At 37.8% G+C, this 107,338-nt stretch overlaps 5 protein-coding genes across 9 annotated transcripts; 2 read left to right on the forward strand and 3 right to left on the reverse strand.

Moving 5' to 3' along the window:
- The first annotated feature begins 30,327 nt into the window (after nt 1–30,327).
- Nucleotides 30,328–39,264, forward strand: acsbg1 (acyl-CoA synthetase bubblegum family member 1). Of its 2 annotated transcripts, none has more exons than XM_084094280.1 (15): nt 30,328–30,510; nt 32,127–32,231; nt 32,887–32,951; nt 33,079–33,350; nt 33,476–33,564; nt 35,923–36,043; nt 36,127–36,207; nt 36,291–36,440; nt 36,531–36,707; nt 37,313–37,491; nt 37,590–37,823; nt 37,918–38,135; nt 38,250–38,389; nt 38,472–38,718; nt 38,860–39,264. In XM_084094280.1, exons 2-15 carry the CDS (start codon nt 32,170–32,172, stop codon nt 38,934–38,936), a joined length of 2,112 nt encoding a protein of 703 aa, XP_083950406.1. In that variant the 5' UTR covers nt 30,328–30,510; nt 32,127–32,169; the 3' UTR covers nt 38,937–39,264. The 2 variants fall into 2 exon arrangements, with proteins under 2 accessions (XP_083950406.1, XP_083950407.1); XM_084094281.1 differs by having other exon boundaries at nt 30,415–30,510; nt 32,887–32,945; nt 38,860–39,177.
- A 299-nt stretch (nt 39,265–39,563) lies between these two features.
- idh3a (isocitrate dehydrogenase (NAD(+)) 3 catalytic subunit alpha) lies at nt 39,564–50,953 on the reverse strand. Of its 2 annotated transcripts, XM_084094282.1 has the most exons (12): nt 50,838–50,930; nt 50,339–50,398; nt 48,638–48,700; nt 47,352–47,435; nt 44,739–44,853; nt 44,468–44,655; nt 42,018–42,151; nt 41,756–41,858; nt 40,404–40,468; nt 40,227–40,311; nt 39,993–40,145; nt 39,564–39,892 (listed from the first exon to the last, which is right to left on the reverse strand). In XM_084094282.1, the coding sequence occupies exons 1-12, from the start codon at nt 50,862–50,864 to the stop codon at nt 39,809–39,811; spliced, it is 1,161 nt and encodes a 386-aa protein (XP_083950408.1). In that variant the 5' UTR covers nt 50,865–50,930; the 3' UTR covers nt 39,564–39,808. The 2 variants fall into 2 exon arrangements, with proteins under 2 accessions (XP_083950408.1, XP_083950409.1); XM_084094283.1 differs by lacking the exon at nt 50,339–50,398 and having other exon boundaries at nt 50,838–50,953.
- A 1,398-nt stretch (nt 50,954–52,351) lies between these two features.
- On the reverse strand, nt 52,352–60,074 carry lrrc61 (leucine rich repeat containing 61). Its single transcript, XM_084094791.1, has 9 exons — nt 59,905–60,074; nt 58,899–58,994; nt 58,671–58,817; nt 57,913–57,973; nt 57,744–57,829; nt 57,598–57,663; nt 57,433–57,501; nt 55,197–55,322; nt 52,352–55,075 (listed from the first exon to the last, which is right to left on the reverse strand). Exons 1-9 carry the CDS (start codon nt 59,930–59,932, stop codon nt 54,969–54,971), a joined length of 786 nt encoding a protein of 261 aa, XP_083950917.1. The 5' UTR covers nt 59,933–60,074; the 3' UTR covers nt 52,352–54,968.
- Nucleotides 60,075–61,514: 1,440 nt separating this feature from the next.
- Nucleotides 61,515–88,109, forward strand: cib2 (calcium and integrin binding family member 2). 3 transcript variants are annotated; one of them, XM_084095699.1, is made up of 7 exons: nt 61,524–61,567; nt 61,643–61,831; nt 66,197–66,231; nt 78,670–78,781; nt 83,021–83,168; nt 83,361–83,556; nt 87,270–88,109. In XM_084095699.1, exons 2-7 carry the CDS (start codon nt 61,781–61,783, stop codon nt 87,289–87,291), a joined length of 564 nt encoding a protein of 187 aa, XP_083951825.1. In that variant the 5' UTR covers nt 61,524–61,567; nt 61,643–61,780; the 3' UTR covers nt 87,292–88,109. The 3 variants fall into 3 exon arrangements, with proteins under 3 accessions (XP_083951824.1, XP_083951825.1, XP_083951823.1); XM_084095698.1 differs by having other exon boundaries at nt 61,515–61,831; XM_084095697.1 differs by lacking the exons at nt 61,524–61,567; nt 61,643–61,831; nt 66,197–66,231 and adding an exon at nt 77,370–78,107.
- A 6,430-nt stretch (nt 88,110–94,539) lies between these two features.
- Nucleotides 94,540–101,454, reverse strand: LOC311070527 (uncharacterized protein). The gene is made up of 8 exons (XM_084094436.1): nt 101,085–101,454; nt 99,847–99,986; nt 99,203–99,366; nt 97,666–97,755; nt 97,229–97,394; nt 96,467–96,625; nt 94,918–95,601; nt 94,540–94,802 (listed from the first exon to the last, which is right to left on the reverse strand). Exons 1-8 carry the CDS (start codon nt 101,125–101,127, stop codon nt 94,758–94,760), a joined length of 1,491 nt encoding a protein of 496 aa, XP_083950562.1. The 5' UTR covers nt 101,128–101,454; the 3' UTR covers nt 94,540–94,757.
- Nucleotides 101,455–107,338: the final 5,884 nt, after the last annotated feature.

Below are 107,338 nucleotides of genomic sequence, written 5' to 3' on the forward strand. Positions count from 1 at the left end.
ATTGCATTTTAACTTTATACAGTGTTTTTAAAAAGTTTTAAATATATATGGAAAACAAAACTTTTCTTTAATTAAAAACAACTCGCTGATCTGTTACCCAATAGGCCTACATTGCTTCACTTTTTTAAAAGTTTAAAGCACGTTGTTTTTAACGTTTTAACATTTTACAAATGAACGCTAAATACGTGTATTTTAAATGTATACAACGTTTTAATGACTATAAACATTTTATAATTGTGAAAGTACAACTTTTCTTCAAATGTATGTTAGAAAATAGAAATATTTGCTTGATATAATTTTAATACATGTTGTTTTAGATGTTTTAATTCTAGAACATGTTTGCAATTCAAACTTTTTTAACATTTTACAAATGTGTGTTTACCACCCTTTGTATTTTAGTGATAAACATTGTTTTAATGTCTTTTTTGTATGTGATTGTGAAAAGTACAACTTTAAATGTGGACCGTGGGAATTTTCCCACGTTGGAGGGCTCAGTCCAAAAGTGGTGGGGTGGGGTGTTTGTGTGAGTGTGAGCCAGTTCTAGCGAGAGCATAGAGTTGTAAATTAAATATAATTTCTCCTGTGACATAGGCGAAGCAAGGTATAGCAAGTTTATTAATATAGCACATTTTATATACTGGCAATTCAAAGTACTTTGCATAGAAAGGATTAAATAATCACAAAATTTATTCAGCCAATCGATGCTTTTCTGTGGGTATCCATTCGTTGCAGCCGGTAATCCTATTGGTGCGTATATCCATCAACAGATCCAAATGCGTCGCTCCATTTAAAAAAAAGCTACGTGATTTTAGAAAAAATCTGTTCCAACACGGGTAAACCTTCCATTGAAACATGAATTTTAAATCGTAGTAGGCTATTTTAAACGCTCATCCTCAGAAATAGGCTACGAACATTTGGGTACATCCATTCCAAAAAAGTATGTAAACGTAATCCTCTGGGTGTTTTTTTAAAATATATAATCCGCGAGAAGTCGGTATCTTGCAACCGTGGTTAATCCAGCCCACTCTGCTATGAAAACCGGTTCACTCCCATCATCTTTCAAATCTCTCCATACTCATACATGTATAAAATAAAATCCAATCCCTTTCAGTAAAAAAACTAATTGGGATCCTCTGTTGTATTCGTTGTGAATCGCTCGTCATCCATTAACCAATCTGACTTCGCACGCACGTCCTCCAGACAAGTGAAAAGTATTTCACTTGCGCTCGGCCGGCTCATGGAGAAATCGAGTTAAACAGGGTCCATGTTTATTCTGCGGCACTAAGGTCAAATCCTCCATAGCTTCATCAATGTTTCTTTCAGGTGTTTTGGGGTCTGACGTAGCCATAGTGTTCTACTTGAATAAAACCACAAGTAGGCCTAGTATTTCACTTCAAGTTTGCGCTTCTTTTTAAACACTAGCTGTCACTGTGGGAGGGACGAAGGGAGGGAGGGGATTCCCCCGAGTGTGATGTCATTTTAGGGAGGCCCCTTAAATCGAAATTGGCCTCTCAGCTTTGAGAGGGGTGTGTTAGGGGGTGTGGTCTCTTCGAGCCGTTGCACCGGTTTTCTATGGCCATTTAAGTTCGGACACCGAGATGACCGGATGTGTTTTCTATTTGGGAGCTGAAAGGGACTGTGGGAATTTCCCACGGTGACATCTGTTGTGGGTGGGGTAGGGGCGTGGTTTGTGTGTGTCTCTCTGTAACCTTCAAAGAGTCTCATACCTGCCAGACCTCCGGAGTGAGTGGACGTTCTTTTACTCCAACACAAGGAAAACAGTTATATATCTTTTAAGCTCCGAGTCTTTAACAATTGGGTATGTCAAAACGTAAGACTTTTTAAACTAGTTTGTGTTTTATGTAAAAGTTTTACAAATACTGTCTGAAAGTTAAATGCTTACATTTACTTTTCTGTATATGACTGAACATTGAATTTTTAATGTTTTAACATCTTAAAATAAACACTAAATCATTTTTTTTTTAATAACTCTTTTAGAGAAAAATGCAATTTTAGACTAATTTCACTGTTGTTTTAACGTTTAATATGTAATGAATGTACATATGTCTTCTTTAATAAATAAAAACACTGATCTCATCTCTGACTATGTCTTTATTGTACATTTCTTAAAAAGTTTTAATATACACCCGTTTAGAACTACTGAGCATGGGAGATTTTCCCACGCTTCAGATGTTCAACCCATAAGGAGGCGTGCCACAAGTCCGATTTTCCCACGGTGTACGTACAGCCCATAAGTGGGAGGAGCTAGCGTGGGAATATTCCCACGGTCAAAAAGGGGGTGGGCTTAGAGGGGCCATAAATCACTCAAAAGTGACATATGGTATCCCTCTATACTCTCTCTGGCCTATTTCATTTTTATTTTAAGTCGGCTACATGTGCCTTTAAAAACTTTGAGGCATTTATTTAGCCTAATTTGTTTATTTTCAATCTCAATAAAACATTTTTTTTTTTATTAATTTGACTGTTTAGTTATATGAATTGGTGATATTCCTTTAGTCCTATTAAGAACATACCTATCTATCTGTCATGTTCTCTATTCAACGGATCAGACAAAGGGCTTACAAATACACTTAAGAACATCTTAAGAAATCAGAAAATGTAGGCTACACAGATTTTATGAGGGTTAGGGAAAGAAAATATCATTAGCTCATGGCCCTTACAGGTAGGCCTAGCCCTAAAATATGTCTTGTAGCCTAATTATCTTCATGTGCTGAAATACTTCTAAATAATGCATTAATGATTCTATCACACGGTCATCTCGCATCTTTGGGCTGGGGGAACTGCTCTGCATTTGAGAAAAATGTCATTCAAATCCATCTGTCCTATAGGCAACCACATTTATATATATATACACTGTAAAAAAATTCTAACCCTCCCAAATCAAAAATTTCAAGTGACCGATAACATCTAAATTTTTCAATTGGCCCACGTGAAATTCTTGTTGTAATAGTCTGTTAACATTGGCTCAATGAGAAATAATACGTCAGACTAATTAAAAAATTTAGATGTTATCGGTCACTTGAAATTTTTGACTTGGGGATGTAATTTTTTTTTTACAGTGTGTATATATATATATATATATATATATTTATTTTTATTTTTATTTTTATTTATTTTTTTAAACGAAATTCTGGGCTTCGGGCTCGGAGAACTGCTCTCTCAGCTTCGGGCTCGGAGAACTGCTCTCTCAGCAGCGGGCTGGGGGAACTGCTCTCTTTTGATGCTTTATTAACATCCATACATACCCTTTACCTAAATCTACCCTTAAAACAATGCAAACATATACATATGTTGTTATTGTAAGTGAACATGCAATTTATTCTCTTATAATAGGCTGATATGATATTAACCACAATTGTAACCTTGTAAGTGGAGTAATTTATTCGGTGTTAACTAATGCCTCATATGTATAGGCTTATATATGATATAACCACAATTGTAACTTAAGAGAGAGTTAATTGTAAGAGAGAGTGTTTATTAAGAAAAACACTGCAATTTGTTTTTGTAAAGGTTTTATTGTGAATCAGGTTTATTAAGAAAAAACACTGCAACTTGTAAAAGTTTTTTATTATGATAATGCATGAAAGAAATGACTATACTATTCGATGTTTAAGCATTTAATCAAATGAAAGAATAAACTACAGTAGGTAGTAATAACACTTAGTAGTAGAAAGCATGTATCTTAGCAAAGTAGAAGATGGCAAGCATTACCCGTTTGATGAGGAGCATGAGACGCAGGAGAAAGGCTGAGGGTCCAGAGCCAGCAACCAAAGGAGAACAAAGGAAAGAGCTTTATATATGGAGTTTAGAAGGGGGGTTCCAGAACTGAGGACAGTTCAAGAATTCGGATTGGACAGATTGTCTAGGACTGAATCTGTGCGGAGGGCGTGTGGACTATAAAAAGTATTGTAAGGAATGTCAAAGTCAGACGCTGATTCACCAAGGCCTCTCCGGTGTTAGATGCCTTGCCATTGCGCCTCATGAAGATGAAAGCTTGCAAATTATTTGGTTTTGATTTACTTTTATTTTTATTTTATATATTAGTACCGTTTATGCAAACTAATTAACCTGTATTTAATAAAAAATATATATAATTGAAATTAAGAAGCTCGCCTGCCATAAGTCTCTGTTTTACAAAAGATTGAGCTGAACTGACCACGGAGAAGTCTTCTGTGATCTAAATATTGTAAGTATGGAAATTCAAATGCTTACTATTTTAGGACAGATTTGACTTACTTTACCTAACCTGAGAATAATTAAAGTAGAAGGTGTCTATATTTAAGACCCAAACAAGGGGTTAAATTAAGCACCATAAAACAATATATATGGAGAATAAAATGACATTCGCATCCATCTGTGCTACATTTACAGAAGTGAACACAGTTGGTATTATCCAACCAGGCTTGAACACAGTTAGTAGGCGTGGACTTCAGTGGAGAGTGTGCACTGCCTTTAACTCTCCAACTCGGTTCCGTCAGAGCGCCATCTTCTACGCGCTCCGGCGTGTTTGGCAGTGGATGCACATCAGAAGAGCTTTCTGAAGACATTTGACAGACGTTAATATGAGAGCTCTACCATCATCATCACTGTGTCCACGCTTTTACACATGGTTCTCTTTCATCATCTCGTGTTCGAGATCCACCAATGGGAAGGGTATCCGCACCTGACCTCTGCAGAAGCATCCAATTTCACCAAGTCTGGCCTGACAGACAGAAGCGCGTGTCCAATGCCCGGTAAGGGACCCGCCCCTTACCAAGTGTATAAAACACTAGCACGCACTATCTTACCTCAGTTGTTATTCGCTTCTCGCAACCTCTTTGCTTCGCAGCTCTACGGTTTTCGCTGACTTCACAGTCAACAGGAGGAAATATCTCCATTTCGATCAGCCTCCGCCAGGCGTGATTGTCAGACGGTTACGTTTAGTTGCTAATTATTTCTGGTTGCAAGCCACCCACGCTTGCTACCTGGATTTGCTCAGGCTGCCCGCCTGTTTTCTTAGCTTTCACCTCTCCACATGGATCACAAGCTCTCCGGTCCCGCTAACTTGTCGGACTCGCAGTCACGTGCATGCCCTGCCACCTGCGGTTCACTCATTGCCACGAGGGATACCCATCCTTTTTGCGTGGTATGCATGGTTATTGAACCATGCAGAAGAAGCGCTTTCACTTCCTGAGAACTGCAGCCATTGCCTTGCTCTGCCTAGGAAGCTTCTTCGACGTAGACTTAAGGTTGCGTCCACTGTTACGTTCCCTTACCGTCTAGGGGTCGGAAGGGGAGGTAACAAAGGAAAGAACATTTAAAATTAACAAAAAAAAAGAGAAAAGGCAGGAACACACTTCAATCCTCTGTCCCAGAGTGAAGACAACACCAGATGATATGTAATAAAGAAAGGATTTTATTTACAAAACCAATACCAAAGTAAAAACAAATCATAGGTAACTAGGGAGCAATGACTCAGGGGGAGCAAGGCCCAAAATAACAAACAAAACAGCCCACTACCTAAATTTAGGAGGAGTCCTAACTAACCTAAGAAAGATTAAACAAAAACAAATAAACAACATTAACTTCCCTCAACTCCCTCGCTATACCAAAAACAAGGACAAAAACGGTATTAAAGAAAAAGGCACTCACCCCCTACAGCTTCCCTCACAACATTAAGTATTAAACAGATTTACAAAACAAAATACCTTCTGCTTAATTTTTAGTTGTAGTGAGAACAAGAACTCTGATCACCAGCCACTGCTAAACACAGTTAGCCACCGCTAACTCACAATTACTGTCTCTGAATGTCAGAAGCAAACGTGTATGAACTGCGTTCAATCTAGAGCAGGGGAGAAGTACTTCTTCTTCTACAAACACTGGACTGCACCCTTATACTCTCCGTCTCAGGCACACTCACAAACGAGTTACAGGTGCTGATGATTAGGCCTGAGAGAGAGTAGAGAGAGAAAGAGAGACAGCAAGCAAACAATAACAGGGCACACAACCATGCCCACACTTTCAGAAACAAAGTAAATCAAAAAAGATCAGGAGAAAATAATCATAATAATAAATAAATGAATGAATGAATACGTCCTTGGACGTAACACCACCCAAAACATGGACGAACAATACGACTCGGATGTTGGAGTAGGTGAAAGCGTTGCAGCTCCGGGGACCTCCCAGAGCATGCCTGCTCTCAGTTGGGCTGACCAGTCTAACGAGGGCTTACTCGAGGAAATCCTTCCCGGTATTTCCTCGCTCGACCATGAGCCGCTCGGCTCAGGCGAGGACGAGGACCCCGCTATACTTGATGGCTCGGACGACGAGGAAACCATCCCGTCCGCCCAAGCTCCCCTGGTTAGCGGCTCGGCTACACTGCTGCACACGGTCCTTCTCGAGGTGTGTGAGCGAGCAGCCGCTCATCTCGGCATTGAATGGCCGGCCCTCCAGAATGCCGCCGACCAAGAGAGGGATGTGTATGACAGCAAACTCCTAGGCCCCCCTCCCGGTCCTAGGAAGCAGCTCATGCCTGTCCTCCCCGCGTGCGCTAAGCACATGCGTCACTATTGGAGAGACCCGCTAGATATCAAGCACGGTTTGGCGGGTCTGGAGGTTAAGGATATGGCAGCGTGTGGCATGGGCGACCCTCCCAACATCGAGCCCTCGATTGCCAGACACCTTAACCCCTCACAGGGAGGGTTACTGGCCCCTCCTAAGCCAGTCCTTCCTAATAAGATGGACCGCTTCTCAGCGTCTGTTTACCAGGCCTCGTACAAGGCCTCAGTGCTTGCGGTACGGGCTCTAAATGTTTCCTCCCTCCTCTCGGCCTACCAGGCTGAGCTTTTGGAGGATATGAGTTCACATTTGGAGAAAGGCGTGTCATCGCCGACGCTGTGGAAGGAGATCGTTACCGTGAACGACCTGGTCCTTTGCAGCCCAACCATCCTCCTAAGCCCTGGGGTAAGATGTCTTTCGCTGTGGCCGCAGCCAAAAAGCCCACCAACTCTACCTCATCGGACGGGAAGAGGAAGCGGCCTACCTGATGTTCAGCTCCAGGGGCTTCTCGGTCCAGGTTTTCGGGCGACCAGCCCTTTGGACACAAATTTGTGTTTTTCCCCCTCTTCACCCAAGAAGAGCTAGTTCTCAACTCGAGGGCCCCTTATCCCTCGTTCGGGTGCCCAACCTCAGTTCAACATGGACATGTCACAAGTTCAGGTGTGGTCCATAAAAAATTTCCCCTCCCAGCTTCCAGTTTTAGAACTGGGGGGAAATTCACTGTCAAAAGTGCCCTACCACTGTTGAAAAGTGCTCAACCACGGTCATTTCACAGTTTGCACAAACCACCTCTCACACATTCAATAAAGGTTCAAACCCCTATGTGTGTTTCAAAAATAAAAAAACAAAAACAACAAAAATATCAAACACTGAGAGCGAAAGCTCTGCCGAGTGCTGTTGCTTGTCAGAAATCCTACATATCGCCCCTAAGTTGTCCACTAGATGGCGCCATTGTATCATAAATTAACGATCCGGTTGTATTGCCAGTCCTAGGCAACTCTCCGGTGAGGGTTGCTTCTCTCACGGCACACGTGACAGCCTGGCAGTCTGTGTCGGCTCCAGAATGGGTGATTCACACCATAATGAAGGGCTACAGACTTCAGTTTGCCAGAAAACCTCCACGTTTCAGCTGAGTTATCTTTTCTCACACAGAAGAGAGCTCCGCTCACATTCTGAAAAACAAGATCTCTTCTTCTCTTCTCGAGAAGGGGGCGGTGCAAGTGGTGCCTCCGCATCAATGTCATCAGGGTTTTTACTCCCGTTATTTCCTGATTCCAAAGAAGGACGGTTCACTTCGTCCTATTCTGGATCTCAGAGTGTTGAACAAACATTTAAGGAAATACAATTTCAGAATGTTAACCCACAACATTCTCTCTCGTGCAGTAAAACAGAACAATTGGATCACATCGATCGATCTGAAAGATGCTTTTTTCCACATAGCCTAAGCATATATCCTCCACACAGGAAGTTTCTTCATTTTCACAGTGCTTCCGTTTGGTCTAGCACTCAGCCCAAGAGTGTTTTGTCTGTGTGCGGAGGCGGGGTTAGCTCCGCTGAGATTAGCGGGGCTCAAAATCCTGTCTTACATAGACGATTGGCTGATTATAGCCGATTCGAGAGACCATCATGCAAAACACTGCTCGTGTAATCACTCACATCACAGTGCTCAGCTTATAAGTGAACGTGAGCAAGAGCAATTTCACTCCCGCACAGAGAGTTATTTTTCTGGGTCTGGAGCTGAATTCGGTTACAATGCTCGCGCGTCTCTCACAAGAGCGCGTTCTCTCCTTAACGAATTGCCTCTCACAATTCAGAGAAGGAGCGAGATTACATTATCGCACTTGTCTCAGGCTACAGGGTCTTATGGTTGCGGCTATACATGTCCTGCCTTTGGGCCTTCTGAGAATGAGTGCTTTCATGAAATGGGTTTTATCTCTTCATCTCAGCCCTTTATGCGATCTCCGCCGCTCTGTCACAGTGACGCGCTCGTGCACAGTAGCGCTGCGCCACTGGAGGAACGCGGAGTTTTACGCGCATGGGACCCCTCTCGGGACGATTATGCTGCGGAAAGTAGTAACGACAGACGCGTCCTTAACAGGATGGGGAGCCACGCAAGAGGGCAGAACAGTGAATGGTGTGTGGCCAAGCACACTTCACTCAGCCCATATAAATTATTTAGAGCTCCTCACTGTGTGGAAAGCTCTGAATCATTTTCTGCCCCGCTTGCAGGGGCATCATGTGCTGGTGCGCTGCGACAACACGACAGCTGTAGCATATATCAACCGCCAGGGTGGGATGTGCTCCTCCAAGCTGCATGCTCTTGCTCACAGGCTGTTAGTATGGCGCAGGCGGCACTTTCTGTCATTACGGGCGACCCATGTCCCGGGCATACTGAACAGGGGCGCAGACCTCTTGTCAAGGGGAAACCCTCTCTATGGGGACTGGCACCTCCACCCTCAGATAGTGGGTCTACTGTGGAGGAGGTTCGGCCAGGCAACCGTAGATCTCTTCGCCTCGCGCGAAAACGGCCATTGTCCTACGTTCTTCTCGCTACGGGACGAGGACGCCCCCCTCAGCGTGGACGCACTGGCCCATCCGTGGCCCAACATGCTGCTCTACGCATTTCCTCTCCTTTGCCTCATAACGCCGTCTCTGGCCAGGGTGAGGGAACAGAGCTTGACCATGATTTTGATAGCTCCCAGGTGGCCCAGGGCACCGTGGCTCTCAGAGATTATCCCTCTGCTGTATGCCCAGCCGTGGCCCCTCCCACTTCGCACAGACCTTCTGTCCCAAGCGAATGGGGAAATCTACCACCCGCACCCAGACAGGGTGGCCCTCTGGGCCTGGCCCGTGAGAGGGCCAACTTAAACACATTGGGGCTACCCCCATGTGTTGTGGCCACCATTTAGTGTGCCAGAGCCTCTTCGACACGGTCCCTTTACGACTGTAAGTGGCGTGTGTTTGAAGAATGGTGTGAAGGGCGACAGTTAATATCATATCAGTGCTCAATCACTGATATTTTATGCTTTTTGCAGGACCTTATGGATAAGGGAAGATCCTTTTCCACTATTAAGGTCTATTTAGCGGCTATCGCTGCGTGTCATGTGGGGTTCGACAGCGCTACGGTGGGGCAACATCCCCTTATTCGTAGATTTATGAAGGCCGTGTGCCGCTCTCTTCCAGTCCCCAGGAGAGTAGTTCCTGAGTGTGCCCTCTCCATGGTGCTGGAGGCAATGTCTCAACAGCCGTTTGAGCCCCTGGGAAGTATTTCCCTGAAAAATTTGTCTTTCAAGACAGCTTTGCTCCTGGCCTTGGCATCTGCCAAGCGTGTCAGTGATCTCCATGCACTTTCTGTTCATCCCTCGTGCACTAAATTCTCTCTCAGTGGAGATAAGGTTTTTCTCAGGCCCAAACCGGCCTTTATGCCAAAATGCTTCCCGGCATTCAAGTGTGAGATGATTGAGCTTTTCGCGTTTCACCCAGCTCCTTTCTCCTCCACAGAGGATCAGAGGTTGAATGCTTTGTGTTCTGTTTGTGCCCTGCGGGTGTACTTAGACAGAACCAGCTCGTTTAGAAAAAGCGACCAGCTTTTCATCTCTTGGGGCCCCCTGTACTCAGGGAACCCCATTTCCAAGCAACACCTTTCTCATTGGCTTGTGGAAGCTATATCTTTGGCATATGAATCTAAGGGAGTGCAGCCGCCTGAGGGCATCAGAGCTCATTCCACTATAGGTATGGCTGCTTCTTGGACTCTGTTTAAGGGAGTCTCTTTGCAGGACATATGTGCCGCTGCAAGCTGGGCCTCTCCCCATACGTTTTTCAGATACTGCCGGCTCAATGTCACCAGAACTCCGGTAGCTCATTCTGTCCTGGGTGTTGGCTCTTTGTAGCTTTGCGCTCTTAGGCCCTCTACCCCTAATTTAGCCTGGGCTGCTTAGTCCAGCATTTTTAAAGTCACTAAGCATGTTTCTAACCTGCACCTGGCACCATTTACTCACCATTATGAGTGTGGTCAGGTTTATTCATGAATGCATGTTACCACATGTTATTCTTTGTTGCTATGTGTCTTCCTCACTTTGTGTGGTGGGTTCCTTGTGACGTGTCATGCACCACCTTTCCAGGTGACCGTCCTCTGGCTTTCAGGGCCTCATTGTAGTGTATTGGGCAATCGGGGAGCTGTCCATATCTCCCATAGGTGGATCTCGAACACGAGATGATGAAAGAGAACAATAGGTTACTGTTCGTAACCCCCGGTTCTCTGAAACATTGAGTGGAGAGATCCACCAAGCTTGCCCCGCTTGCTACACGAGAAGCAGATATGCTCACTGAGGTAAGATAGCGCATGCTATTGTTTTATACACTTGGTAAGGGGCGGGTCCCTTGGTGCCAGACTTGGTGCAATTGGATGCTTCTGCAGAGGTCAGGTGCGGATGCCCTTCCCATAGGTGGATCTCTCCACTCGATGTTTCAGAGAACCGGGGTTACGAACAGTAACCTATTGTTTCTTCAGTTTCTTTTGAGAAAAATGTCATTCAAATCCATCTGTGCTAGGCTACCACATTTATATAATTTTTTTTTATTTTATTTTTTTATTTTAATGAAATTCTGGGCTTCGGGCTCAGGGAACTGCTCTCTCAGCTTCGGGCTCGGAGAACGGCTCTCTCAGTGGCGGGCTCGGAGAACTGCTCTCTCAGCAGCGGGCTCGTGCTCACTCAGTGGCGGGCTCGGGGAACTGCTCTCTCAGCTTCGGGCTCCTGTGCAATAATCATGCTGTCTAATCAGCATCTTGATATGCCACACCTGTGAGGTGGATGGATTATCTCGGCAAAGGAGAAGTGCTCACTAACACAGATTTAGACAGATTTGTGAACAATATTTGAGAGAAATAGGCCTTTTGTGTACATAGAAAAAGTCTTAGATCTTTGAGTTCAGCTCATGAAAAATGGGGGCAAAAACAAAAGTGTTGCGTTTATAATTTTGTTAAGTGTATGTCCCCTTAGGTTTTACCAATTTGAGCGTGTGCCACAAGGCATTATTGTGGCCCCTGCTACGTTTCAGAGGCTTATGGAGAAAGCCGTGGGGGATATGCATCTTCTTAAAGTCATTGTCTATTTCGATGACATAATCGTCTTCGGTAGAAAAAAATTATTAGTTGAATTTAATAAAAAAAAATGTCGTAAGTGGTTGCACACAATTGATTTGAGCTACATTTAAACAAATGCATTAAGTTGAACTTAATAAAGCTCAAATCAATTGTGTGCAACCACTTACAACTTTTTTTCAGTGAGCTTGGAAGAACACGAAGAATGCTTTCTAAAGGTTCTCGACCGTCTGGAGGAGGTTGGCTTGAAGATATATATAGAAATAAACAACACCATGGTTCTGGTTACTGATGGATTTATTGCACTTGTCATCCTTTTCTCCGCCATCACATTCACCGTCAATGAAATCCACCGTCAAACTACAGTATGACAATGTAAAAGATAAACACGTTCACATACACTATAAAGAGACAAATACACTCGGGAAATACAAACGTAATACACATACCTCGCTGGCTGCATATAACCAAGATGCAGTTTATATGGTTATATATATGGTTATATATAACCATATAAACTAAAATAAAAAACATCATCTTTACTTCTTCACTCAAAACACGAGTAACTCTTGTAATCCACACACGGAGAATAACTTCTCACCAAATATGTGTTTTTCCTGTTGCACCTTTAAAAGTGTCCGAGTGCAACGCAAAATGTACTTTAGTTCCTAGTTAACATCGACACTCAATATTCATGAATGGATTAAACAAATATAACAAAACATGTTAAATAACAGAAATAATATGTATGGCAGTTATACTCCCACCAAATGACTATTTTGTCATTTCACCTCAGAATACACCTTAACACCAATTAACACCTTAATTTCAACCATACAGTATGCCTTAAACCTTACAGTAACAAAATACTGTATTCATGAAATGGCAACCATAACCTTTATTCTGCTTCAAGCAGTAAAACTGTCTTTTGTACAGGCCTATCAAGGTAGACTGGCTTGGAAATGCGTTTTCCTTGGCTGTCTAAGGTCGAGTCACTAATTAACAGTTTCACCTTTCGAACCTTTCCATCAGTGCTCGGATACACCTATGTCACCCTTGCTAATCTCCATTGGTTACTTGGAGAACTGTCCTCCTGCAGGATGACAATGTCGTTAACCTTCGTATTTCTCTTCTCTTTCTGCCATATTTGTCTTTGCTGAAGATTAAGGAGATACTCCTTCTTCCACCTTGTCCAAAATTAATTTGCCAAAAACTGCACCTGGCACCATCTCTTGCGCAAGTATAGATCCTGACTCACAAACTCACCTGGAGGTGGGAATATTATGTTAGACTTCATCATAAGAATATGATTGGGCGTGAGAGGTTCAAGGCTTGTTGGGTCATTTAAATGCTCGGTTGTCAGAGGTCTGCTATTTTGAATAGCCATCACTTCATACAGAAAGGTTCTGAGCGAAGCACTGTCGAGTCGTTTAGCAGACTGGTCAAGGATTGCGGTTAAAACACTTCTGATCGTCCTTATCTGTCTCTCCCATACACCTCCCATGTGGCTTGATGATGGGAAGTTCATTATGAACTCACATCCGTGTTCCTTTAACTGTTCATGATCCAAATTCTTCATTGCATTCATGAACTCTCCTCTTGCACCTACGAAGTTAGTGCCTTGATCACATCTCAACTGTCTTACATGTCTGCATATCGCGATGAATGCACGCAATGCGTTGATAAAGGCATCTGTAGTGAGGTCATCAGGCATTTCAATATGTATGGCTCTAGAGCACATACAGGTGAAAAGAAGACCATATTTCTTTAGTTCCTTTCTTGCTTCCTTCACATAGAATGGTCCAAACCAATCTATGCCACAATATGTGAAAGGAGGTGTTATTTCCATTCTTTCTTCTGGCAAATCTGCCATTTTTGGATCTTGTGTGTTCCTTCTGTACTTTCTGCATGTTGTACACTTGTAAATATGTGAGGCAACTGCACTGCTGCATCCTATGACCCATACTCCATTGGATCGCAATTCGTTGGCAGTTATTCCTCTTCCTTGATGATGCACCTTTTCATGGTAGTGCTTAATAAGCAACAATGATACATGACTCTTATTTGGCACAATGGCAGGATGCTTGACATGTGGATTAAGAACAGATCTTGTCAAACGTCCTCCAACCCTAAGCACACCATGCTCATCTACAAATGGACTCAGTTTGTGTAGTTTGTTTACTTTGTCTTTGGGGTTTACTTCCTTGCCTTGTTTTATACCTCTGATTTCACTGCTGAATGCTTCCCTCTGAACCAACTTGATTATAAACAGCTCTGCTTCTTTTCTTTCCTCAATACTTGTAGCTCCACTTACTTTATCTTTGATGCCCTTGATCTGCTTAGTATGGCGCTTTAGAAGAGCGATAGCCTTAACAGCTCTTTTCCAGTCAGAGAACTTTGTTAGGCGGTCTAACAATGACCTCTCCTCCCTCACCTTGCTGTTGAGCACCAGGGCCTTTTGAAGTTCCGGATCATCATCATAGACTTCTCCCACCATAACATCTCCTCTGGGTAGCTCTCTTTCCCATAAAAAATCTGGGCCAGTGAACCAATTTGAAGCAACAAGCTGATCTGCGGAGAGACTTCTTGACGCATGATCCGCAGGATTATCTTCAGACCTTACAAAGTGCCATTGTTCAGGATCTGTAGTGGACTTGATTCTTTGGATTCTGTTCACTACAAACACATGAAACCGTCTGGCATCATTGTTTATATAGCCGAGGACGACCTTTGAGTCAGTCCAAAAATGTTCTTGAAGACCCTCTATTTCCAGCTCATTTCTGAGCATAACACTTGTTCTTGCTGCTACAACTGCAGCCTACAACTCAAGCCGTGGCGCTGTGGTTACCTTGGTAGGAGCAACTCGTGCTTTTCCCATGACTAGAGTGCAGTGAACATCTCCCTTGACGTCGACTGCTCTGAGGTAAGTACATTGCCCATAACCGTAACCGATGACACTTGCATCTGAGAAGTGGTGAAGTTCATACTGCTTGACATCCTTGAAGTTATCTGGGATATAGCACCTTCTGATCCTTACTTTAGATAAGTTTCGAAGATCTTGTAGCCAGATTTCCCACTGTGCTCTTAGCTCTTGTGGAAGTGGCTCATCCCAAGTTACTTTGTCTCTACACAGTTGTTGTAGGATTTGCTTTCCACGGAGAATAAAAGGCGCTACGGACCCCAATGGATCGTAGATGGAAGCTACTGTAGAAAGTACTCCTCTTCTGGTATTTGGGTGTTCCTTGACAGTCACTCTGAACTGGAAGTCATCAGAGGATACGCACCATAGAACGCCAAGAGCTCTTTCCATGAGTGGCTCTCCCAAAGCCATATCCATGTCTTTGACACTTTCAGCACACTCGTCCTTCGGTATTGATTTCAATACCTCCTTGCTGTTGGAGATACATTTGTGTAGTCTTAGCTTGCCTGTGCTGCAAAGGTGTCTCGCTTCCTTAATCAATTGGATTGCTTCAGCGTCAGATGTTGCGCACACCAGTCCATCGTCAACCTTTGCGAAACCTACAAAGAACTCCCACCAAGGTGTTTTTGAGCTCTCGACCAGTAAGAAGTTGGTCATTCAGTGACGTTTCTTGGAACCTTGCTGAGCAATCAAAAAACACTCGTATCTTCCCAGGCTTTTGGGGGTGGTATACGCCATGGTGGGGAATATACCAGACTGGTTGATTGTCCAGCTCTTCTTCAGGGACCTTTTCTGCGTCACCACGAGCAATGATGTCTTTCATAAACCACAAGTAGTCAGTGCAGTATTGCTAACTAAGCTTTCGTTCCAAGGACATTAGGCATTGAACAGCACATTTGATCTGTCTTGTTTGAAAGGTAAGGGCATTTCAAAATGACCGTCTTGCTTCTGTCTGATTCCGTCTTTCAGTTTAGCCAAGAAGTGAAGATCTTCTTGAGAGAAGGTTGTCTCTTCTCCACCTCTCTCACTGAAATCAGATTCCAACATCTTAATTATGTCATCTGGAGTGACCATTTCACTGACCAGGGTATTACAAACATAGTGGACTTCTCCTTCTCCTTGACCATTGCATTCACTTCAGGCATGACTTGTTTTATGATGATGCGGTAACTTACTCCAATTGCATCACCGTAGTGTCACCTGGATCACCATAACTCACTATGCTCCAACCTAAGTCGGTCTTCTGAGTAAATGGCTGGCTTTCCTCTCCACAAACGACTTCTCGTGGCATTAGAGCTTGTGGGCAATTGTACCCAATCAACAGACCAATTTCGCAATCATTTTGAGGCGCTATGTGGTCAGCAAGATGCTCCAAATGAGGCCATGCCTTTGCTGTCTCAGGCACTGGGATGTGTGTGCGATTAGCAGGAATGAAGTCACGAGTGTAAACTGTCGGCACTGTTAACTTCTTGGAGGAAAATAGGCCCCTTATTTGTAGGCTATTAAGTCTTTTACAGTGAATGATTGTCCCCTTTGACAACATTGTACAACATTGTTCTTTCTTTAGTTCATGGTCCCTTTTTGAATGTTCTTCGTGCAGGCATGTGGGGTGCCTCTTTGAGCATGAATCGCAGACCATCCGGTTACTGCAGCTCTTAGACTGGTGGCCAGGGCTCAAACAGCCAAAGCACAGTTTTTCACTTTGCATAAATTTTACATGGTCAGCAACTGGCTTCTCTCTTAATTTGTAGCACTTGTGTAAGCTGTGTCCTGTTTTTTTTACAAAACACACATGTGACTATTTTCTTTTCACTGGTGTTTGTTGTGAAGATCTTGGCACCTACAGTTTGGTTCTTGGAGGTCATAATGTTCTGGCTCCTGATCTTTGCTTTATCAGACTCACTTTGCCGTAATGCATGGAAGGATGTAATGGGGTTGCAAGTGATGCTAGCCTCCATTGAAAGGAACGTCACAAAATAACTGAAGTTTGGGAACCTTCCGTGTTCAAGTTGATATTGTGTGGCTGTTCGGTTCCATCCGGAGCTTAACCAGTCAGGTAACTTGGCAGTAAGTTTTTGATTCTCAGTTCCATCATTAAGAATGTGGAGACTGTCATTGTTAGCCATGGCACTTTCGCAACTGCATAAAAGGTCCACAAATTTTCTCAACTCAGCACTCTCTCGAAGCTATTTTTGGCCATGTATGTATTTTGTCTCGGAAAGCCTTGGCAATTACAAAGGGTTGGCCATATCTTTCATTGAGCAGATCCCATGCTGCATTGCATGAATCTTCTGAACCAGCCAGAAAATGACCTTCTCTAGCAGCTCCTCCGACATATTTTTGAAGGAAGAAGACTTTCTCTGCAGTTGGAATATTCTTTTTCTCTATAAGTGTCTGAAAGGATGATTTCCAATGATTAAACTTGAGTGGATCTCCACTAAAGATTGAAGGCTCTGGAATGGGTAGCCTGTTTGCTGTCATAGCTTCAGCTAAGACCTTCACCAGCTCTCGCATGTCATTTTGGAGTTCACTTCTTGGAGTCACATCTTTGAGCGGTGGTGGATGCTGATCAGCAATACTCGCTTGATTGATTATCTGCATATCTGTAGGCAACTTAGCCTCAAAGTTTTGTGGTACAAAGTCTTGGGTTAGATAGAACTCATTTGCATTGTACACTTGAAGCTTTGCTTTGGCTGCATTAAGCCTCTTTAGCTCTTCCAAACGCTCAAGCTCTCTTTTCAAATTTTCAACTGACCTTTTTCTTGCAGCATTCTCTTCATGCTGTCTCTTTAAGAGAGCAGCCTCTTGTCTCTCTCTTTCTATCTTGCGTTCGATTTCTTCCTTTTCTCTTTGAAGACAGCGAGTTGATGCAGCTGCTTCTTGGTCTGCAACTATCAGCTTATCCTCAGCTTCAAGTCTCTGCAGTTCTGCTTGGTGGCTTTCTTGCTCACCCATAATCTTCAATACAGCCTGTGTATGTGCATACTCAGTCAGCAGCAGCTTCTTGTCTTTTGGATGAGGATACAGCAGAGTGAATGGAATTAGACTTAGAATTACTGCCCTGGAATGAAACACTGGAGGCTGAAGACGCGAATACAGATGAAGCATCAGGCCAAATAATCTCCTCCTCATTTCCTTGAATTTGAGACTGTGCATTCTGTATTACAATTCTGGTGACGGATGCACATCTGTCCAACTTGCGTCTCATGTCATGAGTTGGGCAGTCAATCTTTCGGTATTCATCATACACACTGTTCAGCTCAGATTCTTCTCTTTGAATACCTGTAATGTGTTCTTGGAGGATATCACTGGGATCTTGTTTGATTACAGATTTTTTAGCCACCTTAGTCAAAACTTTCCAGCGTTCATAAATACTGTCAAAGCGAAGTAATAATCCTTTCACTTTTTCCTTCTGAAATTCCTTTCCCTTTTCTGTTAATGTTAGATCTCTTTCACTTCTACGAGGCCTTGCAGGCTGTACTGCTTGTTGTACAACGATAGACTTCTCTGACACTTGTTCTTTTTCACTTGTTTGTGACATCTTACATTATCTGGGAATTGCGTGTACTCACTTAACATTAGCTGTGTAGTTAACAGCAGAAATGTTTTTTCTTTTTTTTCTTTTTTCAAAACTGAAGTGAACAATCAAATTAAATTAGGTCAATGTCCTTTAGATCAAACCTTCAATTAAAGCAAACATTGTAAAGGCTTGGTAATATTGCATGGTCAATTACACTTGACAAGATGCTTATGGCCACCTTTAAGTGAACATGCTTAGAAAATAATAAAAAACTTCAAAAACTGAAAGATATTGGCTTGCTTAAATGTGCACAAAATAATTCTCCCTTTTTCAAATTATCACTTACTTTCTTCAGTTGACAATATCAATAAATTCCCCTTATACAATTTAAACCACAGTCATTATAAAGGTTACAAACAGTCCTTTGTAGTCTTCAAACTTATTGTCACCTTTCAGAACACAAGCTTATGTGTCTGACTTATGGACGTCTTAATGAAACACTGATGAACTGCAGGTCCTTAATGGTAAACATGGGCTTATCTGTGTAACGTTAGATCCCGTCTTGCCGAGTTGTGACACAGTAGGTCCGGGCCGGGCACGAGCAGGTTCGGTAACGTTGACGCAGGTCCGAGTTGCATATTGTGTCGGAAGCTGGCATTGCCACAGATCCGGAAAAGGTTGAGGCGGTGAAACGCTGGAAGCAGCCAACTGATCTTAAATCTTTGAGATCCTTTCTTGGGTTTTGTGGGTATTACCGCAGATTTATTGCCAATTACTCTGTTATAGTGAGACCGTTAACAGAACTTACCAAAGGTTACTCACCCACACAACGTAAAGGAAAACCAGTGACAGACAAGTTAACGGGTTACATTAAGGAGTCCAAGCTTTTTGGCGAAAGGTGGGATCAAGCATGCTCTGAGGCATTTAATAGGATACTCAACTGTCTGACAAATGCTCCCGTTCTAGCTTTCGCGGATCCAACCAAACCATATATACAACATGTTGATGCGAGCTGAAATGGATTAGGAGCAGTGTTGAATCAAGAACATCCAGAAGGTTTGAGACCAGTAGCCTTTGCCAGGAAGCTAAGTCCTTTGGAGCAACAGTATCTATCCATCAGTTAGAGTTTTTGGCACTTAAATGGTCTGTGGTAGATACATTCCATGAGTTCCTCTATGGTGCCAGATTCACTGTAAGGACAGATAATAACCCTTTGACTTGTGTGCTCACAACAACAAAACTGCATGCCACTGTACATTGTTGGCTTGCTGCTCTGGAAACATATGATTTCACCATCCAGTACCGTCCGGGACACCAAAACATTGATGCTGATCTTTTGTCAAGAAACTGTTCCACAGAGTCACTGGAGGAGTGTAAAGAAATTATTTTGTCAGGGATTAAAGCTGTGTGTCAGCAAGTCAATCTGTTGCAGCCACCTGAAGTTTCCTCACAAATGGTAGACCAGCTTGGAGTGTAATCCACCGTTATACCAGATGCATATGCATTTCCCACCCACAGTAGCGTTTTTTGGCACGGGCGAACCGGGCAATCGCCCGGGGCGGCATTTTTGGGGGGGTGGCGCCGCCGGCACGAGCAGAAAAAAAAAATAAATAAATAAATCTGCGTCGCGAAGCGGTTTTCTATTATCTATCATTTCACTGTGTGGGGAATTGGCAAATTTGCACCCTCTGCAGCTGCAGGCGCCCCTGCTTGCTGAGAAGATGCCGTGCACAGAAGCTGTTTGTTTGAGAAGGGGAAAGGGGAGGGGGCGCGGAGGCGTGGGCGCGGATGACAGTTCACCTCTGGGTCTCTCCCAAATGGAACGGACAAGGGGGGGGGGATCCATATAGTTATCTAAGTCAGTCACACCTCGACTTTCTTCCAAATAACGCACATTTCATTCAGAATATTATAAATACGGGCCTCTATATTTCCTGAACATTTTTGTTTTTCTGAATTGTCTGAATGGCTAATAAAAATAGGTAATACAAAATGATTACTTGGTCACCACCACCAAGGTGAATTGGTTTAGTCTTGACTTCTGGTCGTGACGTCGTGAGTGACAGTTGGTATGGGGGGGATCAGGGAAAATCTGTTGATTGTCGATGTTGAGTGCCAAATAAGAGATGGACAAGAAAGGTCAAAGCCATCAGGTGCCCAATTTAGAAACGAGCGAAAGATAAAGGTATGCAACTATGTTTTCTCTGTATGATTACGGTATCCATGTCATGAATGAAGGGGCAATATTAATTGGTGGGTATAACTCTTATTTGTTAGCCTTTTTGCTATGATTCTTGCTATGCTTAGCAATAATTCGGTTTTAACTCAAACACGAGATCTAATTTCACCATAATATTGTGCTTTGCAACAAAACTGTTACAAGTTCAGTTATTACACAGCAAAAAATGCTTTTCTTACTTAGTATTTTTGTCTTGTTTCCAGTCCAAATATCAAACATTTCTTAAATAAATGGGGAATAAATAAAAATTGAGTTTTTGCTTAAAACAAGCAAAACATGATCTGCCAATGGGGTAAGACAAATTATGTCCAAATTGGGGGGGAGGATTGGGGGGGCGCTCGAAGGGGGTCTCGCCCAGGGTGTAATTCAATGTAGAACCGCCACTGCCCACCTATCTGGAGTCGGGTTCTCTTGAGCATCTAACATCTCCGCAGTTGAAGAAAGCCCAAGATCTTGATCCTCTCATAAACACTGTGAAGAGAGAAATACGCCCAGGCCTTCCCAACAACAGACCAAAAAGCCATCACTGTAGCCAAGGTGTTATGCGAAAAAATACTTTGTGCACTGTGTTTTACCAGCCAGAATACATTCCAACCAAGGCACTGATTTTGAGAGTAGATTAATCAAGGAGATATTGTCAATGCTGGGGGTTAGAAAGTTGAAATACAACACCTTATCATCTCCACCCGAGCGATTTAACCATACTCTTTTATCAATGCTCGGAACCCTTGACAATTCCCAGAATCAGAAATGCAGTCAATACATCAGCCATCTGGAACATGCATATAATTGCATGAAAAACTATGCCACTGGCTACTCCCCTTACTTCCTCATGTTTGGTAGGGAAGCCCGTTTGCCTGTTTTGGTACCTCACCTGATGGGGAAAATGAGATCCAATATCAGAAGTATGTCAGTGAGATGAGAAGAGACTTAAAGAAAGCTTATGAACTTGCTTCTGATGCTGCTAAAGAGAGTATTATCAAGACCCTTCACAGAGACCATCTGTTACCAATTGGGTACCTGGTTAGGATGTCTACGAAAAGGAGAGAGTGGCTGAGAATTTAGAAACCTGTCACCAGAGCTCAAACTGCACAAAAGCAGAAATCTGACTTATCCAGGTCAGATGATGATGAAAGACAATCAGAAAGTTCGGATTCTGAAGTTGACTATGCTTACCAAACTCATTGCTTTAATTTAGATGAATTCGAAACGCAAGTCAGAGAAGCCTCAGCACCTCAGGAGAACATCTTGAGAGTAGGTGATGGAGCGGTTGATGAAGGTGAACCCAGTTCTTATCAGGAGAATGAATATTTGGAAGAAACAACCTTTTTGGAGGGCTCTGAAATTGAAGTTTGGGAGATGTGCCAAGGAGAAAGTGAAAAGGAACTTGCAATCCAAATTAGTTCTTTAAAAAAAATGATAAAGTACACCCAGTATTATGGATGACAAATCATTGTGCTTTTCTGGGATGCTTGTCTACTTGTTTGAAGGTAAATTATCTGTTTCTTGTGTTTAATACTGTCTGGATTCAATATGGCATAATGCTAGAAAGTGTTTGCACACATTTTTTATTCACCAGTAATGTTCGTAATTTATTTTATAAGTTACGTGGACTGATTATATAATATTTTACTAAGGAAATGGACAGTTGTTTTTTTAGTTATATTTATTGACCGGGATAACCTTGTCCATGGGAAAAGACATTCTACATTCTCTCTGATGATTCGTGGCGTCGAGTATTCTTCACTGGATTCCGTAACAGCTAACTGGTAAGTACAGTTGTGCCATGACCATTGCAACTGGACATCTTCTCAGGTCGTAAGTTCTACCACCAAAGCACATGTGCAGTTAAACTATTTTTGTTTGCTTTTAAAGTGAAGCGGGCAGTGTTTATTTTATTTTTTATTTTTTTTTTGCCCATCATGCCATGTCAAAGGCCTGCAACAATTTATTTTGTTGACTGTAAATGAATGAGAGAGTGTGTGGGCCCACTTGATTTTTTGTCACTACCTGACATCGCTAGCTTCAATCTAAATCGTTATTGCTAGCACAACACACTAGTAATTGGCTAGCCTGTTAGCGTGCCATCCATTCGCTCTTTATTTATTTATTTATTAACTCGCCTTCTTTAACTCGCCTTTTACGAGTTCATCAAACAACTTAGGTGAGTAGGATCAGTCCACAAACACGGTGAGTCATGTCATCTTCTCCTCTTATTGTTACTTGCACCTCATGTAACAAGTTTAGCATAGCCTTCTCTGTCAGCACAGGATTTACTTGTGATAAATGCAGGGAGATAGTCAAGCTGACAGGGAAGATTTCAGAACTAGAGACACACATCCAAACTTTAATCGAGGATAGTAAGCATGCAAGGGCTTTAGATACTGCTTTGGATGCGACTAGCTTAGTGAACTCTGTACATTGTTCGGGTCCGGCTGAAGTAGAGCCCGTGCAGCAGGCAATTGGGCAATTGGGTGACAGTGAGGCGCTGCAGTCGCAGGACAAAACACCGCTCTTCTGTTCCGATTACAACTTCAAATAGATTCTCCCCACTCAGTGAAACAGCCACTGAGAATCCTGTTGAATGTGCCCTAGTTATTGGCGATTCTATTACACCGAACGTGAAAATAGAGACACCAGCCAACATAGTCACATGTTTGCCGGGAGCCAGAGCGCCTGACTTCAAAGCTAATTTAAAAGTACTGGCTAATACTAATCGTAAATTCTCTAAGATTATTATTCACGTCGGCACTAATGATGTTTGACTCCGCCAATCGGAGATCACTAGAATTAATTTTAAAGAGGTGTGTGAACGTACGATGTCAGGCACTGTAATTTGCTCTGGCCCCCTTCCTGTTCGCAGGAGTGAAGAGATACTTAGTAGATTGTCCTCACTCAATGGCTGGTTGTCTAAGTGGTGTCCGCAAAATAATATAGAATTCATAGACATTTGGAAAAGTTTTTGGGGCAGACCTGACCTGTTGAAAAGAGATGGTATTCATCTTGGTGCTGCTCTTCTCTCTAGTAATATGGCACTCAGTCTTAGAGCTCAAACATGAATTGGGGCTCAGGTCAGGAAGCAGACAGACTGGCTAAACCGACCGTCTGCCAGCTGTCTCACATCACCAAGGTCAGATAAATCCCATCACATAGAGCCTCTTTCACCTAGAGATCATCATATAGAAACTGTGTCTGTTCCCCGAATTAGGACATACAAAAAACTTCTAAACCCATCTAAGGGAAAAAAATTAATTGATGTTCAACAAATAAAAACAGATATAATACAAATGAGCAAATGATAAAGCGGGTTGCTGAATATTCGATCCCTTACTTCAAAAGCACTTACTGTTAATGATATGATTACAGACTATAATCTAGATGTGCTGTGTTTGACAGAAACATGGCAAACGATTGCATTACTTTAAATGAGTCCACCTCGCAAGATTACTGTTATAAACATGAACCTCATCTGAAAGGCAAAGGGGGAGGTGTTGCTGTAATTTATAGTAATATTTTCAGAATTACTAAGAAGTCTAGTTTCAAAAATAATTATTTTGAAGTGTTGGTGCTTAATGTAGCAATCTATAGTGTAAATGATAAATCACGTTTGAGATTTGTGATGGCTACTGTATACAGGCCACCAGGGCACCATACAGACTTTATCAAAGAATTTGCTGACTTTCTATCAGAGTTAGTACTGGCTGCAGATAAAGTCCTAATTGTTGGTGATTTTAATGTATATAACGAAAAAGATGCATTGGGATTGGCATTTAAAAACATTCTTAACTCTATTGGAGTTAGACAACACGTGTCAGGACCTACTCATTGTCGTAATCATACTCTAGTATTTAAGCCCAGAACTTTCCAAGCAGCACAGTAGTAATGACCTTATGAACTTCTTCACTTATAAGATTGATAATATCAGGGAGAAAATTATAACCATGCAACCGTCTACTACAGAATCGCATCAGGCAGTGCATTGTAGTGTCCCTGAGGAAAAATTCCCTTCATTCATTGCTATAGAAGAGGAAGAATTTGCTAAACTCATTAAATCATCTAAATCGACAACATGTATGTTAGACCCTATACCAACTAAGCTACTGAAAGAGATGCTTCCAGAGGTCATAGATCCTCTTCTTAATATCATTAATTCATCTTTGTCATTAGGATACGTACCAAAAACCTTTAAGCTGTATATGATTAAACCGCTTGTTAAAAAAACACAACTTGATCATACAGAATTAGTCAATTACAGGCCGATCTCGAATCTATCTTTTCTGTCAAAGATACTAGAAAAGGCGGTATCCTCACAACTATGTTCCTTTTTAGAAAGAAGTGATATCTGCAAAGATTTTCAGTCAGGATTTAGACCATACCATAGTACTGAGACTGCCCTCATTAGAGTTACAAATGATTTGCTCTTATCATCCGATCGTGGTTTTATCTCGCTATTAGTGCGACTCGATCTTAGTGCTGCATTTGATACTATTGACCACAACATTCTTTTAAATGGACTCGAAAATTATGTTGGCATTAGTGGAATTGCATTAGCATGTTTTAAATCATACTTATCTGACCTTTATCAGTTTGTAGCAGTAAATGAAGAGATGTCTCATCGATCACAAGTTCAGTATGGCGTACCACAAGGCTCAGTACTAGGACCATTGCTTTTCACTCTGTACATGCTACCCTTGGGAGATATCATTAGGAAGCATGGAATTAGTTTTCACTGTTATGCTGATGATACTCAGCTCTATATTTCTTCACACCCTGACGAAACTTACCAATTCACAAAATTAACGGAATGCATAGCTGAAAATTGGATGACTAGTAATTTCCTACTACTTATTTCTGAAAAAACAGAGATTCTAATTATTGGAGAAAAAAATTCCTCACGTAATAACCTAGAATACTGTCTAACACTTGATGGCTGCTCTGTCAAGTCTTTGTCATCGGTTAGGAACCTGGGTGTGCTCTTTGATACCAATCTTTCATTTGAAATTCACGTGTCTAGTATCTGTAAAACCGCATTTTTCCATCTTAAAAATATATCTAAATTACGTCATATGTTCTCATTGACAAATGCGGAACAGTTAATTCATGCGTTCATGACATCAAGGCTAGAGTAATGCTATTATGGGTAGTTGCACTGCATGCTTGTTACGTGCCAGTGTTTTCTTCCCTCCCCTTTTTGTCATTTGTTGCTGCCTTTGCTCCCCTCTGCTGTTGGTTTCTTCCTGTTTTCCCGCTCTCTGCTATCTTTAAGTTTTTAGGTGCTGCTATTGGTCGGAGACAACCAATCATTGGCTATGGTTCAGGATTTAAGCCATTCTGGAGGACGGAAGAGGAGGAGCTTGGAGCGTTTGTTGGCTTGTGCTACTATTGTTGTAGAGTACTGACTTTGTGGTGGTTCGCTTGCCTGTTTTCTTGTTGGATTGTGTTGTTTGCTCACTCAGAGGACTCCTTACCTGATCTACCATTGTACCAGTCCGGAGAGAAAAGAAAAGGGAAGTATGTCACGTGACCTACATCTTGCATTCACGTAGCATAACAATTGTTAGACACATTAGGGAAGGAGCGTGTGCAACTGTGTAATTTTGGTTTGGTTAGTTAGTAAAGTTTTAGTTATGGCGTGTTAAGCGCTGAAGAATTCTTTATTTTCTGTTTTTTGCTTTTAGTTAGTTTAGAGAGTGGGGATTATTAGTTAGAGTGTGTGTTTTAGTTTTGTTATTTTGTTTGTTTAGCACCGCTCAGTTTCTTTCTCTCTGTGACTTATTTCAATTATTACTTTTCAATTATTTTGCTTAAGTTGTATATAGCTGTAAATACGTTTATTTTGTTTGTTTACATTTATTTCAATTTCTGTTTGTATGGAAAATAAAGCGAACCACCTGTTTGCAGTAGTTTGTTGTCAGTGAGTCATTCGCCCACAATACTTCCCGGAGATCAAAACTATAGGAAAGTGTTTAATTTGTTTTTTTTTTAAATTATGAACGTCTTCCTCATACCTCTAAGCCATCAGGGGATGTAACAATGCTTAATAAACAAATTACAACTGGTCCAAAACGCAGCAGCTCGAGTTCTTACCAGAACCAGGAAGTATGACCATATTAGCCCTGTTCTGTCAACACTGCTTTGGCTCCCTATTAAACATCGTATACATTTTAAAATATTACTTACAAAGCACTAATGGTTTAGCTCCGCAGTACTTGAGCGAGCTCTTAACGCATTATAGTCCTTCACGTCTATTGCGATCTCAAAATTCCGGCCAGTTGATAATACCTAGAATTTCAAAATCGACTGCTGGCGGTAGATCCTTTTCCTATTTAGCACCAAAACTTTGGAACAGTCTTCCTAACATTGTCCGGGAAGCAGACACACTCTGTCAGTTCAAAGCTAGACTAAAAACACATATCTTTGACCTAGCATACACATAACACATTATAGACTTCTATAATACAATGTTAGGCTGCATAGATTAGGTCAGCCGGAACCGGGAACACTTCCCATAAATCCTGATGTACTCGTTACATCATAAGAAGAATGGCGTCTACGCTAATATTAGTCTCTCTGTTTATCCCGAGGTTTACTGCAGTCCGCTGGATCCAGGGCGTATCCAGATCTGACGAAGGACCTGCGCCTGGACGTGACGACAACGCAGTCCTGAAGTGTCAACTACACTGTTAACCCTAACGCTCAAAATAATTAATTGGTTTGAGTAGGACAAACTTAAATTAAACTAATTAGTTCAGTCAAATGAACTTTTATGAGTATTTAGCACTTTCTTTTTCTTTCAAGTTCACAGAACTTATATATTTTAAGTAAACTGAACTGTTTCATTGTTTTGAGTTTTATGAAATGATTTATTTTAATTTAAACAAACTTAAGTTTAACTAAAACGGCTGGGATGTCTATTTTCCAGCATGCTTTGCCGATGGCACTTGAATGGGAGAGTAAATGCTAAAATTAAGTGTAATATAATGTTTTTTTTTTTGTGCAAGATTAATGTTAAGTGGGAGATTGAGTATTGATTAATGTTTTGTTATGCTAATTTAGAAGAATTTCTGTTAATGTTGGTTTTAGGATAGTTACCATCATGGTGACAAGTGGTGCATGCGGCTTGATTTGAGAGCAAATAAAATCTTTATATTGTTGCACTCATGCAGCAAGTGCTGTATAACATACTATTGTTAGCATGATAACATAATAGTATGTTATATAGCAAACTAGCTTGTTAAAACTATAAGTTAATACTAATGAAAGTGTTCACATTGAGATTACACAAAGGTTTTAAGTTAAATGTATGAAATAGTGTACTCTGATTTTAATTGTTCTTAACTTGAAATGCTTAAGTACAAACTTAAAATCTGCCAGTTCTGCTTACTTAAACTTTCAATTTCAAAACGTAAAAAAAAATAGCCAATCGATTGCCTTAAATTTTTTGAGTTCTGCTAACTTATTCGGGTTTACAGTGTAGTCTCTCCCTTGTGAAGGCCTCCCTCCCCTCCCTTTACCTCTCTACAGATAAAGCGTTGTCGGGATAATTCCGGTTTGCATGGCTATGCGGAAGCGATAAAAATTCTGTATTATAAATTTTAAGGCCAGACAAGTAGTTTGTTGAGGGTTGGTTTGTAGGGAAGGACTACACGCCTGCGCACATATATTCAAACATGCATACTAGACTGAACTCGTTATACACGTGCACGCCATCAGTGTTCTCACGGGTTCGCGTTTTTGAAAGTTTGCGCAGAAAGAACTTAAGAGTTTTCTGTTAAAACGGTGTTGTGTTAGCAGCCCCTAAGTTAATAACTAATGATCGTTGTGACGGAACGATCAAATCTAACTTTAGCTGGACAATAACTTTATTCTAGAACTGCTATAAAGCCAAAACCATCTGTTACTTTATTTTCCTATTATTAATGTAAAGCCGCTTTGGAACAATCTACATTGTTAAAAGCGCTAGATAAATGAAGATGACTAGACTTGACTTGATTTGCAATTTCATTGATCTTGGTGTCAATTGAATTGAGGGTTCATATTGGAATTGTTTAATTTTGTATTGCATATTGTTTAACTGTTTTCCCCCTAACTTTAAACATATTTAATCACATGTACTGAATACTTTATTTCCCCTTTATTTCAGTAAATGGTATATAATTTTTCCCATTCACATTTCGGTGTGTTATTTGGATTTAATACTGTGAGTTAAAGTCTACGTTCTGAGTGGGAATTAACTGGAATTAAAGTTAAAATTACTGCTTAGTGGAGGCACCGCCAAAGTTAGTGTTTACAAAGTTTTGTTTAAACAATTAGTTAGAAAAGAAACCAACACCTGTGTTATTTGTTTTATTATTATTTATTTTAGAACCAGACCCAGGGCCCCATCCCGTGTTAGCCTATATATTTACAAAAGTGGGTTAGCTAGATACAGTAGCCTACCATACTTAGAACAGGGACAAGGGGTTACAGATGCTTTTGGGAAACGCACCCCTGGTTTATCCTTCTTGTTGCTGCATATTGCATAAATCACACAAAGCACAGTCGCCACAGCCTTTCAAACATTCAAATATATCCTGTGATCAAAACTCAAACATAAAACATATCACTAAGATAAGGGACAAAACATGTCCTACATAAAGTTCTCCGCTAGTGAAAAAATATATATATGAAAATGTATTTGACATAGATTTTTTTTTTGTGCTAAGTATTCTACAAATACATTTACATATTTATGTAGGCTACTTAATAAAAAATACCCTGCAATTGTACTTTTGGTATGCTAAACTGGGACACCATCCCACAGCAAGTAATATTGACAAACTATATATCATTTGAAAGCTTACAATCTGTAGTTTTTATATTTAAGTTAGATGTTTAAATTAGAACCCAGCAATAGTAACATGCTCACAGGCTGGGTTGTCATTTAAAAGCAGGAGTAATGAGACAACTAGTGGTGAAACATGACATCTGGTGCAGTGAAAGCTTATGACAAGACCTTCCTAAAGTACATAACACAACAATTAGCCTAATAATACTTAGATCTTTAGATCTCTCCATTCCATTAATCTTAGATAATGTTATTCTACATTTACTAATAGATAATAATAAATAAAATAAAAAGCATTAGGCAATGCATTATGAACAGTAGGCTGCCTACCTATTTGTAAATGAACATTATTTCATTTCATTTATTTATTTATTAAGCACTATTACACAACTGGTCATTGAACAAAGTGCTGTACAAAACACATAGACAACCATAAAAAACACACAACATTAACACCACAGTTAAATAACAGCAAAATAAACCCCTCAGTTTAATAGCCTACAAGAACAACTACTATACCCCATTAAATGCTTATGCTAGTAGGTATTCTTTAAGCTTGTGTTTAAAAATAGTTAATGTAGGTTCCAATCTGATAGAAAGGGGTAGATCATTCCATTATAAGTGTTGGTTAAATGACTATACTTCTCTGAAGATTGCATTCATTAGCCTACATCTAAATAAATAATTAGCCTTATTTTTGAAACTATAGGCTACTTTTAAACTCTGGAGGGCAGACATTATTTTAAACAAAGTAAAAATAATGTATATAATTATTTTTCTCTAGTGTTAATGAAGCCTATATGCTTGATGCTTGTGAAATAACAAGGGCATGATTAAAATGAATTTATGTTTTCATTTGTTTTGTTTTCAGATGTGAAACCAGCGACTATATTTGACCACCAGATGGCCACAGAAGTCGACTCTTTTACGTTTCAAGAGAGAGGAAAGCTCTTTGGAGCCTAAAAAAGGCAATTAATAAGCTGCAATAAATAAACAAATAACTGTATCTATGAATGAATGTATGTATGCATGCATGCATGCCAGTGATGGCCGGTTAGCAAACTATTCACTCTTTTGATTCGCTTCTTTTGAATGAATAGGTCAATGGGTTTGTGATTCAGTATGAATCACTGGGATCGATCACTCGCCCTTTGAATCATTTGTAGCGGTTTCCCTCACTACTAAAGGATACCTCAGAACGAGAACAAACCAGAGAGCTTGATAAAGTGGATGTTTACCTATAATCTATTAAAACCTACAAAAGCGTCCTATCCTTTACCAGCGGTGAAGAGGGCTTAGTTCATCACCAAGTGTTGCAGTGCAGCTTGTGAACCACATATTCCAGGTAAAGACACTTTAATTTCATGAGAGAAAAGACTTAGCCTACTATTTACTTTTTCTGCTTATGGTAATGAATATTATCTTATAGCATGAATTTTGCATATTCCAACACGGTTAGAAAAAAAAAAGTTATTTTTTAGTAGGCTAAACTTCATACAAAATTCAATGTGGTTTGACAAGCTGTGGGGCTTTTGGTCGGTTAACATGACCTCAATAGGTGTCATTAAGCTTATACCTAATCAATAACATAACGCTAATTTTTTGGGGATATATTAGCCTAGGCTACTATACTTTTCAGAATATATATTAACAATTCAAGCAAACAGATAATTGGATACAAAGTAAAAATAAATGTTTATCTGGATCAATGATCCTGATACCACAGTGTTAAATTAGCACTGGCGATGTCCATTTAACACTGGGGGTTTTGCTTAAGAACAAAATCCTCATTTAAAAGTATGAAATCAAAGCAAAGAAAAACTAAGTAGTTTGGCTTAATGTTATTATTATTTCTTGTTATTTCTTAGAATATAATAATAATTATTTTTAGAATAATTATTTATTTTAATAAAATTTTAACAACTACTTCACTGCTTATTAATATTTAAAAAACACAACATGCATAAAACAAACATAAAATGGGAAATTATATTATAGCAAAGACCTCTGAAGATCCTCATGCAAGTCTAATTTTTAACCTTTTTATGACAAGACAACATTAGTTCAGGTTTAAAAATGTCATGTGGTGTGACTTACTTAAAATACCATTACTTTGAAGAATATAATTTAAAACTTGAAAAAAAATATTAAGATGTGTACACTATAGAACATGTATTAAAGGGGTAAATAATATAGGAAATATCATTACTCTTTCCTTGATGATAACACATGACATTTTATAGACATTTAATAGAAATGTTTCTTGAAAATTGGTTTTTTAAAATCACATTAACATTTCTAGTACAAAGAGTTAACAAAGAGTACATTTCTAAGAACTTGACATATATTTAAAACTAGATTTTTGATTGATTTATCCTTTTCTTATCATGGACACTCTTATCTGTCCTTGGCCCATACATTGTATGCTTTGTTGCACTAAACAGAAAGGATTTGAAAATAAAGTATTTGGTGTTTGGAACACAACAAATCACAAAACAGAGGCAGTATAAGCTATATATAGTAAGGTCCAATGATAGAAAATATTTGTGTTAGGCTATTAGAAATTCACAGAAGAGAAAAATATGACTCTTTCTCTCTTTACCTAAAGGTGATGAAACTAAAATAAAAATTGAAATACAAAAATGTAATCAATATCACATTTGTAATAGTAAATTAATTTTGATTAAGATATCTTAGAATAACTTAATGTATACTCAGTTGAGTGGGCTGATCATTAAAATGCAATGGACTGTAATACATTTGCATATAAAAGCCCCCAAAATCCATTAATATGCATTAAGTGTTTTCACCTAAAGACATTTCACACTGAACAGTCTTTTGCCAACTTTCAAAGAACTTCAAAACATTTCCTAGAAACTCAACATACTAGCTGAAGTTTTTCACATGGAGAATTGTGACACTGCCTCATGGAGCTATTCATTCTGTCCTCATTATGCCAAGAACGGAGAGATTTTGAGTAGTTCATCTCAGTCCTGTAGTCAGCATGAGCACCAGCACTCAAACACACCAGCAAACTGATCCCGCCAGTAACCAGCTTGGAAACAGGTATGTGAATGAATAAGATCTGTTGAATTACCTTGCACTGCGATGGCTTCATCCTGTTGAATTTCCATCTTATGGATTGATATTTGATTCATTTTACTTGAATAGATTTAGTTTCTTTAGAATTTGTGTGAAGTTATCTTTATCTACAGTTGCCATAGGTAAGAATAACATGCAAAATGTCTCATTTAAAAAGAGTTTGGCAGAACACTACTTGGAAAAATCTCTTGGTATTTGTGCTTTTCACCAAACACTCTAAATCAAAAAGCGCAGCGGAAATGAAATCAGCTCAGCTGCCAGTTCTAGCACTCGTTTATAAAGAGCATCAAGCCGGTCATTTTGCAGGGATGCCAGTTTTAAAGCAACCTAATGTGCCCCCTTACTTGTGGCTGTTACGTCAAGAACTGAACTGAAAAAGAAACCAGTAGTTTCTATGACTGATGGGAACTAGTTTCTCACACATTTTGTGAGTTCCCATCTGCCAACAAAGCTGCAGGGGCTTTAGGACTTAGTAACCAAAACCCATCATTGTGGGGGCTTACAATGCTGTTGAGCAGTTGCGCCATGTGATTCATGGGTACGGTAGCAAGAGCCGGGTCTGTCCGCAGGGAGAGCCAGAGTCCACTGCTATCTAACAGGCCAGCACTCTGCATTTCAGCTCAGACTGTTCACCTTCAGGGCCCATGACAGACCTTTTGGAGCAGGATGTTGGCGAAGGTTTGTGTAAGTAGATTAACTCTTATTTTGTTTATCATAGTCAGAGTTTTGATATCAGGATTATGTTCTGACCGTTCAATCACATCATCAGATTTTTAGTCATTGAACTGTGATTATCTCCTATTCAATGCAGCAGAGAAAAAGAGCGTTGAGAAGGTTCTGGCAGGTGCGGAATTGGCCCCAGCCCAATCCCTATGGACTACAGAAGCCAGTGGATCAGTTCAGCTGAGAATAGATGAACTTTGCCCAGAACAGCCCATCACTGTACATCAGATGTTTACCAACTCAGTTCAGAAGTATGGGAAGCTGACTGCTTTGGCAACCAAAAGAGGAAACGAATGGGAAAAAGTGACCTTTTCGGAATATTATCACCTCAGTCGAATGGCCGCCAAAAGCTTTCTAAAGGTGATCTTGGAAAGTTTTTTAAACACTAATTTCATGTTAATGTTACAATGAGATAATTCTCATAAGTCATATGCATGGAATTTACGGATTAGATATAATACAGTGATATTTGACAATTCTCCTAGCTTGGTCTGGAGCGGTTCCACAGTGTAGCCATCCTGGGATTTAACTCTGCAGAGTGGTTTATCGCTGCTACTGGAACTGTGTTTGCAGGGTGAGAAATACCTGTAGGTTGTTTACATTATGCCTAAAATTTCATACTTGTAAGTTTTGGTGTTGCTAAACCCAAATTGTACTGCCAAACACTTGAACTGTAAGTATGTTTATATGTGCATAATCAAGGTACAGCTGTTTTTTGCGTAATCACACTACAGTGTTAATTTCTCTGTCCAAGTATACATGACACAATGCTTAAATCAAATATTTAAATAATTAAATACACACTGTGCATCACCTTTTGTCTGTTGTGTCATGGGCACAATTCAAAGGCCAACTGTTTCACGATTATACAATTGTATACAGGTCAAGCTACAGTTTAATTATCTAGTTAGTCCAAATTCACAAAAAACAGCTAACTAAAGCGTTTACATGGCATTTTAAAAAGTAATGATTTTGAAATCACTTAGTTTTTGGCTGCATCCGTAAGTTAAAAAATGCTGCCTTAGGAGGATGCATTCCAAGGTAGGAAGGCATCAAGGCACGTCCGAATCCAATGTTAGCTTCACTTACTGTCTCTTGAGCAACAAGGCAACATATATATCCTTCACTGCCTATGATATCCCACCATCCTGTGCATTCCATTCTGTGACAGTTAAAGGGGTAGTTCACCCCAAAATTTAAATAATGTCATTAATTACTCACCCTCATGTCGTTTCAAACCCGTAAGACTTTCATTAATCTTCAGAACACAAATAAAGATATTTTAAATGCAATCTGAGAGATTTCTGTCCCTCCATTGACAGTCTACGCAACTACCACTTTGGACAGTTCAAAAAGTTCATAAAGAGATCATAAAACTAATTCATATGAATTGAGTGGTTTAGTCCAAATTTTCCGAAGACACACGATTGCTTTAAATACATCAACGCACACATCAGTTATGGCAAACAGAAGCTCAAGTATGCTTGCTTCCGTGCGAGAACCAATGAGGTTCATTCTCGTGTTTGAGCTTCCACAAGAATCAATGAGGTTTGTTCTTGTGCGTCAAGCATGCAAATCTAAACTCAGTCTGTTCACCATATAAAGCGATCATGTCTCTTCAGAAAATTTGTACTAAACAGCTCAATTCATATGGATTATTTTTACGATCTCTTTATGAACTTTATCATCAAACATTTAGCATAAAAATATCTTCATTTGTGTTCCGAAGATGAACGAAAGTCTTATGGGTTTGGAACAACACGAGTAAATGATGAAAGAATTTTAATTTTTGGGTGAACTAACCTTTTAACCAAAAAAATAAAGATGGAGTCTTAAAGTTGCGTTTGGTGGTTAGATGTGTACATACGTTTTTGACCAATCTTTTTCACTTTTGATGTCATTTCTAGCGAGAAATCAGTATTGTAGTAATTAAATATTCACTGGTTCAGATTACACGATTTTAGCCCGATTTTGGCACGATCCGTTTGACGTAGGGTGTCGTGGGGATTCGCAAACGACAACGGGCGTCGGGACGCAAGATTCGATCGTTTCATCTCGTATAGTGTGTCATAGTGGGCGACAACCAACGACAGAAAGACTAGCATGTTTAATTTTTTAACGGTCCTCCACGACGACGGCGCGCGAGTGAGTGAGTGAGGGAGAGTGAGTGAGAGTGTGTGTTCGCGAGTGAGTGTGACTGTGTGTGTGCGCGAGAGTGAGTGTGTGAGTGAGAGAGCGTGTGTGTGTGTGTGTGTGTGTGTGAGAGAGAGAGAGAGAGAGAGAAAGAGTGCGTGCGTGTGTGAGTGCGTGTAGGCTATGTGAGTGAGCGTGTGTATGTGCGAGTGAATGAGTGTGAGACGGCTCGCGATGACTGGTCGGAAAACAACGTGTAGTCTGACATGTTTCTTGTCCACGACATGACAAGATTTTTAGGAGTCAAAATCGTGTAATCTGACACAGTGACTATGGTAACAGACAAAAAAATCGTGTAATCTGAACCAGGCAGCCTTTAACAAAGCTCTCTCTATTTTGCTGTGGATCATTAAAGCATTATGCTGCCTCTGAAGTAGGTCCGAAATCAGTTACGTGAGGTACCTTTGTGCGCAAAGTACACTGCCTGCAAAGTCATTGCCTGATAGGGCAGTGAAGAAACAAGTCAGCTGCCTAAGCTTTCGGATGCAGCCTTAGTCTGACTGATATCTAAAAGTGCATGTAAATGAACTTTCTGTGAAACATGGAACAAGATAACCCAGGGTTATTAAAAATGACCCTGGGTTGTCTTATCAATATAAAACATGAAAAGTCCATTTACACATTGGCCAAGCTCTTACAGGGGCCTATAAATATCAAATGCAAACTGAAGCGAACTAAATAAATAGCAATATTAGGGCTAGAATCCCTGCCCTCACATCTATTTTTTTGTTTATGCTAGGGGCATAATGACAGGGATCTATACCACAAACTCACCTGATGCCTGCCTCTTTGTCGCTAATGACTCAAGAGCCAATGTCATTGTTGTGGAAAATCAAAAGCAGCTGGATAAGATTTTACAGGTAAAATTTGATGTACTTTATTTTCTCAAACTTGACCTTCTGATAATCAATGAACAAACTGATTAATCCGTTTTTAATGTTAGGTAAAGGATAAGCTGCCACACTTAAAAGCCATAGTACAGTATTCTGGATCTTTGAAGGAGAAGATGCCCAATCTCTATTCGGTGAGTGCTGGATAAACAGAGACCTGTCTGAGTTTACTTTTTTTTTTACCAAAGACTTACGGTGACTGCTTGTCTTTGGACAGTGGGAAGAGTTCATGGGACTAGGACTGGAAATCTCTGATCAAGAACTAGATGAAGTCATCAGTAACCAGAAAGCCAATCAGTGCTGCGTACTTATTTACACATCTGGAACAACCGGATCACCGAAAGGAGTGATGTTAAGCCATGACAACGTAAGCAGCTATGAAAAAAATAACATTCACAATATAGTGGCAATGTTGTGTTGTAGATTAATGACAATTTTGAATTCTGGACTCCAATAGATCACATGGACGGCCCATCATGCAAGCAAGGCTGGAGATATTCATTCAGCTGAAATCAGGCAAGAGTATCTGGTCAGCTACCTTCCTCTCAGCCATATTGCTGCCCAAATCTACGATCTCTGGACAGGGATCCAGTGGGGGGAGCAGGTTTTCTTTGCTCAGCCAGATGCTCTAAAGGTAATTGCTCAAAATCAGGACTCTTGATTAGCTTTAGATTGGGGTGTCTGGTACTGCTCCTGGAGGGCCACTTTCCTGCAGAGTTTAGATCCAGCACACCTACCCTGAAGTTTCTATTAATTTTGCACACTCTACTGGAAGGTGGAACTTTTGCTTTAGATCCTGTAACTGGTGTTATCATCAAATATCAGTGTTGTAATTTAGACTAGCTCATTCGAGTACAGGCCAAGACCTGAGTAGGTTGAGTCCAGGGGCCGGTTGAATAAACTGCTTAGACTTGTCTTGAAAGTTAGTCTTCTAATTTTTTTCTTCAAGACTGGTAAAAAGGTAGATTGGTCTAATTTGAATCAGAAAAGTAAGACTGATTACCTCTTGACTAATTTCTAGTTGGCCAAATGAGTTCTTAAGACAGTCTTAACATAGTGGCTAAGTTTATGCAACTGGCCCCAGGTCAAGACAGACACCTGAAGAGGGTCGAGTCCAAGTGAAGGCCAAGTCCGTCATGAAAATATGGTCTTGGACTTGAGACTGAACTACTGCCACACTGTGAAATAAAGGATAGAAGTCTATTCTACATTGCTCACTTGTTTTATCTTTCCTTTTAGGGGAGTTTGGTAGACACCCTTCGAGAGGTAAACCCCACGGCCCACATGGGCGTTCCTCGTGTTTGGGAGAAAATTATGGAAAAGATCAAAGAAGGCATATCACAGTGTGGATACATGAAAAGGAAACTGGTGACATGGGCCATGTCAGTTAGTCTGGAGGCTAATCAAAGGCTTACCAAGTACATAAATATTTTTAAAGTACTGTATATCATTGTCTGTAAGTTACATTCATGTTATGTGGACCTTTATGTTTTTATAATCATTGTCTTCAAATCAGGGATGAGGAGAAGTCATTCCTCTTCACTCTCGCTGACAGCTTGGTCTTACAAAAGCTTCGTGCCGAGCTGGGCTTCTCCAGTTGTGTGAAATTCTTTTCGGGAGCTGCGCCTATTGGAAGAGAAACCCTTCAGTTCTTTCTCGGTCTCAACATTCGACTGTATGAAGCTTACGGGATGAGTGAAAGCTCAGGACCCCACTTTATGTCTGGACCAAATGTGTTCCGCTTCTCAAGGCAAGCCCTCTTTCCTCAATTTACAGGTTGAATAATTTTAACTTGAAGGTCAATAATCAAGTTCACTGTGTAATGTTTCCTTGAACTCTTCTAGCTGTGGTAAGGTGGTTCCAGGCTGCAGATACAAACTGGTAAACATAGATGCTGACGGAATTGGAGAAGTGTGTTTTTGGGGCCGGAATGTCTTCATGGGCTTCCTCAACCTAGAGCATAAAACAAAGGAGGCTTTGGATGAAGATGGATGGCTCCACTCTGGAGACTTGGGAAAGGTAGATGAAGATGGCTTTCTTTACATTACCGGAAGAATAAAAGGTACAGGATGCTATTTTTAACCCTACACATTTTTTTTACTAGCTTTGATGGTACTGTATAATTGGATTTAGGTTAGCTTTAAAGGGCATTTCCATTCAATCTCTTTCCTTTCAGAGCTCATTATCACTGCCGGAGGAGAAAACGTTCCCCCACTTCCTATTGAGGATGCAGTGAAACAGGAGTTGCCAATCATCAGCAATGCTATGCTAATCGGAGACAAAAGGAAATTTCTGTCTATTCTGCTAACACTAAAGGTAAACTATGCTTTAAGAAAAGTTCTGGCTTCAAGAACTCTTAAATCATTTAGGTTATTCTGTTCTTCATTTCCTTGGATAGTGCACAATCAATCCAGAGACCACAGAGCCTACAGACATTCTTAGCTTGGAGGCTGTGGAATACTGTCAGCGACTTGGTAGCCGATCGACAAAAGTGTCGGACATCATTGGAGGAAAAGACAAGCTAGTGTACCAGTCCATTGAAGAGGGTATAGCACAGGTCAATTCAAAAGCGACCTCAAACGCACAACGCATACAAAAGTGGACCATATTAGAGAAAGATTTCTCAATTGTTGGAGGAGAACTAGGTGAGTGCCGAAATACCTCCCTATAGATGTCCATTGCTTCTTTTTATAAACTGGGTGGAGGAATGTATCTGGATCTTAACTTGTATTGAACCTGCATGACTGTTCATTCCAAAAGATAATAGAATACACATTTCTTTTCAGGCCCTACAATGAAACTACGTCGCCCAGTGGTGTTGCAGAAGTATCACAGTGAAATACAGAGTTTTTACAGAGAATAGAAGACCTCTAGACTGGCTGTATCTCTATCAAAGATACTGTTGCTTTTTGCCAAGACAGATTGCAGAAACATGTTCTTTTTTTAATTTACATAATTTACACCTAATCTTTTAATTATTATTTTTAAACATACTGTTGTTAATTGTCTTACAGTGTTAGTTTGATGTTATATGATGTTTAATATTCCTGTATGTTTTGATCAGATCTTAAAAATAAAATTTGCTTGCTTTGTGGATACACAGTATATGGCAATGCTCTCATCTTGATGCAGTGTTATAATGATCGTATAAAAGTGCTCTGTAAAAATAAAGACATAGGCTGATTTGCCCATAAAAAATAGACGTACAGTATATATTCCGACCACAGTCATGTCTTGATGGTACAGTCATTTCACAATTGACACAGCAAAGGTCAACAGCTGTTTGAACTATATTAATTGTTAACCATAATGCAAAGTTCATTGCTGATGTTAAAGCTCAAGCATAAAAATGTGAAACATCTATTCACTCTTTTTTTAACGGATTTAACACACTTTAAAGACAAAAAAAAGTATGTATTTCAGCCCCTTACACTTGGACAAGATTATTCCTGTCATGTGACAGAAAGGCAATATTAAACCAGAGAAAATGTCCAGTCAATAAATACGGTTTATCTTAGATATATGTAGTTCCTTTTTGACAGATTAAAACAGCTCACAAATACAGTCACCGTAGAACAAGAATTTAAGACAGTGCTTTGCGGTTCTGGAGAAACAAAAATGCAGACACTTAGTAGAATTGTGCGCAGATATCAGAATGATACGAAGATTAATTTCATGTTTTTTGACTGTCAGTTCTTTAGGCGTGAGATCCAAACATAGACATTTAGAAAAGCCTCATTCCATGTCCTTAACTCTTCGGCAGATGTCATCGGTGAACTCTGAGCACTTAGAGTTTCCGCCAAGGTCTTTGGTCAGAAGCTGGAATATATAAAAACAGGTCACAGATGTAAGTATCAAGATCTGTCTTGATGGTGGAAATTCATATTCATGCCCAAAGATCACTAATAATTGATCCTACCTTTTTGTCCCGTATGGTGTCGTAGCAGGAGGTCTCAATCTTTTTAGCGTAACCGTGCAGTCCCATGTGACGCAGCATCATGACGGCACTCAGCAAAAGGGCAGTAGGGTTTGCCAGATCTTTGCCTGCGATATCAGGGGCAGTTCCGTGTACCTAACACACAAGAATTATTATAAATGGAATGATACTAATTGATCACTCCATTGTAAAGCTATTGCAGCATCCAACACATACCGATTCAAATATGGCAACACCATTGGCTCCGATGTTCCCGCTGGGAGTGACTCCAAGGCCTCCAATCAATCCAGCACACAGATCACTGAAAGACAAATCAAAGGCTGGTGAGAGTTGCAGTCTAAAGATAATCATATCACGTTTAATGTTATTATATGATGCTTTATACCGACTCACCTCAAGATGTCGCCATATAGATTAGGCATTACCAGCACATCAAACTGAGAGGGATCTTGCACCATCTAGTGAACAATCACAATGCAAAGATCTTAATGATTTGATGAAAATAAAGTGACTACTGGGCAGTGTTGTGTGTAATGTATAACCAAGTAATTAATTACTGTAATTTAATTACTTTTCCCTTCTGTAATATAATTAGTTACTTCTGATGTAATAGCATTAAATACTTTATAAACTATAGAACAATTCTATATAAAACAATAGTGTATTTAGCACTAAAATTTAACGTCATAATGTTAAAATGTATGTTTTTAATGTAACCTTCTCCCTTTTAATACTTTGGTCAAGTCAAGAATAATTTATGTAATTTTATATTTATTTAAAAGAATTAAAAAGAGCAGTTTCATGTCTATCCTTGTATTGTTCAACTGGTCGAGGTTGATTTGGGATTTAGAAAGTAATGAGTTATAAGCAATGCAATACTTTTTTAGAGAGAGTAATTAGTACAGTAATCTAATTACACTGTCGAAGATGTAATAAAAGTAGCTAGTAATTATTTAATTTTTGTAGAGTAACTGATCCAACACTGCTTCTGGGTCACTACACTGAGTGCTTAAAGGTGCAGCATGTAAGACTGACAGCTAGGGAACGACAGGAATGAGCCAATTGACAATTGACAGCAATGAGCCTTACACTGTTTGATGAGCTGATTTATGATGAGTTGATATGGCATTTTAATATGCTACCGTTCATAGAGATTTTTAGATGGGTGCTGAGGCTTTTTAGGTCGGGTAGAATCTGTGATCTCTGACCCAGTTTGTTCGCTGGCTTCCATGGCTGTAATATGCTTCTGCCAACTGTAATAGAAATACTAATTGGGTAAATTGGCAACGTGCGGTATGGAAAAGACCTGGCTTTTTTTTTCTCTCAGAAAAACGAGTATGTGAATTCAGCATGTTTCCTAAAGAACTGCAAATATATGGTATTTTTATGCTTTAGTACAGTCAAAAACTTACATACAGCACCTTTAAACTTGAAAAACGTTCCCATTTTAATATTAGATGAAAAACTTAAACTTGAAAAATTTAAATTGAATGAAATTAGAAATGTTGCCTTAGCTGTCTGTTTTACGCGTTGTTATTTTCAATAAACCATATTATAGATGCGTCGTCAGATCTAATATGAACCGAGGTGCAAGTGCGTGCCGAACGGTATGGTTCGATTTTATTTTATCGAGAACCATTACACCCCTTATATATATATATATTAAAAGAAGCACATCAAAAACATTTCAAAGTTGCAAGATGAGTAGAAAAGGCCTAATGAAAGAAGTTTTCTTGTATACATACATTGAGACAGACTGTATCCAGATACATCTCTGTGAATTTCACATCCTTGAAATTCTCAGCAACCTCTCTGCACTTCCGCAGAAACAGACCGTCAGACATTCGCCTAGAAGACATCACTGAATTCAGCATCTCTATATATTAAAATTATTTTACATCCAATAAGACATTTGTTACCAGTAAAAAACTCCTGTTATATAGTAATTTGTCATAGCTACAAAGTTACTGTGTGATTTGTGACATTTCTAGTCGAGGTGAAACTCACATGATGTTGGCTTTGTGAACAGCCGTGACGCTGGCTCTTTGGTTATTTCTGGCGTACTCAAATGCATACTCTGCGATGCGTCTGCTGGCATCCTCTGTGATCAGTTTAATACTCTGCACAACTCCATCCACAATCTGATTCAGGTGAAAATAGAGCACATTTAATATTGTGGTAATAGTCAGGTTAGTTCATACAAAGGGGCAATATATGATGACTGCTAAACAAACTATTGGTGTACTGCTAAACAAAGATTTAAGTTTTGCACAACAAGTTTCATTTGATGGACTTGATCTATAAGGCAACTCAAAGTTTTATGTACACAACCACATCATATACATTACCATTCAAAGGTTTAGGGGTTTTGAGAAAATTCAAGAAAAGTTAAATTTAGACTACTGTTCAAATGTTTGGGGTTGGTGCTTTTTATGTTTTTGAAAGAAGTCTCTAATGCTCAAGTCTGCATTTATTTATTTAAAAAAATAATAATAATAATATTGTGAAATATTTAAATTTAAAAATAACTTTTCTATTTGAATATATTTTTAAAATGTAATTTATTCTGGTGATCAAAGCTGAATTTTCAGCATCATTACTCCAGTCTTCAGTCACATGATCTTTCAGAAATCATTCTAATATGCTGATTTGCTGCTCAAGAAACATTTCTTATTATCATCAATGATAGCAGCTCAGAGAGTTCACCCTATAATGAAAATTAAGGGTGTGTGCGAACCAAACAAATATACGGCACGTGATGCTTGGGATCATTCAGTGATATTTTTGCATCTTCTTTTAAAAAGTTTGATGCTTCTCGCAATTCACTGCCATTATATGGACGAGTGCAATTGGGACATTATTATACATTTTTTTAATTCTCCTTTTGTGGTCCATTAAAGAAAGAAGGGCATATGGCATTAGAACAATACCAGGGTGAGTACATGATGACTTTATTCTCATTTTAGGGGGAACTATCCCTTTAATATTTTGGTGTAAACCATGATACATTTATGTAATGAACAGAAAGTTCAATTATTAAAGTATTTACCGTCACTTTTGATCTATTTAATTTTAATTCATCCTTACAAAATAAAATAAATGTATTTCATCCAAAAGAAAAATTGTACTTACTCCAAACTCTTGAATGGTAGTGTACATGTTTAAACTTTGAATAACGTGAACAGACAAAGGGAAGATCGCATGAATGGAATGTGACGACCTGAAGGTCATTTCACGTAACGCTTTGACACACTATGGAGTGGGACCAGAGACAACAGATTTATAGCAACCGTGTGGCACCTACCTAAAGAATAAACGGCATTGAAATATGAGCTTTGCCCACTGAATTCCCGCTAGCACTGCGCGAAAAACTGGTTAAGATAGCATTAGATGACAATAGCATGACCTTTGACATTTGTGAAGTGAGCCAATCATGACCTCAAAGGTCAAATGTCATCCTATTGTTGTATACTAGGCCTAAAGAACTAAAGGGGTATAAATGTATATATAGTTGCAGGAAAAAGTACATGAACCCCATATCCTGATGTCAACCTGACTGAAACGCTTTGGCATGACCTTAAGACAGCGATTCACACCAAATATCAGGAATACTGCTAAACTGAATCAGTTTAGTAATGATGAATGGTCCAAAATAAAAAATTCACTGCATTCAAATATGTCTAATTCCATACTATATAGTAGGCAAAAAAACAGTATGTGAGCCAACTAATATGCCCGAATTCAAAGTATTCACAAAACAGTATGCGAAAAATACCCAGATGACTGAGGGGCCGTTTACACAGAACGATTTACTCCAACGTTTACTCCATTCCACTACGCTGCTTTTCCATTGTTTTTCAAAGTAAACATTCACTAGACGGACGTGTTTGACCATTGTGCTCACGTCTTTTGCGCATGATGTGAAGTTCTTAAAATGTGGCACTCAAGTTAAAAGAACTGATCTGAGTCTCAAAAAACCTGTTATGTGTGAACCAGTCCTAACTACTTCTAGAATCTGAAGTGTGCAATGGACACTTTACTATCCCATGAGGCCACAGGAGAGGATTTGTGAATGGCAGTGAAGCGATGCAATTGACACCATAGGTCACATGACAGTGACTACATGACGGATGTGGTACATCTGAATTTCATTCATACTATATAGAACATACTTTAACGGTCACAAAGCAAGTTTCAAAACCAAATGTAGTACCTACTATATAGTATGCAAATTCGTACGCAGATAATGCCTATTGGTGTGACTTAATTGGAGATCAGATTTGGATCTGACCTTTTAAATAATACATAAATCTACGAAAAATGTCCAAGTATTCACATACTTTTTCCTGCAACTGCAGATCTCTGCAGCAGAAATCAAAAGAATAAGAACAACTAGCTCTGGATTGGTTGAATTACTGATTAAATAGTTTGAAATACAGATGGGCGCACATACATACCACGTGTTCAATCCCACTGTACTCTCCTTCTGTGTTTTCTCTGATGGTGACTAGATCCACATCGGTGTAAGGCGTCTTATAGCCCTCGATGGACACACAAGGACGCACATTGGCATACAGGTCGAAGGTCTTCCTTAGCAGCAGGTTCATGGACGGGTGTCCGGCAGCAATTGGCGTTTTCAGGGGACCTGAAATATAATCGAAATTGATTTGTGTGAGTTTCGTTAACACTATAATGATTCGACTGATGTGAGAGAGTCGACAAGTTTACCTTTTAATCCAATTTTGTTTTTGTCCATCGACTCTTTAGCCTCAGAAGGGATCATCCATTTGCCTCCAGGACCTTGGATGGCGGTGACGTTTCTCTCTTCCCACTGAATAGGGGCCTGATTGAGAAAAAAGGTGACAATGTAGCTTTAAAGTTGGCATGAAACAAATTGCGATAGTATTTTCTTCCCTACTGTGACATATCCGAGTGAAATGGCTTCTCGAAAAAGAAAATTAGATTTTGTCCATCGGTAATTGATTGGATGGTTCTGGTTTGCTATTGGTTGATCTCATGTGAGTGACAGGTTGTTCGCCCTCAGACACACTCTGTCAGTTTAAATCTAGACTAAAAGCACATCTCTTTAACCTGGCATACATATAACACATTATCAACTTCTATGATTCAAATTAGTTAAAAGATTGTTAGTCTGCATAAACTAGGTCAGCCGGAACCGGGAACACTTCCGATGTACTTAAAAAGAATGGCATCTACGCCAATATTACTCTGTGTTTATCCCGAGGTTACCGTAGTCAGCCGGATTCGGGCCGTATCCAGATCAGATTATGGACCTGCGCCTAGACTCGACCACAACGCAGCCCTGAAGTGTCAGCAGAGATTGTGTCAACTAGCCTCTCCCCTGTGAAGGCCTCATCGACACGACAGCCAGTGGCACAGATCCTCAACAAACCCATCTCCATATCGCCATTATGAGTCTGATCTTCAACCAGATGGAACTGCATTAAATATTCTGAATGTTCCGATCCAACCTGACTTCTGACCTGTAATGCTGCCTGAATCATAATCATACACTGTTCGTTCGTTGGCCAGAGGAGAACTGGCCCCTCGACTGAGCCTGGTTTCTCCCAAGGTTCTTTTCTTCATTCTGTCACCTGATGGAGTTTTGGGTTCATTGCCACTGTCACCTCGGGCTTGCTTAGTTGGGGACACTTAAAAGGGTCATATAATGGTACATGCACTTTTACAAGTTGATTGTACTGAAATGTGTGTTGGCAGTGCCTATACACAACCATCATAAAACGATAAAAATCCATCCAGTGTTTTTTTTTTAATCTCCTTATATGTTTTCCAATCTCTCAAATCAAGCCGTTCGACCTAGTGACGTCACACGGTCGGACGCCCCTCCCACGATTGTTGATTGACAGCAGCGTTTCAACACAGACCAGCCCTCGCTCATGAGCGAGTTGTCTGTCATCATAGTCCGCGCGTCATTGTTGATACGCTGGAGCACTGTCTATGAGCAGAATGGCGTCTAAGCGATTGTGATGTTCTGTTCTTGGGTGTAATAACGAACACAGCAGTCATTTTGATGTTCCTAAATCCGAACCGCTGAAGACGCAGTGGCTGAGTTTGTTTTCGAAGGGAATATTCCCCACGATCAACGTCAATGCTTCCATATTTGCGCGAATCATTTCACACACCAGACTGCTTTACAAACGAGGTCAGTATAAAGCTGGTTTTGCTAAGAAGCTGCTCCTGAAAAAAGGATCGGTACCAACTATTCGTGTTCCTGCTGCACCTCCAGAATAACTGAAGTGAGTGTAACGTTTTATTAAACTTTATATTAATATTTATATTAATCTTTGCAAATCGCTTGCTGCACGCTTCACGATGAATGCGGCTGTTTACACTCAGGGTACATTACGGCATGTTTTCTATGTACGACGTTCTCAATATAATTCATAATCCCACGTTTATAATGAACAACGCGTTATGGTTTTTGTGTTACGGTGTACGCACAGAACAGAGGGGCGGGGTGAGCAAAGCTCATTATCATTTAAAGACACATGCACTTAAACGGCATGCTGAAAACAGAGCTGTCTTTGACCAGGTAAAATGAGTGTTTTCTTACAATACTAATGAGAATTTTTAATTAAAGTATATTACAAACTTTTCATTTAGACCCTAAAGAATCATATTAGCTTGTACAAAAATGGCATTATATGACCCCTTTAACATTCAACAATATTATTGATCTGCATGCGTTGACACCATTGTATGAGAACTGAACTGAGCTGGACGATGACATCACTGTTTTCTCCAGAGCTGCTATATATATATATAAATGGACTAAATTAATAACTTCATTATAACAAAAATGAACCATCACTGAACTAACTTAAGCTGGACTACGACACTATTTTATTCAAGAGCTGCTTTACAGCGAAAACAAACTGTTGCATTATTTCCCTGTTATCACTGTACAATCTGTATTGTAAAAAGCTATATAAATAAAGGTGACTTGACTTGACTTGGCTAGATGTCGCTGCAAGAGGGAGGGGAAGTTATTTTTGTTAAAGATTACAAGGGCACACGAATTAAATAAACAATGATGTGCACGGATAAATCATTTAAAATAAATCCTACAATATTCCATAAAAAAAAAAAAAAAAAAAAAGCCATTTTGAATTCATGGTGACTTTAAATACAACTGCGCTATTCAAGTTGTGGGCAAATATTTACACAAATGTGCTGAATTCTCTTCTAAGACTGAAAGCAGTGCACAAAAGGGGTTAAAAGTATAATAGTCGCTCAATGCACTTGTTGCAACTTGCAGCCTAAGCTGAATTCCTGAAGAGTAAAACAAAAGATCCGTACTTTTGCTGCTTCAAATATCTTCATTACTGCAGTGGAGATCTCCGGACCGATTCCATCTCCAGGAATTAACGTTACAGTTTGAATCTGTCAAAATGAAGCACAACAATATATAAATAAATAAATGAAATATCGGAAATTGGAAAATTATTCACAAGTATCACAATCTGGCATTATTTTTCTGAGGCTTCAACATATATTTGAGGATTTCACTACAAAAGTACTAAAGTTCATCAAGTTTGAACTGCAGGCTCCTATAACTAGAACAACTTTTAATAACTCAAATTATTTTGCAGCATATGTTTTGAGTACGGTTGCTACTGCCAAAAGGCCAACGCCTTTATGTGTAACTTGCACAACTACATATTTTCTGCAAGCTTCAGAATTAATGTTTGATGATTCATGCTTAGCCCAAAGCTGAGCATTAAGCTTTTCCAAGTACTTGCCTTTTGGATATGTAAAACTGACCATTTACCATCCCTTTTATTATATTGATGATTATTTAGAACATTTTTCTAATTTCTATACTTAAGGTCACTATATAATTGACTTTAAATTTCTGATATCAAATTCCATTTTCATAATAGTTTTAACATATTAAAACCTATTAAAAAAACTGGTTTGGGGCAATTGATGTACTTAAATTACATTAAGTTTTTAAATTCTATTCATGTTAAAGAAAAGTGAGCATGTACATTATACCAACCAAACTGGACCACAAATTACATTCATATGCATCATTCCCAGCTAAGAAAAATTTGTTCTAAGAACGTTTTGCTAACGTTCCAATTAAATTATATAAAAGTTTCTTCTGAATATAAAAACGTCCAGTTTTTAGAAAATGCTTTAAAACGTTTTTTCTTGGTTCTGTGAACGTTAGAGAAATATTCCATTATCATTCTTCAAACATTATTGAAATGTTACTTTTAAATGTTCTCCTAATATTCTGAAATACGTAGTAGTAAAACGTTTCAGAAAAAACCCCATGGACGATGTTATAAATGACGTTTGCCTGAGAACATTATAAAAGACTAGATAACTTTGACAGAATGTTCTATTAGCGTTACTTGAAGAACATTTGACTTCCATAGTATTTTTTTCTCTCCATACTATGAAAGTGAATGATGCCCCACAACTGTTTGATTACCCATATTCTTCAAAATATCTTTCTTTGTGTTCAGCAGAACAAAAAAATTCATACAGGTTTGGAACAACTTGAGGGCGAGTAAAAGATGCCAGAATTTTCATTTTTGGGATTACCATGGTACATGTAAAAACTTACAACTTACCCCTCTAGAGAAGGTTCTGGGCTGTGGGGTCTGAGTCTTTATGGCTCCTATTACACGGGACACCTGCAGAGGCGATTTCAAAGGTACAAACAGATCAATAACACTGGAAGATCAATCAAGCTGACACTACCCAATACACAAAGCCCAAACATTCTATTGGCCATGCGATTTTAAAAAGCGCTGCGTTTAATGCGACTGCCACTATGGCTGATGTTCGCTGCCGAACACAGTAGCTTAAGCAGTTAATTAGACTGAGCCAGACTTAATCTGATCCCATTAATTCTGCATGCAAACTTTAAGTGTTTTGTTGAACAGAAAATGCAGCAAGTCCAATTAAGGCGACAAGCATGTAGAAGGTGAATTACACCAGGGACCATCCTGAAGCCAAAAAGATTAAACCAATGCAAATCTTTGCCAATTATCTATGTGATTAGGTGTTAGTTATTACTCATCCCTGGTGTAAAATGAGGGGTGTAGTTTCACAAATCTGCATGGTCAACACTTCAAGTATGAACATTCAGTTTAAATCAGCCTAAAACTTTAACGCTATTGGTCACTGATGGTCAAACACAAATGACAAGTTTTTGTTTTTAAAGCAAACCCCTCAAAAAAAAGACAGCATATCTGATCGGGACATTACTAGGGTTTTTTTTTTTTTTTTTTTTTTTTTGAGAAGGCAGTGTACTGTGAGAGCGATGCCATAAAACGGTGAACAAAAGGTATTTGGACATTTCCCACAAAAAAATATCAAAATGATTTTTAATTCAGAAAGGCACTTTGGAGGGACAGAAATCTCTCAGATTTTATTAAAAATATCTTCATTTGTGTTTCGAAGATGAGGAAAACATGAGGGTGAGTAACTGAAGACAGAATTTTGACCTATAATTGGAATTTTTGGTTGAACTACCCCCCTTACAAAATACAAATATTACTCATTATAAAACAATATATAGAGATTCAAAATTAAGACAATAGTAGGCTAAGTTTTTGCCACCTCAGGTGACTTCTTACCAGGCTTCTTTCCCTTGTAAGAAAAGTAGTTAGTTTTGAGAAACATTAGTAAGTTAGTAGTATTCTTTTTTTTTTCTTTAAGATGCCAGAATGTGTTTCATATTTTGCAATAACATTCATACATTTTAAATATGTGGCTTAAGTTTGAACACATTTAGAGCCATCTGTGGAAATAATGATTCATTATATGATGATTTATAGAGCTAATGTCTACCACCATATGCACAGCTATTTTATATTTCATCCTTCTAATATTAGTAATGAATCTAAACTACATTAGAAGCCATAATTGTATGTTAAACACCAGTCTTTCTGAAGGACACTAAACGGTTCTTCTGCATGTTTGTCATGTCCTTATTATATTCATGATTGTATGTTCTAGATTCTAGAAGAACTATAACATTAAGTTAATAATGGAAACTCATAAATTAAGTCGTGACATTCAGCTCTTGTTACTGCATTCATGAAGCCAACATGTCGAGGTGACCTTCATCCACCAGCTGGTGGTTGGTTAGTTAGTTGGCGTTAATGGATCTCTTTGCTGATGTAAATCAGCTAAGCTCATTTATAAACTATCTCACCGTGACTATTTTAATGTCCACGTCAGATTTGCCATCTTTAATGACTATAATAACCCACTGCGAGCTAACGCGTTAAAGCTAACTGACTGAACTGAGATGCGCGTCTTACTTCCGGAGTCCCGCTCGCGTCACTTATCCTCACGCCGAATCTCTCGAGAAGTTTTAGGAGCTGAAAAGGCAAGAATGTCGTTTTAAATTACCACAACCTGACCTTGCTGTCTTACTAGCTGAGTTTATTTACTCTTTGGGCTATTAAACACAATAATGTGTGGATGGGGGATGACTGCAGTGGTGTTGAACATCTGTGGCGTTTGACTCGGGCGTGATTCAAAACGCATCGTCTTATTCTCTTAACTTCTCTTACACTCATCACTCATATGTGTTAAAAGACTAGCTAGTATATGAGTTGACTGGGAGCTGTTAAATGTGTTAAACATGTAAGTGCCTGTGTGAAGGGCATGCAGTACAGGGCCGCTGTGGCATCTCTAATGCAACGCAACGTTGTTTTTTTCAGCGTACGGTAAGTATATACTTGCATGCATAGTACACAGGCATAACAGCACACGGACTGCTATAATCTGAGGTTTGTCACATAATAGAGTCCTTACCGTTGACCTCCACGCGTTTCCAGCCATCCTGTGCTAATCGTGATCTTGCGACTACTACTAACACAATGCAGCAGTTATCCGGTGTCTCATCCTCCGCTATGAGTATCTCGGGTTGCCAGATTTTACCTAGACTAGTATGCTTTAACTTGCGGCGGGGGATCTTCAATCTTTTAGATGCCACGGGCCGCAAAATTTGACCATCCTGGTTCGAGAGCCTTAATAGCAATATATTTTCATGCATAAATACCAAAATAATTGTATTTTATTGTATTTATTTTATATTATTTTATTAAGTTAGGCTGTATTATGTTTTTCTACTCATCATGCATTGTTTTTTTTGTTTTTTGTTTTTTAATTAAAATTAATGAATTTCATTTTTTTCATTTGTGAGTGTAATCATATTTGTATTATTTATTTGTTTTTTTTATACAAAAATTACACTTTGTTTCTCTAAACACAGAGTTATATTTGTGGATCTCTACATTAATTGCGGCCCCTTGGTTTGAAAACCCCAGTTTATATATATATATATATATATATATATATACCAAAAATACTTGCAATAAAAAAGGAGCATCACAAAATCTTACATATTTTTAGAGTAAGCTATACTTTATGAATTTTGATATTATTTCACAAATATTCCCAACAATTACAGGGGGAAAATGCGAAATTTTGGGAAATGGGGATTTAGATAATTACCTGGCAACCATATGTTCAGGACCGCTGATCTGCATGTAGCTCTAAAGATGAGAACTCTGACATGAACTCTTAGCATGAACGTACATGCTTTTGTTGCACTCCCCCTACCGCACTGGATGTCACTGTACATTTTCCAGGTTTTTTCCCCCTTTTTCTTTTTTTGCAACGTAACTTTTCTCCCCTCATGATCAAAACGATTTTTTTAGCGAGCGAGTAACCTTTAGGATAGAAAAGAATTCGTAAGGTAGGCAACTTTTACGTCTAGTGCCTGTATTGACTAGACCTGTATAGACCACAAGATGGAGATGTTTTCTTGAATGTGTTCACAACGATATTTGATACCTTATTTGTGCAAAATAAAAGGTATAGTTCAATTAAAAATGAAAGTTCTGGCATCATTCAGGTCATTCTGCCGTTTGTATCCCATGGAAGACAGAACGACTTTGTTTGGAACAACATGTGTGGGTGAGTAAATTATGACAGAATGTAAACATTCACTTTAACCATTTATATACCATTTAACCATTTAAATACTCGGACTAAAATGCACGTTTAAGCTGTCTAAACTGAAAGCATCGTTTTATTTCAAGATGCACAACACTCTGTTTTTTTTTTTTTTTAAGGTACATTTATAAAAGCTACTTAATGTCCTATTTTAACGATTTCCTACTTCTGGCTTAATCAAAGACTGTAGATATTTTTTCATATTTTATTTTATTTTTAAAATGGACTTTGGCTTACCCTAAGTCTTTTTAATAGTCAGCTTATTTACATTACTTGTAAGATGAATAAACATAGACACAGGGATATCTGGCATGAATGTACCATACTTTATCCAACAAAATGTAAATGCAAAGATGCAAAGCTGATCATATGTCATACAATTTAGATGTATTTTAAAACAAAAATCTGCTTGAGCAAAGAAAAAGAAATGCCATATGAAAACAAGCAAGGTACAAAAAAATTTCCACATTAGGCATAGAATAAAAAGGCAAAAAGCATTCTCTAAAAATTGTAAACAAGAAGAGCAACATGGGAAAGCATCAGAAGTGGTTAATAAACAATACTAATGGTACACAATAAGTGCATTACCATTAGGAAATATACAAATAGCAGCATTAATTTAAAGCATAATGTTAAATACAGCATTGTTTTAGGAGTGCAAAGAGGAATTGTCTTGATTCTGAACATCCTGAGACAGTGATCAAATTGGATTAGGGGTAACTACAGTATCAGTCTCTCTAAACCAGTGGATCTCAACCTTTTGACTTCAAGACCCCCTATTGTCCCCAACGATACTTGAAGGCCCTCATCACTCACAATGTAATTAAATATAGTGCTTTAGAGCTTAACATAACTAGAAAGATGTACATTGATGAGCCAATACATTATGACCAGTCACAGGTGAAACGAATATCATTGATCATCTCTTAACAAGGCCACAAATCAAGTTCTAGGTAGATTAGATGGTAAGCAAACAAGGCGGAAGTACCTGTTTTTTGGCGTGTTCACACCACAGGAACTAGGAGCAATTTTAGTTCTAGGAACTCCTTTTGGAGGAACTAATTTAGCTCCTACTTCAGAGTAGGGTCTAAACCAGCACTATAGGAACTACCAGTGACATTAGTGTACGCTGATTGGCCGAACACACGCAAAACACCAGCACCCGCCATTTTTTAAACTTTGAGGGGACCAAGCGAAGCATGATTATGTATTTCTGCTCAGCTAGTAACACTGGACATAAACCACACAGCATACGCTAATGCCTTTTCATATACTGTCTACTTTCTGTATAACAATTCTATCTAATATCGTGTGCTCAGGCTCTGGGTGGCATTCTCAGCGCTGTCAAAATAAAGGTCAGCCGCACTGTAAAAGTCACAACAACTTCAGAGTTCCTACTGGCGGTGCTAATGCAACCAGGAAAATGTTCCTAAGGGAACCATTAGTTCTCGGGGAAACCACCCTGGTGGCTAGTTCCTTGAGCTAAGTTCCTAGAACTACCCGGTGTGAAAGCGAAGGTGGATCTTGTGGTACTTTGATGTCATACACCGATCAGTCTGTGCAGGAATAATGACCTGAGTGACTTTGACAAGGGCCAAATTGTTATGGCAAGGCGACTGGGTCAGATTATCTCTTAAACGGCAAGGCTTGTGGGTTGATCCCAGTCAGCAGTGGTGAGAATTTACCAACAGTGATCTGAGGAGGGACAAACCACAAACCGGTGACAGGGTGTTGGTCACCCAAGGCTAATTTATGCACAAGGACAACGAAGGCTATCCTGTCTGGTCCGAGCCAACAGAAGGTCTACTGTGGCACAAGTCACACAAAATGTTAATGATGGTTATGGGAGGAATGTGTAACAACACACAATGCATCTTATTCTGCTGCGTATGGGGCTGCGTAGCCAAAGACCAATCAAGAGTGCCTGTGATGACCTTGTCCACCGTCAAAAGCACCTACAATTGGCACGCGAGCGTCGTAACTGGAACTTGAAGCAGTGGAAGAAGGCTGCCGGGTCCAATGAGTCCCGTTTTCTATTACATCACGTGGACAGCCATGTACATGTGTGCCGTTTACTTGGGGAAGTGAAGGCACCAGGATGCGCAATAAGTGGGACGACAATAGGTCAGTGGAGGAAGTGTGATGCTCTGGGCAATGTTCTGCTGGGAATCCCTAGGTCCAGCCATTCATATGGACATAAATTTGACACGTGCCACCTATTTAAACATTGTTGCAGACCAGGTACACCCCTTCAGCCTCTTCCAGCAGGATGATGCAACCTGTCACACTGCACACATTGTTTGGAATGGTTTGAGGAACATAATGAAGAGTTCAAGGTGTTGCCCTGGCCTCCAAATTCCCCTGATCTCAATCCAATTGAGCATCTGTGGAATCTGCTGAACCAACAATTTTGATCCACGGCGTCTCCACCTCGCAACCTACATGACTTGAAGGATCTTGATCCTGGTCTTGGTGCCAGATACCACAGGACACCTTCAGGGGTCTTGTGAAGTCCATACCTCGTGGGTCGGTGCTGTTTTGGCAGCATGCGGAGAACCAACAACATATTAGACAGATGGTCATGTTTTGGCTCATCTGTGTATCTTCGAAATAAAAATAACCAAATACAAAGACATATCTTGATTTTGTTGTTGTTTTAGCTTATTTTCAAGTCATCTGAGCCCCCCTTAGAAGTTCAATGCAGCACCCTGGTTGAGAACCACTGCTTTAAATGGTGGTAAATCAGAAAGAACTCAAGTGTAGTTACAAAAAACTAAACCCTCACACTGCAGGCAACACGGAGCATTTTGGATTTCTGGCACCGGTGATGCATCAAGCTTATGGACATTTAAAAATACATAGAAAAAGCTGTGGAAAACAGATGCATTCTTATGGAAACATAATTAGATGGAGAAATTCCCAGATTCAAACGGCATACTGCTTTGGTTGGTTCTTGAGGCTGAAGGTCCGTTCGTTTTGTGAGATCACATGTGCTGCTCGACTATTCAGGAGCCTGCATTCATGAAGAACATCTGTTGAGATGGTTACCGAAAGCATATTAAATCAATGCTTTGGAAGTGTGACTGCTGATGGTGTGTTTAAAGAATGTTTTAGAAAATTATTATGATTAATGTACATGAGTTTAGCCCATACCACTGAACTGTTTATAGGCTTCATCAACAATGGCATTGTTTGATCTCTTTATCTCCCAAAAACCATCATCCACCCAAGGTTTGGTCTCTGGCACCTCAGGCAGTTGGCCATTTTTATACATGCCTGCTACAAATGAAAGAGAAAATAATAATTATAGAACATTTAGATACTGTATGTAGGCAGTCTCTCATAAATACAGAGAAAAATCATTATTTTTAAAAGTAATGAAGTAAAATTGTATTAAGTAATATATTAAGAAAAAGAAAAATGCTTGGGGTCTGTAAGAACAGAAATAAACTATTTTAAATGAAACAAAAGATTCTCCTCCAGGGGAAGGAGTGGTGCGATCACCACCTCCTGTTTCAGAGAAGATCCCTCCATCTCTGGGTGGTCCATCTCAAGGCCGCTTTGATGGACATTGGGGGGTTTAGCAGTGGGACAGGCTGCGTCGCCTTCCTGCTGTGGGCTCAACGTTGCGACCGGGATATTGTTTTTGGCAGTGCCAGAGCAGGAGGACCCCTCGATGACAAGCAGACTGGGGTCCAGTCCTCGGCGGCCAGGTGGTGGTGGTATCACGCCAGTATCAACCCTAGTTCAGAACTACCCTCATGCACTTATTTGAGTGCTTTGGCTTGATGTACTTGCAGGATGGCCATCGCATGCAGGGTGGAGGCGGCCTGTCCAGCGGCACTGTGAGCCTTAGCATCCAGGGGTGACGTCAGCTTACAGGCCTTGGACGGGAGCCGCGGACGGTTCCTCCAGTTGGCGGCACTTTACAGGCACGAGTGCACCGCAATTGCAGGCTCCACCTGTGGAATCTCCACGTACTCCGCAGCGGCCCCTCCATCGAGGGTAGTGAGAGTGGAGGAGGCCGTGAAGCGGCTTTGGGCAGTAAAAGGTGCCTTCCACGACTTCTGGATCTCCTCATGCACCTCCAGGAAGAAAGGCACTGGGGCAGGAAAAACCCAGGAACCAATCGTCCAACCGCGAGTGCTCAGGGCAAGATGGAGGGTTTCACTCAAGCCTGATGCCCGCGGCAATCCGACTCCGTGTGAGCGACCACCACAGAGGGGGGGAGCTCAGCTTCATATACTGTATATCCCAAGAGGACTATAGCCAACTCTCTGATGCAGGCATCGACATCTGGTCCTCGGCCAGAGAACTGAATGACACGTTGGATCCGCCATGGAAGGGACCCATGTCATCCAGGCGCTTGGCAGCACTCGACATGCTGGAGGACTGGATTGGTGGAAGAGCTCCCATTGTAACCCTCAGGTGTCCCTGAGTGTTAACCACCGTGGCCCTGTGCAGTGCAGAGGAACCGGGCTGGGTAACAGCAGATCGCAGTGTTGCCATGGTCATAGTCTCACAATGACGACATGAACCATCCAAGAGTGCCATCCCAGCATGCTTGCGCCCTAGACATGTGAGACAGCGATCATGGCCATTAGTCGAGGCCAGGAAATTACCGCATCCAGGAATACACGGACGGAAAGCCATCTTTAAAAAAGACGCTTGCTCGCTCTTTTAGGGACATCTGCTCTTTTACAACAAAGCACCCAGGGGGGAATCGCTGCACTTAACTGTGCACTCAGTAACTGGCGAAAGACAGCTGAATGTGCCATCGATTCTTCCAGCAATCTACTCTTTATAATGCTCTTTTAGCTATGGTGATTGGAAGAGTGATTGGTGTTTGCAACCACTTCACAAAAATCTAATGAATGGCTGCATCTTATATACCCGTATGTACATGGGAGTGGCTAGGCATGCAAATTCCACTTGCCAATTTCATTTCATCCATTTTTCTAAAACTCAGAGGTGATTTGGGGCTCCCAAGTGAGACCCCATTTATCAGGCAACATAACGTCAAATGTGACTGACAGAAAGGGAACAGCATTTGAAATAGAAATCTTTTGTAATATTCTAAATGTCTTTACTGTCCCTTTTGATAAATTTAATGCATCCTTGCTAAATATAAGTTTTAATTTCTTTGGGGGGAAAAATCGTATTGACCCCAAACTTTTGAACGGTATATTTTTAGGGCTGTCAAAGTTAACTTGCACTAATTAATCAAATATGTTTGACCCCAAAAATGTTTATATTGTTTGAATTTTTCTTTCTTTTTTGTGTTAAGCATATTATCATATTATACACATAACTGCACAGTACAAAATGAAACACAAGTGCATCACAAGTGACAGTTTTTCTATTAAAATCTTTAAATTCAAACAAGTACCTTTAATAGTATCATCAATGTCTTTGCATAGTTGATATAAGTCACTTCCACGTCCCACAACCCTTTCACCTTAAATAACACATTAAAAGAGAACATGATAAATTGCTAGACTGAGTACAACATTTTCTGAAAAGAGTGTTTAGCAAAATAAAATGAAAAACTCACCGTCCAACACTTTCAAGTTTGAGAACATTTCTAGAATAATAGTCCGGTATGATGAACTCTTGCAGACTGTAGCAAAATAAATAAGAATGAAGAAATGTTTTGAGTGCCAACAAGATTTATTAAATTAAAGCCAGAAACCTGCTAACCTGGATTGGTGTAATTATAGGTGTTGTCCTTCAGTCTGATGCTCTCCAGCTTTCTTAAAGACTTGAGTGCATGAACATTTTCAACACTGTAGGTGCAAATCAATTTGTGTCATATAGAAAGGTGGATAGGAAAACAGATAAATATGAGTAGCTAAAAAAGATGGCTTACCTCGGTATCACATTACCAGCAACATTCAAACTCTGTAAACTTTCACAGCTGGAAAGGGGTTCTGAGAAGAGACATGATCAACTCTAAAAGTCAGATATAATAGCACTGATTTTTATATACTGTGTAATCAGAATAAAGTGGCTATATAAAATACATTTCATGTATTAATCGCTTTTTTATTGCCAATGTGTGAACAGCTTGTAACGAAACATAAAAAACGAGACCTTCCCAGACTTCCTAGGTTGTCTATGAAAGCCTGTAGACTGACTTTTATGTAAAGAACTCTAAATGTTTTTGCCAGGAAAATCATTAGAAATGAATGCCAAGAAAGCAATTGAAATGAATGATTACAATGTAAAGGATAATGCTGAAAGAGTTAAAAGAAAATGGATTAATTCAAACTAGTGTCTCACATAGCCAGATCTATTTAGTCTATAGTCTCAAATATACTTTATAATCAAACTATCACAATAGTGTATTTAATTACCTCATCTGTCGACATGATGCCGGTGAATTGCAGAGCAAGTGCAAACATATCCACATCGCTATGATCAGAGGCTTTCCTAATTGTCATTTTTGTTGTGTGTTTATTTTTTATTGAGAGGAAAGCATGCTGCACATATTTACATATTCATCTAAACATGGCTCTTATTAGCATAAGTTGCTGGCTGCAGTTCATTTAACAGCCACCGATTTTGCTAATAACAAGGCTTTCTGAATTCTACTGATAGCTTATTTAAGGTTGAAATAATCATTACCTAAATTTGAGATTCTATTAGCTGACAAGTTAAGAACGAGAAGTCTTCGTAGAGGTGAAAGAGGCCCCAGATTTGTGATGTTATTTCCAGAGAGGTCCAGCCTCTCCAGGTTTACACACTCTCCTATACATCCAAGATCATAAATTCCTGCCAAAAAACAAAAGCAAGATTGTGTTTATGTGCGACTGTGAGAATGTATTCAGCAAGGACACTACAATGTTGTCTTACCTAAGTTCCTCAGTTTAAGAAACAAGATGGACTCCAAATCGAACTCCCCAGTACGGGATTTCAGGAGCACGGTGGTGATCTTTGCACATTCTGTATCTGGAATATAAGAAGAAAATGTCCGAACAGGATTAAAGCTCTTTGTGGTGTGTTCAGTATTTTCTATGGGGAGATTATAAATATGGCTCTACATGATTCAAAAGATTCATGGTGATTACAGTTTTAATCTCCTTTTATGTGTCGCTTTTCTTTAACTCTCAAAGACTGGATTACAGCCGCAGCTCCCTCTGGGTTTAATGCAAATATTCATTTTTCATGCTGACATATACACACACACAAAAGCACATAACAAAATAATTAGGCCTAAATTGAAAATGAAAACGGGAAATATGAAAAATAAAGCTAATTCAAAATATTAATAAAAACAAGTACAGCCTATAAATAACACTAAAACAACACTTGGGATGTTTATGGGATTGGTTTCCTGTAATCCAGTACTCTAAAAAGGTGCAGAATCATAGAAATAAAACAATAATCTCACTTAACCTAACTGAATTGCCTTGGATATAATAACATCTATACTAATCAATTTTAAGTCGACCATGGCAACACACACAGCACCCACTTGAAAAAAGACTTTTGCGAGCTAAAATATAATAGCTGAAATTATGTGGATACACTAAAAGTTGGTAACCAACAGTAAACCAACAGTTGGTTTAATTAACAGAGGCGAAGCATGTGTTTAATGAACCCTAATTCAGTGCACATACGGAGCAACAAGCGAGTAATTCCCTAAAGGAGACGCCATGCTGTTTTACTGAAATTAAAATGCAAGGCTGCATTCATTATGCTGCCAGACCAATGAAATATCCCGCAAAATATATCCGATAAAAATACATGTAATTTTAGTCCCAGATGTATCTTTGTGAATCAGCACCACAGTGTGTGGACAGCTACCGCGGCTAGCACGCGCTAAGGTTTAAAACACCGTTTATAATTAGCTACTCACCATTGTCCTTTTCCCTCTTAGAGTCCATGGTCGCTCAGATTCATGCAGTCATTCGCAGATTACAGCATGGGATGGATGTTTTGGTAATAAATGCTGGTGGGCATTTACAGTGTGCAGTGCGCACGGGCAGATCTGAGCAGGTGTGACTGTTAGCTCTCTCCGGCTAGCCTGAGCCTCACTGTAATGTCTGCCCTATATAGCGATGATTTTAATGCGGGGATTGTTTGCCCCCCTGCTTTACAGCTCCGATGTTTTTCTTCATTTCAAACGTTCTCTTGGTTTAATTAACGCGCGGGATGAATTATTTATTTAAAAGTTCACACCAGCCGGAAGTTGCCCTTTCAGCGTTTTTGTGTGCTTACAATGGTTACTAGGATATTGTCATGGAAACTGGGAATGGAATGTAACTTAGAATTTTTCTATTATGTAAAGTTTGTTATAATGGAATAAGTATAAAAGAAAGATTTGCCCAAAAACTTTAGCGAAACATTTTGATAGTTTTTTTTATAAATGACACTGTTTGTTTTGAACCAGGAGTGACTTGGTGCTTTTCTTTAAAGACCACACAAAGTTCCACGAAGAATTTTTAACATTCATGAAATCTTTCCATTGCACAAACGGTTCTTTAAAGTGGAAAAAAGGTTATTTAGCCCTATTAAAAGGTTTAGTTCACCCAAAAATGAAACTTTTGTCATCGCTTATTCACCAAACCTGTTTGAGTTTCTTTCTTCTGTTGAACACAAAAGAAGATATTTTGAAGAATGTTGATAACCAGACAGTTGATGGACCCCATTGACTTCCGTATAGGGAAGAAAAATACTATGGAAGTCAATGGGTGCCGTCAACTGTTTGGTTGCCAACATTTTTAAAAATATCTTCTTTTGTGTTCAACAGAAGAAAGAAACTCATACAGGGTTGGAACAACTTGAGGGTGAGTAAATTATGACAAAAGTTTGATTTTTGCGTGAACAATCCCTTTAAAATGTTTTTCACTCTAAGAAAACAAATGGTTATTTTAATGACTGTTCACTGAAAGGTTCTTTGGGGGAACAAAAATGGCTCTACTATGGCAGTGTGATTGTTTAGAATATTTTAGTTATATTTTGTGTGTGTTAAGATGTGTTTTGTTTTTATTAGTACTACATATAGAGATAAATTCAGGTTGATTGGGACACTTTTTGCTATTGAGATGACTGGGATGACTACATTGAGATTACTACATTTAGGCTAAATAGTGTATATAGTATTCATTTTTATAATATAATATAATATAATATAATATGTGACCCTAGACCACAAAACCAGTCATAAGTAGCACGGGTATATTTATGGCAATAGCCAACAAAACATTGAATAAGTCAAAATTATCGATTTTTCTTTTATGCCAAAAATCATTAGGATATTAAGTAAAGATCATGATCCATGAAGATATTTTGTAAATTTCCTACCTTAAATATATTCATTCCGCTTTCATGATGTATATATATATAAAAAAGTTTTGTGGTGCAGGGTCACATATAATGTATATAACTACTGGGCGTTCCATGCTTCCCCCTGGTGGTAAACAGGTGTTAGTTGGTTCAAGAATCATTTTCATTGAGAATTCCGTCATAGTGAGAGCGAACAGCGACAAGACGAGTACACACTGCGCGCGTCAGGAACGGTACGCGTCAAACAAGTGTAACGTTTCTTGAGCTGTTTAAGTATTTATGGAGAGTGTCGCCTTTTCCACCAACAGGCATAGGCTACTTCAAGAAGGACTGAAATTTCATGCTGGCTCCCAATTTTCTCGGCTGGCCAAACCGTGGACATAAATGCCTAGAACAGAGAAGACCAATGTGATGCATCTGCACGAGAGGAAAATCACTCGACTAAGATGGGTAATAAGCAAACGATATTTACTGATGAACAGCTAGACGCCTATCAGGTAAGAGACTCTAGTCTTTATCGTTCTTTGCAGATCATATATAGAGATAACAGCAACAAAATCAAGTTTTGTGTAAAAGAATGTTTTGAAAGTCTTTCTTTTCTCTAAATAAATAAAAAGACCAAAAAATATCAGGGAAGATATTTTCATTTTATATATATATATATATATATATATATATATATATATATATATACACACACACACACACACATATATAATATATACACATAATTACACACATAAATACACACCTATATATACACACATAGTTATATATATATATATATATATATATATATATATTATATATATATGAAATATAAATAAATACAAATTAAGAAAGTAAGGAAAAAGCATATGCTGGCAACAGTTTATTCCCAGAGATGGTCTGTATGATTTTATATGAGGCTTCACCTTGTTCTTAGTTTATTGTCTGCGGCATACAAGCCACTTTATTGTCTCTCACAGCGAGCAGATTGTAGGATTTTGCAAGGAAATTATGAGTTTGACATAGCTGTATTGAGCTTTTTAAACTATAAACAAATAAAAATGTCAGTATTTAGTTCGGTAAATCTTTATGATGTTCTTAACACAAAATGGTCAACACACAGAAGTAAGACACTTGCATTTATATTCATATATCATGTATGATATATTATTTGCTCTTTTTGTGATACTTAAGGTCTGAGCATTGAGGCATATCTGAAGACATCTGATCATATTGTTCCAAAGATCTTATCCTCCTCGTGCGCGAACATGTGAGAAGAGAAGATGCTTTTGTCTTCGGTAACAGTAGTCTGTCATGCTTTGGCGAAACATCATAGTCTGCTTCGAGAAGGACTCATAGATGTTTAAATATTAATCCAATTCTGATTAGTAAGCTGTTGGACTTTCTTTAAAGTCTTGTTTTTTTTTATTATAGCAGTAAGATGAAACATGATTTACATCAAATAGATTTATATAAAAATAATCTTGGTACAGATATGTGATGTAACTGGTTCACTGAGTCAGATATTAAGGACATTTGAATAGTAAGCATCTGAGTTTCCCATCTGCCAATCATCAAACTGCATCAAGGAGATCAATGGCTGTTAGAAACAATGGCCGCCGCTCCTTGTGCTCTTTAATCACTGGGTTGAACGTACCTGGATCAGTGGAGCTTGGCTGTTTGGCTGATAGACTCATTCCTCAGAGCAGCCAAGTCTTATCATTCATCATGCTGTAAAAGTGAATCAGGCTAGTGGGGGAGAATATTGCAGAAAATTTTGCTTGCATTGGAAAAACTTATCCATGTCTTAAAGAAGACACCCAAAAATTAGGATTCTGTCATCATATCTTCTTGTTTCCATAACCGCATGGCTTTATTTGTTTCAGTGAAACACTGAAGGATGATGTTTTGTAAATGGTGACCAAACGGTGATCAGTCAACTCCATTCCAATTTCAAATTTGATCAAATTAATTTGGGAATATTTCCGTTATGATGTTAATTTAAATATGAACATACAGGACATTTCTTATTCATTCAAAGAATCATCATAAGAATCATTGATTTCAGAAATTGGCTACACTGGCCATGCTGTATAGTTTTTATTTATTTATTGATAATAAACTTGTTCATTCGAATCGTTTGTTCAAGAATCGGAAATACACTGGTCATGCTTTATGATTTTGATACACTAAACATAACTTTTTCATTAGATTTGTTTATTCAAGAATCAAATACATGGCTGCACTGATATGTTTTTGATTTTGCTAAAAAGGACTAAATCATTTGTTAGTGAATCGGGATAAACTGGTCACGCTCAGAGCATGTGCTCAATAGTCCCCTGCACAATATTCTACTCTATGCCAGTGTACTCCGCTCAATCACTCAAGCCCAAAGTACACTTCGGCCGTTTGTGTTCCGCAACGGTCTGCTCACTGTCCGTGTGATGTAATTTTTGTCATTAGGAGGGTCCGTAGACATCCGTGCTTGTTTCCTTTCACATCATCTTAACTCCACACCCTTAGGATGCGAGGGAAGTTTACACCTGTGTATCCTCGCTCATGACTCCTCAGGAGGCTTCCTCACTCCTTGTTCCCCGCGGTGCAATTAGTGAATTAAGAGGCCCTTCAAGATGGCTGAGTTCGATTGGTTTGTGGGCTTGACGATGGAGAAGCAAGGAAATGAGGAAGCGTCAATTTGAGTATTGAGAAAGTCCACACATCTTTCCACACTAGAGTATACTTTAAAAGGCTCTCACACTCAACTGTGCGCGAGACGGAGCAGAACACGGAAAATTAAGCATATCCGGGCCTTGAAGGGCCAAGCGTACGCTCCACTCATATACCGTTCACGCTCACCGGTTAAAACGACGTTCGCTCAAATCTAGTTCCGACAAGAAATTTCTCTACTATACATCTTTCTATTTTTAATGAATTTCTTGAATAAATGCCTCAATTGCAGTTGGCCAATAGATAACAGTTATGATAGGTGTGGCTTTAAATCTAAATTGTATAAGTGGTAGCTTATAAATAAAGGTGATGTGACTTGATTGGACAGTGGCGAATTGGAGAGCTTGTGCGAACATATCCACATCGCAATCATCAGATGCTTTCTTTACTGCTGTTTTCTCACAGCCGTCCAATCGCAGTGGAGGAGAGGCGGGACAAATACTACACTGACCAACTGTCACCTTCTGCTTGTACAACAATAACAAACGACAACAACAATCACATTTATTCATCCAAACCAAGCGCCAGAGCAAGTGCGATACATTGTCGACATTTTTATATTCAGAAACAAACTATTTGCGAAATCAGATACTAGTAACAGTTCGGCAGATATTCTGAATCATAGAACATATAATCTCAACTGAAAAAAAAAAAAATGCTCACATGATCCGATCACACTGTATGTTTTTGATTTACTAAAAAGAACTGGTTCATTAGAGTCATTTGTTTGTGAATCAGAATACACTGGTCACTTTGTATGATTATTTTTTAATGCAGCCTGCTATGACAACTCTAATTCAGCGATGGTTCTTGTTTCTTTCTTGTCACATTCAACATTGATTGCAAATTCACATTCATAACTCAAGAAAAAATTGATTTATTTTGCTGCGAGTTAGCAAATAGACTTTTTTCAGCTCTACCAAAAATGGAAGAAAACAGAGTTGCTACGTCTATGGTAATAATTTTACACCGGGTCGTCTATCCTCTTCGCTAATAACTCGCAGCTGTGGCCTTACCTCACATCTCACAGATTCAAGCCTCAATATTTCAAATTAACGAGCAATTAACAGTACTCAAAGGCTTATACGCGTAAATCATGAAACGGTCGTCCAAGCTGCTCCGTTGATTTGGAGGACGGTTATTTTTTTTTAGCATAACGCTGGCTGGGTGTTCGGGTAAACATCATAAAGGAGAGCTTAATCATTAGCTAATAAATCTGTCGGCTCAGGGCAGCATGGCTACAATGAGTACAGTGAGTGAGGTAAGAAAAAGGATACACAGACCTGGGAACAGTCTCACGATGGGTTTTTAGGCAAATCGCGTTACCGTGGGTCGACAGCTGTCGCCATTCCCTGCGGTCATATTGCCAGGCCTCATTTCATATGTGTGTGTTTTTTTTTTTTTTTGATGGGTAACACTTATCATTCACAGTGAAACCTAAGAGGCTTTGTGTGCTAATACAAAAGGTGTTGAAAAAGCCGACAAGGAGCTCAGGTGTTGATCCACGTGCAGTCATGCAGTGTGAATGCAAAACTGTTGCTTAACGTGTCAGATTCACGGTTCACGTGCTTCGACTCATCGACACTTTATTTTCTGTGCTTTCCCTTTATCTTTATCATTTAAAACAGGATAAGTCACTGTATACTAGTTTGGGGTCAGTAAAATAATTTTTTTTTTAAAGAATTAATACTTTTATTCAGCAAGGATGCATTAAATGGGCAGTAAAGACATTTGTTACAAAAGATTTCAAATAAATGCTGCTATTTTGATCTTTCTATTCATCAAAGAGTCCTGAAATAAATGTGTCAGGGTTTCTACTAAAATTATTAACCAGCACAAATGTTTTCAATATTATAATAATATGAAATGTTTATTGAGCAGCAAATCAGCATATCAGAATGTTTTCTGAAGGAAAACTGAAGGACACTAAAGAGTAATGATGCTGAAAATTCAGCTTCGCATCACAGGAATAAATTTAGCAAAGCGGTAATAATAGGCTTCTTACAAAAGACTTAGGTTAGAAATTATGCTTGGGGTTTAAGCCAGATGTTGTTACTATTCTTTTTTTCTTTTTTTTTTGTATTATGATATGCAGTTATACATTATGTGTTTTCAGAGAAATGATTATGTCTCTTTTTTCATCTTAGGACTGCACCTTCTTCACCCGCAAAGAGATTCTTCGGTGAGTATAGGCTTCTTTTTTGGCATATCCTGTGCTCATTTTGGGAAATAATTCTGTGGAATACAGCAGGAGTACAATATGAATCTGAATCATAATCAATACAAGCAGAAATTTTAAGTACACTATCTTTTGCAGCTATTATGTCATGGTATTGTGTGTTCTACCAGTTCATTCAATTGCACTGCATTCCACTTGCTCTTATTAACCATGTCTAAGATCTATATATCACTCTCACCCCATTCATTCAACGGATATTTCCCCTGTCAGCAGTTCAGCTCCAGTGATATTCATCCATGCTCATTCATACAGACCAGTCTGCATTTAACAGTCCGCTGGCTTCATTAGTATTCCATTCACAGGCTGTGCGCCGTTTGTTTGACTGAAATTCATACGGTTGCTCAGATGAGACCTGAGATCTAATAAAGAGAACCTGACCATTATAAAGGTTCTTTTTATGGGAATTGCCCTTTATGTGAGCTGCCATTTATGCAAATTTAAGAGCCACTGAGCCCTAAACTTGTCTGCACGTAATTCTACATAAATTCATGTAAAACGCATGAGATTTGAAAAGCTAACTACGTGTTGCCAACAAATATTGGGTAAAATAGTAAAAAATGTTAACAAAAGACACATGAAGCGCACTAAAGATTCATCCCATGATTGATTTCAACTGTTTGACATGAGCATTTAGCTAAGCTAACAATGTGATACTCAAACAAGCATAAAAATAGAATTATTGGGTAAAGTAGTAGATTCTTTAACTTTTTTGTCGCTGTATTTTCAATATTAAATGAAATTTAATTTTCTCTACTCGGTAGCAATTTTGCGCGCCGCTAAAATTCACATGAAGCGCACAAGAGATTATTTCAACTGAGTTTGTCATTAGCAAGTCCATAAGCTAACAGTACCATCAAGTATTGGGTAAATAATACATTTTTAACCAGATTGAACTTTTTTTGTTACTATACTTTTAGTCAAGATGTCCTTAGTGAGGGCCAGAAAATCTAGCCACGCCACTGTGGACAAGATTTGTCTCACGATTTATTTAAACTGTTTGACATTAGCATGTAGCTAAGCTAACAATGTAACACTCTAACAAGCATAAAAAAATACACAGTACACTATTATTGGGTAAAATAGCATTTTTTTAGTTAGATTAACCTTTTTTAATGCTACTTTTCAGTATTTATTGAAATATAATTATATCCACATTTTTTCTCAACCTAGGCATTTGGACATAGTCAGCATCTGAGTGAGAGTTTCCTATACATTAAAATAGTACATTTTTAAGGAGATTGTACTTTTTAGTGCTACTTTTCAGTATTAAATAAAATATCTATCGTATAGCTAGCTATATTTTTAGTCAATGTGTTTTAAGTCAGATGGCCAAGAAAACCTAGCCATGCCACTCTGGACAACATACATCTCACGATTGATTTCAGCTGTTTGACATTAGCATGTAGCTAAGCTAACAATATGAACTTGTTATCACTAATTTTCAGTACTTGAGTAAAACGCAGGTATATAGCCAACTTTTTTCCCTCGAAGGAATCGTTTTTGGAAAGCATTCTTTGAATTAGAAGCCAATGTTCTTAAGCGAGAAACATTTGTCCTGGTAAACAGAGAGTGAGATTACATCCTATTCAATTGAGATTTATAGTCTCGCTCTGTCTGCAAGAATGTGATTTCTTTCTTGCTTTTTTTGTGGCTCTATCAGAATCTCTCCCTGACGGGGCATGCAGCAAGCAGCAAAGCGTGTAATTGTCTTTAGCCACAAATATGACATTGCCCTGGTTGTAAGCCATTGGTATATACATATATAACGCTGTACTTTTGGCCCAATGCAGCAGTGTTCAGTGTAGCTGTACTAATTGGCTTTCAATCAGAAAGGCTTGTTGGTTTTAATCAGCATGAACTCCAAGCCAAAACTAGAGTTCATCACTCAGTTTCTCTGTCAGCCTCAATTAGACCATGTGGCTGCCCTCCAAAAATGAGAATTTTCTCTACATAGCTGGTAAATTTTGTTAGTTTTATATAAAAAAAAAAGTGTAGCACATATAAACAATGGCAACAGGATAATTGAGTGATTAAACAGTAGATTAAAATGCTTCATTGCAACTTGCATCTTGCGCCACTCAACAAAACCTGTTCTGTGTGAATGGCCTCAGGAGGTTGAAATTATTTTTAGTGTAGAAAATGCATTTCAGTCTGGACTTTAATTTTGGCCCGTGTACGTTGCCTTCATTTATTTCTTGATTTAATATTGAAAGTAAAAAAATTAGAAAACGCCGCATTTATTAATTTTTTAGAAAATGGAAAAACGGCTTGAATATTCGATTTCCACATGTGGGCAGGCATGAAACACCCTTTTTTGCTGATTGGTCAACCAAAGATCAACCTGTGCCGCTTTCAGTTCTTCCACAGTTCCGTGCAACAGAATAACAGTCCTCTGCTGCTATAGGATTCTTAAAGTGTTTATGACAAATAATCTCTCTGTCTCATCAAACAACCGGACTAAGGAATGCTTTGACACACACGGGCAGGCCATAGAAAGGGCTTTCTTCTCTATAGGCATGTGTTCGACAAAAGTGAAAAACGAATAAAGGCGGCGTTGAAAAAAACGAAAAACGTTTTCCAAAATAATTTTTTAAAGCCCAAAATTTGGATTTTCCTGAGCAATCTCACTTTTTTGGCACACCACAGCGATTTCTTTTTGCTCTAGCAGCTCTGTAAACACAAATAGGCTCAGTCACAGTTATTGACTCAGCCGTATTTTACAGCTCATCTTAAGCAGACCAGCCATTAGTTACAGCTACCAAGAATCCTTTTACAATGTAGCTTTTATCTTGAATCTCAGTGCTGCTTCAGTGCATTATATCCAGGGTGATCTCATTCATTTTTATAGCTGCATTTTCATGAAGTTTACACATACATTACATGTGCATTTTTGTATGTTTGTATAGACAAGAATAACAACATATTAACAGAATCTACAATGTTAACATAAACTTTATAGATGTACAGATCTTTGCGAGTCTATTGATGGCTGATTGTAACTGAAATTGATTAAATGTGTGCAACAATACCACTGCATGTGATCGAGTTTGGTCCATTCTAATGGTTTTGAAAGTGCTTTATAAATAAAAGTTGAGTTGAGTTGAGTTGAGTTACGAGATACAATCCCATTGCGGGACTCTCATTTATCAGTTAATGATACGTTCAAGAAACTTTTCAGATTTAATCGTTACAATGTCAAATTAAGTAAATGTGTAAACTGTGTTAAATAAATATGAGTTAAACATTTAATTACATGTATCATAAATATAATAAAATCAACCAGTCTATGAATTAAATATTCTAAGAATGGCAAAGTTGTTTTTTATACATTTGTACGAGATAATAAATATAAAATCATACGGTAATGTACCCCTTGGATCGTCCACTTTGTATATTTTTTTTCTATTTCAATCATGGTTAAGTTTAGGTTTGGGTCATACATTTTTCTACGACCTAACTATATGAATTAATACAATTTGCCATTTTGTAAAAAATTAACTACTACTCAAACAAACTACTTATGAAGCCATATTGAAAGTTCAAATGTGAAAGAGTTTATGCTGAGATATTGTGTATACTTATATATTGTATGCTACAATGTCTATCCAATTGTAGGAATGTATGAATACCCAAACCCACACCTAAATTGTATGAAAAAGTATGAATGAGATTGTACAAATCCATTAAAAATCTCAAAAATCACCAGTAAAATAGCTGTGAATTGTCATGAAAGTGTCTTGTAATACCTGTAAACACTTACAAGATTTGCATTGTCATAACTGGTTCTTATTGTTTTGAGAACGACAAACATTTTGTAATTAAAATTGTAAAAAAACGTTGTGTTCGTAAGATGCTTCTAGAATGGTTTTCCAATGGTTGAAATCGAGATTTTTTGGGTAAACGCTGTTACCCGTGTTTCTCTCACGGCGTAGGATCGCTTTTCAACCCTTACGAAAGACCTGGAACCCAATCTCTTGATTAGGCACAGACTTGCAAAGTGACACATCAGGTCTGGTTCATTCCTTTGTAGATTCCTATTCAAGACAACATAAAGAAATAAAGCCTTATGTTGTTATTCGACCTGGCTGTCCATTCCCTCTGTGCATTAGGTATAAATAAAACAAATTGCATGCTTTCTGGTCTAATAGGATTGACATATTGCTCTCGGGTTTCAGGATATGCTGTTAATCGCTGTCGTTTGAAGATCAAGTGTCTACTTTAAGAAATTAAAAGCAGATACAGGAGAAAGAGGTACAGTGTCAGTTTACAGTCAAATGACCCAATTACGGTAATACAGAGGCCCAACAAACAGACTCTGATTGGCTGAGCTGTAGCTAGTGTACTTCCCCAAGTCTGACTCATGGCCAGAACGTTTCCATGTCAGTTTCTGTGTAGGAAATGCAGTAGGTATTCTGTCTACTTTGCTTCACTGTTCTCTCAGTGACTCAGCTTTTGGATTTTATTGAGCTGGTACGAAAGAATTATTGTTTTTATGTAAATTACTTGCCATGACATATTGATTATGGGAAATATGATTGATCTTTAATCATCAGCAACTCAATACCACTTGTCCCAGCCACAATGTCCTAGTAGTTTCTCTAGATGTTCAAAGCTTTCAATACCCAATGCAATCGACCTTCTAGTCCAATATCATCACCATCTTTCGCCAAACAATCATGCAGGCTACGCAAAATACATCGCTCTCACTTCAACTGAGAGTGTATTATGTTCAATCCAATGTCCTTTTCTGGGCATTATGTGTGATTGATAGATTGGTTGATGTTTGCCCTGGTGTGTAAAGCTTGAACGGATAATATGATATGATTCAGGATGCTGCGCTGCATCATGTACAGATAATTTACTGCTGTTTTCTTGGCCATGTCCGTCCGAGTCCCTGGTTGGGGACGAAGTGACAGTTAAATGAGATTTTATTACGATTCTGTTAGACATTTATGTGGATGTTCTTCTATAATGCAGTCTTTAAAAATGTGCACATTGCTCTGATTGGTCAGATGGCCCAGTCTGTTGTGATTGGTCCACTCTGCTCTGATTGGTCAGATGGCCCAGTCTGGTGTGATTGGTCTACTCTGCTCTGATTGGTCAGATGGCCCAGTCTGTTGTGATTGGTCCACTCTGCTCTGATTGGTCAGATGGCCCAGTCTGTTGTGATTGGTCCACTCTGCTCTGATTGGTCAGATGGCCCAGTCTGGTGTGATTGGTCTACTCTGCTCTGATTGGTCAGATGGCCCAGTCTGTTGTGATTGGTCCACTCTGCTCTGATTGGTCAGATGGCCCAGTCTGTTGTGATTGGTCCACTCTGCTCTGATTGGTCAGATGGCCCAGTCTGGTGTGATTGGTCCACTCTGCTCTGATTGGTCAGATGGCAGAGTCTGGTGTGATTGGTCTACTCTGCTCTGATTGGTCAGATGGCCCAGTCTGGTGTGATTGGTCTACTCTGCTCTGATTGGTCAGATGGCCGAGTCTGGTGTGATTGGTCTACTCTGCTCTGATTGGTCAGATGGCCGAGTCTGGTGTGATTGGTCTACTCTGCTCTGATTGGTCAGATGGCCCAGTCTGGTGTGATTGGTCTACTCTGCTCTGATTGGTCAGATGGCCGAGTCTGGTGTGATTGGTATACTCTGCTCTGATTGGTCAGATGGCCGAGTCTGTTGTAACTGGTCTACCACCTACAGTGCATGTCAGAAATGAAATGTTGGAATGAAATGAAATTTCTGAATTTCAGCTCCAGATCTTCCTCCGCACTTGATACACAGTGATACAAACAGTAACAATGGCATCGGTTTTAATGTATGAAATCTAGCCCGAGTCCTCATCCTTTCGAAGTTAATGCAAAGTGGATTGGCTTTCGCAGTGTCTTCTCAACATGTCGACAACATGCACCAAACTCTTCCAGGCCTCAGCTACAGTGTTTGAGGGTCAAAGTAGACATTGTTCACAGGCAGCCAATGAAGACCATAGGCGGACATTATGCAAATTGTTACAGACCTACGTTGTTGCGAGGAGGAAGTAAGACTGGGATTACTGACAACTCATTTCAGGCAGTTCCAAACCGGTTATTTCTAATGGGAGACTCCATTTGATCTTTAATACTTTGCAGACCATTTACATTTGTAATCAGCTATATTACACACTACATCTGAATATCTGATAATATCTGAAAAAGCATAAAGAGCCTCAGATCTTCTCAACTGTTTTCAACATTGAAAATCATAGAATGTTGTCATAATCTTGACACAGTCTGTTTTATGTATTGATTGAATTATGTCTAATATTTCTAATTACTAATTTAATTTATTATTTATTTATTTACCAAAAACTTCACCAAAATGTTGCATGTAACATTGTACTGAGTGGCATCTTAATTTAAAATAAAGTATTTATTAGTATCTAATTGTTTAATGCTTACTGCTAAAAAAAATACAATCATGTTTTTTTTAAGTATTTAGACATAATTTTAGAAAACAATGTTACAAAACTTGCAAAAACAGCTCATGTTTAATTTGACCTCTTTAGACTGATGGTCAACATTTTCTGAATGTTAAACCCATAATTTGTCAGATAATTAGCATAAGAAATGTGAAAAAAGTCTAAATTTAAGAGTTTCAGACCCTATTGTACCCTATTAATGGAAAGTTATTTATATTATATCACCCAGAATTTCTTCTCCAAAGACATTTTGCTGAGATCACATGAGCAGCTGGTGAAGATCTTCATGTTGATCTGTACTGGTTGGGATTAATTGTGTTTTTGTGGCTGTTATACCCATCTAATGAGAGAGACAGTAATGAAAGGCCTCAGTTATCATAATGAAACCCATCCTACAGTCTCCTGGTGACTCATGATGGCTCATGGACTTTCCTGTGACAGTGAATAGGCCTCACCATGGTGTGTAGGTTCCCTTAGCAAAGAAACATATTCCTGTCATAACAACATATCAAGTGACCTTATCACTATCACATATAGTTGAGTTGTTCACAAGTTGTTACTTTTCTAAACTGCAATCAGAGAAAACACAATGAAATTTCTCGATAAAAGATGCGGCGTATCTGTAAAGACTTCTCATGTATGTGTTTCATGTGGTGGGTTAAAAAAATCTATGTGTTTATTAACTGTGCTAAAGTGTAACATAGAGGCTGCCTCCATGAAAGGGGTTAATGAGATGTTTAATGCATTACTCTCTAATGACCATTATAGGCTCAGCTTATTCTTCAGCAATGAACCATTACTGGCTTTTATCTCATGTCCCCAGAGTGCTTTGTAACACTCTGCTTTCATTACCCATTCGCTGGGTGCTGTAATGCACCAGGGTGCTTTGAATAAACGGCAACATATTCCACATAAAAAATTAGCTTGATGTTGTTTAATACCTGGAGCTCTGGATAATAATACCATGCTAGAGCTACTGCTGCTAAAGTCAAATAAAATATTGATGCGGTCTGATCTTTGTCTCTCTGACAATGCATACTTTATCTGAACCAGATTTTTGGTGTTAATTTGTGTAGTGCTTACTTGTACAACAGCTAGGGTGTTGTGAGTGGTTGCTAGTCACCTTTATTTATATAGCGCTTTTTACAATACAGATTGTATCAAAGCAGCTTCACAGTGATAACATGAAAATAATACAACAAAGTTTGTTTCTAGAAGAAAATTGCGTCATCGTCCACCTTAAGTAAGGCAGATCAATAATATTGTTGAATATTAAATGTCCCCAACTAAGCAAGCCAAAAGCCAAGGCAACAGTGGCAAGGAACCAAAACTCCATCAGGTGACAGAATGGAGAAAGAAACCTTGGGAGAAACCCGACTCAGTTGGGGCCAGTTCTCCTCTGGCTAACAAACGAATAGTGTATGATTATGATTTAGGCAGCATTACAGGTCAGAAGTCAGATTGGATCAGAACATTCAGAATATTTATCCAGTTCCATCTGGTTGGAAGTCGGAGTCACGCCGGTATTGAGACGAGTTTATTGAGGATCAGTGCCGATGGCTGTCGTGTCAACGAGGCCTTCACAGGGCTAATGAGGCTGGCACTTCAGGGATGCGTTGTGGATGGGTCCAGGTGCAGGTCCACCATCTGATTTGGACATGGCCCGGATCCGGCTGACTTCAGTAAACCTCAGAATAAACAGAAAGACTAACATTAGTGTAGATGCCATTCTTCTTATGATGTAACGAGTACATCAGGTGTTATAGGAAGTGTCCCCGGTTCCGGCTGACCTAATCTATGCAGCCTTATAATCATTTAACTGATTTGAATAATATAAATGTATAATGTTCTATATGAATGCCAGGTAAAAGAGATACATTTTTAGTCTAGATTTAAACTGACAGAGTGTGTCTGCTTCCCGGACAATGTTAGGAAGACTTTTCCAAAGTTTAGGTGCTAAATAGGAAAAGGATCTACCGCCAGCAGTCGATTTTGATATTCTAGGTATTATCAACTGGCCAGAATTTTGAGATCGCAATAGACGTGAAGGACTATAATGCGTTAAGAGCTCGCTCAAGTACTGGGGAGCTAAACCATTTAGTGCTTTGTAAGTAGTCAGCAATATTTAAACATTTATACAATGTTTAATAGGGAGCCAATGCAGTGTTGACAGAATGGGGCTAATATGGTCATTGAACACTGAAAGCATTGAAAGCATATGTCGTAATTTACATATATTTTTAAGATGGAAGAATGTGGTTTTACAGATGCTAAAAATGTGGCTTTCAAATGAAAGATTTGAGACACCCAGGTTGGCACACCCAGGTTCCTAACCGACGACGAAGACTTGACAAAGCAGCCATCAATTGTTAGACAGTATTCTGGGTTAATACGTGCAGAGGTTTTTTGCCCAATAATTAGAAATTCTTTTTTTTTTTTTTTTTTAGAATTAAGTAGTAGGAAATTACTAGTCATCCAAATTTTTATATCAGCTATGCATTCCGTTAATTTTGTGAATTGGAAAGTTTTGTCAGGGCGTGGAGAAATATAGATCTGAGTATCATTAGCATAACAATGAAAACTAATTCTGTGCTTCCTAATGATATCTCCCAAGGGTTTCATGTACAGAGTGAAAAGCAATGGTCCTAGTACTGAGCCTTGTGGTACGCCATACTGACCTTTTGATCGATATGACATCTCTTAATTTACTGCTACAAACATAACGGTCAGATAAGTATGATTTGAACCATGCTAGTGCAATTCCACTAATGCCAACATAATTTTCGAGTCTGTTCAAAAGAATGTTGTGGTCGATGGTTTCAAATGCAGCACTAAGTCATGCAGCACAAATCATTTGTAACTCTAATGAGAGCAGTCTCAGTACTATGATATGGTCTAAATCCTGACTGGAAATCCTCGCAGATACCATTTCTTTCTAAAAAGGAACATAGTTGTGAGGATACCGCCTTTTCTATAAATTTTTACAGAAAAGGTAGATTCGAGATCGGCTTGTAATTGACTAATTCTCTAGGATCAAGTTGCGTTTTTTTTAATAAGAGGTTTAATGATAGGGCATTGCCATGCAGTTGCCCAGGTGTTCTGAGTGTGTTAAAATGTTGTTATGCATTTGCCAAGATGTTCTGAGTGTGTTAGTGTTGTTATGTGGTTGCCAAGGTGTTCTGAGTGTGTTAGAGTGTTGCTATGGAGTTGCCAAGGTGTTCGGGGTTTGTTAGAGTGTTTCTATGCAGTTGCCAATGTGTTTTGAGTGGTTAAGAGTGTTGCAATGTGGTTGCCAAGGTGTTCTGAGTGCTTTAGAGTGTTGCAATGTATTTGCCAATATGTTCTGAGTGTGTTGGAGTGTTGCTATGTGGTTGCCAAGGTGATCTGATTGTGTTAGAGTGTTGCTATGCGGTTGTTAGGGTGTTCTGATCGTGTTAGAGTGTTGCAATACAGTTGCTACTGTAATGTTTTCTGAGTGTTAGAGTGTTGCTATGCTGTTACTAAGGTGTTCTGAGTGTGTTAGAGTGTTGCTATGGGGTTACCAAGGTGTTCTGAGTGCTTTAGAGCATTGCTATGCATTTGTCAAGATGTTCTGAGTGTGCTGGAGTGTTGCTATGCTGTTACTAAAGTGTTCTGAGTGTGTTAATGTTGCTATGCAGTTGCCAATGTGTTCTGAATGTTAGAGTGTTGCTCTGCAGTTGTTAGGGTGTTCAGAGTGTCAGAGTGTTGCTATGTGTAGCCAAGGTGTTCTGAGTGTGTTAGAGTGTTATGGGGTTGCCAAGGTGTTCTGAGTGCGTTTTGTGTTTTCAAAACATCTTGCAAACCTACCCTAATTTGCATAAGGACTCTTACTTCCGACAGCTCTTTTAGGGATGCCATTTTTCACTTCTCAAGTTGTGATCCGGTGTTTCATAAGTAGTTCCAGTTCTTGCATAAGATGTGTCAGCCCATCTTGATTTATGTGGATGGACTGTGCCTCTGCAATGACACTGAGATTGGTTTTGATAACAGGGCCAGTGGAGCACGAGAAACAAAATGGACAATCACTGGCAAACCTAATAGAGTCTTGTACTTTATCACCTTCATAAAACACTCAGTTTCTCCTGTTCTCCGCACAGACCGGCACAATCCGCCACACTGTTATGCAAGGTTAGCGTAGGGTTATCGGCAATCGTTATGAATCGGCTTGTATTTCCTTGCATCCTGATTGGATGCCTGTGGAGGAACATGAGATTTGTCTCTGTTCTTGTAACTACGGCAGGGACAAGATAGAGTATGCAATACACAATCATCAATACTAGAAATATTTCCACACCCTCTGCTAATAGCAGAGCTTTTGTCTGAAAACATATTATCATATGTCATAATGTGCCGCAGTTATTGTAATGTATGTGTTTATTGACTTCCACAAGCTGGAACAATTACTAATCACACGCTTAATCACTTCATTGGAGTTTACTACTACAAAGTAGTGTTTCATATGAAGTATAATATTATATAATAACATTTCCTGTTATTTATTGCTGTTGGAAAAACTTAATCTAAAGTGTCATATTGGTGAGTCACAAAATGATTTTTTTTACAGTCATGATTGGAGATGTGCTTCTTTCTTTCTCTAGCCTTCTATATTTACTTTATCTCTTTAGAGCCGAGTGGATTTTGTTGCTTGTTGCTGTATGTGATATCAGCTTCCTTTTATCCTTTTTTGTTTGTTTATTATTCATTGTTTATTTTATTTTGCTGTATTCATGCTTGCTTTGATTATTATTATTTTTTTTATCTGTTTATTTTAGTTATTTTATTCTACTTAGTTTTTTGTTTCTGCTTTGTTTTCGTTTTGTTTTGCTTTTTGTTTTGTTCAGTAATCAACAAACAAATGATGATAAACATGTTGTTTTGTTTTTGTGACATATACAGGCCTATTGGTGCATAATGTTAATTGTTTATTTAATTGTTGCTTACACAAAGCTTCGTCAGCTTTCTATCGTCCTGTGTCCCTGCTGTCATATCATCTATGTTCAGGGGGGTTTTTTTGTTTTTTTTTACTGCTGCAAAGGCCTATTACAGTGTCCGCTTCCCTCTGTCTTGTTGCCATGCTCAGAATGAGTCATCAGTTCACCGTTGGCTGGCAAGTCTCCAGATCTTTCTGTGAGGAACAAACAGACAAAACAGCCTTGTGAAATCTGCCTGCTTATTCAAGAGCACTGCTAATTCTTCTTACACTGAGTGCATAATTATGATGGGTTAGTGTGATTAACAATTGAGTTTTACAGTATTTGTGAAATGCATTTAGTTTTATCCATTGTGGTAATTTCTTTTAAATATAAACCACCGCTGTTGGAGAATAGATGTCAATTGCTGCAGTATACTGCGTAAAATCAAATTATTTGTTTTTTTTCGTTTTGTTCGTTTGTTGCCTTTTTATTTGTTTTATTATATTCTATTTAGCTGTCATTGAATCAACAAAGAAACAAAACAATAAATGAGATGTTGTTTTGTCCTGTTTTTGTTTTGTTTTGTTCTGTCATTGCATTGCCAAACAAAAATATAAACATTTTCCTTTGTTGCTCTTTGTTTTTCTTTTCATTTTCTTTTCATTTTCTTTTTGTTTGGTCAACGAGATTAAAACGAGAAGCTGTTTCACTCAGATATATGTCAGAATAGGAAAGGAAAGACTATATCAACTTCTGTTTCATGCTGACTTTAACTTGATATTTTAATTTTACACATACGTAATGTCTTGTATCTTCTTTCTCAGTAAATCAGTAGATACTGTGGTCTTCTCTAGTACATTTGAAATGGGCCATTTTGTTCATTCTCATTTTGCAGTAGTTGTGAATAAAACTAATGAGGTCTGATTCAAAGGATGAGGTAAAAGGCCAGAGCAACAGTAATGAACTCCAGTAACCAGTTTTCACATTTTCTGCATTGCAGCTTGCATGGAAGATACCACGAGCTGGCTCCACATTTGGTTCCAATGGACTACACCAATGACCCTGATGTTAAAATCCCTTTAGCTCTCATAGTCAACATGCCGGAACTGAAGGTAATTCTAACAGTTCACCACTTTGCCAGTTGCTACTTTTGTGATGCAGCAAAGTTCTGCTCCTCTCCAATCGTATTGGTCCAGCTGCATTCAGAGAGTTAATTTCGTTAACTGCACTGGAATGTTTTACTGTTTGTATCACTTGTCTGTGTTAACTACATAGAAATAAACTTCCAGTTCGCATGCAACAGCATAAGGGGTGCAGAAATATACCCAGACCCTTGTTTAGGCAACAGAATACTTGTGCAATGACCTTCTCTGCACTTTTAGTTTATATCAAATATAATAGACACTTGTTTTTATAGGGCAAAATTGGTTTTTAATGATAATGCTGGCTGGCTTGTTTATATGACAGCACAAGCGGTGAGAGCGAGGGATATTACACCACTATGCTTGTGAAAGTTAACGCTCCATGAGATGGTGCCGTTTCAGCAAATTATGTTATAGCGCTTTAGATTTCCCATGGTTGTAAAGACACATACGTTTAATCTGACTAAAGATTCAAGGGATTGTTTATAGTATTAGCCAAAAAGAGCATTAGCTTTATGCTAGCATTAAAGTCATAACGATGTTACTTTATAGAGGAAGTGCTTTATTAGCACCGTTCATAAGCTCGTTATTGTAAAACTCTTTCAGATCTTTCAAAAAGGCAAGGGCTGATGGATATATCCTCTAGAAGTTTATGAAAGCCAGCTGTATCATATTTGATAATCAAAGTTATAAGGCCTAATTATTAACTTGATCAAAACTTTGCTGAAACCCGTTTTACACAATCTTCTTCATGCATTCTGTCATCTCAACGACAGTTTATACTTTTTTTTAGCGAGTCAAAGGACTTTTAGTATAATTGTAAAAACGTCCCCCTTCAGGTCATGATACGTTGATAAAAATGTGTCTTTTTGCTGCAAAATCTTTACTGATTTTTATAAAGCAACTGAATAACTTTTATATTGTTGGTTATTATGAACATTTACTGGACTAAAGCAACTTGGATTTGCTTGATTATCCATACGTCATTTGTTTATTTTGTTATTTTTTGAAAAATCATGTTAAAATGCGAGTATCAGATTTGATATCAGGCTTTTGGGGAATGTTTATCATCAATGTATTGCAATTATTAGGATTTCCCTCCACAAATAAAACTACAGAGCTTCGATAAAACTAAGCATTGACAACTTATACTTATATGCATGTCTGTTAAACTGTTATAAATATTGATATAAACTGTCATAAATTGATTTGCTTTACAAACGATCAGAATTCCATTTGACTTTTAATCCATATAAATATCAGCAACTGTAACAAATTACTCAGTTTAGGCCTCTGAATAAAATTGAGTTGTTTTTTCCTCGAATATGAGCTCCATATTCTCACTATATCATACTGAGCCATTACAAATCAGATGTACCTGTATCATATATCATAGTCAACAAAAACACACATGCAAACTTGTATATTAGTTTTTTTAAGATATTTTGTCTAAAGGTTCAATAAAATGTTCCATTTAAAAATAATTAAAAAAATAATAATTCAGTCAAGTCAAGAAATTCATTAATATAGTCACTTCGCTGATCCGATCTCACCTTTACTTTTTCTGACTCAGCCCTCAGTCAGTCAAAATTTGTCAGATGTTACAGCTCTAGAATAAGCCCCATTATGTCCCCCATGTTGGAACATAATTTTACTGCCCTTTAAAGCTGTCAGATGGACGAAGGAGCTATAAACCCAACCCTAGGAGGTGGACGATACTGATGGAGACCATTCAAGCTGGGATTGATGGGACTACGACAGCTTCCAGTTTCCAAAGATTCTCTCAACCTTTATAAACATAAATCCCAATCCCCATTCAGTCTGATAATTAGCCTTTTCAAGCAAAAGTGGAGAGATTTAACACACTTAAAGGGCTGTTTACTTGACTTCTGCCAATACAAATGCCTCAGAGTGTTTTGACATTACACATGGATGGATGTTCTCTATGCTGTTGCCCATGAAGCAGCCTAACCTAATTTTCTTCGATTCAAACGAATCTGTTTATATGAACTCTAAGCCTTGCAATCTGATTCCATATTTATTTACATGAATGTACTTTAAACAAAATGGCACATTCAGAAAGCCAGTGCGATTAGTGTCACTGAAGTTACCATGAGCAGAACATTACAACATACTGTATCTAAAAAATAAAACTGACATATATGTCAGAAGAGCTTTTTTAGCAAATATTTTAGGGATGCACCAATGTGAAAATTTTGGCAAAAACCGATAACCGATGTATTGGCTGATAAATCTAATTTTTAATGATAATTTTTGAGAGCCTGATTACAAAAACAAAAGTCTCACTATTAAAAGCCATGTCCCAAGCACACAATTATAATAATGTTCTCATTATAATTTTATGTAGCCTATACACACTGGACTTGCGCTGCACATGTTACACTTAACTGTATTGTCCTTTTCAAAGTGATTTCAATCACATTTCAAGCAATTCAAAACCATCATGGCGAACAGTGCGCATCTGAAGTGTTTCAGCGGAAGGAAATAATCCATTATTTTTCGTCTTTAATATATTGGCCAAATTTTCTTATTGGGCCGATAATGATAACACATATCGGCAGATACCGATAAATATTCAGTGTCCTGCACTAACCAGTTTGTAATATCAAAGACCACACGTTCGTAAGACATTAAACATGTGACTGCGCATCACGGCACTGTGCATCTGCACAAGGTATTTTTGAATTCTAATCAGATTCAAACATTTACAGTACATGCTTTAGTATGTTCCTATTAATCAGATTTTTCAAGATTTACTCCTCACATTCCAATCTAATCGAAATCTCATTCAGATCAAACTTGCATTGTATTAATTGTGGTGTGTACATGAAGGCTATTTTGTCTGATTGAACACCCTGACATCATGAAAGAAAGTGCAAACCGCCACTCACATTCCAAAAATGTTTAAGTCTAGTTATAAGCATTCTAAGTATTTTGAGTGCTATAAACAGAGGTGAAATGTTTAGGTTGATCCTGCTCTGCTGTGTTCATGCTACTGTTCCCAGAGCTGTTGAGTCAGCTAGTAGCATAGGGCATAAAAATTCCTTTAGGCCAATAGCCAGTAAGAAATATATGAGCACCAGTTTGGGGAGTCAGCCATTCTACATTTTATACATGACTCACTCAGCAAAACTCCCACTGCTGCACACATGCTTATGTACAGCCATAGATTTGTACTCTATTGCTAGGCCTAGAAGCAATCTGTAGACGTTTTCCATATTTTTTTCACTGATTTTAAAGAAAAATCTGTTAACTTGATAGTTTGTAAAACATTTTAAAGAATAATATGGTATTGTATGGTTTCCATTGTATTTACATAGTGATACCATGATCCTATTTTTTTGTTTTGTTTTTTTGTAAAGTTTAACTTCAAAATTCTAGTCCTATACAATAAAAAATAATAAAAAATTACAGGTTTCCATAAGAATATCTAGATATATGCAGAGAGAGAGAGTTGTTATTGTTAACTAATTCTAATACTATTAAAAATGGTTTTCGGTAATTGAAATAAAGCTAAAATTAAATAAAATATAAATATTAGATGAAAAACTTCCATGAAGATTAGAAATGTTGCAACTGAAATAAGTTTAAATTGATGTACTAAAATGACCAAGACTGAAGTAAAAACAAATGGAAGTTAAATAGAAAAATAAACTAGTAAAAATGACAAAAGCACTCAACAAAATTACTAAAACTTAAAAGAAAAGAAAACAAAAAAGGCAGTTTACAATATTTATAATAATTTATAATAATTCTAAAATTACACTGATATGCAGCCTCTCTAGTCCTTTTTTTAAAGTGTATCCTAATTAACCTAGTAGATGTCACTGGTGTAGCAGAGCTGTGGAGAGATGAGGATCTTTAGCAAGCAGTCTTTATTCAATGAACGCATAACATAAAGCTAATCCAAACCAGGAGACGATGGCAATAATTCAAACAAGATGATAAAGGAACACATGAAACAAAACAGCATTACAACATATGTAAAGACAAGGACCGACAAACAAAGATTGAAACACAGGGTATATACACAGGCTAACAAGAGGATAACAAGGCACAGGTGTGGGTAATCAGTTGTTATGGTGACTAACAAGGGTAACTATGGAGACAAAGGCAAAAAGGAACAAACCACAGGAACTGAACACAGGGAATCGTGAAAGAAGAAACCTCTCAATTTCTGTTTTCTAGGAGAATCCATTCAGGAATCGGATTGTGGAATCGTTCTCCGAAGATGGCCAGGGGAACCTCAGCTTCAACGACTTTGTGGACATGTTTTCGGTTCTCAGCGAAATGGCTCCGAGAGAACTGAAAGCCATTTATGCTTTTAAAATATATGGTAAATGTCATTTTTCATTACCTTATGTACAGTCCACTACAACAACAATGTAAAATTTACAATGTGATTGTAACAATGCACAGTTTTAGAGGTTGTAATCAACATTTATATTGCAACATTCATAAACGGCGCAGCAACTTTATAACATGAACTCATTTGTAGTTAACTCTTATCATCATGTTTTGTTCTTAGACTTCAATGTGGATAATTACATCTGCAAGGAGGACTTAGAACAGACTCTAAACAGGTTAACAAAGGAGGAGTTAACACCGGAGGAGGTTATTCTGGTGTGTGAGAAGGCCATTGAGGAGGCCGACCTGGATGGAGACAGCAAGCTCTCCTTTGCTGACTTTGAGAACATGATCTCCAGGGCTCCTGACTTTTTAAGGTAAGAATATTGGTAAAGTGACCTGTTTCCTCAGATGTATGCTAACCAGAGTTTGATTTTGCTGTTGTATTACTAAAATTATTTCATTTAAAGTAAGGCTTTTGGTAGTCCAATCTATCCAAGATGGTGGAGAATGCGGGCAATATTCTCAATATATATATTGGGAGTTAATGTACTCATCGGACATAGTCCTTATGAGTGTAAAGCCAGTTATGCTAGTTGCTAATATCATGGTAAGCACTTTGCTCTGGAGGCACACTGCTATAATTTGGCTGCAGTACGCTCAAATATGCTTTATGGGGCAAGAGTTCCTCTGCTTGGCTTTTACAGGCCTTTTTGGACTGCACAGCTGTGCCTCACAGACCACATGATTGAGAGGGGCAGGAACGTTTTGTACCATCATTTGGAGACCTGGAGGCCAAAAAATCGCGAATTGCTTTTAGCAGCTGTCAGTCAATGAGGGAATTACTTTCTCGAACACTCATAGAAAGTTAATGCTTTTAGCATTCTGCTGACTGTACTTTTTTGTTACTTAAGTTTGGTATATTTATTTATAAAGCACATTTTAAAACTACAGACATTAAAACCAAAGTGCTGTGCAGGTAGAGTAAAACAGATTTAAAGATTTAAAGACTAGACAAATAATAATACAAAAAACAAGTGAACAAATTAAAATGAAAATTGTACAACTTCAAATAGAGGTTTCTAGTGCCAATCAATATCTGGCTGCCGCGTTTTGCAGCATTTGAAAATTATCTAAAGCAGTTTTCTGCATTTTCTTGAACACTTACACAACAATGTACATCACATGTCTGTAACAACACATATAATGTACAAAAACAAAGCAAACAAACAAACACTGGGGCACATATTACATGAAAAGTGCAATAGCACAAACCAACACTGGGTAATACAGTATGTACTTTGGGAGTCAGAGTTTACAATACATTCCAGTCAATAGTAACCACAAATATAAGCATTATGGTAGCCAAACCAAACAAGTAGGGTTAATATAGTGCACATTAAAATATATTTCCATATGAATATTACACCTAATTAAGCATTTTGTTCCTCCTCTATTATATTGGTAATCTCCCCACGTTCAATAAATTATAAAAAGGGACTCCAGACCCTCTTAAATTTGTCTTATTTACCCTTAAGAATATAGGTTATCTTTCCATTGCAGTGCATGAAGATATTCTTAGAAATCATCTTCTTGATTTTAGCAATCTTAATTGAAAGAAACTGCTTTTTACATCAACACTGATCTACTTGTCAAAACACAAAGTAGGATCGAAGATAACACCAAGGTTTTTGACACAGTCTCGCACATTGGTAGAGAGAGGACCAAGTTGATTGATAATTCCAGAAGTCATAACTGATGGGCCAAAGACATTTATCTTAGTTTTATCACTAGTTAACTAACTGTAAAAAAAAAAAAAAAGTCCATCCAGCATTTAATGTCACAAAGACATTCAAAAAGATTAGACACCGAACCACTGTTATTTTTAACAGTAAGATAAAGCTGAGTGTCATCGGCATAGGGGACCTAGGGGAATCATATATATATATATATATATATATATATATATATATATATAAAAAAAAAAAAAGAAGAGGTCCCAAAATGGAGCCATGTGGAACACCATAAGGGATTTGACTTCACTTAAAGGTGGCATGTGTAATTTCTGCACCAACGTCCTAAAACAGAATCGGTTCTTGTATGACTCAGCAATTTTCCACATTAATGGGACCATGGACCCCTAAACCTAAAACATTCATTATAGGGTTTAAGGATAAAAGTAATTTAAATATTCTGAGTGCTACAAGAAACACTTGAAATCTTATTTCATCTTCTCGTTTTAATCTGTTGTGCTTATTTCTTGAAATAATTGATGATGCATAATCACTCCAATTCATTAAACACTTATGCCTTTTGCACATGGTATTTCAACACAAATACTTGTCTTGATTACTAACCACTCACAATTCAATTTAACTAGGTGCTAAATGCTGTAAACTCTGTATATACTGTATATACACTACCACTACCTAGAGATTGGCATGGAGTACTTTCCATAAGATCATCTCTCAATGCAAATCAAACCAGCTATTAGGCTAACTGAAATAAAACCATGCCAATCTCTAGGTATGGTGAAGGGTATGTGATGATGTGGGGCTATTTTAATTCCAAAGGCCAAGGGAACTTTATCAGGATGCATAGTATCCTGGATCCATGAAGTAACTGGCCTTTAAAAATAAAAATCTGCCTGCCTCTATGGGAATTTAACATAGGGGTGTCCAGACTTATGCACCCTGTATTTTAAGGAAGAACATTTATTTATTTACGATACATTATTCATTCACAAAGAAAATTGGTGTCCTTAAAGGTTGGATTTTTCCTCATTTTTTTAATTAAGGCATTAAGTTCAATTTCCAAAAGATGATTTTTTATTCCTCTTTTTAGTCAACTTTAGCATGGGTGTCTAAACTTATGCATAGCACTGTATATATATATATATTTTTTTTTTTTTTCAAATAAATGCTGCTCTTTTGGACTTTCTATTCATCAAATAATAGAAGCACAACAATTTAATCAGAAGAAAAGTTTCTTGAGCACATATGCATCATATTAGAATGATTTCTGAAGGATCTTGTGACATTGAATGATGCTGAAAATTCAGAGTTGCCTAGACAGAAATGCATTACATAATAATTAAATTAAAATACAAAATAGTTTTTTTTTATTGTATTAATATTTCACAATATTACTGATTTTGCTAAATATATGCAGCCTTAATTTGTTGAACATAAGAAACTTTATTCAAAAACATAAACTTACTGACCCCAAACTATTGTATGGTAGTATATTCTTTTTCTAATAATATATTAATCAATAAATAAAATGAATTAATAAATAAATAAGTTTTATATAAATTGTGTTCAGTAAACTTTTGTTTAGTTTTTTGTTTTTGCCATTTTTGTGCGGGTACCTGATAATGCACATTTCTTTAGTGAATCGGGGGCAAAAACAATAAAGGCAGCATGTACAAACCAACAGGCACAATTCAAACTTTGTGAATTCCTCCTTCACTGTTTTAAACGTTCATTCAAATGTCAATAAAGGGTGACATGAGGTAAAATTGTCCGTTTAAGAGAATGACACAGCACTTCCCCCATGTGAAGTATGCACAGGTGGTTAATGTCTATTGTTACACTGTAAAAAAATTCTAACCCTCCCAAATCAAAAATTTCAAGTGACCGATAACATCTAAATTTTTCAATTGGCCCAAGTGAAATCCTGTAAATTCTAAAATTAAATTTACAGATTTTCACTTGGGCCAATTGAAAAATTTAGATGTTATCGGTCACTTGAAATTTTTGATTTGGGAGGGTTAGAATTTTTTTACAGTGTAAAGATCTATGACAAAGGTTTGGAACTCTTTCTGCCATTCGATCTGGTGGAATTCCAAATTAATTTTAACATATCATTATCAAAAGCCAGTTACCAGTGAGACGACAAAATTGCCTCGAATGATTAAGGCTGTAAAACGCAAATCCTAAAATATATATCCAGGCTTTGTCACTTTTTTGGTCAGATAAATGATGCTTTAGGGGCATGAAAAGGGATCTTTCCATTTTGACTGGTCCATGTGCTTTTACCTCTAATCTAATATGCTATTTCTCTCTTTGTTGTCTTTCTGTACACTCAGCACCTTCCATATACGAATCTAAAATGGCTTCAACGGAAGATACCAATGCTGACGTTCCTTGAACAGACAAGTCCACATGGAAGGATAAATGTCTACCGTTTTCCTTTGGTTTTTGCACCGGAAGCACACTAGACGGGATTACTGACAAATGCATGGCTGTTTCTTCAGAAAACTTTGGATCAGAAATTCCTTGGGTTTTCAGAGAGACAAAATGGAAAGGTGAGGCCTTTTGTGGGTTTGACCCACACACCTGCTCCTGGAGTAAAACTAATGCGGGCGTAAACCGCTTTTATGGGCTTCTACCAATGTCCGTGGCACATTGGACAACATTTTGACTCACTCTCCTGTTTCTAAAGACTCTTATGCGGGATCAAATAAATCATGGGACAGTTTTCAGGAAGGAACAAACAAACTGGACAAGAGAGTGAGAGAGAGGGCTAAAAAGCACATTACAGGCGTCAGCACCACTGAGACAGTGTTTTCTACAGCTATGCAATCTTTCTCCATTAAATGCATGAATTAGATTACGTTCCCCACCTTTTCCCATTCCCTAATGTTTCTACAGCTTAGCCATTTCACAATCTAATTGCTTATAGTACTGGAGCATGACGACAATCATATCTAAATGTTCTCCAGTTGAACGAAGGGCTCTGTCATCATATATTCTCCTATTGTCTTCTTCTCTGTCATTCGCTCTCCATGTTCCGCCTGCAGATCCCTCTATCCCTTCTGTCCTAACTTGAGGTGTTAGTCAAACTGTCTCTTTTCTTTTACTTTTTTCAGTATTTGATGTGATAGAGGGCATTTGACTTAAATTTTAATAAAGGTTTTCTCTCAATTGTTGACTGAGTGCATTTGTTTATGACGCTTAAGGGTTAATGCCAAATTTTGGTGAAATGTATTATTTAAAGGGATAGTTCACCCAAAAGTGAAAATTCTGCCATCATTTACTCGGTCTGTACCATATTCGGTCCTCCATGGAACACAAAAAGAGAAATTCTAAAGAATGTTCACGCTGCTCTTTTCCAAAAAGGACAAAAAAACACCACAAAAGTACAGTAAAATTAGTCCATTTGACTTGTGCGCTACATTTCAAGTGTTTCGAAGCTTTTTCTCTCTTTGTCGTCTTTCTGTACTGCAGCACCTTCCATATACGAACCTAAAATGGCTTTAAAGGAAGATACCAATGCTGATGTTTCTTGAACAGACAACTCCACATTGGAGGATAAATGTCTACCATTGTTTGCCTTTAGTTTTTGCTCTGGAAGCATTTCGGTCATAATTTACTCATCCTCATATCATTCAAAGCTTGTACAAGTTTTTTGCAGAACAATGGAGGAAGTCAATGGGGTCCAAAACAACATTGGAGATATTTTTCCAAATATCTTTTTTTTTGTGTGTGTTCAACGGGAGAATATGAGGGTGAGTAAATGACTACATTTTCATTTTATGCTAAACGATCCTTTTAAAGGCATGCAGAATATTAGAACTTATAGGGACAATCCCTCTGGAGAACCTTACGACTTGCTCATGTTGGAGATCGAACCTGCAGTCTTCTGGTCACCAGCCTATTGCATTAACTGCTTAAGAGTTGATTATTTTGGTTAATTTTATTCTAAATATTTGTACTGTACATTATGTCACATATTGAAAGCTAATTTTAAACAGCCAAACTTTTGCAATCCCAGTGCTGGTCCTGGTTTTTCCGTTGTCCTCCTCTCGCTCTAGTTCAACCCCTATGCAGCTGCAAACCAACCAGCCTTAACAATAAAGATGGGCCAACAATGATTCTTCAGCCTATCTGTCGTATTCCACTTTAATGACTTTTAAAGCTGAATGAGATCGTTAGGAGCAGCGCTGCCTCAGCATTCGTATGATTATACACAGCGCACTTTGAGCCTGGTAAATCTTTACCCAGAGATGCTCAGAGCTGTCCTTGGCCATGTTAGTTCAGCTGATGATTTACTGGGTCAACCGCTAACTGTCCTCTTAACAGCGTCCAACACTGATTCAAGCGCATTTTGCCGTTTTTGCAAGGAGATTGTTTAAGGTGTAAATATATATGCTGTGATGACGGTGTGTATGCGATCCTGCAGATCTTGTCATTTCATACATTGTGTGATAGTGGACTGATGAGTCATACATGTGCAATGGATATATGGTTGCTTGGACATTTTGGGAGCCTGCAATGGCATTGCTATGTGGTTGCTAGGCTGTTTTGTGTGGTTGCTAGGTTAAAGTCAAAAGAGACATACCTAGATATAGATTATATATTTTATCTAGTCTCTTGATATGTTTTGTATGGAAGCAAATTTCAGTCACATAAGAAAAAAATCATGCTTTGGTATTTCACAATAAATAAGTCATGAAAAATTGAATTACGACATAGGCCTTACATGAAAATTATCAAATAAAATTCTATTTTTTCTATCGTAATTTGTTTTTTTTTGTCATATTTATGATTTTTTCTCAAATTTCAACTTTTTATCTCATATTTGTCAATATCAATTGAAAATCTCATTTTTTGTCATAATAGTTTTTATTTCAATTTCGACTGTCTTCATTGACTTTTTGTCATAATTATAACTTGTCCTCTCGTGTTATTATGTAATAATTTCAACATTTTATTTCATAATAATTACTTTTTATCTCATAATAATGGCTTTATTTATAATTCGTAATAATGACTTGTAGCAATTGTCACAATTATGATTTTCTCAACTGTTTTTGTCATAAATTTGTCTGACTTTTTAAAAGTCATAATTGCCTTTTTGTCTCATAATTTTGACTTGGTCATAATGATGAGATAAAAAGTCATTGAGGACAAGGTTTGTCATTATTATGACTTTATCTCATAATAATGTTTCTTTGTCATAATTTTCACTTTTTATGCCTTCACTATAAACTATTTTATCATCCACTGGAGGGAAATCATAGTTTAATATGAGCACTCATTTAGTAGCAAAATGATCTTAAAGGGATAATTCACCCAAACATTTAAATCATTTCTGCAACCTCATGTTTCTAAACCTGTATGACGGAGCACAAAAGAAGATCATTTGAAAAACGTCTCAATGAAAGTCAATGGAGTCCAATGTTTTGGACACTGACTTTCATTGTATGGACAAAAAAAATTGAGACAACTACATTAAGGTGAATAAATAATGACAGAATTTTCATTGTGGGGTGAACTATCCCTTTAGATTCCAATAAAGCACTGATTATCTGAAATGGTTAAAGTTTCTTATCGTTAGACAAGTTTTGTTCGATACACGTACCAAAAACAACTAAAACAGACGTTAAAAATAAATAAAAATGCACTTGGGCTTTTGTTAATTGCCAAAAAGATCCCATTTGCAGGGCTTATGTAACCACGAAAATAGTTCTCAGACATAAAACAAGGCATGCCTGGATGGATTGTTGAGGAACCGTTTTAGCGATATCACGGCGGTGTGCGGTCATTAGGGATAAGGCCGCCTGCGCTAATATGCAGTTAATTCCTCATCCCGTTACCTTCAACTCCCTTTATGAGGACTGTATTAAAAACTCCAATGGGATGTAAGTGCTGATGATGCGCCTTCGTTAATTGCGCCTCTCACCCTGAGCATCTGCTGATTTAGATGTGCTTCTGTTCCAGTCTGATACAGACACTCCGGCTGCTGACAGTAATGTAGGCATTAGAGCATTGATTCTTCTGGACGCAGAGCATAAAACAGGACGTCAGCGACTCACACATGCAAGGTGGTTTGTGCACACACTCTGTGCTGGCCTTGGCTGCCCTCTAATCTTATTAGCTCAGTGATGTTTGCCATCCCAAGAGTTTCAAAACCATCCATTTTTGTGTGTTTTTAGGCGCCAGTTCGATAACAAGGGCAGGATATATCAGTATTACTGGATGTGTTCAAGTAATGGCTTTTTTGTCAGGCAGGCTAATCTCCTGATCAATAACTGTAAACAAGGAAACGCGATACATTTGTTTGAATCCGCAAACACAACATTCTAGGTTTTACACAACCCATTGCATCACATTTTTCATTAATCCGTTAGAATTCCAAGTCTTTTTTGCCACTGTAGCCTTATGCTAATGCGATTTAGCATAGTAGCATGTGTTTCTGGATCAGTGGTTGTATCCGAAATCGCCCCCCCCCCCCCCATACCCTCAATAACCATTCCGTATATTAGTCATATTGAAGGAGTGAATGAAAACAAATTCAGAAACTTGCTTGTATAAACCTTAATTAAACAATAATCAATTAAAAAGGTATCACTATATGTTTCCACTAGCATGGCATCTACTGCCAAGACGCAGGAATTCATTCAGCGCAACCCTCATGGTGCATTATGGGTATTCATTGAGTGTAAATTGGTCGTTGCTGCTGTGCATTGTGGGACTGAATGAGTGCACTTGATAATGTCCACTGTTTTCTAACACCATGGTTGTCCCCTCAAATAGTGCACTAAATAAGGGTATAGGCGGCGATTTAGGACACAGCTTTCGATTTTAGGATTACGTTAATAGATATTATGGTGGTCAAGAACTGCATCTGAAATCTCATACTGCCTGAGTAGTTTCTGCATTTGATGAGGAATGAACTTTGCAACTGTTAAAAAAGTATGTTCTACATAGTGAATGTGTATACTGTATAGTACAATAATGTTGCTTACTATATAGTAGGGAAGTATGCATATTCCGATGCAAGGAACATTTAACTGGTTAGCTTAGCCTCATTAGCCCCTGCTGGTAGATGTCATTCATCATACACAGAGTGTATGTGTCATACAGAGAAGGATACATTTTGTAGGCCGTCTCTCGTCTTTTCTTAAATCTGCCTGAAGTTACGCTGTCTATGCAATGAGTCTCTTATTTACGATTCCTGCTCCCCACAAAAACCAGAGCAGTCACTGCTGGCAGCTTTATTGTCCCCTTTTACATGGAGATCTTGTCCGACACCATTTGGTCCCTTGAGTTTGTGCGTAAGCGTGCAAATCACAGTCTTGCTTCTCCAGGGAGTCAGAAAGGCCGCTATAAATTTCTTCCAGACATAAATCACATGTGAGGATATCACTTCTACTTTCTGGATGGAGTGAGGAAGTTTCTTTGTGAAGTGCTTAATTTTCTAGGAAACAATGATTTAATGATGTGTAGTTGTGCAGTATCGTGTAGTTATGCATGATTACCATGATCAGTAGTCCTATATTTTAAATCCATATAGGCTACAGTTAAGTAGACAGTTTAGCTTTTTTGTTAAACACTCTGCATGAGCCAACTGAAGTAGAACATTAATGTTATTTGGTTGTCATGGTTGTTTTATGTTGCCCACGCTTATTGTTTTACAGGGCGTACAACAGCTAGCACTGTTGTTGAGACCAGTTCATTTGAGTCTGAAAACACAGTTTAAGATGGTAGCTGTGTTCTGGATCATGATAACTGGATTCTAGCTGGTCTTAGCTGATCATAACTGGTTGCTAATAGCTTAGCAAGCACCATTGATGAATGAATGGAAAGCTAAGGCAGTTTACAGATAATGTGATTTACCTCTGTCATGAGTATTAGCTGATGGCTAATAGCTTAATAAGCAGCACTATAAGCTAAATCAGTTTGCTGGTTGCTAATAGCTTAATAAACAGCATTAATGAATATAACCTAAGCTAAATCAGTAGCTGGTTGCTAATAGCTTAATAAACAGCATTAATGAATATAACCTAAGCTAAATCAGTTAGCTGGTTGCTATTAGCTTAATAAGCAGCATTAAAGCAGTTAGCTCAGCTGGTTGCTAATAGCCTAAAGCGCCATTGATGAATAAATAGAAAACTAAAGCAGTTTACAGATAATCTAACTCACCTCTGTCATGCTATGAGTATTAGCAGATGGCTAATAGCTTAATAAGCAGCACTATAAGCTAAATCAGTTTGCTGGTTGCTAATAGCTTAATAAACAGCATTAATGAATATAACCTAAGCTAAATCAGTAGCTGGTTGCTAATAGCTTAATAAACAGCATTAATGAATATAACCTAAGCTAAATCAGTTAGCTGGTTGCTATTAGCTTAATAAGCAGCATTAAAGCAGTTAGCTCAGCTGGTTGCTAATAGCCTAAAGCGCCATTGATGAATAAATAGAAAACTAAAGCAGTTTACAGATAATCTAACTCACTCTGTCATGCTATGAGTATTAGCAGATGGCTAATAGCTTAATAAGCAGCATAGTAAGTTCAGTCAGTTAGCTGGTTATTAATAGCTTAGCAAGCACCTGATGAATAAATAGAAATCTTAAACAGTTTACAGATAGCCTAATGTGACTGTCATAATGAGTATTAGCTGGTTGTTAGCCATTTATTAACAAATAATTAAATCAGTTATCTGGTTGATTACTAATAGCTAACAAGCACAATTAATGAATAAATAGAAATAAATAATTTGACAGATAATAGGACCTCTGTCACATTATATTTGTATAATATCTGTAAGTACTCCGACGCATAATTATGTTTGTTAGCTGCTATAGGCCTACACCTGATAGCATATTTCATTATTTTGTAGAAGCAGATCATATTTTTGCTGAAAATTATGACTTCCCTACCTGTAAATATTAACTTTTCAGGAGGACTTGACTGCACCATAAGCGTAATTCATCTATCGGATTTCTGGTGGCCTAAATAATTGCCCGAATAGATGTGTTTACACAGGCATGAATGCATTTAGCCTACAAAAGGATCACAATCACTCGAAAATTTTATATAGATTTTAGATTTGCTTGAACTTAATGTTCAATTTCAAATAGTAGCCTCCTTATTTACATGTGTGAAGTGTCATACCGGAAATCTGTCATTTGACTCTATTAATACTCAGTGAAAGGCCATGAAAGAGAACACACACAATGACATCTTGTCTTTCTGTGTTTCCAGCAGTTGTACTGAGTCTCGTAAAGGCAGATGTGCACCTTCACAGATGGTCTCTGTTATTGGCAAGTAAGGTAATTTAGAAGACTGTAAACTTTAACAGCTTCCAATTCCCACTCTGTGTATTAATAATTATAGGCTCATGGTCAATAAAGTGGGGATGAGACAAGAATTGTTGTGCAGGCCTACTATCCCACCGCCCTACTATCCCATTTTTTATATTTTTTTAAAAAATATATACTTTTCAAATTTGAAGCACACTACAAGTGCACGTTCAATACAATAAAGCACACTTCTTTTTCACAAGGGCCTATATCATGAGGTACACCAATCACATGACTAACAAGAATGAAACTTGTCAAGACAAAGACACTCAGATATGTATATGTTTATTAAGTTAATAAATATTATTTTAACATTTCAACATTTCACAAATTCACAGACAGAAATCCCACAAATATGGTGAAAAATAAAGCTGTACTATTCTAGTATTCAATAATCAGAAATAGCTTGGGTGGATGGAAGTAGTTTTCGTCAACAACTGTTCACTATTAGTGTAATTTGATGATTTTTCTCTGAGGGTGAAGAAGTTATTTTTTCCAGTATTCCGGGGACAGCCATTTCCATTTATCAGTCTACAGGAAACAACAGGTACGTTATTACAATCATTATCTCTAAATATTATGTTCAACTAAAAATATTAATAAATATTCGTAGAAATTGTTATACCAAAATCACACCGACACTCACCTTAATGGCCCGGCCAGAAATAATCTGCTTGGGTTTTAAGTCTGTTAGCGTCTCGTAGGTATTAGTGTGTGATTTCTCCTCTGCTCTCGCTGTAGGTTGCGAGTCGGGAATCTGCTCGTACGTGTCGTCAACCAGGAAGTAATTTGGAACGTGTTCAAGAGGCACCTCGGCATACATAGCATCGCTTTCCTGCGCGCTGATCTTTGACATTCTCATCCCCGCCATGTTTTGGTTGCCAGGTGTTCCGGCTAATTGATACAGTGATGAATTGCATAATACATCCAGGCTGTTGCTAAGACCTGGCAACATGTTGGTGGTGGAACTGTTGAGCGGTTCCCTCTGTACATGGGAAGAGATTTGCGGTTGGCTTCTTCTATTAAAGTGTCCTTCTTCTTCTTCTTCACAGTCGTCATCCAGGAATGGTAGGGATTGACTTCTGCAGTTCGGCACCATGAGCTCGGAGTAAATGATTCCTTGGTTTGTGGCAGGGATTTTCTGTTGTCTCTGGGCTCTGAGTTCCCTTCTAGCGGTAAGTGAAATGTCTTTGCCCTCGGTTGGCGTTCTGACTCTTCCTTTGGACTTCTGCAGGTCTATCGTCGTGTACAGCACGCTTTCTGTGCTGGACTTTACATCCAAGGAGGCGGCTTTCAGAGGAGGGCATTTTCTTGGCACTGGAGGTACTGCCTGTGAAAGGAAATCATAATTATCCAGATATGAAGCCACAGATGTTTAAGCACTTTACTTTACGGTCACACTTTATATTAGGTGTCTTTAACAACTTACTTTCCTTATTGTGTTTATGTTGTATTGCAAAACACGGTTACTCTTTATGGTAACACTTTATTTTACAGTGTCCTTGTTACATGTACATGTTGCATGTACTTACCATAATAATAACAGTAAATTATGCGTAATACATGCAACTAATCCTCAACCAAACCCTAATCCTATAGAAAGTACATGTTGTTAATTAATATTACTCAGTACTTATTTGTATAATTACAGTGTAATTAGACACTGTAATAGTAATAGTTGCGTGCTATTACTATAGTAACTACATGTAACGTGTAACAAGCACGCTGTGAAATAAAGTGTTACCAAAACACATTTGCTACTATTGAGGTAGGATACGGGTGTGGTTAGGGTCGGGTTAGGTGGTTAAGTAGGTTTAAGGGTGGGTTAAGGTGTCAAGGAAGGGTCAACAGTGTAATTATATATGTAATTACAGGTTTTAAATACACCTGTAATTGCAAGCAGGTAATTTTTTTTAATATAAGTACAATGTAAAAATGTATTTTTTTTTGTATCAAATGATTAATTATGGTATTACATATAGTTAAAGACACGATATAAAGTGTGACCACATTTACACACAATTATAATCAGTAAATTAAGTATGCATGTTTTTTTTTTTTTTACAATTTAATAAATGCAACAAAGTAACCGATCAACTAATTAATAAACGTAAATAATAGCTATTAAAATGAATTACTAAAAACACTATTATTCCATATTGAATTCAAATGATTAAATGGCAAATGTGACATACCGGTGTGTTTCTGTTGCTCTTGGGCGGCAAGGCGGGAGGTTGCATTGAGTCGTGTTTTTTACGCTGATAGCCCCAAATATCCTTCACAGCATTAACACTCAGTCCTGGCTTTTCCCTCAGGTCAAAGTGAATTACATCATACAGCTCGCTTGTGGAAGACTGCAACACAAAATAAAAAAATGAAAAAAGTTTAGAAAAGCAATAGCACATGGTAATGCTTACCTTGTACATATATATATATATATATATATATATATATATATATATATATATATATATATATATATATATATCATTCAAACGTTGGGTTAATTAAAACATTTTTTGTAATTTTGTTTTTTTTTAAGTCACCAAGGCTGCATTTATTGGATCAAAAATACAGTAAATACTGTGAAATATTATTTCAATTTAAAATATCTGTTTTCTATTTGAATATATTGTAAAATTTGCTCCTCAGGAAACATTTCTTATTATTATCAATGTTGAAAACATTGGGGTTTTTTTTGGGGGGGGGGGATTCTTTGATGAATAGAAAGTTCAAAAGAACAGTGTTTATGTGAAGAATTATAAATTATAAACGTCTTTACTGTCACTTTTGATTAATATAATGCATCCTTGCTGAATAAAAGTATTCATTTCTTAAAAAATCATCTTACTGAAACCAAAACCTTTGAACACTAATGTGTAAAATAAAAATAAATAGGTATTTTCTTAAAATATATAATATTCTAAATGTGTATAGGCTATATAGCACAAACTCACCTCAAAACATGAGAGCGTCAGATATTCTCCAAATGGTTCAATGGGGCTTGACTTGTAATATTCAATGAGGCTAGTGAGAGTGTTGTGCATCTCTGTGTCGCCCGTCACAATAAAACGACCATCTTTATTCTGATTGATGACAAAGTGCCGACATCGATCGCGACCTCTGAAAAACAATTATTTGCACCATTTAAAAAAAATTCAGTAAATTAAAAAAATGTATTAATCGAAAACATTCTGATATTTTAAGAATGATTGACATCACAAGCTAAAGATTAACCCCAGAAAATGCTGGAACGCAACCAAAAAGTTTGCATTTTAAATGTTTCAAGGAAATGCAAACATCTGGTTATTAGCTGAGTCATTTTGGAGGAAAAGAACAACGCTAAATGGTACACCAATGACATTTCCAGCCCTTATTTTGTAAGTATACTTACTTATATGAAAGAATGTATCCAGTGGCTTTATCACTGAGCCGAATGAGGAAACAGCCCAGTTCCTTGTCTTTCAGATGCTCCTCTGCATCCCTGTGAAACACGACACCACCACAAATTATGATAGAGTTCCAACTTTGAATAATGCTTGCATAACAGTTTGAGATCATGTTACCGAAAATTCCAAATGTAATGGTTCCAAAAATAAAGGTTCCAAAAGGGTTTTTCGCTGCAATGCCATTGAAGAACCACTTTTGGTTCCAAAGAACCTTTCAGTGAACAGCTCTTGAAGGGTTAGTTCACCCAAAAATTTAAATATTGTAATTTACTCACCCTCATGTTCCGAACCTGTATGAGTTTCATTCTGTTGAACATAAAATAAGATATTTTGAAGAATGTTGGTAATCAAACAGTTGACGGTAGCCATTGACTTCCATAGTAGGGGGGAAAAAAGTCAATGGCTGCATCAACTGTTTGGTTACCAACGTTCTTCAAAATATCTTCTTTTATGTTCAACAGAGGAATGAAATTCATACAGGTTTGGAACAACTTGAGGGTGAGTAAGCGATGACACAATTTTCATTTTTAGGTGAACTATCCCTTTAAAAGAACCACTATAAAGAACCTTTTGTGGAATGGAAAGATTCCACAAATGTTTCAAGTTCTTCATGGAACAAACGATGACAATAAAGATCCTTTCCTTTAAGAGAGTACAGGTTTGACTCAGTAACACCCTACAATAAGGTTTGATTCGTCAACACTAGTTAACTAATATGAACAAAGAAAAATACTTATATGGCATTTATTAATCTTAGTTAATGTTAGTCTCAACATTACATTTTAAAGATCGAAAGTTGTATTTGTTAACATTAGTTAATGAACTAACATAAACATGAACATTTTGGTAACACTTATACATGTTAAATTATAAGTGATCAGCAAATTATGCATAATTACAAGTAACTAACCCTAAACCAAGACCTAACCCTTACATTAACCCTATAGTAAGTACATGTAGTTAATTAAAATTACTCAGTACTTAAATATATAATTACACTGTAACAATGTCATCTTAAAGTAAAGGGTTAACCTTTATTGTTACAGTGTAATTATATATTTAAGTACTGAGTAATATTGATTAACTACATGTACTTACTATAGGGTTATAGGATTAGGGTTTGGTTGAGGGTTAGTTGCATGTAATTATAGCATAATTTACTGTTATTAAGTACATGTAAAGTGTAACTATGTCACCTTAAAATAAAGTGTTACCAAATAATGTGTAACTATCATTTTTATCAACTAAGTTAAGTTCAAATATATTTATCATTGTCAGTTCATGTTAGTTAATGCATTATGCCTTATTGTAAAGTGTTCCCAATAACCCCATATTTTTAAACTACAAAACACCTGAAATGAACAAGCTTTTTTCTTGGAAGAATTCATATTTTATGCTGTCGTAACATCACATAACAGATAGTATCGCTTAAAAACATCTGTTGCCTGTTCTAAAAGCTTGTTTCTCAGAAACATTTCTTACTTTCTGCTGATAAATCCTTGGAACCATTCCGGAAAGTTGCCGTTGTGGAGAATTAAAGGCGCCTGGGTCTCTGTAAACCACTTCAGGGCCAGTTCCCTCAGTTTGCTCTCAGTGTTGTCCTGGACGTCTCCTTCATGCTGGCTGTGGTCCATCCTCACACGGTCCTGTGTCAATATAGAAAGGCAGATGAGACGACGCACACGATGTCCAGTGTCACCGGCTCTAAGCCCTGCAGGGCTCATTTGCCTATTTTCCCGGCGACGTCATAAAACGCCTGTGGCTGTTTCAACAGAGCCATTGTTCTTGTTTATCATGCCAGAGCAGAGTCAGTTCGGCATGGTTATATTTTACCACACAAGGCACCTTTCTCAGTGAAAGCGAAAACATGTAAATTTCCCACGAATTTCATGTATCAATACATCACAGCACGCCAGCCCACATTTACTGTAATTTTAGGATCTCGGAAGCCCAAATTAGATCACGTTACAAGTGATACAGCTGTGTAAAAGAGATGACTTGTGTCAACTTGAGAGGAAATTATGTCATACTGTACATCCACTAAAAATCAGCTTGACTGTTTGATTCCATTACAGTGACATTCAGTTGTGACGTGGGATTTAAGTGTCCCATTGCGTGTCACGTACCTTTAGGCGAAACACCAGGCCGGAGTGGAACCTGTGAGGTTTGGGCCTCCTCTGGTCCATCGGATGTGTTCTTGAGAGGTAGTTAAGCTGCGATTTCGAGCTGTACTGTCTTTTACAGTGTCCGCTGCTCCATACAGATCCTATGAATATATAAGTGTAAAACCATCAGTTCACTTCACTGTACTTTCGTCGAAGACTTCCATAGAAAACCGTTTGTTATAGGTTCCTTTTTTCTCTCTTTATTGGTTGATTTATTGATTTTTCCTGTTTAAAAATTAAATTAAATAATTAAATGTTTGTAAATGACTTTGTTAAAGAAAGTGACTCAATAACAGCAGGTTTATTTATTTATCTATCTAACAAAGCCAATTGTTAGGGTCCTTTTTTCTCTTTTTTTATTTTTTATTATTGATTGGTTGTTCAAGTTATTGATTTTTTTTTTTTGTTGTTAAAAACTTCCATAAATACTGACTCAATGACCAAAATTCCATAAATACTAACTTTTTTTCTTTTTCTCATTTATTTTCTTGTCTTGTTTATTTATTTATTTATTGTTACTTATGTAATTTAAGTTTTTAAAATTAAATGAATGTTTATATAGCCTACTGAAAGTTATGGGAACATTTATTTATTTATTTATTTTGCTTGTTTTATTTTCTCTCTCTCTCTCTCTCTCTCTCTCTCTCTCTCTCTCTCTATATATATATATATATATATATATATATATATATATGTGTGTGTATGTATGTATGCATGTATGTATGTATGTACAAGTGTGTGTGTGTATGTGTAATTTTGTAATTTTTTTATTTAGTTTTTAATCCTTAAAGTAATTTTTTTAAAATATATTTATTTTTTAATCCTTAAATTAAAGTCATTTTTTAACGTAGCCTACTTCAAGTTAAGTGGAACTTTTTAAGTAATAGCGTAGTGACTTTAATTTCACACTACCACACAATTTATTGCCATATTCATAATAAACAGTTGAACAAATATTACACATATATCATACTTAAATAATTAACAACAATAAGTTAGGCCTGTTTTTATTTTACAGTGCCCATGTTACACGTTACAAGTCGTTACTTTAGTAATAAATATAAATGTAACTAATCCTAACCTAAATACGCTGAGACACGGAAATCTTAAAATAAAGTGTAACCAATATAATAATGATTGTAGATTAATATTCCTTCAAACCGTCGCAAAATCTTGGACATGGAATGCCAGAGACGTACCTGTTGGTGCGCGTGGTAGCGTGAAGTGTGATTTGAGTGTCATGTTGCTCAAGATTAAAACTGTCCTCAGTCTCACACGTCTGAGACACTTCTGAAGAACATTATGAAGGTGTGTTGACTGTTATACCTCGCTGACATTCACCTCACACATTGTTCCACGCTGGGTTTGGAAAAACAGAGTGTTGTACAGAGGGTAAGACGCTCAGCTCACGGATGAATGACAGCGCGAGGGAGGGAGGAAAAACACAAACATTCTTATAGATCACAGCGACAGCGTACAGTTTCCTGAAGAGAAATGGAACGCGCAGAGGAAAGAAATGTGGTCTCACTGTGCGCGCGCACACACACACACACACACACACACACACACACACTCTCTTTCTGATTTTATCGGTGGGTTTTGTACTTGCAGGAAGTCATGTAAACCCAATTTGAAAACACAAGTGTGATACTTGATACTAGGCCAATAAAAGCTATAAAAAAATAATTTGGGTAATTAGGCCATTCTTAATGTCGGAATGTCATTATTAATTATAATACAAAGTTGATTTTATTAAAATAAATTATTTAAAATAAAAGAATGTTTATGTAGCCTACCGAAAGTTTTGGGGAACATTTATTTTATATATACATTTTATTTTATTTTATTTTATTTTATGTACAGCATTAATTATAATACAAAGTATTAAACCAAGTGACATTTAAAAAATATATTTTCAAACAAATAATTTCACAGAAAGAAATTTAAATGAATAAATAAATAAACCACATTTAAAACGTACAATTTAATAAAATAATATATATAATAAATATAATATATTTATTTGAATATATATATATATTCAAATAAATATACATTTAGACAATTATGCCACACTTAAAATTTACAGAATATATAATGTGAATGTGTACCTTGAAATGCAATGTAAGTCGCTTTGGATAAAAGCGTCTGCCAAATGCATGAATGTAAATATAATATAATATAATATCCTATAATATTAACATTAAACCTTGAAATCCGTTTAGTTAAAATCAGTGTCCCCAAACGCATCATGTCAGTAAAGAGGTCATCATTGTGGCAGCCCGGCACAGAATCATTATCTGACTCATCAGGGTTAAAGTGTGTGTACTGTATTTTTGTGGTTTTTGCCATGCAGGGCTGGTCTAATCTGTTCTCCCCACCTCTCACACGTGGGACAGCAGCCTCTTCAGAAACAGTGTGTGTCATGCTGGTGGACAGGGTTTTCCTGAGACCTTCCATCCAGTGTCTCTGCGGTGGCTTCAGCATTACTGTACTCTATATCAGTTTGATCTTTGACTGGAGGGATAGTTTAGGGACTGTACTTATTCCTTATTTGGTGTTGGTGAATCACTTGCATGTTATGGTACAACAACATAATGCAAAAAACATGGTATGAGATAGTTCACCAAATTTTTGAATTGTCTCGTTTACTCACCCTTGCATCATTTCAACCCCAGTTTTCAGCTTTAATACGGTAGACACCTACATTCTTCCTAACTTCCTGTAATGTTAAAAAAAGTGGAATTGTTCTTGTGACTAATAAGACCTGTTTCAACAAATGTTAATCAGTTGTGTGGAGGAGTTCCGGTTTCTGCTGATTGTGTCAAAATCATTAATTTCACTTCAAATGAATCAGTTTAATGAATCATCACTTCAGACAAATAACATTATTCTTTAACAGATCAATTTCCTGCTCAAGATCTTCAAAAGTTTGAGATGGGAAAGAATTTATTTATTTATTTATTTTAAAGTCTCTTATGCTCACTTAGGCTATTATTGAAGCTGTTTCCGCCATGGAATAAAAATTACAAATGGTAATTGAAAATTTTATCTCACAATTTGGACTTTGTTCTCACAATTGCGACATATAAACTCACAATTGTGAGGTATAAAGTCAGAATTGGAAATATAAACGTGCAATTCTGAGAGATAAACTCGCAATTGCGAGAAAAAAAGTCAGAAAGTTCACACAGATACACGAAAACTACTAAAAACGCTGTATTATTCATGCCAGGCCAGTAGGTGGCGATGGCACAGCGCCCATAGACTGAACACGTAATACGCATGACGTAACCGTTTTCACAAATTCACGTTTTTGTAGTTTACACAGAGACAGGAACTGTATCGTTTTCAAATGCTTGCGTTTTCAGGCCCCCCAATTACCAATTTTAATTTTTTATTCAGTGGTGGAAACAAGCTTCCAAACTAATAACTGTTTTCTATGATAATACACTTCAAAATGTCATTTATTCCTATGATGGCAAATCAGCAGTCTTCAGTGTCACATGATCCTTCAGAAATCTATCAGTGGTGGAATGTAACGAAGTACAAATACTTCGTTACTTTACTTAAGTACATTTTTCACGTATCTGTACTTTACTTAAGTAGAATCAGTAGTGCATACTTTTGACTTTTACTTCGTTACTTTTTGCAGCAATTATTATACTTTCTTTATTATACTCCACTACATTTCTACAACGTTTCGTTACATTTTCGTTACATTTCATGATCAGTTTTTCCCCTGCCAAAACAGAGATTGAAAAAAATCTCCATGTTTTCGGTGCTGCGTTGGTGGCGCTGCCAATAAAGCACATAAAAGCTGTCACAAAGAACCGGCAAAAGTAATGAATATGTCAAATATAGCAAGGAGACATTTTAATTGATTATTAATAAACAAGTGTTTTCTGTGTCGGCTGCAAAGATGAAGTTGGCGATAGGCTACTGATACGCGATCTTCTAATTTATCCTCAACTAGTTTTGTGGTGTAGGTCTACATATTGTATAATGTTAACTTCAAAAAAGGGGTGTGTCGCGATTCTGCCTTCTCACACCGCGACACAGGTTCGTAGATCTGAGTGTAGCGATTTCGGATTCATATTGCATATTGGTACAGCCCTAATTATTAGAATATAGACATTAAGAGAATAAATTGTTATGCAAGTACTTTTACTTTTAATACTTAAAATACATTTAAAATCAGGTACTTTTTACTTTTTACTTAAAGTCCGCGTGAACCGGAAGTTGCAAACGACTTTTCTCCAGTGTTGTGACGTATTTCCCAGTGAAAAGGAATATTGAACAGAGGGCAGGGTTTTACTCTAGCGCTCCTCCTCTCCATCTCTCGCTCATTACAGACTAACGGTTTGAGGGGAGTGGTTAAGCGTTTCACAAACCAAGTCCTCAAACCTACGTCATCAGAGAAGGAACGCCGTTCCAGACCGGAAGTAACTTTTCAGACTTTGATTAAAGATTACGACAGCAAACCATTTTTTTCTGTGTATTAACTTGCACGGATTAATTGTTCACCACAAGACTAGTAATATGCGCTAGCAAAGTAAATAGGGTCAATTTTGATTTCAGTTGGACTTTAAGTAGGGTTTTCATTGTGGTACTTCTACTTTTACTAAAGTAACGTTAAATATGTCTCTGGTTATTTGTACTTTTACTTAAGTACTGAGATTCAGTACTTCCTCCACCACTGCTATCTATCTATCTATCTATCTATCTATCTATCTATCTATCTATCTATCTATCTATCTATCTATCTATCTATCTATCTATATGTGTATATATATACAGTATATATGTGTGTGTATATATATATGTGTATATAAATATATATATAATGAGTATATAACGAGTTGGTTTTATTGATGTGATTTCCTATATTAACCAGTTGACATCAGTTCATCATTCATTGGGACACAAATGACACACGTTTTGTCGAATGAGACACTTGGCCCTCAAAGATTTGAGGCCAGAAGTTTAAACTGAAGGTAAAAGGAAAAAAATACACTTATCAGTGAGATGCTGTGAAGGAATATAGTGACATTTCAGAAAGGTCAGACGTCTGTTTACAGCGGAGGATGTCAGAGTGACAGTTACGTCTGTTTGCTACAGATCCTTGTGCCCTCTTTAAAAAATTGAATTAAGATAACCGCGATAAGAATAAAAGAAAAACAAAACAAAAATTCTTTTTTTTGCATTTGACTCAGTTTAAATGATGGATTTTAGCAAAAAGAAAAAGAAAAGAAATACAAATGACATTGTAAGAAATTGTGGTAAAATTTTACAATAATGTTTAATTTTTCACATTTTGTCACACTAACAATGAAAACTGTGGTATAATTAACAATTAACATTTAAACGCATACTGTAACGTCGTTCACTACCCTCCTCCTCATTCATTTTTTTAAAGTTAGACATCAACCATCTTAGTATTGCTCAATTAATTCATTATAAACAATATATAAAAAAAAATATATATATATATATATTATATTAGAATACCTGTTTTCCCATTAATTTTTTGTAAAAATTGTATAGGGTTGGTAATGACCCGAGGTGTATAACAGTGTAAGTATATTTTTTATATTTAAATATTTACAACAATAATAACATTTTTGATGACTGAATAAGTGCAATTCAGTGTCTGATATAATAATGAAGTGAGCTTCACTCATAGTTACCGCAGGCAGAAAACAAAAGAATAGGAAGTATCATCAGCAAAACTTGAAATGGCTCAGCGATTTACTGGAGAGCAAGTACAGAACGCAATCTAATATTAATGTCACTGAAGAAGCTGTCAGCGATCAAAATTTTGAAGATGGTGAAGATGATAGTTTTGAGAATATGTTTGAGATGGCGAATATGAGCCAGATGCTGAATGTACTGGGAAATGAGCTCTGATGAGGACAGTGATGATAAAACATCTGCTTAAACTGAACCCTTCCAAGCTCCAAAAGGTAACAAAATATGCTTTATTGTATTCTTCTGTAATTGTTACTCTAATATCGGGAAAGTTTTATATTACTGTGTTAGATATAGATCCATATAATGATTGGCAAAACATTCATGCATTTAAGGGTTAACTAAACGTAACAAAGATGAATAAATACTGTAACAAATGTATTGCTTAGTTAGTGTTTAAGTGTTACCATAAATGTTATTAAACAGAAGCCACTCTTTATGCAAAATACATTTTTTTTTTTAAGTATGGTTTTCTATTAGTGTTTTCCAGCTCTGAATAAAGCAGTTTGTAATGTGACTTGTGTCGTCGGTTTCAACAGATGTCACCTTCAGGAAAGCTCACAGAGCGGCTTGTGGTGCAGGAAACCAAAGTGTTTCCCTCTCACTTTTCATCTCAAACAAAACTGTTAGAGCAGCAGCCATGGCAACCACAGACATTTTGGGGGCATGGAAACAGTTTAACAAACAAAAGTTAATGTTTCGACATTCTAACAAGCAGAACGTCAGAGATAATGGAAGCCCTGCTTATAAGTATGTCAGACTTTTTGCCGAAGGTCAAAGGCATTAAATGGTTTCTGTCACATGAGATGAGAGCAGAATCATATAGGCTTGTCCTCTCGTCTCATTTGTATCTCTCTTCCTGATGTGAGGATCACTTTCATTCCCTGGGTAGGATCAGTCTCTTCTAATGTAATTCATCTGTATTATTCATGTTTCCAGTAATCCCAGTAGACAGGATGATGTAGGAAAGTCAGCTTTTACTGGAATTTGAGATGATGTAAAAAAATAACAACATAACAAGTGCTTTAAAATACAAACACTTTAATGGAAAGTTTCAGCATGTAAAACAAGCATATCAGATCATTTATGAACACATTTATAATCTATTTTTATATTGTATTGATGCCCCAGAGGGAATATCAAATATGAAGCAATCCTCAAATATGTTTAATAAATTGTATTTATGGCATATATGTATGTCATATGTACATATTTTGTGGTAATAATTCTGAAAACATGCATATTAAGTGCTGTTGTATATCTGTTTTTTATTAAATTATTAGCCTATATATATATATATATATATATATAATTTTAAAAAAAATATTTTTTATATAATATAGGCCGATTACATAGGCTAAATGTTACACAGACAGAATCTGGACTTGACAGAAATAACATTCAACTCAGTCTAAATTAAACAGACATATCTTAAAATAATCTGCATAGGTATGTAAAATAAGCATATCGGGTAAAACAGCAAACACTGCAGCATTAGTTGAATTAAGAGTGTAAATATCACTCTTTTGCGCCCCCTAACAGTCACCCTGAGAGACAACGGCAAAATATGCTTGTGAGGCCCAGCAATAAAAATAATATATATATGTATATATATACAATGAAATGAAATGAAATAATGAAATGAAAAATAAATAAATACGTAAGTAAATAAATAAATAAATAAATAAAAATATTAAATATT

Source organism: Abramis brama, assembly GCF_963993115.1.
Source record: "Abramis brama genome assembly, chromosome: 20".
Classification (NCBI taxonomy): domain Eukaryota; kingdom Metazoa; phylum Chordata; class Actinopteri; order Cypriniformes; family Leuciscidae; genus Abramis; species Abramis brama.

Coding starts and splice junctions, on each gene's coding strand:
- acsbg1 (XM_084094280.1), top strand. CDS start 32,170: ATGAGCACCAGCACTCAAACACACCAGCAAACTGATCCCGCCAGTAAC. Junction 32,952..33,078: donor GGATGTTGGCGAAGGTTTGT/GTAAGTAGATTA, acceptor TATTCAATGCAG/CAGAGAAAAAGAGCGTTGAG. Junction 37,492..37,589: donor GCTAATCAAAGGCTTACCAA/GTACATAAATAT, acceptor TCTTCAAATCAG/GGATGAGGAGAAGTCATTCC.
- idh3a (XM_084094282.1), bottom strand. CDS start 50,864: ATGGCTGGAAACGCGTGGAGGTCAACG. Junction 44,854..47,351: donor AGATATTTGAAGCAGCAAAA/GTACGGATCTTT, acceptor TTTCTCAATCAG/GCCCCTATTCAGTGGGAAGA. Junction 42,152..44,467: donor ACAGTGGGATTGAACACGTG/GTATGTATGTGC, acceptor CACCTGAATCAG/ATTGTGGATGGAGTTGTGCA.
- lrrc61 (XM_084094791.1), bottom strand. CDS start 59,932: ATGGACTCTAAGAGGGAAAAGGACAATG. Junction 57,974..58,670: donor TAATAGAATCTCAAATTTAG/GTAATGATTATT, acceptor GTCTCTTCTCAG/AACCCCTTTCCAGCTGTGAA. Junction 57,502..57,597: donor AAACTTGAAAGTGTTGGACG/GTGAGTTTTTCA, acceptor GTGTTATTTAAG/GTGAAAGGGTTGTGGGACGT.
- cib2 (XM_084095697.1), top strand. CDS start 78,019: ATGCATTTAGTTTTATCCATTGTGGTAATTTCTTTTAAATATAAACCA. Junction 78,782..83,020: donor TCAACATGCCGGAACTGAAG/GTAATTCTAACA, acceptor TCTGTTTTCTAG/GAGAATCCATTCAGGAATCG. Junction 83,169..83,360: donor TTATGCTTTTAAAATATATG/GTAAATGTCATT, acceptor TTTTGTTCTTAG/ACTTCAATGTGGATAATTAC.
- LOC311070527 (XM_084094436.1), bottom strand. CDS start 101,127: ATGACACTCAAATCACACTTCACGCTACCACGCGCACCAACAG. Junction 97,756..99,202: donor CAAGGATTTATCAGCAGAAA/GTAAGAAATGTT, acceptor CGTGTTTCACAG/GGATGCAGAGGAGCATCTGA. Junction 94,803..94,917: donor TTTCTGGCCGGGCCATTAAG/GTGAGTGTCGGT, acceptor TGTTTCCTGTAG/ACTGATAAATGGAAATGGCT.